General features: G+C 39.3%; 2 protein-coding genes across 4 annotated transcripts; both read left to right on the top strand.

Annotated features, from left to right (window-relative positions):
* Positions 1 to 19,837: 19,837 nt before the first annotated feature.
* On the top strand, positions 19,838 to 24,222 carry RIPPLY2 (ripply transcriptional repressor 2). Its single transcript, XM_070796141.1, has 3 exons — positions 19,838 to 20,294; positions 20,622 to 20,686; positions 23,945 to 24,222. The coding sequence occupies exons 1-3, from the start codon at positions 19,929 to 19,931 to the stop codon at positions 24,090 to 24,092; spliced, it is 579 nt and encodes a 192-aa protein (XP_070652242.1). The 5' UTR covers positions 19,838 to 19,928; the 3' UTR covers positions 24,093 to 24,222.
* A 2,631-nt stretch (positions 24,223 to 26,853) lies between these two features.
* CYB5R4 (cytochrome b5 reductase 4) lies at positions 26,854 to 141,388 on the top strand. 3 transcript variants are annotated; one of them, XM_070796137.1, is made up of 16 exons: positions 26,855 to 27,078; positions 35,882 to 36,035; positions 59,460 to 59,560; positions 68,174 to 68,255; positions 86,889 to 86,918; positions 89,775 to 89,835; positions 93,972 to 94,029; positions 95,841 to 95,934; positions 99,701 to 99,733; positions 105,284 to 105,406; positions 117,413 to 117,553; positions 119,098 to 119,250; positions 125,631 to 125,781; positions 126,086 to 126,172; positions 138,477 to 138,641; positions 140,798 to 141,388. In XM_070796137.1, the coding sequence occupies exons 1-16, from the start codon at positions 27,004 to 27,006 to the stop codon at positions 140,850 to 140,852; spliced, it is 1,563 nt and encodes a 520-aa protein (XP_070652238.1). In that variant the 5' UTR covers positions 26,855 to 27,003; the 3' UTR covers positions 140,853 to 141,388. The 3 variants fall into 3 exon arrangements, with proteins under 3 accessions (XP_070652240.1, XP_070652238.1, XP_070652239.1); XM_070796139.1 differs by lacking the exon at positions 105,284 to 105,406 and having other exon boundaries at positions 26,854 to 27,078; XM_070796138.1 differs by lacking the exon at positions 86,889 to 86,918.
* The last annotated feature ends 2,791 nt before the right edge of the window (positions 141,389 to 144,179 follow it).

Genomic DNA, 144,179 nt, shown 5'->3' with positions numbered 1-144,179 from the left:
TTTGCTGGTCATTGGCTATCCTGAGAAGTCATTAAATAAACATAACTGGCATAGCTTATGTGTTACTGAAGCTCATGAATGGCTACTCGGTAAATATGTTGAAACAAAATAAAAGAAATAAAATGGGCTGTGGATATTCCACACAAGCTAAACATAGCGCTTGCAACAAATATCACCTGTGGCCAGATGGAATTGCAAGTTTCAATCACATTATTTCAAGACATCTTTCTGTTTAGTTTTCCACAGAGAGAGAATGCCAGCCCACCTGGAATGAGCACTTGATATGCTCTCCTCATAGTGGCTACGATGATCTTGCCTTGATATTAACAATTACTGCTTCCAGGCTCAGGTGGGAAATACAGGTGACTGTCAAGAGCAGAGAGGGAAATGACCAAAGTGGCCCTCCACCCCACAGTGTGTGGGATTGCTTCTTGCTACCGCTGGCTCTGACTCATACTCTAACGTCAATTCAGCACATGCTGATGTTCCCATGAACAGTGGAAGAGCGCGTGAGAATAGTCAGTGTAGTGGGTAGGGTGAAGGTTCTAGATGGATAAAGACCCAACTCTGTGAGGCTTTAATTTGGGCAAACTGCTCAACTTTTCTAAATCTCAGTGTCCTTTGTGTGTGTGTGTGTAGATTGAAGACAATGAATTTAATTATTTCATAGGATTATGAGCAGATTGAATCAAATAATCACATGTGTTGTTTAGCCCATGATAAGCTCTAAAAATGTTAACTCCTATTATTATTACTTTAGTTACATTGGTGATAAAAGAGAGGGTGTAGGAGACTTCCCTGGTAGTCCAGTGACTAAGACTGTGCTTCCAGTGCTGGACACCCAGGTTTGATATCTGATAACTAGATCCCACATGCCATGTGGCAAGGACAAAAAAAAAAAGTTTAAAAAAAAGAGAAGGGGGCCTTTTAAAACCTATTTGAGACATCATTCATTCACTCATGACTTCATTCTAAAGAAACATCTTGGTTTTCATACTGGGTACCCGCTATATTGGGGTAGACATAATGATATGGAACACAAAATCTCAACTAAGTGAAATTTGTGTCTCAGATTTCTTTCCTCTCAGCTACCCTCCTCCACAGGTGTTTCCTCCCACTGCCCTGGTGGTTCAGAACTGCGCACTGAAGATCACCTTGGTAGGCCAAACTGTTACCTCACTCATCCCCTACCAAGGTCCCATGTCCTCAGATGTTTTCTTTGGTGACTGACTTAATTCACTAAGATGTTACATTTAATGCAATTATTAATTATTACATTTAATATAATTATTAACTATCTTCTAGATAATAAGCCTGCAGTTCAACAGTAGAGTCATAGTGCTTTACACATTAGAGTCCTGCTCGTGTGGAATTTCGGAGCTCAGAGCAAGTCCATGGGGTAAGGACCTTGGAACAAGTAAGACGTTCAGCATCTCTCAGATCAGTTCACACAGAAAGTTCTGTTTAGGCACAAGGATGGCTTGACGAAGGATAATGAAGTTTTATCCTTATCTGATAGAGCACGCAGTTCAGTTGGAGATAAGAAGTGTATCAGTTAGAAAGCAATAGAATGAAATCCAATGCATAATATTGTTAGATAATAACCATTAGATAATTTTATTCTGAGGACACTTAAAATGCCTAAAGTTATCTAGTAATAATAACTAATGTTTATGGAATGCTTACTATGCAACAACAAATTTTAATGTGATAAAGTACATGTAATATAAAATGTATCATTAGTAACATTTTAATATTCACAGTGTTGTACAACTATCCCCCCTATTTAGTCCCAGAACATTTTCATCACCCCAAAAAGAAACCCCACACCCCTTCCCAGCCTCCCCTCCTACCAGTCCCTGGCACCTACTAATGTGCTTTTTGTCTCTATGGATTTGCTTATTCTGAGTACTTCATATAAACTGATTCATTTAATAAGCAGCTGTTTAGATCTAGCTTCTTTTCCTGAGTGTATTATTTTTAAGATTTCATCCGTGTTGCAGCATGCATCGGCACTTTGTTCCTTTTCATGGGTGAGTAATATTCCACTGTTTGGATGTACCACATTTGTTTATCCATTCATCGAGTGATGGACACTTGGGTTGTTTCTATGTTTTGCCTATTGGAAATAGTTGTGCTCTGAATATTCATGTTCACATTTTTGTTTGGGCACTTTTTTTCAGTTCTTTTGAGTATATATTCTAGTGTGGAATTACTGGGTCATATAGTCATTCTGTGCTTAACTTATTGAGAAACTTCCAGACTATTTTTCACAGTTTCCATTTTTCATTACCACCGGCCATATACAAGGGTTCTAGTTTCTCCACATCATCACCAACATTTACTGTTTTTCATTTTTTTTAATTCTAGCTTTCCTAGGAGGTGTGAAGTGATGTCTTGCTGTAGCTTTTGGTTTGCATCTCCTTTATAGTTAATGACATGGAGCATCTTTTCATGTGCTTTTTGGCCATCTGTATGTCTTTATGACAGCATTTTAAACACCTGTTTCAGTTGACTTACCCTAAACCTGAGGGGTATTTTACAGATAGGTAAACTGAGGCTTTGTAAGTGATTTCAATAAATTGTCCAAAGTCAGAGCAAAATTAGGTTCAAATTGATTTTGATGCTCTGGATCTAGGGGAAGCAAACAAGGCAAATGATGGTCTTGGGTAATTGAAGAGTATCTGGACCTCCCAAGTTAGGAAAAACTTCCAAGGATACTGCAGTTAACGATCAAGTCACAGTGAAGCAGCTCACCTGTGAAGCAGCTCAGTTCTAGGGAAAACCACACACAGTGGGCCCCTGAGCCATTGGCTCATGTGTGGCTTGAGGCATTCAGTTTTCACAGTGGAAGTTTTGGGAAGCCTCTGTAGGCCACTGGAAACTTTTGTTTCCATTATGTTTCTCATTATTAAAAAGAAAAAGAAGCCGCCTGCCATAATTGCACCAAGATCTACTTTCCTTCACAAAATGCCCTTTTATTTAATTAACTAGAACACTGAGGTCAGAAGGTACAAGATGAAGAAGTTAGACTTACATAACCCAATAGGAACAGAATCCAGACTGTATTTCAAAGAGCTTGGGGTCACTCAGGATATTCAAAGGGTTTTGGAACAGGTCAGGTGAGTAAGGGAATGTGTGCTCCTTTAACCCTCAGGCTGACTCAACCACTCCAGAGAAGAGTGTCTGCGTTGACATACTGCACGGACCATGTGTGTGGATGTGCCGCAGGCTTCCAGGGGCCACCGGCAGCTGGTTAGACTTTATGTGCATCTTGGTTACCTACCCTGCCTCCTTTTTAGATTATTCTGGAATTCATTAAGTAATTTGGAAGCTAAATAATGCACATATAGAATGAGAGTCCCTACAGAGTGCCTTTGATATGGTTGTTTCTAGAAAGAAACTTCCTTTTGGACACTTGGGTTGTTTCTGTTTTGCCTATTGGAAATAGTGGTGCTCTGAATATTTATGGTCAAATTTTTGTTTGGGCATTTCTTTTCAATTCCTTTGAGTATATATTCTGGTGTGGAATTACTGGGCCATATGGCCTTGAGTTTCTCTTACTAGTCCTAGTGTCTATTTGACTCTCTCTGCTTCTGTTTTACAATGTCATGCCATACTTTAATACCCTCTCGCAGAAAGTGAAAGATTATTCAGTATTTAGGATAAAATAGACTATAACTTAAAATTCTATATTTCAAAGAGCTTTATTTCACACTGTTCTCTGGAACGGCTGAGTCAGTCCAAGAGTTAAAACAGCACACGTTCCTTATTCACCTGGCCTATTCTAAAGTCCTTTGAATATCTTGAGTGATCAGAAGCCCTTTGAAATACAGTCTGGATTCTGTTCCTATTGGGTTATGTAAGTCTAACTTCTTCATCTAGTACCTTCTGACCTCAGTGTTCTAGTTAATCAAATAAAGGTGCATATGATCAATAAATACCTAAAATACATGGAAATTAAGCCAAATGAAGGAGAATTTTAAGTTACAGTCTGTTTTATCCCAAACACTGAATAATCTTTCACTTTCTGTGAGAGGGTATTAAAGTATGGCATGACATTGTAAAACAGAATTAGAGAGAGACAAATAGACACTAGGACTAGTTAGAGAAACTCAAGTTTGAACATTGGTGCCTTTAAAGTATCAACAAATGACATGAATGGGACAAAGCTTGCCTCCTATGCTATGTGGAACATGGTCTTTTCTCGGGTACTTGTGTGAGTAACACTTGCCAGTCACAAACCACTTGGGCCATGTGGAGTGTTTTCATTAACACATAGAGTGATCTCCAGCCAAACCAGCGCTTTCTGTTTTCTTTAAAGGAAGTGCAAAGTATAGATGTTTACCAAATCTGGACTAGACTGCTTAGTCTCCAAAGAGTTTGGTTGTGGTTTCTGTGTTTTCTTAAATGTGTTTCAATATGGAAGAGAGCAATTTTGGACAGAAAAGAGTGAGATTCACTTGAATACTTTTTCTCCTATGATCTGGACCTTCCAAGGGAAGATGAGGAAATTGGCAGGAATATTCTTATCAAGGATGGTGACTATGTAATGTCACCCATATAAAGTATATAGATCATGTTTTTAAGAAATACCTATAAAGGTTAGTCATTAAAATGAATTTTTCCCCAAGAATCTTCTATGCTTGTATTAAAAAAAGAAAGTGTGTGTGTTAGTCTCTCAGTCATCCCCAACTCTTTGCAACCCCATAGACTGTAGCCTGCCAGGCTCCTCTGTCCATGGAATTCTCCAGGGAAGAACACAAGAGTGGGTTGTCATGCCCAGGGACTGAACTCGACTCTCCTGCATTACAGGCAGATACTTTACCCTGAGCCACTAGGAAAGCTCCTACCCCTCAAAAAAGAAAACCTCTCAGCGAAGGTTTACCTAAAGATGAGGCATTAGTGAGGCAACTGGGGAGGGAGCATTTGCTGGTGCCAGGCTGATATCTGGAGCATTTGTTTCCTGGAGAGTGTGATGAGATAAAGTGGGCTCTTTAATCCTCTGCATCCAAAATATAGATGCCTTAAATCCTGTTGCAGTGCAGAGCTTAATCAGAGTTGGAGTTTGACTGTGAAACCACAGATCCTTTGTAACAAGGTCTTTATGTGTTTGGCTGTACAGAGTGGGTACAATCCAGCCAAACTGATTTGAGTTCCCTGAATGTTGTAAAAATACTTAAGGATCTTTCAAAGCAGTTATATGTTTATTTGAACTATACAATTCCAAATTCATAAAACCAATATATTTGACATTAAAAGCTTATGGAGGATAATTGCTTTACAAAATTGTGTTGGTTTCTGCTGTATATCAACATGAATCAGCCTTAGGTTATGTGTAAAAAATTAAAAACAACACATATAAGTCATGGCTATGTCCCTTCGCTGTTCACCTGAAACTGTTACAACATTGTTTGTTAATCAGTGATGCCCCAATACAAAAAAATTTATGCTTTCAAATTGTGGTGCTGGAGAAGACTCTTGAGAGTCCCTTGGACAGCAAGGAGATTAAAACAGTCTATCTTAAAAGAAATCAACCCTGAATATTCACTGGAAGGACTGATGCTGAAGCTGAAGGTCCAATATTTTGGCCACTTGATGCCAAGAGTCGACTCATTGGAAAAGACCCTGATGCTGGCAAAGATTGAGGATAGGAGGAGAAGGTTACCACCTTACCACAGAGGACGAGATTATTGGATGGCATCACCAACTCAATGAATCTGAGCAAACCCTAGGAGACAGTGAAGGACAGGGAAGCCTGGCGTGCTACAATCTGTGTGTGCATGCTTAGTCACTTCAGTCGTGTCTGACTCTTTGCAACCCTATGGATTGTAGCCTGCCAGGCTCCTCTGTCCATGGGATTTTTCCAGGCAAGAATACTGGAGTGGCTTGCCATACCCTCTGCCAGGGAGTCTTCCTGACCCAGGGATCAAACCTGCATCTCCTGCATTGCAGGAGGCTTTTTTACTTCTGAGCCACTGGGAAAGCCTGTGCTGCAGTCCATGGGGTCACAAAGAGTTGGACATGACTTGGCAACTAAACAACTGCAAAATAACTGGTCACTACTCTTGAAAAAAATGCCAAGGTCATGAAAGACAAAAAGACTAAGGGACTGTTACAGATTAAAGGGGACTAAGGAGGCATGCAAACTAAAATCAGTGTATATTCCTGGATTGGATGGATCCTTGATAGGAGAAAAGAAAAACAGGAATAAAGGGCATTATTAGGGTAATTGGTTGTATTTGAATATTTACTGGGGATTAGATAATAGTCATTGTATCAAGGTAGAATATCCTGGTTTTGTTAATTGCTCTGTGATTATTAAAGAAATTGTTCTTGATTAGAAGATATGCACACTAAAGTGTTTAGGAGTAAAGAGGTGTAATGACTGCAACTTATTCTCATATAATTGAGAAAAATGAGTGTGTGCGTGTATATATATATATATACATACATAGAGAGAGAGAAAGATACAAAGGGCAAAATGTTTAACAATTGGTGAACTTGGGTAAACGGCATATAGAGGCCCTTGCAACCTTTCTATAAGTTCAAGATTATACATATTAAAAATTATAAAAGATATACTCTAGCTAAAAGATTCCCTTCAAGATATAATCGTTTCAGGTGTCATTCGATGATTAAGGGTAATCCCAGTAGACCAATTTATCCTGTCTCACTTGTCCAAACTTAGAGAAATTTGCTTTCTAATCATACCTAGTGCTATGATCGAAGGCATGATAGCTCCAGACTCCCAGAGCCCGCTGAATCTATAAGTATGAAGTAGTGTGCATGCGTACTAAGTCACTTCAGTCATATCTGACTCTGTGCAACCCCATGGGCTGTAGCCCACCAGGCTCCTCTTGTCCACAGGATTCTCCAGGCAAGAACATTGGAGTGGGTTGTCATGCCCTTCCTGAGCGGATCTTTCCAACTCAGAGATCGAACCCTCATCTCTTACATCTCGTGCATTGACAAGCGGATTCTTTACCACCAGCATCACCTGGGAAGCCCCAAGTATGAAGTAGGGAATCAACTAATTTATGGATTATTCTGATAAAATTTCTTGCAGGTAGTTTTACATAATAACTGCTACATAACAGTGTGGCAGAGGCTGCTAGTTGCCATCTCAATATTCATTATTCCTTGGTAAAAATATCCCTGATTTTTAGGAAAGGAAAGGGCTGCTCCCAGTAAAGACTTTATTTCCCAATTCTCCTTACAGATAGGTGTGGCTATTTGGCTAAATTCTGACCAAAGAAAATAAAAATGAAAGTTATATGGCAACTTCCAAAAACACCTTCTTAATATAATCAATCATAAGTCCTTTTACCCTTCTTCTTTGTCTCTTCTCCCAGAATACCCAGTGTGTACATGTGAGGCCTGGATCTCTAGCAGCTATCTAGGGCAACAAAGGCAGAGTCCATACCCTTGGGGTGGTAGAACAGAGAGAAGGAAACTCTGTGGGTCCCCGATTAAAAGTAGCTGTTATTCCAACCTTAGAATGTCTACTCATTAAACTATTTTTACTTTACAGGAGAAAAAGAAACTTTAATTTTGTTTGTCATTGCTAATTTGAGATTCTATTATGTATCATTAAAAAAAATGGTACTTTTTAAAAAATATAAGGGGCTAAAGTCTGACTTAGACTCATAATTTCTATAAAGTTTTCAGGTGATAAATCACTCCATGAGGGTGGATCCCATTGATATACCTTCTTAGAGTCTAGCAGAGTCTTCACATAGTTTTAGTAGATGAATATTTTTAGAATGAATGAAAACTATTTTGATAAAAACAACTCCAAAATGCTGCCTACATAATTAGAAATTCACCTCAATTTGGCATTGCTTTTTGATCATTATGATTTGCTTCAAAGATCACGTTAAATACATTTCTTTCCCTATAAACCTTTGGTCAAAAGCAAAATAACCCTTATCTAGACTTCTAGCTTGTTAAGATTATAGGAAGAATTTTATGATTATAGTGTTTGCTTCTATGGCATTCTTTATTAACAGATCAAAAGGTAAAATGAATCAGGCAGCACAGACTATGTCATATCAGGAACAAACAACTCCAAAATCTCACTAGTTAAAAACCGCAAAGTTTGCTTCTGGTGGGTGGGAGTTCCTCCATATCTTCCTTATTCAGACTGCCACAATCTCCTCCATCCAGACAAGGAGGAAAGGTACATGACAACTGCCCATTGGTTCTTAAGGCTTCCATTCAGAAATGAGACATATCACTTCCACCATGTATCACAAAGCCATACCTGACTTCAAGTGACAGGCAGGAAGAGCACCCTGCCATGTACCTAAGATGAGCCTCCCAGAATTCCTGGAGAAACCTAGTGACTACCAGATAAAGCATTTCACAACTGATTCTGAGCTCATGGCTTCTCCTCTTAGTCTCCTGAATTTTTTTTCAATAATTTTTAAAGATAAGTCAAATTTGGTTGGTTAACAGATGAGTCATTTATCATGATCATAGAGAGTGAAATTTTCCTTAAGGCAGAGAACTGGCTCTAATTCTTCTAATTTTTGCAAGTATTTGCTTGTGACTACCTGATGATGGAAAATGAAACAATATGGACCCTTAAAGTTTTGGTGTCGTCTGACCATATTAGATTAGTGGATTATGAAGTATGCAGGACTTCTGTGGAATCTCTAGAATGCATGTAAGGGTTAAAAAAAAATGCTTTCTTTTCCAAACATACTTGTTTGAGACCAGATTTCCTTCATGTACTTCGACCAGGATGACATACTGCAACAGATTGAATGCAGAGCAGACAAGAGAATCCAATCGTTTTCTATAAAGTTAAATATTAAAGAGATTTGCAAAAGAAATTAGTTTAGAAAAAAGTTATTTTTATAAAATACATATTTTATATTACTATGCAACAGGATATTGTTATTCTAAAGGAATAAATATACATAGCTTGAAATGTTCTCACTTTTAATTTTTAATACAGTAACTATTGACAGATATAACGCACATTAAGTAAAGGTCCTTGGGGCTCTTAACTTTTTATTTTGAAATCAGTTCAGTTCAGTCACTCAGTCATGTCTGACTCTTTGCGAAACCATGGACTGCAGCACACCAGGCTTTCCTGTCTATCACCCACTCCCAGAGCTTACTCAAACTCATGTCCATCACGTCGGTGATGCCATCCAACCATCTTATCCTCTGTCTTCCCCTTCTTCTCCTGCCTTCGATCTTTCCCAGCATCAGGGTCTTTCCCAATGAGTTGGTTCTTCGCATCAGGTGGCCAAAGTATTGGAGTTTCAGTTTCAACATCAGTCCCTCCAATGAATATTCAGGAATGATTTCCTTTAGGATTGACTGATTGGATCTCCTTGCAGTCCAAGGGACTCTCAAGAGTCTTCTCCAACACCACAGTTCAAATAATTATTCTCAATAATTTTTAGGAGTTTAAAGGGGTCCTGAGACTAAAAGTATTAAGAACCACCTTAGATAATATCTTGCTTGGTAAATTTCAATTTAGTCTTTCAAAAGAGAGAACTACTAAAAAACATTTTCTCTACCACAAAGATTTTAAGAATCAGTGAGATAACGATAACAATTTGAATATACCTATATGAGGAGCAGGCTTCCCCAGTGTCTCATTAGTGAAGCATCCACCTGCAATGCAGGAGCCACAGGAGATGTGGGTTCAATTCCTGGGCCATGAAGATCCCCTGGAGAAGGAAATGGCAACAGTATTCTTGCCTGGGAAAATTCCAGGGACAGAGGAGCCTGGTGGGCTACAGTCTTTGGGGTCACAAAGAGTCGGATACGACTCAGTACACACACATACAAGGAGCATTGCCTGGTGAATACTCATCCCATTGCTGAGAAGAGTATTTTGACCTTATCTATGTGAAATACTAAGTCAATTATATATTTAGATTATAAAAAAATATATTCAGTTAACCTACTAAACACTACCTGAGAATAGAACTAGTCACTGAATGAAGATACACTCTGCTGCAAATAACTAAAACTCATCTAAAAGAGGCTAAAATTGAAATAAGAAAATTACTATTTTCATATAAGGAATCCAGATGTTGAGTATTTCCACTGAAGATTATTTGATAACCTCAACTGCATTAAAATGTTCCCAGGATCCTTATATCCTTCTAACCTGTTAGTTTCTGGATCCTGGCTCATATCCATTCTTACCAGCCCCAAATACTGACATCAAAAGTAAATATAAGATCAAGAGATAGAACATAGAGGAGTGGTATATTTTTTCCCATGTGTTTCTTTTAGACAGCAAGAAAGATTTTTCCTAAAATCACTCTGCCACCGTTAACACTGACTTGTTTTCAAACATCATGTGTCAGAAGTGGATCACCAATCCCTGGCCAGTGGAGAAGCTCAAATCAGTCCTGGGATAGTGGAATAGGAGGTTACCATGATTGGCTGAAACCAACACAATTCCCTCTTTGTGGTTGAAGAAGGACATAGCTTCTCCAAAAACATCTGACTGCTTGATATTGGCACAAAATGGGGTTCTTTCAGTAAAAATGAGAGTGGGAATGGGGAATAGCTATGGACTAGGGAACCAGTAGGTTCCTGCATAATCATGACAACTGAAATGTCTCATTGTGGTCCCCAAGACTGTTATGGAATAATATTGGATTTGCCAAAAAGTCCATTTGGATTTTCTGTACCACCCCACAAATGAACTTTTTGACCAACACAAAAGATAAAATTCAGAGACATTTTAGGACTTCCTGGGTGGCCCAGTGGTTAAGAATCTGCGCTTCCACTTCAGGGGGCAAGGGTTTGATTCTTAGTTGGGGAACTAATATCCTAGATGACACATGGCTCAGCCAAAAAAAAAAAAAAATTACAGAGATGTTTTATAAATATCATATTTGTCTGTTTTCCTTCTTTTAATTAGTCAGTTGTCATAGAGTGCCTAATGAATGCTTAGATGCATTAAAGATACACAAAGTCTCATTTAACTTTTTACTGATATCTCATTCTTAGCTTGTAATATATAATCTATTCAATAATAACAAAAAGTTAATTCTACTCAATCTGCTACTACTACATTTTTGTTTCCTTAAATTATTCTGCACATGTCACTGCTGATACATAATAGCATCATACCTTTTACACTTAATGCTTTCAGTTAAAATTTGACTCCCCATTAAACTGGAAACACTTATGTATTTGAAGAATATAAATTTCATTCTATAATCCAAGTAATTCTCTAAGTAATTAATAAAAGTCAGAAACAAATACAGAAAAATACTATCCAATATGTTCTTCCTTTTCTAGAACAACCCACACAACAGCTGTCTGGTCTCTCACTAACAGTATGAGCCACAAGAGCAGCTACATATTTTCTGCTATGATCCTGTATGGTCTGGTTACAGCAGGAATGATTTATAGATCATTCAGGAAATAATACTCTACCATTTTTCCTTCAAGGCTCAGCTTATATGTCATCTCTTCAGAGGCCTTTCCTGACCACCCTGTTTAAAAGAGGCTTCCTCAGATTACTTTATATTAAATTACTCTTCTAATTCCATCTATAGCAGTCTTGCAAATCTGTAATTTCTTGTGCATGCATTTGTTATTTTCTGTTTCCCAAACTAGAATATAAGCCCTATAAGAGCTGGAAAACATGTTGGTCTTATTCTACACTGTACTAAAAGTTTAATACAGTGTCTGACACATAGTGGCTGATCAACAGATATTTAATTGAGAAAGTTTTCTTGGGAAAGAAAACTATTTTATGTTATATTCTGAAAGCAAAATTTAAACTTGAATCTTGGTGCTTATCATCTTTTGGTCATTGACATGTAATACTATAGGACATTGTAACTATATAATTAATGGATATTTCACATAAGGTGTCAGATGTGGTAAAACACTGTAAACACAGATAAATCAATCTTTTTATGCCAAACGGATACTTTTTTTACATATTGTGTTTTCATTTCAGATAATTTATTAAGTATGAGAAATTAAACTAATAATTTAATCTGGGGTTAACACAGTTTAGAAATGTCAAGAAACGAGTCTGGCCAGAATTTACAATACTTTTGTATCTTTAATATACTTTGAATGGGAACTATGTCTCGTGAACTCTCATGGTGATTATAATAATATACATCCAACTGTAATTATAAAACAAAGCATGGAATATTTTAGGCCATTAAACATTTTTTAAAGTTTTTTTTAATGTGGATCATTTTAAAAGTCTTAATTAAATCTGTTAAAATATTGCTTCTGTTTTAGGTTTTGGTTTTTTGGCAAGTGAGATCTTAGCTCCCCAACCAAGGATCAACCCTACAGCCCCTGCATGGAAGCTGAAGTCTTAACCATTGGATGGCCAGGGAGGTCCCTAGGCCATTAAATATTATACTTTATTGTTATTAATGAAGTATGCAAGTTACTGAAAGGGTTACTTGGAGTCTGTCTGTTTTCAATGGAGATATTCCCATGTACGGGTGTGATTAGCACAGAGTTGCTAAATCTCTCTCTGAGCCATCTGTGAGCACCTTCTTGGTTAAAAACAACACGGACTCGCTCTGCTCAGTTTTTAGTTTTTTGCCACAACTGTTATCTTTATCTTAAACCTGGGAAGTTTCTCAAATGCCTCAAGTTTGGAAATGCCACCTTTCACAAAGAATCTGATCTTCAGATTGAAAAAAAGACCTCTATTAAGTCAACTACCTCAAACAAAATTTTATTGACATAAAATGTTGATCATAGAAGTGCCAATTCAACTGTAAAGGAAAAAAGAGAATTTTAGCTTACTATTGAGTTTAGAATACTTTCATGTGTTTGACTTTCTAATAATGCAAAATAAAATTCCCAGCTACTTGAGCACACTGGCTTGGTCTTTGGATCTATCTCAAGTTAGGGTGACTCATTATAAAAGCTCCTTTTATAATGGCCTCCGTGTGAGGTCTTAGTTCTGGCAAATCAGCAGTAGTAGAGACCTTGCTGACAAAGACCTCGCAGATAGCCTGTCATTGCACTTGATGCTTTGGAGGCCTATGTCCTTACTACAGACCCAGCACAATCTCCTCTAAATAACTTGATCTGATTGCTATGGATGATCCATTCAGGTGGAACCTCAGGGAGATCACTGCAATAAAAATACCTAGAACTGTCCTGAGACCGTATAAATAAAATGTCTGCTTTAAAATAAATTCTAAAGTGATCACAGCCATCCTAACAATCACTTTTTCTACCAAAGATGCATGTTTTTAAAAACCAGCCTATCAGAAACATCTAAATAGGCCTGAGGACTTCCCTCGTGGTCCAGTGATCAGGGTTCTGTGCTTCTACTTCAGGGGGCACAGGTTTGATTCCTGGTCAGGGAAGTTCCACCTGCTGTGTGATGCAGCCAAAAAAAAAAAAAAATAGATTAAGAAAAAGGCTTGATTTTGACTGCACTGTTTAGTTCCTCAAGTCCAAGCTGAGTATGATTAGGAAGCCATTCTTTAATGCACTTCCATCATAAAGTATACTGCTTCATATCCATAATGTATATTGCTTTATATCCATCCAAACAGTAAGGGATAAATCTTTTCTGTGTTACTAAGATTATGAATACAAAATTTAGCTTTAGAAAATATATACTGCTAGTAACAATTTTGGGGCTTCCCCAGTGGCTCAGTGATAAAGAATCCACCTGCAATGCAGGAGATGTGGGTTTGATCTCTGGGTCGGGAAGATCCCCTGGAGAAGGAAATGGCAACCTACTCCAGTATTCTTACCTGTGAAATCCCATGGACAGAAGAGCCTGGCAGACTACAGTCCATGGGATCACAAAAGAGTCAGATATGACTAACTGACTAAACAACAACAACATTAACAGTTTTTTATTGTACATAATTCAGAGTGGGGATGAAACAATTTTCTACAAAGAATAACCTTTTAGATCTTTAAAGCTATTGATACCATCATATTTCATTAACCATAAATAAAGTAAGCAAATTTAAAAAATTAACATCTCTTCAAAAAGATCTCTCATACATATTTATATTCAGGTTTTAATTAATTTATTTTTTACTGAAGGATAATTACAGAATTTCTCTGTTTTCTGTCAAACCTCAACGTGAATCCGCCATAGGTATACATATATCCCCTCCCTTTTGAAATTCCCTCTCCTCTCCCTCCTGTTCAGGGTTTTATACTGCCTTTTTCACAGGTTTTATGTGTGAAAACGTAATTACATAATTGAAATAAAATACCAAAATGTTAACAAGTTTGATTCTGTTGGCATTCACAGACAAATGAATCCTTTTCTCAGAAAGGAGCATTTTGTATGTACAATCTTTTACAAAAGAGTCTAGCTAAGCAGAGAGATATTATAATTTTAAAAAGTAATATTCATAAAATCATGGGTAAGAGGGGATGTATAAACACTGCTATATTTAAAATGGATAATCAGCAAGGACTATAATAGAGGGAACTCTGCTCAATGTTATATGGCAGCCTGGATGGGTGGGGAATTCAGGTGTGAATGGATACGTGTATACGTATGGCTGAGTTCCTTTGCTGTCCACCTGAAACTATCATACTGTTAATAATCTATACTCCAATATAAAATAAGAAGTTAAAAAATAAATTAAAAAAGAGAGAGGATATATAAGAACTGAGACTGGCCCTGCTTTTGAACAAGCAAACAGGTCTCACTCAGGAGGCACGTGGTGGCAGCAGCAGCTGTGAGTCCCTATCTTCCCTGCATTCCTGCACATGGCAGCTTCTCACCTCAGTCTCTAAGTGGAGAGTAAGTCATGCCCAAATTGAGGTCATCCTGTCCATCAAAAAGAGCAGGGAAACATCAGGTCACATTCAAAATGGGAAATTAGCTCAAGGTCTAATTTTTATTTTTTTTTGGTTATTATTTTCTGGATTAGACAGAAGCTCTTGTCCATTTTTCTAATGTGGTCTCGATTTTTTCCATACTTCTTACTCAGTGACTCTCACCTAGTATCCCTTCTCCAGGACATGCCCGCTTTCTTTCATCCTGTAGTCATTCATAAATCCAAAGATTTTTTTTAAAAAGCATATTGAGTCCACATGTACCATGTATAAGGTGAATTTATAATATCTATTTAAGGTAAAATATAAAAGCTTGTAGCTTAGATGTCTAAGGCAGGGAATTTTTTCTGTTTTGTCCACTGACATCTCCTGAGTTGCTAGAAGTGTCTGGCACACAGAGGGTGTTCAATAAATATTTGTTGAAGGAATTAAGGTTTTTATATTTTTCATTCTAACTTTAATTCTCACTGATGTGTTATGGAAAGCATATTGATATGTTATATAAAGCACATATTTTAGAATGGATAATTTCCTAGAAACATACAACCTACCAAGATTGAATGATGAAAAAATAGAAAATCTGAGCAGAACCACTATTAAAAAAGAAGATGAATCAGTAGTCAAAAAACCTCTCAATGAGCAACTGTAAAAATGAAGGAAATCCCATCATTTGCAACAGCATGAATGCACCTTGAGGAAGTTTTTCTAAGTGAAATAAGTCAGATAGAGAAAGATAGTTCAGTTCAGTCGCTCAGTCGTGTCCGACTCTTTGCAACCCCATGAATCGCAGCACGCCAGGCCTCCCTGTCCATCACCAACTCCCAGAGTTCACTCAAACTCACATCCATTGAGTCGGTAATGCCATCCAGCCATCTCATCCTCTGTCGTCCCCTCTTCCTCCTGTCCCCAATCCCTCCCAGCATCAGAGTCTTTTCCAATGAGTCAACTCTTCGCATGAGGTGGCCAAAGTACTGGAGTTTCAGCTTTAGCATCATTCCTTCCAAAGAAATCCCAGGGCTGATGTCCTTCAGAATGGACTGGTTGGATCTCCTTGCAGTCCAAGGGACTCTCAAGAGTCTTCTCCAACACCACAGTTCAAAAGCATTAATTCTTCGGCACTCAGCTTTCTTCACAGTCCAACTCTCACATCCATACATGACCACTGGAAAAACCATAGCCTTGACTAGACGGACCTTTGTTGGCAAAGTAATGTCTCTGCTTTTGAATATGCCATCTAGGTTGGTCATAACATTTCTTTTTTTTTTTTTTTTTAATAACATTTCTTCCAAGGAGTAAGCGTCTTTTAATTTCATGGTTGCAGTGACCATCTGCAGTGATTTTGGAGCCCCCAAAAATCAAGTCTGACAGTTTCCACTGTCTCCCCATCTATTTTCCGTGAAATGATGGGACCAGATGCCATGATCTTCGTTTTCTGAATGTTGAGCTTTAAGCCAACTTTTTCACTCTCCTCTTTGACTTTCATCAAGAGGCTTTTCAGTTCCTCTTCACTTTCTGCCATAAGTACTGTATAATCTCACTGTATAATAATGTCTGTATTAATAGGTGGCATAAATGGAATAAATGTATAAATGGAAAGTTTATGATCCTGTAGCTCTAATAATCCATATTTCTATTTCTCAGTTTACCTAAGTTTTATCAAGTATAAATCTTGCCCTATATTCTTTTTTAAATATTTATTTATCATTGATTCTTCCTTTTTTCCTTCTAGGAATTTATTCCTATTTTCTTTGCCGTTTTAAGACAACTGAAGTCCTCTAGGATTTATTTCTCATCATCACAATATACCAACCCTTCCCCACACCATTTCTAGTCCCCTTGATTAAATTTGCTTTCTTGATTTGTTCCCAGGCCTGGATTACTGTTATCACTGAAACATACTCTCCAATCATATGAAAATCCTCCCGAGGGCTATTGATCTCCTTGTTTCCTTCCCCCTAAAGGACCATGAGCTATCAATCAGGTCCAGTGCTTTCTCTTTGTAGATGCTTCTCCTTCCCTGCTTCCTCTCTTCATCTTACTATCATTCTCCTGTCTCTTACACACCAAAACCAAAATCCCTCCACTGATTCAGCCTTTCCCTTCTCTCTTTTTATCCCCTGTAAAACGGTAACATCATCTCACAGTTTTTATTTCTTCATGTCTCAACTTACTGTAAAAAGAATTTTCCACCTCCATACACTTAATACGTTGTTTTAAAGTCACTTATAAACCCCTTGGTATCACTTAATACCTCAGATCTTTCCTTTTTTGTTGGAATGCTTTCCTCCTGTGTTTCCATTACACCTTGTTCTAGTAATGTACCTTCTGCCACCTTCACCATTCTTGTACAGCAAGTGTTTGTTCTTTTTCATTTTGTTTCATTTATTTTTTGCATATCTTCTCATTTTGCTTTTCAGAGCTCTGTCTTTGGTCCTGGTCTCAAACTTACAAAATTTCCATGGGAAAACTAATCAATTCCTATCATTTTAATTTCTACTTCTTTTTCTTTTTTAAAATGATTCCTACATTTATATCTTTAAACTCTCCACTAAACTCCAGATATCATATTTCTGGTTGTCCTCTAGATATCTGCTCAATGTATGTGTTCCTAAGCCTTCTAAAATCTATTAATTTTATTCCCTTCCCCCTGTTATGCCAAGTGGCAATTTTCCAGAGGAAATAGGCTCCAAACTTTTTATCCTTAAGTGAAGATGATGTGTCAATCTCTCATCAAATATATATATATATATATATATATATATATATATATATATATATGACTTGAGTAAGAAATAAACCTCTAATATTTTTTGGAGTTTGTTGTTATTGCTGTCTGGATCAGCTGGGCCTAACTGATTCAAAATCCAAAACCAAATTCATTGCTGTTTCCCTGAGCACTATTAACAGAATGAAGGAACATGCTCTTCTCACCTGCTCTTATTCCTCTATTCCATTTTCTTTGTGTTTTCTGAGCCATCAATATCTACCCACTCAAGCAGGCTAGGCACCTGGAAGCATATCTAGACTTCACGTTCATGTCCACCCACATTCCTGATTCAGGTAGTTCTACAGATTCAGTTTCCAAGTATCCCTCAAATATTTTCTTTTATTTCCATCCTTAGTATACATCTTCTCATTATCTGTTGCCTGAACTATTTCAGTGAGTTTGTAAATGATTTCCTTGTCTCTAGGATCAGGCTTCCCTAAGTCCATATGGCTATCAGAGTAACTTTTATAAAACAAACTTTGTTTATTCCACTCTCCTGTTAAAATCTCTCACCAGTGCTTACAGAATAACACTGAAATGCTTTGTCATGGTATATTAGACTCTTAATACTCCAGGCCTTTTCAGTCTCCTCAACAGCATCTCTGCTCCAGCAACACCTAACCCCGTGAAGCACTGGTCCTTCCACTCTTGCATCACACACACACACACACACACACACACACACACAGTCCATTAGTCCTCAACTGATCCTTCTTGAAATCCCAATTTTGGTTTCTTTTACTTTAAGAAGGTTTTCTAGTTTTGACGCACATCAATTCTCTCCTGATATTACTTCTTGGCTTAAAATGTGCTTTTGCTATTGAATGTGGCAATTTTTAAAAACCTTTGCTCATACAGCCACTGTGATAGCCATAGATGGCCACGGCTGTAATCCTCTTGAGAATAGGGGGTTATCTTACTGCAATAATATATGGAAAACACAGAACTTAGCACATTATAGACACCCTAAAAGATGTTTACAAAATGGAAATGATAAGCCTTTTCCTCAGATAGTTTAGCATCTGCTAAGGGTTACATTTTTTATATAACTTAAAATTTATAGAGAGCTTACTGTGTGTCAGGCACTGTAGCAACTATTCTGTAAGTTTTATTTTATTTAGCCTAACAGTAAATCTAGGGCACTGAAACATGCATTAGATACCTATCCTTACTGATTTCATTATCTGAAGCAAACCCTATTTCACCTTTCTGACAGGTAGGTCATTATAGGTTCTTGGGTATTAATTGGATGGATTTCTTTCCTACACAGTAATTGAATGAATAGCAGAAACATTACAGTTTACATTTGGGGTTTTTCTCTACAACTTTCAAGAGGAAGTTCAGCTTTTGAACAAAAATTATGACAAGTTTCATGGACCTCTATGATAAGTAAGAAGTAACTTAAATAAGAGACACAGGCACAGAGGGGTTGATTAACTGGTTCTACATTATAACTTTTAAGACTTCATTATTATTCTACACACAACCATCAACCACAAAAGAATTTGCTAATTATCATTGAGTGGCACAATTCCAAGAGTGACAGAATTGTATAGATGACACTCAAGACTTATTTTGGAGGACACTGATAAGATGTTGGAAGAGCTCTAGGCCCAAATCCTATGACTCCACTCTCTGGTCCTCTAGGTCGGAACATGCCTTTTATAATTCAGTTCTTGCAACTCTTTCATCTTCAAATAATAATAGGCAGATGTAGGAACCTAGGACTTCCTAGGTTCAAACAAACAAGGGACTTGCCTGGTAATCCAATGGCTGCAACGCCAGGCTCCGGATACAAGCGGACCCGGTTCCATCCCTGGTCTGGAGACTAGATCCCACACGCTGAAACTACCACCTGGTGCAGCCAAACAAATCGTTTTAAAATATATTTTTTAAAAAAGAAACAAGGAACTAAAAAAACAAAAAACCAACCAATATTCCTTTCCTAAGGAGTCCAGAGCCAGTGGCATTTGCCGAAGGCCAAAAGCCATGGGACAACGGAGCAATGACCTGCCACTTGGCCTTTTTTGCAGAAATACACAAAACGTGTAGAATCGCTTAGGTTTAACCCCTCCTAGCCTCATCACTTGGAAATTGGATGCTCTGAGGAATGTTGTATCCCACCCTACCCGCGCAGCCAAGGGTGAAAGAGTGATTAACAATCGCTTGGCAAAACAGCTTCCCAGGCCATTTGGGAGTTGCACGCGTTCGTCCCCGGGGTTCGGGCCGCTGCGCCTTCACGCGCAGCCTTTTTGTTTACTCCGCCAGCAGGGGAGACAGGGAGCGAGCGTGTAAAGATGCTCCGGGACCCGGGGGCTATATAAAGCTTTGGGTTCGGGCCAGGTGGGTGCCAGGGGCCAGCCTGTCCATGGAGATCGCGAAACGTACGGAGAATGGAAGCGGCCAGTGCGTGCACCTCTGTCGCCCACCGCCAGCTCCAGATCTTCCGATGCAGCACAGGGGCGCGGACTCCGGGTACAACGCCTTGGCCCCGCCTCGCGCTTACCCCGCTCCATCCCTCCCGCCTGCCCCTTCCCGGCTCCTCCCCTCGGATCTTCCAGCCCCACACCCACCCTGCCCTGGCTCAGCTGCGGTCAGGTCTCCTGGGTCTAGGTTCGCATCTTCTCTGCGCGTCTTGTGCTCCCCACCTCGCAGATCCGCAGTCTTCTGGAGACCGTGGATTGACGACGGAGGAGAGAAGGAGCAGGAGGCGCCGCACAACGCCGTGGAGGCGGTGAGTGAACCGCGCGTGGCGGGCCGCGCCTCCCAGGGGCTCCGTTGATCGACCCGCGCAGGGTACGCGGGACCCCAGGGAGACGCGCGCCTGGCCTGCCCCTGGCGTATTACCGCACCAGCAGGTGGCCCTACCGGTGGCCTTGTCTGTGCTGTGCGGTGAGTGCGTCCGCCGCTCCCGGGACGCGAGGATCGAGCCGGGAGGGAGGCTTCTGAGCCCCCGGGGTCACATTCCCTGCCGACAGGAGGAACGCTTGGTCGCCCGGGTTTGCAGTTTTTTAGAAAGGGGTGAGTGATAACTGCGATCCGTTTCCTTACACCCCCTCAGATGCCAGATGGCCCCGGAATAACGGACGCCTCAGGAAAGCTTTCCCAATACAGACACCCAGTCAGGTGAGTGACGGGCCTCATCGAAGGGCTCCAGCAGGTCCAGGGAAGGGTCTCGCACAGCCCTGCTCAGCAGCTGATCCCGAAGTTTTTCTCTCTTGGAAAAATCTACCTTCAAGATTTATCTTCCTAGTCTCAGAGGTCCTTTGCTCAGGGAGTTGAAAAATGTAGTTCACGCTCTCATCCTAAAGAACGGTTCATCAGTGCCCACTCAGTAAGCGCTTTACAATATCTATTATGAAGAGGGAACGCGGTAGCATTAGTAAAAGTAAAGTGATGACGTCTTGTGCCTGCGAAACAATTTCTTTTTAATGCCAAAAGGTTTGAGTGAAACTGGCTTCACACCAGGCTGAATGGAAATATTCTTTTTTGCAAATCAGAATCAAGAATGGTGTTCGCAATTGCGGTTTACAGCAAACCGAACAAATCAACAAATGGAACTTGAGACGGAAGAGAAAATGGAAACGTAATGAAAATCCCAAAGATTACAGGACCGTAAAAGCGATCGAAAGTTATTTGACCTAACAATTAAGAGCTAGTTTGCTGTTCCTAGCCACAGGAAGTCAGTCTTCCTGCAAGATGATTAGTAGCTTTTAATCAGGTGAAAGCTTAAGTCTTCATTGCCTGCTTTAGAGAGCTGTTAAATGAAGAGCTGTATAAAGTTTGTAGAATGTGCATGTGTTTATAATAGCACGTAGTAGTCAATAAGTGTTAGTCTCTCAGTTGTGTCCTACTGTTTGCAATCCCATAGACTGTAGCCTGCCAGACTCCTCTGTCTATGGAATTCTCTAGGCAAGAATACTGGAGTGGGTAGCCATTCTCTTTTCCAGGGGATCTTCCTGACCCAGGAATCCAACCGGGTGTCCTGCATTGCAGGTAGATTCTTTACCATGTGAGCCACCGGGGGAAGACCATAGTAGTCAATTAGTGTTGATTAATTTCCTACCCTTTGCTAGCACTAGTGAAGAACATGGGAAGAGATAATCATAGCCCTTTGGAAGTGTTATAATGGTTTACTTTGGTCAATTTTATGACTAACTCTACCAGGAGGGGGGAGGTGGGAAAGTGTCAGGGAACTGTGTATCGTAGATGTGATTACCTGGCTGAGTCTTGAGGTTAACCCAGTGGAGAACTTGTGGGGTGGGGCAGAAGACATTGAGAGGAAAAAGAATAGCACAGTTCCTTCCGGGAGCATCAAGGAACTGGCATTTGAGTGTGTGGAGCTGTGGTTACTCCAGCAGGGAAGCCAGAGCAGATCTTGTACACCTTGGTACAAGACTTTTGTCCTGCTCCTGTGTATGGCATTGGGAACTTATGGACTTTATTCTGTAGGTGGTATTGGGGGTTACTCAAAGGATTTTAATTAAAATAATGTGATCAGATTTATGCTTCAGAAAAATCAGTAAGGAAATTGTATACAGCCTTAGTTAGAACATCAAAAGTGAAACTGGAAGTTATTGCAATTAAGGCATTGATGGAACTGGGTGAATTTGGGGAATGCTTAGTTGACAGAGTAGATTAGGCTTAGGCTTATGATGTATTGGATATGGTAGGTAAATAGAAGTAAAAAGACAGAATGGTTCCCAGGTTGGTGGCTGATGACCAGGTGAATGTTATACTAATGAAATGGAAATTAAGGCTTAAAAGATAACTTGGGAACAAGATAGCATGTCAGAGTTCCCATTTGTCATATTTCATGTGCTTATGGGGCCTCCAAATAGATCTGTCCAGTAAAGAGCTGCATATACAGGTCAGTGGTCCAGAGTCCAGTTCTTAAGTGAAAATACAGACTTAGGAGGCTTTGGTAAATAAACAGGGGAATCATGGCAGTGAGTCAGGTCATCTGGAGGAGTGAAAAAGGAAAGATGATCATTCTTGATAAGATGCTGGGGGAAGGCCAGCATCTAACCTGTCTACAGAGAAAGAGAGGTACACAAACCTGACTGGGAAGAATTAAACAGAACAGGGAAGAAGTCAGCAAAGTGTAAAGTCCCTGTAAGAAAAATGGCCAGTGAGAGATTCTGGGGAGACAGAGTGTGAAAATAATTAAACAACATTCTTTGGGTTTGACAGTTTTACACATTAGAAAATCAATTGCATTTTTTAGGAGCAATTTCTTTTCTGAACTAATGTAGCCATTTCTTTGTATTTCTCTTTAAGTTCTATCTTGTATATTATTGTGTGTTTCTGATTCTTTTTACTCAATTATAAACTTCTTGAAGATAGGGATCATGATTTATCTGTCTTTGAATTATGAGTTATGATTGGCATAAGAGATTACTAAAATATTTATAGGATGACTGATATTGCTTATTTAGGCACCCAATTTATAAACTTAACTGTTTGGCTAGAAACATTTATCAACTACATTGCCTATATTTTTGCTTTTTAAAATGAAGCATACTGAATATAATGAAATTTTCTCTTTGTTAGAATCAATCTGATTTGGACACATGAGGCTATTTATTGTACACTAAAATACCAGGCACTCTAGTTGGTGGTGCAACCTTATCCTTTTATTTCCCCTGAATGAAAAATAATAGAAGATCAGATGGTAAGATTAATATTTGTTGTAAATTTGAAATTTTAAGGTAATCACATTTACATGCAAATTATTTGCACAAAATCAGTATTATTTTCAATATCTCAACATACTGTTCCCAAATTTAGTTGGGTGGGGAAAAGGGAGAGAGATGGGATCAAGGTTGGGGTCAGAGATAGCCTTTTGAAAAAGTTGCTTTTTATATGTTTCTAAACTTGATTTGGTTCCATCTACATCTACAAACTAAGTCTGAGTGTCAAACAAGATGCTAGGTAATTTCTGCCTTTGTGTAAGGTGCATAATATTTTGTCATCTTTATAAAGTTTTTATCATCCCAATATTTAATGTCATGGTAGGATTCATTTTTTCCCCAAAGGAATTTGGAAATTGGAAGATAAACTTTCTTCTGTATTTTGTAAGAATAAGTATATCCATAATGCCTGAAGTAAGCTATCTAAATATTGATCTTAAGCTCATGGAGGGTTTAATGTGAATGTGATCCAACTTATAACTTGGATAAAGATTTAAAACAGTGAATCAATTATTGATACTTTATCAAATAGACTCCATGAAGGCTGTAACACCAGCATTTTAAACTCTATTTAAATGCATAAATCAGTTGATAAATATATGGAGCTCTTGAAATTTGAGCATTTCATGAGAACAAAGATTCTGAATGTGGAAAAAAAAATAAAGCATATTATGTTGTCTGCTTCTTTCAGACTATTTTGGCCAAAATCAAAGTGTTATGATTACTTATATCAAGAAGCAGAAGCTCTTCTGAAAAATTTTCCAATTCAAGCCACAATTTCATTTTATGAAGATTCTGATAGTGAAGACGAAACTGAGGAGCTGATCTGTGAAAATTAACCTGATTAGTTTTGATGACATTCAAAGTTTGTAGGTACAAATTAGATTAGTGTACAAATGTATCATAATCCTTTTAAAATTAATTTATTTGTATATAAGTTATTAATAAAATGAAATATTTAGTAATTACTATGGTAGTTGGGCCTTTTTTATCCCTACACTATAATACAATGTTGGAATTTAAAAATAGGTTCTGTTTACAAGTGTTTTGATTGTATTGTAAACATTTGGAGCTTACAAAAGATAATTTAGATTGCTTCCTCAAATTACAAATTTATCTTTGTTTATAATTTTGAAAACATTTATGTATGATTTTTCAAAGAATAACAATATTTAATTTTCAAGACTGAGTTTTGTAATATCTGGTATTTCCTACTGATCCCCATTAGATGTTGTAGTTACAGATGTGTATTATCTTATTAGGTAATGAGGAAAATCACCTTATGTTATCAATCACATGTTACTATTATGTATTAGCCAGCAGATGGTGAAAAAGATTGTAAACATTGTCTATAATTAAGATTGGGAATCAATGTTAGGAATATTAAATTTTAGCAATTTTAATGAATGGTGAGTCAAGTTATTCTCACTTTAATACTCTTCTGCTGCCCTTAAATTCAGTAGTAAAATAGCATGGGTGTTTAGTACTTATGGCACCACACTGAGGGATCCCCAGAGTTAAAACAAAACATCTTACTTAAGTGGAGTCTAAAAAGGGGGAGACAAAATGCCAGAATTTGATAATCATTTTTTCATTTCAGTACACAAGGGAGCTAAGAAATGTGGCAGATAGGAAACATTCTCCAATAATATCACCTTCCATTGCTCTGGTTCCCAGGTCCTATATTCTCATGTAAAAAATTTTCTCCTGGGAAGTGAAATAAGAAATTCTTAGTGATTAGCTTAAAAAATTTTTATAGAAGAATACATCCTTTTTTTTAATGAAAGAGAAAACAGAAGCACTTTGCATGGTAGATAGAGGTAACATAGTAATTATGATCATGAAATTCTTTTAGCTCAAATACAGTCTTTTCAATTACAAGTAGCTGAAATACAAGTGTTTCCATTGCTTAGCTAAGAAATGCCCCCTTACAAGCATTGATTTACAGGCACTTTAAGAACAAGGCAATTGAAATAGAACAAGTTCAAACCATGTTTCAGAGTCAGGAAAAATTAGTTATGGAAAGAGGATAGAGAGAGTTACTTAGAACTATATTTCTTCTCTTGAAAACTTTCCTTTCACTGGATTCTACTCTCAGGATGTATGTGTTCCTCAATAGATATGCAAAACCCCACCAGATCACCAACATGGACCTTGAGCATTAGATACTGGTGTTTGCCTGCACAGTATTTGTGCTGCTGTTATTAATGTGTTGGAATAGTATTAAGAGCCACAGTCACATTTATTGAGTGCCTACCATTAGCCAGACATCTCACTTAATCCTTACTAAGTAAAACCTAAACCCATTGTGTAAGTGGAAAATGAGGCATTGAGATATTAAAGTAACCTGCATAAGGTTGCTCATTTATTAACCCCAGGGGTGGCATCCAAACTAAACCTCAGTTCAGTTCAGTCCCTCAGTCGTGTCGGACTCTTTGCGACCCCATGAATCGCAGCACGCCAGGCCTCCCTGTCCATCACCAGCTCCTGGAGTTTACTCAGACTCATGTCCATCGAGTCAGTGATGCCATCCAGCCATCTCATCCTCTGTCGTCACCTTCTCCTCCTGCCCCCAATCCCTCCCAGCATCAGAGTCTTTTCCAATGAGTCAACTCTTTGCATGAGGTGGCCAAAGTACTGGAGTTTCAGCTTTAGCATCAGTCCTTCCAAAGAACACCCAGGACTGATCTCCTTTAGAATGGACTGGTTGGATCTCCTTGCAGTCCAACGGACTCTCAAGAGTCTTCTCCAACAACACAGTTCAAAAGCATCAATTCTTCGGCGCTCAGCTTTCTTCACAGTCCAACTCTCACATCCATACATGACCACTGGAAAAACCATAGCCTTGACTAGTTGGACCTTTGTTGGCAAAGTAATGTCTCTGCTTTTTAATATGCTGTCTAGGTTGGTCATAACTTTCCTTCCAAGGAGTAAGCGTCTTTTAATTTCATGGCTGCCATGAAACTAAACCTATCTGACTCTTAAACTTGGCTAACTATGCAACACAACATTCGGGGGTAAGCTGCATTAGTCTACATTTCGCTCTATCTTTCAAGAAAGAGAGGAAGTTAGATGAGGAAGACCTTGTCAGTGGGTGAATGGAGCAGAGCAAGACTTTACTAACCTCTTCAACTCGTTCACTAGTCATTAGCGAGAGTTCCTAAAGGTTAAGTGTTCTCTGCACCTCACAGGAGTGCCTGTTTGCATTTGACATCTCAGCTCTTAAAAGTTCTCTTTTCTGTACAGATTGGTGCCTTCCTTAAAAGAGAGTTTCTGGCAAATCAAAATGCCTTAATAGTGTTATTTTATTCCATATTTCAAGCAGCGTGATGGTAGTGCTTTAACAATGGACAGACAGTTGTGTTCTGGGTTCACAGGCATCTCTAGAAATTTATTCTCAGATTCGGTCAGCACCAAGGCTTAGCAACAGTTTCACTCTTTAATCTTTCCACAGAATAGCTGTCACCTCCTTGCAGTGCTGAAATTCAGGGTGCAGGACGAATGAGGCATGCGTAGTTTGCACTGGTTCCAACCCTGCCCGCTCTCCATTCGCCCTGTTGGCTCCGCCTCACGCAGCCTCGACGTGCTGCGTCATGGCGCGCCTCACCCTGGACGACCCCGGAAGTGGGTCGGGGGCTTGGCCTCTGCCCGGCCTCGGAGCCGGAGCGGGAGGTGTTACTCCACAGGCGTTGAGCTGAGCTGTCGAGTCGGGCGGCGGACCCCGGGTAAGGCCCGGGCCAGGGGTCCAGGATGCTGAACGTCCCTTCCCAGTCTTTCCCGGGCCCCAGCTCGCAGCAGCGCGTCGCCTCCGGGGGGCGTAGCAAGGTAAGCGCGCTGCAGTCCTCTCTTCCTGCCGGGATCTCAGGCTCCGGCACAGTCCGTTCTCTCCTTACGTACCCTCTCCCACCTCCTGTCCCCATCTCTGGCTTTCATCCCCTCCTACCCTTGCTGGCGATCTCTTTCAGATCCCATGCGTTCTCCAATCCTGGAACTCTCTTAACCTCCATCTCTTACCAGCTGGTCCCTTTTCTTTCCCATCCCTTTATCCCGTTCTGTCAATTCCCTTCTTCCAACTCTTTTTCCCACTAATCAGATTCAGATATAAGGTAATGACAGGCTCCGTGCTTCCCATATTGTTAGGTACTCTGTATTGGCTTCCTTCCTTCAACATAACCTGATCTCCGTTCTTTTGTTCATTTTCCGAAGAAGTTGTGAGCGATCTGGGTTCCCTTAGAAGAGGAGAAAGGCTGGGCAATAGTAGCAGTGACCAGTGTTTATCCCGCCAGGAGTGGGGACTCCAGAAGCTAGGGAAGATTGGAGAAGAGAGAACAAATTTCTATATACAAACCTACTGTTAGGTTTAGGGATACTTCTCCAAGTCACACTGCCTTTCTCTCTTCCTCTGGTACTTGATTGTTTTATCACTGTCTTTTCTACTGATATCTCTTGCTAATTTTGAAGCTAATATAATACTCTTTTAAGTTTTTGTTGAACATAATTACTGTTACTAACAGGTGGGATGCAAATGTTTTATATTTGCAGAATTTAATGAAATTGTCTCCCATGTTTATTGCAATATGAATGTTGCTTGCTCCTGTTGTTTGTTAGTTCCTCATTTTATAACCACATCTTCATGTTTTGTTTTCAAGACTTCCACCTGATCAGGCCATTCCTTTCTTTATTTCTGGACTCTTGAGTCTTTAGCATTAACGTCATTTGGGAACTTCATCAACTTTGTTTTCTCCGCATGGACCTGGAGCTTGACCCTAGGAATTCTCTCCATGGACCTGGAGCTTGACCCTAGGTCAGAATTATGGGTTCAGAGATCTGTAGCTTTCATTAGCCTTTCAGAAGTCTCAAACCCCAACTATAATAATATAGCTGAAATTGATTAAGTGCTTACTGACAGCCTGAGTGCTTTACATGTATTACCTTGTGTAATCTTTCCAGTGATCCTGTGAAGTGGGTGCTTTTGTTATCGCCATTTCACAGCAAAGGAAACTGAGGTTAAGAAATACTGCCTTGAAAGAGGCTTATATGGTATGACTCTGATGGTGACTTTTCTTTTATTGTTCCGTATATCGGCCAACCATCCAATCACTTGTCCTCTCCTTGGGGTTTGACCTGTTTCTCTCCTTAAATGCTTGGCTAAATAGTAGAAACTTTGCAAAGAAAGAACCTCTGAATTAGAATATGAGAGTTGCTCCCCTTCTCCTTTAAAACTACCAGCCACGTTCTCAGTATCATTTAAAGGAAATGATACTGACCCAAACACTCACAGGTGAGTGTTTGGGTCCAGAAAGTGAATAAAATAAGTTTATTGTGCAATTCAGACTCACACTGATTTTTGTGTTTTTTTTTTTTCCCCCGCTTTGTGAACTTGTTGCTGAACTGAACTTGGGTTCACTTGCCTGACATGCAGCAAAGCCAATCCACTGACACTGGGTTGTGGTGGAGGAAAGTACAGCTTTTATTTGCAGGGCATCAAGCAGGCAGAGGAGAAGAGGGTGACAGAGGATGAGGTGGTTGGATGGCATCACTGATGGAATGGACGTGAACTTGGGCAAACTCTGGGAGATGGTGAGCGACAGGGAGGCCTGGCATGCTGCAGTCCATGGGGTCTCGAAGAGTTGGACACAACTTGGTGACTGAACAACAACAAGCAGGGAGAACAGGCAGTTAATGACCAAAAGACCCAAACTCCCTGTTGGCTTTCAGGCAAAGATTTTTAAATTCCGCATTTGAGATGAGAGTCTCAGGGTGCATGGTTAGCTTGTGGATCTCTTCTGTTTGGTTGCTGGTGAGGTAACATAGTGATATTTTAGAAATCTCAATCCTCTGTCTTGTTCCAGCCAGTCTAGGATCTGTATGTTTGTGGTTAGCAGTTTCTATCCCTTGAGGTTCTGGTTTCTTTAAAACAACTCAAGGACATTAGGTTGTTAACTATATCCATTCAGGAGGGACTAGGAGTCCTGTGGCTATGTTATTTTCTTGCTTGACCAATGTTCCTTGGTTTCTGCATTTTCTCACATCTGTAGTTATTAGCTGTTTGAGACTGCTCTTTGGAATTTGGGAAGGCCTCGGAGGCTAAAGCTTTTTCTAGAAACAAGAAGTAGGGACATGAACCCGGGAGGGTCCCTCAGGGCCTTGCTCAATTTCAAAACAGGCTAATCTGGAACATGTGAGAACCTGTGTCAGGATTGTATGAAATGGGTTGTAGATAAGAAGACAGAACTTAGTTGGGGAGGTTTGTGTATCATAATTGTTAGAAGCATGGACTTTTGAGTGAGAAAGACTCATTCTGTTTCCATCCCTACCTTTTAGCCTCTTTGAGTCTCTTTCCTCAGCTGTAAATGGGACTAATATGAATAATACCCATTTTATAGGATTGTTCATAGGATTAAATGAGCTAATGTTTTTCTCAGCACAGTCCTGGGTTATGGTAAGCACTTACTAGATGTTACTAGCTTGTAGGCTTTTACGCAAGCCTCATTGATTGTTGAGGGATTGCTCTGCGGAAAAACCCATAGCACAGTGCCTGGTGCAGAGAATGCACTCAGTATGGTAGCTAATGTTATTTATAATAACCAACTAATAAGTATTTATTGAGAACCTACCATATGCTGGAGATATGGTCTCTTTTGGGGAGGGAGAAATTTCCACTTTTATCCATCCCTCTTGAGTCCTTGTGGCTAGACTGATAAAGCTGACACAAGACAGATTAGCAGTAGAAAAGATTTAAATTTTATTCATGCTTTTAAGCTTTTAGATAATAAATTTGATGCTGAAAGCTCAGCTTCCATGTATACTGGTGCTGAATCAAATCTTGGAGACAGATTTTTGGGTGAAGTAGCAAAGGATAGCTTTATTGCTTTGCCAGGCAAAGGGAGACATGTCAGGCTCCTGTCCTCAAAACCACGTGTCCTAACTTGGGCAAGATAGTGACAAGTTTTGTGGTAAAAAAGGGTGTGATCAGCTTGTGGACAGTTCTTCCGATGGGTTGGTGGTGAGGTAAATAGGAGTCACTGGAAAAGATCCTGCTGCTGACAGAGATTGAGGGCAGGAGGAGAAGGTGGCAACCGAGGATGAGGTGGTTGGATGGCATCATCAACTCAATGGACATGCATTTGAGCAAACTCCTAGAGATGGTGAAGGACAAGGAAGCCTGGTGTGCTGTTGTCCACGGGGTCGCAAAGAGTCAGACACACAGCTAAGCGACTGAACAACCACAAATAGGAGTCAACATTGACAACCTTCAGGTCCAACTGCTCTGGGGGTCTATATGCTTGTGGACAGCATACCATAACTTCCCCCACCTAGAAGGGGTTTCACTTCCTGCAAAACAGCTCAAAGATACTGTTGGGCTTCCTAGGTGGCTCAGTGGGTAAAGAATCCTCCTGAAATGCAGGAGACACAGGAGATGCAGGTTTGATCGCTGGGTCAGGTAGATCTCCTGGAGGCGGAAATGGCACCCCACTCCAGTATTCTTGCCTGGGAAATCCCATGAACAGAGGAGCCTGGCAGACTACAGTCCATAGGGTCGCAAAGAGTCAACATGACTGAAGCAACTGAGCATGCAGACTTGATGGGGAAACAGGACCTTGCCCCAAGACTGCTCTTGACTGTTTCTCCCTGGTCTCACCACCCCTCCCTTCCCTAATTAGCAACTGCTTGGATCTGCCCATTGGAACTCAGGGAAGGTCACAGAGGCTTAGTGAAGGCTGTTTCCAATAATCAAAAAAGTGAGGGACACAGAAAAGCTAAGGATCCCAACAGGGCCCTGCATGATACCAAATTTGAGAGGAATTGATGGCACAAAGAAACTTGGGTCTGGGTACTTAATTAGTAAGGAATTTAAGCAAAGTTTGGGCTTGGGTAGTAGATTAGTAAAGAAGTAACACGGCTTGCTTATAGTCTTCTGGGCCCCGAATTTCCTATCTCTGAGAGAAGGATGTCTTTCTACCTTCCAGTACAGGAAGGGCACCTTCCACAGGGGAGATTTGTTTCCTGCTTTCAAGGAGACCAAGAGGGTGGTCCAAGTATTCATCTTGCATGGCCTGCACTGGGCCCCAACAGCTCTGTTTTCAAAGAGTTTAATCCAGTGGACTTCACAGTTATAAATGCCTAAGGACTATAATAGTCTGTTATGACCATGAAGAAGTTGGTGCCAGAGAAAGCTTCTGGAGGAAGTAATGTCTGTGGCTGGGAGGGGCGAATCATCTTCCATTTGCCTAAAATATAGAACTCTAGTATTCATGCCTGGAGAATCCCCATGGACAGAGGAGCCTGGTGGGCTACAGTCCATGGGGTCACAAAGAGTCAGACACGACTGAACGACTAGAACGACTAAGCACAGCATAGCAAAGTATAGAATGGCTTCCCAGATGGCTTAGTGGTAAAGAATTCGCCTTCCAATGCAAAAGATGCAGGAGACACTGGTTGGATCCCTGGGTCAGGAAAATTCCCCGATTGAGGTAATGGCAACCCGCTCCAGTATTCTTGCCTGAGAAATGCTATGGACAGAGAACCTTGGCGGGTTACAGTCCATGGGGTTGCAAAGAGTGGGATGAGACTGACTGAACATGCACTCTTGCAAAGCATAGAATGGGAAGGGACAAAAGTTCAGACATGGAGCTAGTGAAGTCAACTCTGACCAGATTACAAAGGGCCTGGTCAACCTCTGTAGGGAATTTAGAAACATTATAAGAAATATGAGGAGCCACTGAAGGAGGCAGGGCCCTGGATTAGATCTGCATTTCCAAAAGATAACTTTTAACTACCCTACAGGTGTGGAATGGTGAAAGAGAAGTGATTTTGGTTTGGGATAGGAAAAATCATATGTGTTCTCACACTTCATTTATGAAGACCAAGAGACCTAGAGAGTTGTAGTTAGTGATGGTAAGGATGGATGATGAGGATTAATAAGAAGGAATGTGAAGTTGCCAAGACACCACAGACCTATTAACCTGGCTGTTTTGAGGACAATTGAATGTCTAAAATAGATATGATTTAGGGAATTGAGATATTTAAATGTTTTAGTCCCTTTGGGCTTCTCTAACAGAATACCATAGGTGCTTCATAGACAACAGAAACTTATTTCTCACACTTCTAATTGATCTCAGGTCAGCTCGACCTGTAGCAGCTTGAAGCGGGGCTTCGGTTCCTGGCCAGAGTTTAAGTTGTGGCAGTGAAAACACTGAATCCTAGCCAATACACTAGCGGTCAGTGACAAGGCCCTGGACCTTCAGTTTTGCAGAAAAAATTCCCACAAAGACAGGAAGTGGTGAGACAAGTAAAGTATTTATTGGGAGGAAAAAGAGTACAGTACACGTGGATAGACACACAGGCAGACTAAGAGAGAGTTGCTGAATCGTACTTCCCTGGGGGCTCAGATGATAAAGCGTCTGCCTGCAATATGGGAGACCCAGGTTCGATCCCTGGGTTGGAAAGATCTCCTGGAGAAGGAAATGGCAACCCACTCCAGTATTCCTGCCTGGAGAATCCCAGGGATGGAGGAGCCTGGTAGGCTACAGTCCATGGGGTTGCAAAGAGTCGGACATGACTGAGCAACTTCACTTCACTACACGTGTCCTCATGGCAGTTTGAATTACTTACATGGGGCATATTTTCTGGGTTTCCTTTGGCCAGTCATTTTGATTTCCCTGGTTCAGAGACTGTATTTGATATATCTCAGAATCCTCCCATGTGTGGGGGGACATCTTTTAGCCAAGATGGACAATGAGCCTATGGGTAAAGAGCATCAGTTGGCATCAGTCCCCTTTTGACTTCCAAAGAGCCTTTCTGCACAGATGTAGTCAGGGAGATCTTTCTCAGTTGTCCAGATTTTCTAGTCTTGGAGTTTTGGTCCACCAGGAATGAATCTCCAATGACTTTACCCTGGGGGGGCCCACCTACCTCTTGCCTTATCGTGACTGGGAATTCCAAGATCAGTGCAAAACTGGCCAGTTTTGTGTCTGGTGAGAGCCTGATTCCTGTTTTGTAGCCATCTTTTCTGGAGAAGGCAATGGCAGCCCACTCCAGTACTCTTGTCTGGCAAATCCCATGGACAGAGGAGCCTGGTAGGCTGCAGTCCATGGGGTCACTAGGAGTCGGACACCACTGAGTGACTTCACTTTCACTTTTCACTTTCATGCATTGGAGAAGGAAATGGCAACCCACTCCAGTGTTCTTGTCTGGAGAATCCCAGGGACGAGGGAGCCTGGTGGGCTGCCATCTCTGGGGTCGCAGAGAGTCAGACACGACTCAAGTGACTTAGCAGCAGCAGCCATCTTTTCAGTGTCCTTACTTGGTGGAAGAGGTGAGGGAGCTCTCTATATGGCCTCTTTTATAAGGGCCTTAATCCCAACAACCTCATCACCCACCAAAGGTGCCACTTCCTAGTACCAGCATATCAAGGATCAGCATTTCAACCTAATTTGGTAGGGGGATACAAACATTCAGTCTATAGCAATAAGCTTCCTCGAATAATGTGACTGCTTTTACATTAAACAGTTATCTGGTACTATGTTACATACTAGTTATACAGGTTAGATGTGTGGAAAAATTTCCACTAGGGTGTCTTAACTGGTTAAAATACTAATGACATAATAATACCCCTTATCAAAAAGCCTTGAAAATGTATTAAAACAAAACCCTGCAAAATCCCAAACATCTTGTTATTAGACCCTCTGAACAGGTGCAGGCAAAGTTTTGTGGACAAGGCAAGATAATAAATATTTTAGGCTTTGAGGATGTCATAAGGACTCAATCTCTTCACCATCACCAGCACCACCACATGTAGAAATTATTCTTGGCTCAAGGGCTACACAGAAACAGAAACAGGAACAGGCCAGTTTGCCAACCCCTTCCCTAGAGTGTGGCAGTTTTATTATCTTCTATTACTTGATAACCTTTGTTTCTCAGTGGATGGATTCTTAGAAAACATCTTTCTATCTCACGTGAGTTCTAATAGCCTGTGTATGTTGAAAGTCCAGAAAGTCAGCGTTAGCCAATTTTTTCTATTTTCTTTTTTTTTTTTTTAATGGCATTTGTGACATCACCATATTGGTTTTTTATTTTTATTTTTTTAATTTAATTTAATTTTTATTTTATTTTATTTTTAAACTTTATATAATTGTATTAGTTTTGCCAAATATCAAAATGAATCCGCCACAGGTATATATGTGTTCCCCATCCTAGACCCTCCTCCCTCCTCCCTCCCCATACCATCCCTCTGGGTCGTCCCAGTGCACTAGCCCCAAGCATCCAGTATCGTGCATCGAACCTGGACTGGCATCTCGTTTCTTACATGATATTTTACGTGTTTCAATGTCATTCTCCCAAATCTTCCCACCCTCTCCCTCTCCCACAGAGTCCATAAGACTGTTCTATACATCAGTGTCTCTTTTGCTGTCTCGTACACCGGGTTATTGTTACCATCTTTCTAAATTCCATATATATGTGTTAGTATACTGTATTGATGTTTTTCCTTCTGGCTTACTTCACTCTGTATAATAGGCTCCAGTTTCATCCACCTCATTAGAACTGATTCAAATGTATTCTTTTTAATGTCTGAGTAATACTCCATTGTGTATATGTACCACAGCTTTCTTATCCATTCATCTGCTGATGGACATCCAGGTTGCTTCCATGTCCTGGCTATTATAAACAGTGCTGCGATGAACATTGGGGTACACGTGTCTCTTTCCCTTCTGGTTTCCTCAGTGTGTATGCCGAGCAGTGGGATTGCTGGATGATAAGGCAGTTCTATTTCCAGTTTTTTAAGGAATCTCCACACTGTTCTCCATAGTGGCTGTACTAGTTTGCATTCCCACCAACAGTGTAAGAGGGTTCCCTTTTCTCCACACCCTCTCCAGCATTTATTATTTGTAGATTTTTGGATCGTAGCCATTCTGACTGGTGTGAAATGGTACCTCATAGTGGTTTTGATTGAGGGAGAGATGGCAGAAATGGGAGAAAATAATAGCAAATGAAGCAACTGACAAACAACTAATCTCAAAAATATACAAGCAACTCCTACAGCTCAACTCCAGAAAAATAAATGACCCAATCAAAAAATGGGCCAAAGAACTAAATAGACATTTCTCCAAAGAAGACATACAGATGGCTAACAAACACATGAAAAGATGCTCAACATCACTCATTATCAGAGAAATGCAAATCAAAACCACTATGAGGTACCATTTCACACCAGTCAGAATGGCTGTTTCTATTTTCTTCTATCAAATCTCATTTGATTTTTTAAGGCAAAAAATTGTTGGTCCAGGTTGGTAAGCAGCTATAACATATTAGTGATAGAGCCAGGACCAAAACTTTTCTTCTGACTCTGGGGTCAGTATTACCCTTGGACTGTGATTTCATTAGATTGACATTTGTGTCCAGAATTTCTAAACCCCATCTCATGGCCCAGGCGTTAATGTTCCATTTGTAATTCTAATACATCCTCCTAAAGATGGAAGAAGATTTTTAGAATTTTTAGATTTGTTTTCTTATTCTTTTGAGTGGGAATCTGAGTAATGAAGTGTCCTGAAGACAAGCAGCAGGAGGGGGAAGGAAATTCAGCTGATTTGAAGAAGCCACGTTGAATTCTTCCCTTTTCCTTTTTGAGGTCCCTCTGAAACAGGGCAGAAGTCTCATGGATTGGATTCGACTGACCAAAAGTGGAAAGGACCTAACGGGATTAAAAGGCAGATTAATTGAAGTAACTGAAGAAGAACTTAAAAAACACAACAAAAAAGATGACTGTTGGATATGCATAAGAGGTAGGTGGAATTTACTGTGTACTGCAGAATGTTTTGGCGGGCTTTCCCCTTGTAATGCCGTATACTTCTTGGCCCTGTTACTTGGTAATATGATTCACAGTTAGTAACAAAACGTTAGTTACAGTTAGTAACTGTAAACACAATTTTCAGTTAGTAACAAACATTTGCAGTTAGTAAAAAACATGCCTTATGCTGGACAATAAATAAATTCTTTAATTCTGAATTTGAACAGTATTTCTCTCTAAATCAGTGTTCATACAGTATTCCTGTATTGTATTCCCTTTGAAAGAAAACAAGCGTTTGACAGATAATATAATACAAAGTAATAAAATTATTCAGCAGCATCTAGTTTAAATGCATTAATGTTCCACCTTTGTGTCTTACAACAGAATTCCATAGGAAAAAAGTGTCTCTGAAACTCTGAAGTAAATCAGAAAGCCCACATTAAAGCAGGATCTTTTGTTCTCATTTGCAGCAATTTTTATTACTTAATCCATGTTTGTTAGCAATATTAGTTACCTGATTTTCCTAGCCCACAACAAATTAGAAGCAACAAATTGGAAATACTGAGTTGGCCAAAAAGTTCATTCAGATTTTTCCATAAGATATTATAGAAAAACCTGAATGAAATTTTTGACCAACTCAATAGATAGATTGGGGAGAATGAGCAGAGAAATAGAACAGTAGCTGATGAAAGTAGATTTCGTGGTGTCTGCCAACCTGGCATGGTGAGGGAAGCAAAAACAATGAAGGGCTTACAGCTCTACGCTGGGTCTCGACAGAGTCCTTGAGTCATCCAGCAAGAGTTCAGTATATTTGCTTTCCTCAGTTTAAAGAAGAAAGGAAATGAATCACTTATTGCTGTTATCACTGTTGTAATTTTATCACAGTATAATTTTGATTTGGGGGGTGTGTGTGTGTGTGTGTTAGTCACTCAGTCATGTCTGACTCTTTGTGACCCCATGGTCTGTAGCCTACCAGGCTCCTCTGTCCTTGGAATTCTCCAGGCAATACTGGAATGGGTTGCCATTCTCTTCTCCAGGGTGTTTTCCCAACCCAGGGATTGAACCTGGGTCTCCTGAATTGTGGGCAGATTCTTTACCATCTGAGCCACCAGGGAGGCCATTGTTGTTAGTTATCCTGGTAACACTGTCACCCATATGAGGGCAGAGACCATGTCAGTTACCTGCCCTGTCTTCAGTGCTTGGTACATTGAGGTCATCCCTTTGTTTGTTGAACTAGTGCAACACTTATCATTTTCAAGAAGTTTGGTTACTTGAATAGGTGTGTGGTTGTCCCAGTCAATCAGGGATAGGATAAATGGAAAGACACCAGTAGCCCTGTTAGTTTGCTAAGTAGGCACAGACAAAATATAACAAACTGAGTGACTTGAAGCACAGAAATTTATTATCTCCCAGATCTGAAGGCTAAACTTTGAGATCAGGCTGTCTTTGGGCTTGAAGAAGAATCTGTTCCATGCTTCTCACCTTTCTTCTGGTGGTTTGCTGGCAGTCTTTGGAGTTGCTTGGCTTGTTGGAAAATCACCCTGATCTCTGACTTCATCTTTATATGACTTTCCTCCTGTATGCTTGTTGGTGTCCAGATTTGCTGATTTTATAAGGACACCCAGTCATATTGGAGAGGAGCCTGCCGGATTCTATTATGACCTCACCTGATTACATCTGCATTGACCCCGTATCCACATAAGGTCATGTTCTGAAGTACTGCAAGACTTTAACATCTGAGTATGAGGGATACACAAGTCAACTCATTACAGATGGAAGTAGTGTGTAGAATGTTTTCCAGCAGCAGAGGGTATGGAATCTTCCAGCAGGGGCTGGGATAGCTTGTTCTAAGACAGATGCTCTTTGGGAAGTTTCTCAGGGAAATAAACTGTTTCTAATACCCTTCCTGCCTTCTGTCTGTGCTGCAGACCCATTTACCAGGTGCAGGTCACTGGCAGCAGGTGCTGTCCCCATTCTTCCTGAGTGTCTTCTGCTGGCCTCTGTGAAGTGGAGGTCAGTTTTCCCATGAGCATCTCTCAGCTGGTCCAGGCTACAGGCATGTCTGACCTGTTTCTGCAGTGAGTGAAGTTGCTGAGTCGTGTCCGACTCTTTGTGACCCCATGGACTGTAACCCCCCCAGGCTCCTCCGTCCATGGGATTCTCCAGGCAAGAATACTGGAGTGGATTGCCATTTCCTACTTCTTCTGCAGTAGGAAGCCACTTTTCCAGAAAAGTCTCTCATGTGAACCCTTCACATCCTAATGCTGTTAAATAAATGAGTCGTTGTTATAGTACAGCAATACTTTATTATTCATTTGATATATTGATGGAGACCAGGGACTGTTTTGGTATGTTTGAAACATAATACATGTTGTTTCCAGCTACATATCTCCCACAGTGAATTGAATGGCTGGCACTGTTCCAGTGAGGTCATTGATTTAAGGTTAAATTCTTTTAGAGTTTCTATTGAAGAGTATATTCTACCCTATTAATAAGACTTCTCCCCTGATTGCCAAGTAAGATGTGTTTGTTTTTTTTTTCCTATTGACAGAGTTTGGTTTTTAATTTTAATAAAGAAGCAGTTGATTGAGACACTGCCCTGGGATCTTCCACTCTAGCAGGAGAAAGTAAATGACTGTTGGACAAGACCCAGAGAAGTGCCCTATGAGGGCTATAAGGAAAGTGAGATCAGATTTCAGGGAGGGAGACATGGGTTAGGAAAATCAGAGTGCTTTTGTGATAGAGATAAGCCTTGAAACGGTGTTGAGGATTTCAATGGGAAGTGAGGCAGAAGCACACCCAAGTGGAGGGAAATGCATAACTAAGGGTGTAGACACAGAAAAGCTGGAGGTGTGTTCTGGAGCTTAGCCTACGTGTTAAGAGAATTGTAAGAAAGGAGACTATAAAGGCATGTTAGGGAAGATTGCGGAGGACCTTGAAAACCAGGCTGAGAAATGTATTCTTAATTTTGATAGCAGTGTGAACTATTGGAGATGTTTGAATGTGGAAACAGTATGATCAGAGATGGCCTTGGAAAGATCAGTCTGGTGGGTGTAGTGGATTGACATGAGACTAGGAAAGTTTTTAGCTCGTACAAAAGTTCAGGAGGTAATAGATAACCCAGGATGTTGTCAAAGGCAACAAAGTAGGATGAACATGAGACAGATTACTGGTAATTTCTGACACAGTCGTCTAGGAAAGTAGAAGAAAGCACAGGACTAAATGTAATTCTTTTTCTTCTTAATTGTTCTAATTTAAAATATTAATGATACCTTCTTAAATGTATGCCAGATCTAGCTTTGTAGGTCAGAGATAGTGTTCGGACACAAGTTTTAATCTAAAGCTGTACCACAGATCATGGTATAAATTTTTTTTCTCCTTTTTAAAGTATTCTTCATTTTCTAACAATTACACCATTTTTATGTCAGTTCAAATTTCAGCTTGATCAGCCCAAGAGAGACATAAAATGTCTCTATAGAAAATATTTACTTTAGTATGTAATATTTAATATCGGCAGTAGTATAGTGTTAGTTACTCAGTCATGTCTGACTCTTTGCAACCCCGTGGACTATAGCCCACCAGGCTCTTTTGTCCATGGAATTCTCCAGGCAAGAATACTGGAATGAATAGCCATTCCCTTCTCCAGGATATTGGATTACACTCTCAGTCCTATCTGACTCTTATGGACACCATGGACTGTAGCACACCAGGCTTCTCTGTCCATGGGATTTCCCAGGTGAGATTACTGGAGGAGGTTGCCATTTCCTCTTCCAGGGGATCTTCCTGACCAAGGGATCAAACCCACATCTCTTGTGTCTTCTGCATTGCAGGCAGATTCTTTATCCATTGAGCCATCAGAGAAGATTTCTACCCCTTTTATCTAGTAACTAACAAAATTATTGGGATTGGCTCTGATCGACACAGTTTTGATCATGTTCTCATTGCTAGAATAGTGGTTCTATTTAGGGGAAAATGGTGTAACTTACTCACTTAAACCGAGGTTACAAGTTCATCCTGTAGCCTAGAGAGGGGCCAGACTGAAGTGTCAGGGAGGATATGACTCCTTGAACAAAAAGTGATGCAGTTGCTGGAAGTAGAGTAGATGTCAGGGATATTAAATCTTATGCCACTACAGAAAGTAGAGTACCTTGCCAAAGTCATAGCTGATGAGAATGGAGCCACTATTTTAACCTAGGCAACTTGATTCTAAGCTGTTATGCTTAAACCACATTGCACTGCTTTCTGTTTTATCATATTCAACTCTAGATTCGGAGAAGGCCATGGCACCCCACTCCAGTGCTCTTGCCTGGAAACTCCCATGGATGGAGGAGCCTGGTGGGCTGCAGTCCGTGGGGTCGTGAAGAGTCGGACACGACTGAGTGACTTCACTTTCACTTTTCACTTTCATGCATTGGAGAAGGAAATGGCAACCCACTCCAGTGTTCTTGCCTGGAGAATCCCAGGGATGGGGAAGCCTGGTAGGCTGCCGTCTAGGGGGTCACACAGAGTTGGACACGACTGAAGTGACTTAGCAGCAGCAGCAGCAGCAACTCTAGATTGGATCCTGGCTTAGCCTTTGTGCTGTAACCCACTTGTGAGTGCCATTTGTGAACTAATTCATTATGAGATTACAGTGAAGTGCCTACTGCTTGCAGCTCTCCTCTTGTGCTAAATAACATTACTAATTAAAAGTCATACAGGTTTTTCCATAAGATATTACTGCAAAACCTGAATGAGGATTGAGACTATTTTTATTTTTAGAAATTTAGTGAAGTATAGCTTTTACTTTTTTGTGTGACTTTGTGTATAGTTGTCACTCGGGCTCTAAGTTTTACCTTTCTCTTTCTGTGCATTGGTTCACTCGTGTAAGCGATATTTCTTGGGATCTACTATATGTCATGCACTGTACCAGGTCCTGGGTAGTGACCTGGGTATTTAGAACAGAGGTGGCCCCTGCTGTTGTGGCATTTATAATCTAGTGCAGAACACAAAGCGTTAACCAAGACTGAGGAATATTGTGAAAGAGAGGTCTGCTGTGTCAAGAGTGAAGATTGTGGAGGACTGAGCAGAGATGAAAGATAAGTGGGTGTTAACTAAAGAGGAAAGGGAACAATATTATAGGTTCCGGAAAAAGCATGTGCAAGGTCTGGATGGTGTGACTGTGTAAGGAAAAAAAAAGGTGTATATGTATACATATAACTGATTCACTTTGCTGTACAGTAGAAACTAACACACTATTGTAAAGCAACTATACTCCAATAAAAATTAATTAAAATAATTTTTTTTAAAAAGCTCAAATGCAACATATAGGTATTCATTGTGAATATGAGGAACTTCAAATTAGTGATACCTGTATTCTTTCTTCTCTCCCTTTTGTTAAAAAGTCAAAAATTTTCTTTCTAAGGCTCACTCACTCTTTTCTAAGTCTTAACCCTTTATGTGCTCCTATCAATTCTCTTCAGCCTCCTCTGTGATCTCAGGCAGTTGTTTAACCATTATTTAAACACAGTTCGTTCTCCCAACAGTTTTTCTTCCTTTCAATCTTCTCCTCTTAGCCTGGTCCTCTTGGAATTTGCTTCTTCCCCTGGGCTTTCTTCCTCAGCATTTGATATAGGACCTCTGTTAGAACATGTCAGGTTGGTGCAAATGTAATTATGGTTTCGCACCATGAATTTTGGGCTTCCCTGGTGGCTCAGATGGTAAAGAATCTGCCTGCAGTGTGGGAGACCTGGGTTCGATCCCTGGGTTGTTAAGATCCCCTGAAGAAAGGAATATCTACCCACTCCAGCATTCTGGCCTGGAGAATTCCATGGACAGAGGAGCCTGGCAGGCTACAGTCCATGCAGTTGCAGAGTCAGACACTACTGAGTGAGTTTTACTTCACCATGAATTTTAAGTCATTATAACTAGGCTCAACCACTTTTTTATTAATAAGAATAGGAACCATTACAGTCAACACATTTTTGCCAACAATAAATAAGTTTGTTTATCCTATAGCATAAAAATTTGTGCTTCAGGACTCTGCGGACTTTTAGAAAGCATTTTCTGCATCCTGCTGGTTGTGGAAGCGTCTTCCCTGCAAAAAGTCATGACATTTGAAGAAATGGTAGTCCGTTGGCAAGAGGTCAGGTGAATATGGTGGATGAGGCAAAACTTCATAGCCCAATTTGTTCAACTTTTAAAGCATCGGTGGTGTGACGTGCAGTTGGGCATTGTCATTGAGATGAATTGGGCCCTTTCTGTTGACCAGTGCCGGCTGCAGGCTTTGCAGTTTTCAGTGCATCTCATCGATTTGCTGAGCATACTTCTCAGATATAATGATTTTGCCAGGATTCAGAAAGCTGTAGTGTATCAACCCAGCAGCAGACCACCAAACAGTGACTATGACCTTTTCTTGGCTCAAGTTTGGCTTTGGAAAGTGCTTTGAAGTTTCTCAGTCCATCTATTGAGCCAGTCGTTACCTTTTTGTTGCACATCACAATCTGATTGATAAAGTATTGTTGCATTGAATAAGAGAAGATGGCACTTCCAAATGATAATTTTCTTGATTTGTGGTCAGCTCATGAAGTACCCACTTATCAATCTTTTTTCCCTTCCAGTTTGCTTCAAATGCCAAACGACCATAGAATGGTCATTAGCAGTTCCTGGGCCAAATGTGTTGTTGATGTTGCAAGTTGTCTTCACTGCTTTATGACCCATTTTGAACTCCAATAAGAAAATCACTCAAATTTGTTTTTTGTCTTAACATAATTTCTATAGTCTAAAGTAAATATAAAATAAACAGCAAGGAATGTCATTAGCAAAAAAACATAAAAGCAAGAAATGTGCATTAAAATTATATGTAACATAACTGTATTTATTTAGAACATATTCCAATATCAAATGGCAAATTTCAACAATGCAAAAACTTCAATTACTTTTGCACCCACTTAATATATTATCTTTTGGGACACTTCATCTATTACTGTCTTTTAATTTAAATTGAGTTTCAGGGTATTAATTTACTGTTTCTCTCCCTACCCCTATCATCTAGTACAGGGCATGGCTCATGGGTAGTGCTCAGTAAGTATCCTTTGAATCATGTGTAGAACTTTTAAACAACCTTCGGTAGGGATATTTTAATGATTTCACAAAATAGTAACCAGTTGAGAGACTTGTAATTTTGCTATTTCCAGATGATTGGCTCTTGGAGTTAGGAAATATATCAGTTCCTTAATCAAAATATTTGTTATTTCTAGACAGTTTTCTAATATATTCTATGGTCAGTTATTCATTTTGGGGTCTCATAGAATGTAAACTGCAGCCTGATGGAGCTCATATGTTATCTTTCCTTGTACAGCTTCATGTTGTCTTCTGCAGGCTTTGCACTCGGCAGGGGTTAAATAAATATTGGAGGTTTCTTCAGGGCCATTTTTGGTCATTAATATTTTCAGTTAAACCTTTTATTTTGAAAAAGTTTCAAACTTACAAAAAAAAAACAACAAACAGTTGTAAAGGTGATGCAGTGATCTCTAGAAATCCTTCACCTGTCCTGAGTCAACCATTATTGACACGTTGTTGTTGTTATTGTGTTTGACTTTTTGTGACCCCATGGACTGCACCATGCCCAGCTTCCCTATCCCTCACTATCTCTCAGAGTTTTCCCAAGTTCATGTCCATTGATCAGTGGTGCCATGCAACCATCTCATCCTCTACTGCCCTCTTCTCCTTTTGCTTTCAATTTTTCCCAGTACCAGAGTCTTTCCAGTGAGTCAGCTCTTTGCATCAGGTGAGCAAAGTATTGGAGCTTCAGATTCAGCAAAACCCCTTCCAGTGAGTATTCAGGGTTGATTTCCTTTAGGATTGACTGGTTTGATCTCCTTACAGTCCAGGGAACTCTCAAGAGTCTTCTCCAGCACCATAGTTCAAAAGCATCAATTCTTCGGCACTCCACCTTCCTTACTGTCCAGCTCTCACCTCCATACGTGACTACTAGGAAGACCATAGCTTTGACTGTATGGACCTTTGTTGGCAAAGTGATGTCTTTGCTTTTTAATACACAGTCTAGGTTTGTCATTGCTTTCCTTCCAAAAAGCAAGTGTCTTTTAATTTCATGGCTGCAGTCACCATCCACAGTGATTTTACAGCCCAAGAAGAGAAAATCTGTCACTGCTTCCACTTTTTCTGCTTCTATTTGAAGTGAAGGGATCAGATGCTGTGATCTTAGTTTTTTTCATATTGAGTTTTAAGCCAGCTTTTTCACTCTCCTCTTTCACCCTCATCAAGAGGCTCTTTACTTCCTCTTTGCTTTCTGCCATTAGAGTGGTATCATCTGTTGTTGACATGAAAGTGAAAGTGAAGTTGCTCAGTTGTGTCCGACTCTTTGCGACCCCATGGGCTGTAGCCTACCAGGCTTCTCTGTCCATGGGATTTTCCAGGCAAGAGTACTGGAGTGGGTTGCCATTTCCTTCTCCAGGAGATCTTCCCAACCCAGGGATTGAACCCGGGTCTCCTGCATTGTTGACATAGTCATCATTACATTTTAATGAATCCATTTTATCTTCACTGTTAACTTATTCCTTATACTTTTGTATAAGAGTGTATAGGCTATACTTCCATTTCTTTCTCTTGTGTCTTGTCTAATCCTTATTATTTATTCTGCATACTCTATACATCCTGCAATATATTACTGTTTTTGCTTAGACCGTCACTTATCTTTTAAAGAGATTAAGAAAATGAAAAAAGTTACCCATATTTTTACCATTTTCAGTGCTTTTTATTTCTTTGTGTTGATCCAGATTTCCCTTAAAGACTTGACTTTCACATTTCTTGTAGTACAGGTTTTCTGGCAATGAATTCTCAGCTTTTCTTCATCTGACAATGTCATTGTTTTGTCTTCATTTAGGGATGTGTTATCATTGAGTGTAAAATTCTAGGTTCAGCCATTTATCTTCCTCAGCACTTTAAAAATATCACACCATCTTCTAGTTTGCATAGATGAGAACTCTGTTGTTATTCTTAACTGTTTTCCTGTAGGATATAAGGTTTCTCTCTCCTCTGCCTGCCTTTAAAATTTTGCTTTGTTTTTCAGCAGTTTGACTATTAATATATATTTTTTATATTTTCTACTTCAGTCAATGAAGTCACTCAGTCGTATCAAACTTTTTGCAGCCCCATGGACTGTAGCCCACCAGGCTCTTCCATCCATGGGATTTTTCCAGGCAAGAGTACTGGAGTAGGTTGCCATTTCCTTCTCCAGGGGATCTTCCTGACCCAGGGATCGAACCCAGGTCTCCCACGTTGCAGGCAGACGCTTTACCCTCTGAGCCACCAGGGAACTACTTGGAGTTCTCTAAATTAATTTTGGGAAGTTTGGGGCCATTATCTCTTCAAGTACTTCTACTCATTACTTCTTTTGGGATTCCAGTTGCATATGTGTTAGTCTGTATTATCCCATAGCTCTAAAAGGCACCATTCTGGTTTTTCACTCATTTTTTCTTTGTGTTTCAATTTAATCATTACTGTTGACTTTTCTTCCAGTTTACTTATTCTTTCCAGTTTACTTTTTCTTTCTTCTACTGTATCCAGTCTGCTGATTCACCCTTCAGAGGAATTCATCTTTCATCTCTGTGCTGAACATTTATTAAGTGTCAACCTTATTTTCTACTAGATCTTCTAATATATTAAAAGTTATTTCAGTGTCTCTATCTGACAAGTTCCAATATATGCATCATCTCTAAGTGTGTCTGTTGCTATTTTTCTCTCTTGACAGTGGTTTTTATCATTTTGAAAAATGTTTCTTGTAATTTTTTGATTGAGTGTTACACATTGATTATAGATGAAGAGTAGAACCTTAGATGTTTATATTCAGAACTCATATACCTTTTCTGGTAATTAGGATGAGTCAGTCTAGTTTGTTGAGCTAAGTTTGGGGTGGTGGTTACCGTTACCATAGGTGTACCACTGACTTCAGATTCCTCTCGTAGTAGGTTAGTACTACCGTGTTTTGATGTGAAGCCTTCAGTGTTGGAGGACTTTTTTAGTTGCTCCTGTACCACTCTTTGGAGAAGGCAATAGCACCCCACTCCAGTACTCCTGCCTGGAAAATCCCATGGATGGAGGAGTCTGGTAGGCTGCAGTCCATGGGGTCACTAAGAGTCGGACACGACTGAGCGACTTCGCTTTGACTTTTCACTTTCATGCATTGGAGAAGGAAATAGCAACCCACTCCAGTATTCTTGCCTAGAGAATCCCAGGGACGGGGGAGCCTGGTGGACTGCCGTCTAAGGGGTCGCACAGAGTCGGGCAAGACTGAAGCGACTTAGCAGCAGTAGCAGCAGCAGTACCACTCTTAGCTGACAGCTTGGCCTATATACTTATGAAGTGTCTCTCATCACATTCTTGCCCCCTCCCAGGGGCAGACCGCTTTTACTTGTTTGATGTAAGATTTAGGTGCTGGAAGGAGTTTTGCAGTTTTCCTGTTAGAACCTCAATCTTAGGCCAGTTCTGTTACCTGAGCCCCAAGGGCAGAGCTTTCTCAGTGATTCTGTCACTTCCCCACTGTCTCTGACTCAGTGCAGGGTTTAAGAATGCAGGGAGATTCTTGTCTGTGGCAGCTGAGCTTTGCTCTGTATCAGAAGGGGAGGAGGAGGAGAGCAGGGCAGAGGGTGTGGGGCTGAGCAGTTTCCCCACCTGTCTTCCAGTGCTAGAAGACATCTGGTTCATATCTGCATAGAATCTGGCCTGAGTGGGCTTTCTGTCCCTCCTCCAGTGTTTGGCTTGCATTTGCCTCACGTCAGTGCAGAGTAAAGGAGGATGTGTGTATCCTGCTCTTTCCAACAGCAGCTAACCTTTGCCTGCTGTCAGTGCAGGGACTCGCATATGCGAGGCTTTATTATCCCTACCCAGCAGCAGACTGCTTTTGCTACCTGTTAGGGTTGATCTGTGACATCGGTGAATTTCTTGCTCCTTCCCCAGTAGACGATCATCACCTTGTGCTCCAGCAGGCCTAAAATGTAAATGAACTTGTCTTGGTTCTCCTGCTCTAGCCGCAAGTCTTAGAGCAGGTACTATGCACCTGGACCACCTATGGGCCTTTCTCAAATCCTCCCTGTTCACACTTTTTCATGATCATCTCATGAGGTACAGGATCATGAAAAAAGAATTGAGTGGGTGCAGAGTCCCCATGTGTCTGGGCCTCTTGGAGTTTTAAATTGGCATACTTGGCCCTAAAAGAGTTGGTTAAAATTCAGTTTTTATAGCAACATTTCTTTTCTTTCTTTTTTTTTTTTTTCTATTTTGGTCATGCTGCACAACACGTGGGACCTTAGTTCCCCAACCAGAAATCGAACCCACACCCTCTGCCGTGGAAGTGCAGTGTCTTAACCACTGGACCACCAGGGAAGTCCTGGCATCATCTCTCTTTGCTGTGGTCTGTCAAAGGTGATGAGAAGTGGTTCGTGTGTCCCATTTCCTCAAAGGGCCTTGTCATCCTGTGGAATTTAGAGTCCTAACCACTGCACCACCAGGGAAGCCCACAGCATTACATCTTAATTAATCTTTGCAGCTTGCTTGTTTTGGAAAATAGGAAATAACTCAAAGCATAAGAACATAGTTGGCCTTTTTTTTAGTAGCAGGGCAGTTCAGAGCTGGGGTAACTCTCATTGGTAGCCCTAAGGCACAGACAGGGAAATTATCACATGAAATAGGAAAGAGGGGGTTGGAAAACTGATCCTTTAGAGATAGGATGCCTTGCTTAATGCTGTTGTGTGTTGTAAATCAGTTTAAGAATAGTAAAGGTAACTGTTGTTAATAATGTTTGGTCATTATTCTTTCTAGGAAAAGTTTGTGGATTTTTTCCCCCAAATACTCGAGTGTAACTGACTCCTCAGACTGCTGGTTAATTTTTAATGCTTTTACACATCAATTTCCTTTTAGTTAAATGTCAGGACTATTTTTCCTAGTACTAATAATGTCACATAATAATGTCACATTAGATGACCTTTGATAACTTTGCAGTTGACCTTCTGAAGTGCTGGAGACCTTTATTATGCTCCATTTCAGTTTTCCTGGGCAAACTAAGGCATCCAGACCAGATTATTTTAGCCCTTTTCCTAACTGGGCTGGCCATCATTGAAGTTGTTTGGTGCAGTTTGAATTTCTAAGTTATATTCAGGACAGTTGCTACCTGATTCTCATGTCTCTGAGGTAGTGCTGGTCTCATTTCTAGTCTCCTCGCCCCCCTCCTTAAAAATTGTGCAGCAGAACTTGACAGTAAGTACTTAAGATACTATTTTTTTTTTTTTTTTACAAAATGTGTGTTTATTTATGTATTTTGGCTATGCTGGGTTTTCGTCATGGCACGTAGGCTTCTCTAGTTGAAGTGCACAGGCTTAATTGCCCTGCGGCACATGGGATCTTAGTTCCCCAACCAGGGATTGAACCCCAAATCTCCTGCATTGGAAGGTGGATTCTTAACCACTGGACCATCAGGGAAGTCCCAATATAATAATTTTAATTGTAGAGGCTTTGGTCAAATGTTCTGCCCCTTCATGGTGACAGTAATGGCCCAGAAAGCTGAATGGAAGTTCCATGTGTTCAGACAGAACATTTTTTTATGAATTGACTCAGGGCAGTAGCAGGAAGGGCTTCCCTGGTGGCTTAGACGGTAAAGAATCCACCTGCAATGTGGGAGACCTGGGTTCCATCTCTGGGTTGGGAGGATCCCCTGGAGGAGGGCGTGGCAACCCACTCGGGTATTCTTGCCTGGAGAATCCCCTTGGACAGAGAAGCCTGGCAGGCTACAGTCCATGGGGTTCGCAAAGAGTCGGACACGACCGAGCAACTAAGCACAGTGGCAGGGATCCCCAGCCTCCTTTGTCTAAATCTTTTTCTTTTAGGCTACAATTTTCCAATCATCTGCAAATGTTCTGCTGTGATGGGTGGTAGGAGGTGGATCCTGTTAATATTTTGACATATGATCTTTTACTTCTTGTTTTCAGTTCAGGCCTCTCCTCCACTAACTGTGCTGTTTCCCTGAGGGTGCTGTATCTCATTGCCCTAGGGAGTAAGCCTACACTTCTTGTGGATTTAGGTAGGGAGGGGCTTATTACTTGGTTGTATGGGATGCAGGAGAGGATTTAAGCATCATATTGCTTTTTATATTGAATTGTAGACCATCCTACATGCTCACTTTCAGAACTACCTGGGGTTTCTGATTACTTCACCTTTTGAGGGTTGTGTTGCACATACTGGCTCCCCTCCAGTTTACACATAGGCTTTATTTCACCTTTCTTCACTCTGTTAATTATATTATTGCTTATCATTTGCTTGTCAGTCTTCCAAAATTTTATTGTTGTCTTCTCCTCTTCAAATTTCTGTGCCTCTGTGGTTTTATGTCTTATTTATTCTTTGTAGTCATTAGAAAGATTTGAGGAGTGTGAGAGGCAAATGAGTGCTTTTAATCCGGAAGTCCTAAAATACTCTATTATCCAAAACCTTGCAAGCCAACATTCTATTTATTGTTCTTAAATACCAAGGCCTCCAAATGATTTACTTTTAATCATTATAAAATCCATTTGTCTTTCATTACTTTCTTTTCCATTTGTCTCGATTGAAAGTAGCAAGTTAATTGCCTAGTTTTCTAAAATAATGTGCAGAGTTCTGCTCTTGTTACAGCTGATTAACTCCTTTTGGGCTAACAGTCCTGCAGATACCAACGATAAACTCAGGACAACATATTAAAAAAAAAAAAAAGCTATCAAAAAAACACTGGTGAGCAACCAAAAGCAGACAGAAACTAGAGGGTAAGGTTCATCTGTACTTGTAAGAAGGAATTATCACTGGGTGAATTGCCATTTCTTATGGCATTTAACTTGAGGTCATGCCCAGTTTGGTACTGTGAAGGGTGACTAAAATTTAGATGTAGACCCCCAGTCTTGGCTTGAAGAGTTTGGAGTTTGACTCCAGTCAAGTTAAATGCCTGCTGAAATAGTCAATAACCTTTGGAGAAATGTGACAGAATCCAGAATTTGGCTGGCTTAAAGAACTAGATGACACAATTTGTAGCATTTGCACTAACTGAAAAATGAGGAATACAGAAAAAATGATCCAGAGAGGAGTATAAGCTGTCTAAATCTTGCATATGGACAAACTCTGGGCAGCCTAACTAAGGCTAAAAGGATTGAACAGAGGTTTTAGTTTTCATTCCCCAACAGGGGAAACAAGAGTTTGGAGTTTGACTCCAGTCAAGTTAAATGCCTATTAAAATAGGCAATAATCTTTGGAGGAATGTGACAGAATCCAGATTTTCTACAACATATTATTTACAATGACCAGAATATAATCCAGAGTTTCTAGACATGCTCAAGGAAAAGGACAACTCTTTGAGATTGACCCTGAGGTGACCCATATGTTGAATTTAGTTCACAAGGATTTTAAAGTACCTATTATGACAATACTCAAGGAAGTAGAGCAACATAGATTATATAATAAATGAACAAATATGAAATCTCAGAAAGTCTCATCATTTTTCATAATGAACAAATAGACTATAAAAAATGGGAATGTAGACCTGAGAAGTGCTTTATATGAAGCAAAACATTTTATCAAATAGGCTTAATAGCAGAGTGGAACTAACAAAAGGAAGCTTAGTGAACTTGCAGATAGATTAATAGGAATTATCCAGTCTGTAGAACAGAAAGGAAAATGACCCAAAGTAAAATGAATGGAGGCTCAGGGACCTCTGAGATAAAATAAAAATGTCTAATATATGTTTATTGGCAATTCCAGAAGGAAGGGAATGGGAGAATGGTACAGAAAAGTATTTAAAGAAATATTGGCCAAAATTGGTGAAAGGCCTAAAATTATCAATTCAAAATGAAAGAAAGTGAAAATTGCTCAGTCCTGTCCAATGCATTTCGACTCCATAGACTGTACAGCCCACGGAATTCTCCAGGCCAGAATACTGGAGTGGGTAGCCTTTCCCTTCTCCAGGGGTATCTTCCCAACCCAGGAGTTGAACCCAGATCTCCCACATTGCATGCGGATTCTTGACCAGCTGAGCCACCAGAGAAGCGAAGCATGACAAATCCATTCATGATCAATACAAAGAAAATCACATAGGGGCATGTTATATTCAGACTGCTGAAAGCCAAAGATAAAGAGAAAATCTTGAAAATAACCAGAAGTAAAACAGCTGGACCCTATAAAAAAAGATTGCTGAAGATTTAAAAAAAAAAAAACAAAAACCATCAACTCTAAATTCTGTATCATTAAAGCTACTTTAAAGATACAAATGAAATAAAGATGAACTTTTTTGGATAAACAAAAACTAAGAATTTAGTATCAGCAGACCTATACTACAAGGAGCTCTAAAGGAAATCCATCAGGTTAAAGGCTAATGATACCAGATGGAAACTCAGATCTTTAGGAGATAGTAACTATGTGAGGAAACAAGGATTAGTCTTTTGTCCCCTTATCTTTTAAAATATACATGACTTTTTCAAGCAAAAACTATAACATTGTGTTGTAGAGCTCCTTAAAGTAGCAGGAATGGAGTGTGGTAAATGGTTCTTATATTACATGTGAAGGGGTTACAACATTAACTGAAGTAAACTAGTTAAGCTTAAGGATATATATTGTAAGTAAATCAGAAAGTGAAGAGGAACTAAAAAGCCTCTTGATGAGAGTGAAAGAGGAGAGTGAAAAAGTTGGCTTAAAGCTCAACATTCAGAAAACAAAGATCATGGCATCTGGTCCCATCGCTTCATGGGAAATAAGATGGGGAAACAGTGGAAACAGTGTCAGACTTTATTTTTGGGGGCTCCAAAATCACTGCAGATGGTGACTGCAGCCATGAAAGTAAAAGACACTTACTCCTTGGAAGAAAAGTTATGACCAACCTAGATAGCATATTGAAAATCAGAGACATTACTTTGCCAACAAAGGTCCTTCTAGTCAAGGCTATGGTTTTTCCAGTGGTCATGTATAGATGTGAGAGTTGGACTGTGAAGAAGGCTGAGCACCGAAGAATTGATGCTTTTGAACTGTGGTGTTGGAGAAGACTCTTGAGAGTCCGTTGGACTGCAAGGAGATCCAACCAGTCCATTCTAAAGGAGATCAGCCCTGGGTGTTCTTTGGAAGGAATGATGCTAAAGCTGAAACTCCAGTCCTTTGGCCACCTCATGCGAAGAGTTGACTCATTGGAAAAGACTCTGATGGTGGGAGGGATTGGGGGCAGGAGGAGAAGGTGACGACAGAGGATGAGATGGCTGGATGGCATCACCGACTCGATAGACATGGGTTTGAGTGAACTCCGGGAGTTGGTGATGGACAGGGAGGCCTGGCGTGCTGTGATTCATGGGGTCGCAAAGAGTCGGACACGACTGAGCGATTGAACTGAACTGAATGCCTACAACAGTCTCTTAAAATATAGTGCTAAGAGGTATATTAAAAACCCATAGATGAAATAAAATGAAATTCTAAAAAAATATTTGGTTAGCCCAAAAGAAGTCTCTGAAAGAGGAATAGAGACACAAACAGAAAACTTGGAGGGAAAAAAAAAAAAAGAAAACTTGGGTCTGGGGAGAGAGGCTAATAAGATGGTAGCTCTAAATTCAGTCACATCAGTAATTAAGTGTAAATGTAAATTTTTAATGAAAGAGATTTTCTGTGTGTATATGTGTATCAAGACCCAACTACATGATGCGAGATATGCTTTGAATATAAAAGACAAGAGTTGAAAGTAAATGTGTAGGAAAAACTATACTATGTGAAAAGTAAATATGTGGAATTCCATGAAGGTCCAATGGTTAGGACTTGGTGCTTTCATTCCCTGGGCCCAGGTTTGACCCCCTAGTCAAACCTGGGCCCAGGGGTTCAGGATGGGGAACACATGTACGCCTGTGGCGGATTCATGTTGATGTATGGCAGAACCAATACAATATTGTAAAGTAATTAGCCTCCAATTAAAATAAATAAATTGAAATTTAAAAAAATAGTTTCATTATTTTATCTCTAAAATAAAATAATGAAAATAATGTGCAGTTTCTTTACTGAACACAAGATGGCAGAGTAGTCACAATACTTGCAAAAATGGAGCTGTGCATTGAATACAATGAAATATGCCATATTTTACTATGTGAACACACCTTTTTTCCTTCATTTATTTTAGAGCCAAAAAAATGAACGGTGGTGATTAGTGTAATACATAGGCATATCACAGTATAGTGTCATAATAGTTTGTACATGTGTGATAAACATTAAATAAATTTTTGTTGGATGGATGTAATGTGGGGCTTTGGAGTTACATTTGTTTTTGAATTTTAAAACAAAAATTATTTTAAAATCTAATTATAAAAATACCACTTTTCCTTAGTAGCAGTTCTCAGACTTTTTGGTTTTAAGATCCCTTTACTCCTTTAAAAATTATTGAGGACCCCAAAGAACTTTTGTTTATGATGGTCATATCTATTGATATTTAGAAATTGAAAGAATTTCTTAATTTAATAAAAAAATAAATTTACTGTATATTATCATAAATAATAATATTTTCATGAAAAATAACTATGTTTTCCAAAACAAAACATAGTGAATAAGTGGCATTGTTTCACATGTTGGCAGATATCTTTAATGTATGGCTTTGTAGGTGACAACTATATTCTGACATCCCCTTCTGTTTTTAATCTTATGCGCTTGTGAAAGAATGAGATTTTTAGAAAGGCAGGCAGCATCTTAGTTTCACTTTGAAAAAGTTTTGATCTTGGACCACTGAAAGAGTCTTGAGCTGTGGGGGAGCCCCTCAACTGTACTTTGAAACTCCCTGACTTATAGAACAAAGACAAAATGAAACATTATCAGTTACAGTGTGTGGCCTGAGCCATGGGGATACAGTTCCCTCCTCATTGGTGGGCTGTAAAGGGTTCACATATATTGTTACCCAACCTGAAAAATTGTGAGAGCCTCCTCTGGGAGATAGATTAACAGATATAATACATCACTTGAGTCTTACATTGTTCTCTGTCGTCTAGAACTAGGAGTTAAGAATAGTTTGAAGCATGCTGAATTCCAGTTCTGAGTTCAGTTATTTGAGATATGAGGTGTGATTCAGGTTCTCTAGGTGGCAAAACACTTTTCCTCTCTAACCAGAGTTGGAGAAGTGACTAAAAAAAGAGCTCTCTGGAACTAGAAACTTCACCCATTGCTGCAGAGAACAGAAGATGATCTGGCAGTTGAACACAGATTGCCATATGACCCAAGAAATTCAATCCAATGTATGTACTCAAGAGAAATACAAATATATGTCCACATAAAGACATGTACACAAATGTTCATAGCAGCATTATTCATTATTCATCATAGCTAAGTGGAAACAACTTAAGTGTTCCTGAGCTGATGGGTGGATAAATAAAATGTGATCCATCCATACATGGACTATGATTCAGCCATAAAAAGGAATGAAGTACTGATACGTGCAGCAGCATGGATGAATGTTGAAAATAGTATACTAAATGACAGAAGGTAAACACAAAAGATGACATATTGTGTGATTCCACTTATGTAAAATGCCCAAAGTATGTAAGTCTAAAGAGACAGAAAGTACCTTTGTGATTACCCAGGGCCGGGGAGGATGGGAGAATTGCTCCCTGAAGAATGTTTCTGCATTTTGTTAAATTGTGGTATGTATTATATGGTCCATGACCCCTATATAGGGACTCATAATTTTTCACAGTATCAGTATCAAAAACTTGAAGGGAGTCTCCCCTTTAAAGAACTGATGAGTCTCTGTTTGTTTGTTTCCATTTTAAAACTTTTTAAGATCAAATCATGAGACTTCTATAACTAGTATCTCTTTTATCCTTAGCTCCTAGGAACTTCAGGATCACTTTTAATTGCTTAGTCATAGTAATATTGTTAGGTTTGGCAACTGGTATGTTTTCTGTTACACTTTTTAAAATTTGTACACACAAACTTACACAAGCTTGAGATTAATGTATTATGATAAGACGCCCATAGTAGCAGTTGGGGTTTAAATTACCACAAATTTAAATGTACATGAGAAACCAGAGGCAGTGTTTGCTAAGATGGAAGAGCTCTTTGCATGTAAAATGGCAACATTAGTATTCAGGTTATACCTAAAATGATATTGAAATGTCTCCCATCAATAACGTTCAGGTAACAAAAGACATATTAATACATCTCTGGTCTATAAGTTGTAAAGACTGTCATTCTGTGATTTATTTGATAATTTTGAAGTGGCTAGTTTTTATTCTAGGAACTTATGTGAGAGCTCAGAGTTCCAGATATATAACATAAACAAGATAATTTAGTTGAAAATGTTAGAACAGATACCGCCAGTGCATTGCCTAAAGAGGTCAGTGTAGCTGTTTTTCTGAGTGTGCTTCCAATTGCACTGCAGCTCTGCTAGGCTGAATGAGCTATAAAATGTACCCCCTGAATGTTGCTATGGCATTTTTATTGGTATATTTAAACGTTAAAGTATATGTTCCCAATGGAACTGATTTAGTTTTAGTAAGTGACTCCTCCTCCTCTTTTTTATCCCCCAGCTTCATTGAGATACATTTGACCTATAACACTGTGTTAGTTTAGGGTGTACAACATTATGCTTTGGTATGTGTATATGTTGTGCAATTAAGTTGCTGTTCTTCACAGTAGTCAGCCAGTCCATTTCTTCTATCTACTCCTGGTTGGGGTTTAAAAAACAAAATACAAAAAATAAAATATCAGCACAAAGGAGGGGATAGACAGGTAGGTAAGTCAGTAAGTAGCCTCCTTAAATCTCCCTCTACCACTGAAAGTCATCCGTGTAAATAATCTAAAAGCAACCGTTGGGCTATGACTAGAGGATCTTGGTCTCAGCCGAGTTTCGCACCATTTGGGATTGATGTTTCATGAATCCCTTCCTACCCATCCTTGTTCTTAATGTTATTATTAGGATTTAGGTTTTGCAAAATTTATTAGTAGCCTAGCATTAATGAGATTGTATCTTGGGGTCCATAAATACTATTCATTTATAGTTAGAGGGCAGTCAGCTGTGTAAATCTGCCACACCTGAACAAAAAAATAGAGCTTTAGAAAGACATTATGTCATTTTAAAATTTAGAAAGTTGCAAAATTCTAAAAGTCAAGTGGTAAGAACTCATGGGAGACAAATCTTGCGCTTTAGAAAGTGCTATTTAAAAGTCATGCAGGGTGCAGATTTGTTATTGTTTAGTTGCTAAGTCGTGTCTGACTCTTGGCAACCCTATGGACTATAGCCTGCTTGGCTCTTCTGTCCATGGGATTTTTCAGACAAGAATACTGGAGTGGGTTGCCATTTACTCCTCCAGGGGCTCTTCCTGACCCAGGGATTGAATCCAAGTCTTTTGCACTGCCTGCAGTGGCAGGCAGATTCTTTATCGCTGAGCCATCTGGGAAGCCCATGGTGTAAATAGAATACAGTAAAGCATGAAGGAAAAGCATAAAGCTAGGTTCTTTGTGACTGTTTTCTTCTGCCACAGTCAGGGGTCCAAGTTTTAGTTGGTAGGAAATGCTTTTGAAAAAAAAAAATGGAAAGAGATAAGAGGGAAGAAGAAAAAGAGGGAAGAGAGTCTCTGAACCAGGGGAGATGCATTTTAGGACAGGTTTGAAAGTCTCATAATTAGCAAATTACTAATGCTGCCAAATGTGGTTGGATCTAACATTTCTTGGGCTTTAATTCCACACAGTGAGGGATTTTATAAGCATTCCTAGTTTTGTCCATTTGAAGGGGGTGAGAAGTTCTTCAGGTCTGGAGTCCATCAAAAAGGAGGGTAGATTATGAGAGGATGAGGGTCGATCTAAAGAACTGGGAGGCAGTCAAGAACACATGTGGGAGATATAAGGCTCTCTGTGCTGATCAGGGACAGCTGTTAAACTGCCTGGTCATCTCTCTGCTGTTGCTGAAACACATGGATTTCCATCAGAAGATTAGATGATCGTGTGTTATAGATTTCATGTTCCTGAGAAACACTAGAACTCTGAATGTTTGGAATGCATTCTCTGTCTTTAAAAACCTATTGGGAATAACTCTGATTCTAATCATTACTTCCTTGGACTGCAAGGAGATCCAACCAGTCCATTCTGAAAGAGGTCAGCCCTGGGATTTCTTTGGAAGGAATGATGCTGAAGCTGAAACTCCAGTACTTTGGCCACCTCATGAGAAGAGTTGACTCATTGGAAAAGACTCTGATGCTGGGAGGGATTGGGGGCAGGAGGAGAAGGGGATGACAGAGGATGAGATGGCTGGATGGCATCACTGACTTGATGGATGTGAGTCTGAGTGAACTCCGGGAGTTGGTGATGGACAGGGAGGCCTGGTGTGCTGCAATTCATGGGGTTGCAAAGAGTCAGACATGACTGAGCGACTGAACTGAACTGAACTGAATCATTACTTCAGACATCTGTGGTCTGTGGGACTTCGGAGCATTAAACAATAGCAAAAATTCCTTCTAAATTGGCTGGGAAAGGTTTATGGGGAAGGAGAGAGGAGGGTGCTCTACCAGTTTTCCCCCACCCCCATTTTCCTGACTTATTTGGAGGACTGCTGAAAGGGAGATTTTGTGAATTTACCTCTTTTTGTTGCCTAAATTTCCTTTAAGTAATTTTATAAAGCAATTCAGACTGGCTGATTATTTTCCAAAATTAAATTGGTGGGGAAACTGCAGTACCCTTCTTGGGTTTGAAATTTAACTACTTCCCTTCAAAGGTGATTATATAGGATGAACATCTTAAATTATCTGAGTTTATTTAAATTCATGGAAGTCATTACATAAAGAAGGATTAGTCCTGGAAATAAGAAAACCAGTTGTTCTCCTTGCACTCTTGAGGTGTCTTGAAAGGCTAGGTTTGTCTACTATCTAGTTTTCAAATAAAGGATTAAAAGAAGTTCACTTCCTTGGGAAGGCTATTCAGTGAGCTCTTCTCCTCTATTTGTTACTTCTATTCTTCCTTCTTAAAAGATTAAAATGTACCAGAAGGTGGACTCCTTCCAGGGTCCAGGAGTGGACTCTTGTCTAACACTGGGAATGAATCGTCCAAGGAGACACATGCACTGACAGAGCAAAAGACGTCATTGGAAAGGGGAACCTGGGCGGGAGAGAGCAGGGTGAGAGAACCCAGGAGGACTGCTCTGCCATGTGGCTCACAGTCTCAGGTTTTATAATAATAAGGTTAGTTTTCCAGCTTGTCTCTGGCCAATCATCTTACTTGTGCCTGTGATTGCATCTCTCAGTCAAGATGGTTTCCATTGCAAGGGTTTCTGGAAGGTTGGCAGGCGGGTGTCTCCTTACCCCTTATGCTCTCTCCTGAATTCTTCCAGCTGGCAGCAGTTTTGTCAGTTCTGGGTTCCATGTTGTGAGATAACATTCAAGCGGTTATTATCCTGCCTGGCCATGGCAGGAATGTTTCTGTCAATGGTTTCCTAACAAAAATATAGTTAAATATATGAACAGATGAAATAAGTATTTGGGGAAGATGAAATAATTCCTAAGATTTAAACAGTAATCTTGATTCCTTGAACAAGTGCAGAAAAGAACTGCTTGCTTTCACAGAGTGTGCCTCAGTGACCCAGTCCCCATCTTTCATCCTTTTCTGAGATGATCGATTTATGGATGACAGCTCCATTCTTTTTCATCAGATTCTCCTGCCAGGGCAATAGAGGATGATGTGATAATATGAGAGAGAGAGGTTGGGGGAGAGGGATGGGAAGAGAGAGAACTTTTAAAATATTAAATTCAGTGTTGCATGATTTTTTGTGTGTGTTGGGAGGCAGTTCTCTTATAGGTCTTTTGCACATCTTGCAAGCCGAGGCACTGACTCTGTCTTGTTCTAGCCCCCTTTTCAGAAATTTTTGCATGGTGATCATCCTTCAGTGGTACAGGTAATGTTTCCTTCTAGAGCAAAGAAAGGAGAGATTTGTTTACTGTTCAGTATAAACAGAGATCATGTCTGCCTCCAGAACAAAGGGCAGGTGTATTTACTGCCCCTTATAAAAGGTTCGGGGCTTCCTATGCTCAAGGTTCCTTTTCCATCATGCAGCACATTGAGTGTACAGCTGCTTATCCGGCCCTCTTCACAAAGCTCTGTGGGAACTGGGGCTTGGGAAACTTACATAGGTGCCGAATTTTCTAGTTACTGCTGCTGATGTAAGTACTCAGCTATCCTTTGTCTCTAACCTAGGAGTCTCGTGTTTTCTGTCAGGACCCATGAAACCAGTAGCCTAACTTGTTAGCCTGCAAGTATGGTGAAACCTCAGACCCTTTATATCCTTAATACTTCTGAGTAACGGTTTGTTAAGTGGGAGGTATTTGGAAAAATTTATTAAAACATCTACTTTGTACATCTACTTTGTACAGTTTTTAAGAAGTTCATTTAGGGTATTATTTCTCCTTATTTGATGTAGGCTTTGTTTATAATGTCAGCCCATATATGGAGTATCATCCTGGCGGAGAAGATGAACTTATGAGAGCAGCAGGATCAGATGGCACTGACCTTTTTGATCAGGTAAGGTGTTGAAAGTGATCATTCTATCCTAGTTGGGACCACACTCTTAGGTTCAGTAGTGTGGCAGTGATAGAAAGAAAATAGTGGCATAAATTTCAGATGTGTTGGCTTGAATTTTGAAGTGTGGGAAGATGCTCATAAATAGCAACTGCTCATTTAATTTGCCTATGAATTAGGAATAGAAATTTGCCTTCATCTGACAAATGCTTTATTTTGTATTTTAGTGATGATTAATAACCATGTTGTAGTACTGGACTTTACCAGTTGAGATACCTGAACCAGTTGAGTTATTTTTAGAGTTGTCTTCTGAACAAATGAAATTTAATTTCTGTTCCTTTTATGTTCTCATCCATTTGGAGATTTATTTTTTTACCAGGCTACCAGAAATACAATTTGTTTTGTATTTTAATGTACTTACACGCACCTGCTTAAATAGCCAAATATCATTTGCTATTAATGTTTTTACTGGCTTGGAAAAAAGTCATTTTTGCTTATCAGTGATACTAGGATTCTCCTTGGGAGGCTCTTATTGCTAATTTAAGGTAAATTCCCATTGTAATTTGGTTGGTATTGGTTATCTGCTAGCAATGCAAGTGAAATAGAAAACTGTTTGGGAACATTTGCCAGGAAAATTTATCTACCAGATTTTCATCTCTCCTGTGCGTCAACTGGAAAAAACAAACAAAACAGTGTGAGAATTGTGATTAAGTTTTATTGGTGGCAAAATGAGAGCTGTAGTCTGGGAGACAGCATTTCAGAGAGCTCTGAGAAACTGCTCCAGTGGGGTTGCGGGAGAGGTCATATGTTTTTAGTGAAGTGGGGTACATGTAGTCAAGCTCATATTTCGTCAGAGGCTTGCTGTTAGTCACAAAGAGCAGATGTCACTCTTAGTGATTTTAATGCTTCCTAAGTGTGAGAAGATGTAAGAATTTAGGCTCATAAAATCTTCTCTTGAAAACGTCTAACTCTGTGAAGGCCCTTTTTGCCAGTTTTTACCGGAACACAGAGTGTCTCATTCTTGATCTGTGCCCTGAATTCCTTTCAGGGTATGTTGAAGGTCAGTGGCTGCAGTGGCTGGTGACTTCATCTTTGTAGAGGCAGATGGCAAGAGACAGTTTTTAGTTGGCTCCTGTAACCTCTTGATGGCTGAATGTACTCTGCCATAGATGAATTTCCAGTAACATCTAGTCCTGTTTATATTTCTTAGTGTCATGTGATTGTAAGGACCTTATTTAAGCTTGTTGGGGGGAAATCATAAGAACTACTATATTGTTAAGTTCTTTAGCAAGTTCTACAATCCTTTTGTTGACAAAAAAAAAAAAAAAAAATGCACTCGGGGCATTATTGAGAACTATAGTCCAGAAGCAGCCTGTCAGATAGCTTTGAGAAGGTGTTCCCAAAGAGATAAGGGAGAAACCAGGATTTATAGGAATTTTTGCTGGGGAAAAAAACATCAATTGAATATCAAAAGATTATTACTAATCACAAGAAGAAAACCTCTCAAGTTAATGATTTTAGTGTTTTTCTATGTATAGGAAGATCAATTACTCCTTTGATGTCACCTTAACTCTCTAGAGCCAGTATCCTCTTTTTCTCCGTCCTGAATTCTCCTTGGTGGGTGGTGATGGTTTAGTCACTAAGTCATGTCCAACTCTCTTGCTGCTCCTATGGACTGTAGCCCACTGGGCTCCTCTGTCCATGGCATTCCCCAGGCAGAGCTGGACTGGGCTGCCATCTCCTTCTCCAGGGGATCTTCCAACCCAGGTCTCCTGTACTTCACATGGATTCTTTACCAACTGAGCCACCAGAGAAGCCTGAATTCTCCTTAGGGCACGATAGCAGGCAGCTGTTGTGGTTGATCGCTTTATGGCTACAAGATCCTTGTTTATTAAAATGGCAGGCTGCATTCTTTGTCCACACTAGTTACCAGATTGCTGCATTCCCCTTATTTATGACTTTTCCTCACAGAAGGAAACTTTATATTTTAGAAATGATAGTGAAACTTCTTGTATCTTTAATATTTAGTATTTGAGTTGTACAAAGAATGTTAAGTAATCTCTTTACTGTCAGACTTCTGTCTAGTTTTTTTTCTCATTCCTGATTACTTGTTTAGTATCTCCAGTTGTTGGATGGGCAGTGTGATAACCTGTTGATACTTGAGCTTAGCGCACCCTCAGATAACATCAACTCATATTCTTCTTCCCTTTTTCCCTCCTCTGTTTCCTGTTTCTGGAAATGAGAACTTGAAACCACTTGAGTAGTCTTTGCCCTCTCTCGTTGTGTTACCAAATCGGTCACCTGGACTTGTGCCCGAGTGTTAGCCTAGGCCGAGACCCCTTGTCTCAACCAGGGAGGTTCTTTTTTTGCTCAGATTCATACAACCAATGACAAAACCAGTGTTGAGACTGCAACAGCACAAGCTTTATTCAGTGATCAAAGGATGGAGAAGCAAGAACTAGTTCGCGGATCAATTTCTTGACCCTGCTCAGGCTGAGACACCATATATATAGAAGGTTGAGGTAAAATGGAGGGAATTTGATAAAGAGTGGGAGGAATATTAATGACTTTTCTGAGACAGGGGTGTGGTTTGGATCCAGAATGAGGCAACACTCCTTTTCACTTGTTTTTTTGGGTTCTTCTGGTTGATGTCATGGCAATTGTCAGCTGTTGTGGCACTGGGGGATGTGTCCCTTAGCATGCTAATGTATTACAGTGAATGTATAAAGAGGGCTCAGTCCACTGGAGGTCAGCAGGTCTTTTGCCATTTGGGCCTCATTGGTTCTAACTGATTCTTTAGAAAGTTCTTTAGGAGCAGCTTCGTCCTTTTCTAATTGGGCCAGAAACTCAGATAAGGGTAGTTAGTTTCCACATGAGGGATAGGCAGGGTTATGATTCTGGGGCAACATTCTTGGTAACAAAGGTGTCCCAGTATCCAATTTCTGGTAAAATTCTGTGATTCTGTCTTTAAATATTGCACCTTTTCTCTTTCCCCACTGCCTCTAGTCAGGTCATCACCACCCTCTCTCACCCGAGTATTTTAATACTGCCCTGATACCTTTACCTTCAGCACCATTTAGATAACATGACAACTAAAGTAGTATTCTCAGAGACAGTTGTCTTAGAACCTTGCTCTGCAGCTCTCGGAGGCTCACCATTGGCAGTTGTTGACTGAAAAATAGTCACAACCTGAAAAGTGAGAGTTCTTAGGACTTCATTCCTGGAGGCAGCATCTCAAGTAGCTGCAAGGAGGCAGGGAAGGAGTCAGATTTTATAGAAGTGTGCAGCAAAGGGGGCAGATAGTCTGAACATGAAAGATTATTGTTAATTAAGGAAAGCCAGATATCTCAAACTAAGAAATTTAACACTCTTCTATACATGGGACAATGACAGACTTTATTTCCTTGGACTCCAAAATCACTGCAGATGGTGAATGCAGACACAAAATTAAAAGACACTTGTTCCATGGACAAGCTGTGACCAACCTAGACAGTGTATTAAAAAGCAGAGACATTACTTTGCTGACAAAGGTCCCTGTAATCATGTATGGATGTGACAGTTGAACTATAAAGAAGGCTGAAAGCCAAAGAATTGATGCTTTTGAACTGTGGTATTAGAGAAGACTCTTGAGAGTCCCTTGGACGGCAAGGAGATCAAACCCATCAATCCTGAATATTCACTGGAAGGACTGATGCTGAGGATGAAGCTTCAGTACTTTGGCCACCTAATGCAAAGCACTGACTCATTGGAAAAGACTCTGATGCTGGGAAAGATTGAGGGCAGGAGGAGATGGGAATGACAGAGGATGAGATGATTGGATGGCATCACCGACTTGATGGACATGAGTTTGAGCAAGCTCCAGGAGATAGTGAAGAACAGGGAGTCCTGGCGTGCTGCAGTCCATGGGGTCACAAAGAGCTGGACACAACTGAGCAACTTGGAAGATACTAGCTTCAGGGCTTACTGAAATAATTTCCTTCAGTGAAGTGTTTCTTAGCTATCTAGGGACAGCATCCTGCACCCATCTGTTTTTACATCCCCTATCCCTCATCTGTAGAGAGTGGCTGTAGCCCGATAGCAAGTATTCTCCTTTTTTAATTCGCTTTTAGAACTAACACCCAAAAAAGATGTCCTTTTCATTATGGGGGACTGGAATGCAAAAGTAGGAAGTCAAGAAACACCTGGAGTAACAGGCAAATTTGGCCTTGGAATATGAAATGAAGCAGGGCAAAGGCTAATAGAGTTTTGCCGAGAGAATGCACTGGTCATAGCAAACACCCTCTTCCAACAACACAAGAGAAGACTCTACACATGGACATCACCATATGGTCAACACCGAAATCAGATTGATTATATTCTTCGCAGCCAAAGATGGAGAAGCTCTATACAGTCAGCAAAAACAAGACTGGGAGCTGACTGTGGCTCAGATCATGAACTCCTTATTGCCAAATTCAGACTAAAATTGAAGAAAGTAGGGACAACCACTAGACCATTCAAGTAATGACCTAAATCAAATCCCTTATGATTATACAGTGGAAGTGAGAAATAGATTTAAGGGACTAGATCTGATAGAGTGCCTGAGATGGAGGTTCATGACATTGTACAGGAGACAAGGATCAAGACCATCCCCGTGGAAAAGAAATGCAAAAAACCAAAATGGCTCTCTGAGGAGGCCTTACAAATAGCTGTGAAAAGAAGAGAAGTGAAAAGCAAAGGAGAAAAGGAAACATAAAGCATCTGAATGCAGAGTTCCAAAGAATAGCAAGGAGAGATAAGAAAACCTTCCTCAGTGATCAATGCAAAGAAATAGAGGAAAACAACAGAATGGGAAAAACTAGAGATCTCTTCAAGAAAATTAGAGATACCAAGGGAACATTTCATGCAAAGATGGGCTCGATAAAGGACAGAAATGGTATGGACCTAACAGAAGAAGAAGATATTAAGAAAAGGTGGCAAGAATACGCAGAAGAACTGTACAAAAAGATTTTCACGACCAAGATAATCACGATGGTGTGATCACTCACCTAGAGCCAGACATCCTGGAATGTGGGCCTTAGAAATCATCACTATGAACAAAGCTAGTGGAGGTGATAGAATTGCAGTTGACCTATTTCAAATCCTGAAAGATGATGGTGTGAAATTGCTGCACTCAATACACCAGCAAATTTGGAAAACTCAACAGTGGCCACAGAACTTGAAAAGGTCAGTTTTCATTCCAATCCCAAAGAAAGGCAATGCCAAAGAATGCTCAAACTACCACACAATTGCACTCATCTCACACGCTGGGAAAGTAATGCTCAAAATTCTTCAAGCCAGGCTTCAGCAGTACGTGAACCATGAACTTCCAGATGTTCAAGCTGGTTTTAGAAAAGGCAGAGGAACCAGAGATCAAATTGCCAACATCTGCTGGATCATGGAAAAAGCAAAAGAGTTCCAGAAAAACATCTATTTCTGCTTTATTGACTATGTCAAAGCCTTTGACTGTGTGGATCACAAGAAACTGTGGAAAATTCTGAAAGAGATGGAAATACCAGACCACCTGACCTGCCTCTTGAGAAACCTGTATGCAGGTCAGGAAGCAACAGTTAGAACTGGACATGGAACACAGACTGGTTCCAAATAGGAAAAGGAGTACGTCAAGGCTGTATATTGTGACCCTGCTTATTTAACTTAATGTGAAGTACATCATCGGAGAAGGCAATGGCACCCCACTCCAGTACTCTTGCCTGGAAAATCCAATGGACAGAGGAGCCTGGGCTGCATTCTATGGGGTTGCTAGGAGTCGGACACGACTGAGCGATTTCACTTTCACTTTTCACTTTCCTACATTGGAGAAGGAAATGGCAACCCACTCCAGTGTTCTTGCCTGGAGAATCCCAGGGACGGCGGAGCCTGGTGGGCTGCCGTCTATGGGGTCACACAGAGTCAGACATGACTGAAGTGACTTAGCAGCAGCAGCAGCAGAGTACATCATGAGAAACGCTGGGCTGGAAGAAGCACAGGCTGGAATCAAGATTGCCGGGAGAAATATCAATAACCTCAGATATGCAGATGACACCACCTTGTGGCAGAAAGTGAAGAGGAACTAAAAAGCCTCTTGATGAAGGTGAAAGTGGAGAGTGAAAAAGTTGGCTTAAAGCTCAACCTTCAGAAAACGAAGATCATGGCATCTGGTCCCATCACTTCATGGGAAATAGATGGGAAACAGTGGCAGACTTTATTTTTGGGGGCTCCAAAATCACTGTAGATGGCGATTGCAGCCATGAAATTAAAAGGTGCTTACTCCTTGGAAGGAAAGTTATGACCAACCTAGATAGGATATTGAAAAGCAGAGACATTACTTTGCCAACAAATGTCCGTCTAGTCAAGGCTATGGTTTTTCCAGTGGTCATGTATGGATGTGAGAGTTGGACTGTGAAGAAAGCTGAGTGCTGAAGAATTGATGCTGTTGAACTGTGGTGTTGGAGAAGACTCTTGAGAGTCCCTTGGACTGCAAGGAGATCCAGTCAGTCCATTCTGAAGGAGATCAGCCCTGGGATTTCTTTGGAAGGAATGACGCTAAAGCTGAAACTCCAATACTTTGGCCACCTTACGCGAAGAGTTGACTCATTGAAAAAGACTCTGATGCTGAGAGGGATTGGGGACAAGAGGAGAAGGGGACGACAGTGGATGAGATGGCTGGATGGCATCACCAACTCGCTGGACGTGAGTTTGAGTGAACTCCGGGTTTGCTGCTGGACAGCGAGGCCTGGTGTGCTGCAGTTCATGTAGTCACAAAGGGTCAGACACGACTGAGGGACTGAACTGAACTGAACTGAACTGAACTGAACTAGGGCTCACTGGCTTACATGGGAGGGATGTAACGGCTGATGACTGTGACAGCCTTAAGTTCCTCAGCTAACAGCTGCTTCATTGCAGGCATTGTTCTCTCTTTTGGGGGCCCTCCAGGCTCAGAAATGCACATTTGAAGGCCTGAAGTCTCTGATGGCTGTTTCATCCTTGTTTATTAATGTGGCATGAGATATTCCATTTCACACAGTATAATACATTTAAGGTCATTAGTCTGGCTTTTGAGGGCCTAAAAGTAATGTATCAAGGTAAATATTCTCAACATGGACCTTGCTTTGAGCAAACTGAAGTGCTTTGAGCGAATCGCTAGCTTTGACAAATCCTGTACCTTTGCCTCTTTGAATATCTTTTTCCTTCATCTATCTGTTAAAATTCTACATAGCCCCAGAGATGGTACTTTACACATAACTGGATACTCTATAAATATTTGGTAAATAAAATTTAAATTTCTATTAGTGATTGCCCATTTATAATTACATATATATTTTTTACATATTTTCTATTTTAAAATATTTGGTAAATAAAATTTAAATTTCTATTAGTGATTGCCCATTTATAATTACATATATATTTTTTACATATTTTCTATTTTAGTGTAAATTTATATATTCAGGAAACGTACATAAAGATTCTGATGACGGTATTATTTGACCTGATTATTTTAATTATTATATAGCATTTATTGAATAATATATTATGATTTTCTGTTATGATCTTTTACAATTGGTCTTTTAGGTTGTTCCCAATATTTTGCTAATATAAATAGTGCTATGATGAGTGTCCTGGTGCCTGGATATTTCTGTATATGTAAATATTTTCCCAGGTAAATTCCGGAATTACTAAATAGAAGAGTTGCGTATTTTAAGATTTTTAGTGTATATTGAGAATATGTCCTCCAGAAAGATTGTTTAAATTTAATTCCCATTTTTAAGTCTGGCAACAAATACTGTTAGTTGTTTTCCTTGAGATGACAATTTCACTCTGTTCATTTTGAAGAAAATGTCTATTAGATACCCAAGTCCGAGTAACTAGTTTATAAGTCATGCATTTTCTTTTACGTATAAACATCCTTTCAAGAAAAAACAGTTTGATATGCAAATCAAACAATTGCCTAAATGTTTTTCCTCAGGGAAACCATCTTACTTAGCAGCATAAGTGTTTTTGAGAACTTCCCATTTGTCACACAGCGTATAAAAAAAGTCCTGAAACCAAGGGTTCAGGTTTAAGAACGTTTTTTTTTCCCTACCTCAGGAAGGATATTCTCAAATGAAACCAAGTCCCTCCACCCCCATGAGTCTGTGGTGGTGAAGAATATCATGGTTGAGGCCACTGCCTTGCTATATGCTAAGATGCAGTTTTACCCACATTGCTTTTTCAAAAACTGTTGCAGATGTTAACACAGTGAAAAAGGTAAATAACATCTTAGTGTTACTGAATTGGCCAAAAAGTTCATTCAGGTTTTCCCATAAGACATTATGGAAAAACCCAAATGAACATTGTAACCAACCCAGTATTGACACTAGTCAAGACCTTATGGGTATCTGGGCATCGGGATCCTCCAGAGGTCTACCGACGACACTTGGAGAACATTTTTCTAAACCATCCCTGCATATGCTCTCATTCTGTCCCTCCCTTGTTGGCTAATTGAATCTGCTTTTTAGTTTTTCAGAGCAGTGTAAGAATGTCTAGTTTTGATCAGAAAAAAAATGGTAGCATCTCATGGAGTTGGAGTCATGTTGCTTTTATATTACTTTTCTCCCACGCCAGGTTCATCGTTGGGTCAACTATGAATCCATGCTAAAAGAATGCCTGGTGGGCAGGATGGCCATGAAACCTGCTTTTCCTAAAGGTACGTGGATCCAGGGATAAACTGGCATTGATGTTCGACACAGGTGGACTATCTTTTAGAGGGATTTCAGCAAATAGATTTAAATAAATGACTAAATCATTCTCATTTCACTGGCCTCCTAGTCCAGCCACTATAAAGGTTTTTCTTAAGTTATTTAGAACGAAACAGTGACTTTACCTGAAAAATTTGACTGTTTTGAGAGAACTTTCATAGTGTGGGGAATAAACATAATTGAAGTGAAAGGACTTTGTTTACTCGGGTTTTGTTAGTCTTTTGTTACAAGACTATGTAACTAGTCTCGTTACATACAGTAGCTTGAACACTTGATTAGAGTTGACTTTTAGACTAGTTTCCTAGAGTGTAATTGTTTGAATATGTAACTATATTCCCGTGACTCAAAAATCAGAAAATATAAAAAGTTATACAGTGAAATTTTCCTTCCCATCTTTATCTCCCATTCCTTGACTATTTATCATAGACAACCTATATTCTGATTTTAAAGTACTTTTAAAAAAAAACCCATTTCTTGCCTTTACCTTGACAACTGCCACTCTGCAATCAGCACAGTGTTGGAAAGCATCTCTTTACTCCTAAGCTTCTTTTGCAAAGAAGTGCCTTTGCAAAGGTTTCAACATGCAGTAAGAGTGGCAGAAGCACTTTGTGTAAGTCCTTTACTGTAGATGGAATGGAGTCATTTATTTTGAACAACTCTTGATTTTGACATCCAAAGTAGGAGTAAATTGGCTTGTTTGACCTGACTCTGCTACTATTTATGTAGTTAAGTGAGTTTTGTATTTCCAGGCTTTATTGATGGAGGCTTCCATTGGCTGTGTCAACCTACCTAGATTTGAACCCTTGTTCCATGGCCTGTTAATGGTGCCATAAAGATGGCTCTTTTTATCACTGAGCCTCGAGTTTTTTTTTAATCTATGCAAAGATTGATAGGGCTAATAATTCATATGAGTAAATCAGCATGATAGCATTGTAACAGATACTCAAAAAGGCTTTTTTCTTTCTACTAATACTACTACAAAACAAATAAGCATTACATGTACATAGGCAGACTTGAGAAGTATTGCAAGTTCAGTTTCCGACCTCCACAGTAAAGCAGATACCACAGTAAAGAAGGTCACATGAATTTTTTGGTTTCCCAGTGCATATAAAAGTTATATTTGCCCTCTACTATAGTCTATTAAGTGTGCAATAGCAGTATGTCTACAAAAACAATGTGCATACCTTAATTGAAAAACACTTTTGTATTGCTCATCCTGTTCATGATGCCAGTTGTCTTCTGTTCATACTGTTTGACTGTTTGCTGAACCCAGGGTAGGCAAGGCAGAAGCTACGAGGCTGGAAGGAGATTCAAGGAGCTATAAGAAGTACAGACACATTTATTCTCTCCTGGCTGGAACAGCAGCCATAACACAACCTCTCTCCTGGCTGATGCAGCAGCCATCGCAGCAGCCACAACATAACCATAACGTACCCATAACAAAACCATAACATAACCTTGAATAACATAATCATGATGTCATTCCAGTGTAGCCTCAGTGCTGCATCAGCCAGGGCTTTCATGGTGAAACTCATACAGGCGTACCACACAAGGTAGCCCGTGACCAAGGGAGCACCTCATGGGCAGTGCTAAAAGTGATCTCAGCTATTACATAATCATTTACAAATCGTAGGGCAAGAGTGAGAGGCCACGGGATGAGAGAGCCTGACCATGCCATCTTGGCTAATTTGCTCTTTCCCTTCAACTTTATTACTGAAAAAAAAGCAACCATCATCTGAACCCTCAGCAAGTTCTAATCTTTTTGCTGGTGGAGTGTCTGGCCTTGATATTGATGACTGCTGACTTATCAGGGTGGTGGTTGGTTCCTAGAGTTAGGGTCAGCTGTGGAGTTTCTTAAGATAAGACCACAAAGGAATTTGCCACATTGATTGATTCTTCCTTTCATGAATGATTTTTCTGTATTATATAGACCTATTTGATAGCATTTTACCCACAGTAGAACATCTTTCAAAATCAGTCACTAGTAAAGTCACTAGTGAAGTCGCTCAGTCGTGTCCAACTCTTTGCGACCCCATGGACTGTATGTAGCCTACCAAGCTCCTCTGTCCATGGAATTTTCCAGGCAATAGTACTGGAGTGGATTGCCATTTCCTTCTCCAGGGGATCGTCCTGACCCAGGGATTGAACCTGGGTCTCCCACATTGTAGACAGACGCTTTACCGTCTGACCCACCAGGGAAGTCAGTCCTCTCAAATGCTGATGCTGCTACTTTATCAACTGAGTTTATGTAATGTTCTAAATCCTTTGTTGTCATTTCAACAACGTTCAAGGCATCTGCACTGGGAGTAGGTTCCATCTCAGGAAACCACTTTTGAGCTTATCCATAAGAATCAACTCCTCATTACAAGGAGGCGGTCCTAAGATGGTGGAGGAATAGGACAGGGAGAGCACTTTCTCCCCCACAAATTCATCAAAAGAACATTTGAACGCTGAGTAAATTCCACAAAACAACTTTGGAATGCCAGCAGAAGACAGCAGGCACTCAGAAAAGCAGCCCATTGTCTTTGAAAGGAGATGGAGATGTCTTGAGGCTACTGTAAAAATAAGACTGAAAACCAGAAGCAGGAGGCTTAAGTCCAAATCCTGAGAACACCAGAGAACTCCTGACTCCAGGGAACATTAATTGACAGGAGCTCATCAAATGCTTCCATACCTACACTGAAACCAAGCACCACCCAAGGGCCAACAAGTTCCAGAGCAAGACATACCATGCAGATTCTCCAGCAACACAGGAACATAGCCCTGAGCTTCAATATACAGGCTGCCCAAAGTCACTCCAAACACATTTACATCTCATAACTCAATCCTGGACGCTTCATTGCACTCCAGAGAGAAGAAATCCAGCTCCACCCACCAGAACACCGACACAAGCTTCCCTAACCAGGAAAACTTGACAAGCCACCTGTACAACCCCACCCACACCTAGGAAACTCCACAATAAAGAGAACTCCACAAACTGCCAGAATACAGAGGCCACCCCAAACAGCAATATAAACAAGATGAAGAGACAGAGGAATACCCAGCAGGTAAAGGAACAGTATAAATGCCCACCAAACCAAACAAAAGAGGAAGAGATAGTGAATCTACCTGATAAAGAATTCCAAATAATAATAGCGAAAATGATCCAAAATCTTGAAAACAAAATGGAATCACAGGTAAATAGCCTGGAGACAAGGATTGAGAAGATGCAAGAAGGGTTTAACAAAGACCTAGAAGAAATAAAAAAGAGTCAATACATAATGAATAATGCAATGCTGCTGCTGCTAAATCGCTCCCCCGTCCCTGGGATTCTCCAGGCAAGAACACTGGAGTGGGTTGCCATTTCCTTCTCCAATGCATGAAAGTGAAAAGTGAAAGTGAAGTCGCTCAGTCATGTCCGACTCTTAGCAACCCCGTGGACTGCAGCCCACCAGGCTCCTCCATCCACGGGATTCTCCAGGCAAGAGTACTGGAGTGGGGTGCCATTGCCTTCTCCTGAATAATGCAATAAATGAGATCAAAAACACTCTGGAGGGAACAAATAGTAGAATAACAGAGGCAGAAGATAGGATTAGTGAAGTAGAAGATAGAATGGTAGAAATAAATGAATCAGAGGAAAAAAGAAAAATGAATTAAAAGAAATGAGGACAATCTCAGAGACCTCTGGGACAATGTTAAATGCCCCAACATCCGAATCATAGGAGTCCCAGAAGAAAAAGACAAAAAGAAAGACCATGAGAAAATACTTGAGGAGATAATAGTTGAAAACTTCCGTAAAATGGGGAAGGAAATAATCACCCAAGTCCAAGAAACCCAGAGAGTCCCAAACAGGACAAACCCAAGGTGAAAACACCCCAAGACACATATTAATCAAATTAACAAAGATCAAACACAAAGAACAAATATTAAAAGCAACAAAGGAAAAACAACAAATAACACACAAGGGGATTCCCATAAGGATAACAGCTGATCTTTCAGTAGAAACTCTTCAGGCCAGGAGGAAATGGCAGAACATACTTAAAGTGATGAAAGAAAATACCTACAGCCCAGATTACTGTACCCAGCAAGGATCTCATTCAAATATGAAGGAGAAATCAAAATCTTTACAGACAAGCAAAAGCTGAGAGAATTCAGCACCACCAAACCAGCTCTCCAACAAATGCTAAAGGATCTTCTCTAGACAGGAAACACAAAAGGGGAGTATAAACTCAAACCTAAAACAATAAAGTAAATGGCAACAGGATGATACTTGTCAATAATTACCTTAAACGTAAATGGGTTGAATGCCCTAAACAAAAGACAAAGACTGGCTGAATGGATACAAAAACAAGACCCCTATATATGTTGTCTACAAGAGACCCACCTCAAAACAAGGGACACATACAGACTGAAAGTGAAGGACCGGAAAAAGATATTCCACACAAATAGAGACCAAAAGAAAGCAGGAGGAGCAATACTCATATCAGATAAAATAGACTTTAAAACAAAGGCTGTGAAAAGAAACAAAGATAGACACTACATAATGATCAAAGGATCAATCCAAGAAGAAGATATAACAATTATAAATATATATGGACCCAACATAGGAGCACCACAATATGTAAGACAAATGCTAACAAGTATGAAAGGGGAAATTAACAATAGCACAATAATAGTGGGAGACTTTAATACCCCACTCACACCTATGGATAGGTCAACTAAACAAAAAATTAACAAGGAAACACAAACTTTAAATGATACAATAGACTAGTTAGACCTATTGATATCTATAGGACATTTCACCCCAAAACAATGAATTTCACCTTTTTCTCAAGTTCACACAGAACCTTCCCCAGGATAGAACACATCCTGGGCCATAAATCTAGCCTTGGTAAATTCAAAAAAATTAAAATCATTCCAAGCGTCTTTTCTGACCACAATGCAGTAAGATTAGATCTCAATTATAGGAGAAAAACTATTAAAAATTCCAACATATGGAGGCTGAACAACACGCTGCTGAATAACCAACAAATCACAGAAGAAATCAAAAAAGAAGTCAAAATATGCATAGAAATGAATGAGAATGAAAACACAACAACCCAAAACCTGTGGGACACTGTAAAAGCAGTGCTAAGGGGAAGGTTCACAGGAATACAAGCATACCTCAAGAAACAAGAAAAAAGTCAAATAAATAACCTAACTCTACACCTAAAGCAACTAGAAAAGGAAGAAATGAAGAACCCCAGGGTTAGTAGAAGGAAAGAAATCTTAAAAATTAGGGCAGAAATAAATGCAAAAGAAACAAAAGAGACCATAACAAAAATTAACAAAGCCAAAGCTGGTTCTTTGAGAGGATAAATAAAATTGACAAACTTTTAGCCAGACTCATCAAGAAACAAAGGGAGAAAAATCAAATCAATAAAATTAGGAATGAAAATGGAGAGATCACAACAGACAACACAGAAATACAAAGGATCATAAGAGACTACTATCAGCAATTATATGCCAATAAAATGGACAACGTGGAAGAAATGGACAAATTCTTAGAAAAGTACAACTTTCCAAAACTAGACCAGGAAGAAATAGAAAATCTTAACAGACCTATCACAAGCACGGAAATTGAAACTGTAATCAGAAATCTTCCAGCAAACAAAAGCCAAGGTCCAGATGGCTTCACAGCTGAATTCTACCAAAAATTTAGAGAAGAGATAACACCTATCCTACTCAAACTCTTCCAGAAAATTGCAGAGGAAGGTAAACTTCCAAACTCATTCTATGAGGCCACCATCACCCTAATACCAAATCCTGACAAAGATGCCACACAAAAAAAGAAAACTGCAGGCCAATATCACTGATGAACATAGATGCAAAACTCCTTAACAAAATTCTAGCAATCAGAATCCAGCAACACATTAAAAAGATCATACACCATGACCAAGTGGGCTTTATCCCAGCGATGAAAGGATTCTTCAATATCCACAAATCAGTCAATGTAATACACCACATTAACAAATTGAAAAATAAAAGCCATATGATTATCTCAATAGATGCAGAGAAAGCCTTTGACAAAATTCAAAATCCATTTATGATAAAAAAAAAAAAACCTCCAGAAAGCAGGAATAGAAGGAACATACCTCAAAATAATAAAAGCTATATATGATAAACATTATCCTCAGCAAACATTATCCTCCATGGTGAAAAATTGAAAGCATTTCCCCTAAAGTCAGGAACAAGACAAGGGTGCCCACTCTCACCACTACTATTCAACATAGTTTTGGAAGTTTTGGCCATAGCAATCAGAGCAGAAAAAGAAATAAAAGGAATCTAAGTTGGAAAAGCAGAAGTAAAACGCTCACTGTTTGCAGAAGACATGATCCTCTACATAGAAAACCCTAAAGACTCCACCAGAAAATTACTAGAGCTAATCAATGAATATAGTAAAGTTGCAGGATATAAAATCAACACACAGAAATCCCTTGCATTCCTATACACTAATAATGAGAAAATAGAGAAATTAAGGAAACAATTCCAGTCACCATTGCAATGAGAAGAATGAAATACTTAGGAATATACCTACCTAAAGAATCAAAAGACCTATATATAGAAAACTATAAAACACTGGTGAAAGAAATCAAAGAGGACACAAATAGATGGAGAAATATACCATGTTCATGGATCAGAAGAATCAATATAGTGAAAGTGAGTATACTACCCAAAGCAATCTATAGATTCAGTGCAATCCCTATCAAGCTACCAACGGTATTTTTCACAGAGGTAGAACAAATAATTTCACAATCTGTATGGAAATACAAAAAACCTCGAATAGCCAAAGCAATCTTGAGAAAGAAGAATGGAACTGGAGGAATCAACCTGCCTGACTTCAGGCTCTACTACAAAGCCACAGTTATCAAGACAGTATGGTACTGGCACAAAGACAGAAATATAGATCAATGGAACAAAATAGAAAGCCCAGAGATAAATCCACGCACCTATGGACACCTTATCTTTGACAAAGGAGGCAAGCATATACAACAGAGAAAAGACAATCTCTTTAACAAGTGGTGCTGGGAAAACTGGTCAACCACTTGTAAAAGAATGAAACTAGAACACTTTTGAACACCATACACAAAAATAAACTCAAAATGGCTTAAAGATCTAAACGTAAGACCAGAAACTATAAAACTCCTAGAAGAAAACATAGACAAAACACTCTCTGACATAAATCACAGCCGGATCCTCTATGACCTACCTCCCAGAATATTGGAAATAAAAGCAAAAATAAGCAAATGGGACCTAATTAAAATTAAAAGCTTCTGCACAGCAAAGGAAACTATAAGCAAGGTGAAAAGACAGCCTTCAGAATGGGAGAAAATAATAGCAAATGAAGCAACTGACAAAGAACTAATCTCAAAAATATACAAGTAACTCCTGCAGCTCAATTCCAGAAAAATAAACGACCCAATCAAAAAATGGGCCAAAGAACTAAACAGACATTTCTCCAAAGAAGACATACAGATGGCTAACAAACACATGAAAAAATGTTCAACATCACTCATTAGCAGAGAAATAAAATCAAACCTCAATGAGGTACCATTTCATGCCAGTCAGAATGGCTGCTATCTAAAAGCCTACAAGCAATAAATGCTGGAGGGGGTATGAAGAAAAGGGAACCCTCTTACACTGTTGGTGGGAATGCAAACTAGTACAGCCACTATGGAGAACAGTGTGGAGATTCCTTAAAAAGCTGGAAATAGAACTGCCTTATGACCCAGCAATCCCACTGCTGGGCATACACACTGAGGAAACCAGAATTGAAAGAGACACGTGTACCCCAGTGTTCATCGCAGCACTGTTTATAATAGCCAGAACATGGAAGCAACCTAGATGTCCATCAGCAGACAAATGGATAAGAAAGCTGTGGTACATATACACAATGGAGTATTACTCAGCCATTAAAAAGAATACATTTGAATCAGTTCTAATGAGGTGGATGAAACTGGAGCCTATTATACAGAGTGAAGTAAGCCAGAAAGAAAAACACCAATACAGTGTACTAATACATATATATGGGATTTAGAAAGATGGTAACGATAACCCTGTGTGCGAGACAGCAAAAGAGACACAGATGTATATAACAGTCTTTTGGACTCTGGGGGAGAGGGCAAGGGTGGGATGATTTTGGAGAATGGCATTGAAACATGTATACTATCATATGTGAAACGAATTGCCAGTCCAGGTTCAATGCATTAGACAGGGTGCCTGGGGCTGATGCACTGGGATGACCCAGAGGGATGGTATGGGGAGGGAGGTGGGAGGAGGTTTCAGGATGGTGAACACATGTACACCCGTGGCGGATTCATGTTGATGTATGGCAGAACCAATACAATATTGTAAAGTAATTAGCCTCCAATTAAAATAAATTTATATTTAAAGAAAAAGAATCAGCTCCTCATCTATCAAGTTTTATGATGAAATTATAGCAACTCAGTCACATTTTCAGGTTTCACTTCTAATTCTAGTTCTTTTCTTATGTCTACCACATCTGCAGTTACTTACTCCACCATAGTCTTGAACCCCTCAGACTTATCTGTGAGGGTTAGAATCAACTTCTTCCAGACTCCTCTGAAAGTTTGTATTTTGGCCTCTTCCCATGAATCATGAAAGTTTTTGGTGGCATCTAGAAAGTTACTCTTTTCCAGAAGGTTTTCAGTTGACTTTGCCAAGATCCATCAGAAGACTCACTATCTATGGCAGCTATATAGCCTTATAAAATATATTTCTTAAATAAGACTTGAAAGTCAAAATGACTCTTTGATCCACAGGCCACAGAATCGATGTTGTGTTATTGTTGTTTAGTCACTCACTCGTGTCTTGACTCTTTTGTGACACCATGGACTGTAGCCCACCAGGCTCCTCTGCCCATGGAATTCTCCAGGCAAGAATACTGGAGGAAATTGCCTTCCTCAGAGGATCTTCCTGTCCCAAGGATAGACCTGTGTCTTTTGCTTGGCAGGCACTTTCTTTACCACTGAGCCACAAGAGAAGCCTAGATGTTGTGTTAGCAGGCATGAAAAGAGCATGAATCTTGTGTATCTCCATACTGTTTGATATAGAAAACTTAGCTTTCAGCCTGTCTTGTCTTTCGACATGCCTTCCTCACTAAGCCTAGTCATTTCTAGCTTTTGATTTAAAGTGAGAGTCGCGGAACTCATCCTTTCACTTGAACACTTCAAGGCCATTGTAGGGTTATGTTCATGGGCCTAATATCAAATTGCTGTGTCTCAGGGAATAGAGACACCCAAGGAGAGGAAGAGAGAGGGAAATGGCCAGTCCATGGAACAGTCAAATCATACACATTTATAGATTAAATTTGCAGTCTTACATGGGTGTGCAGTTCATGGTGCCCCCAGATAATTACAGTGGTAACATCAGATCACTGATCACAGATCACCATAACAAATATAATAATGATGAAAAAAATTTGAAATATTGCCAGAATTACCAAAATGTGACCCAGAAACCTAAGTGAGCAAATGCTGTTGGAAAAATGGCCCCAGTAGACCTGGTCTATGCAGGGTTGCCACAAGCCTTCAATTTTTTAGGAACGCTATATCTGCAAAGTGGATAAAGCAATGCACAGTAGACGAGGTCTTCCAGTACACCAAAAGCAAATTAGTTTGAACTTTAGTGTCCGACAGTTCTTCCAAACCAGGTTACCTTTGTAAACAAATACCTTTATTTTCTTAATTGCTCCAGAGCTCACCAGATCACTGCCATCAGGGAACACGTTCTTAACTAAAATTTCTAAATGGCTAACTTTACTTCACCCTAAATATTACATGTCTTGTTTACACCATCTGGTACTAAAGGTCACATGCTTCTCTGTACTACCATTCAGGATGGTCAGAAAGTGTCCCAGCTCCTTAGGCTTCTGTGTCATAGGCATGAAACAAATGAAAGGACTCAGGATTTCCTTCCTGCCTGCCTGGAAATGAAAGACAGAGAACCTTCAAAATGATTCACCAAATACAGCAGACGCTGTTTAAAATGAGCAGATTCCACAGGGAAGTTGCCAGGTTAAGGGGAAAAAAGTAGGTGGAACAATTCAAAGTGATAAGCTAGCTCTCATACCTTCACTTTCAGAAAACACTTATCAGATACTTGAACTTAGAGCCACACAGGAATTTTAATGGTCACATAGGAAAAGAAAGATCAGATCTTGGGTCTGTAAAGGGAAGGAATTAGAACTGAGATCCCTGCCTGTGGCTTGGCTCCTGAAGTCTGTATAATCAGTGAAATGTGAATGCTTAACGGAAAAATCTGTCCAACAACAAAGGGAGATGTCAGGATAGTCTGCCTTGACCTTGTTTATGAGGTGATGGGGGAGAGGAAAGAGAAGTTTCCTTTGAGAATTTGTAGCCACAGTCTTACCCATATATGAGTTGGGAATTCAAATATATACCACCTATGTAGTCTTAGAAACCCCAAACCAGGAAGTAAAATGGTCTCCCATTATTGGTTTCCCAGGCTGCTTCGCAGATTTATAGATACCTTTTTAGTGGTGGAAAAACTTTCAATCTAAAACCCTCAAAATTGCCACAGGTACAGAGCAGCAGTTATTAGTGTACAGTGAAAACTTAACGCTTGAGGAAACAAGTCAGCAGAAATAAAGGCAGAATTTCACCTCTTGGACTTTAATATTTGTATACAGAATAAATAACTTTGATGTGATTAGGAAAATAAGAATAAATTAATAACATAATAAAGGAGACTAGTAATTGTGTAGTATTGAAAAAAATAGAACCTTTGGAAATGAAAAATCAAGCTGATGAAATAAAAAAGTGCATAACATGAATAGTGAGAGATTAGACATACAACAGTCCAATGAACTATAAAATTGATTCAAGCAGAAATTGGACAGGATGTGGTACAGAGAAACAAAATGATAGAAAAACATTCAAGAGCCACAGGGAATACAGTAATAAGATCTAACACTTATAATCAGATTTCCAGAAGGAAGTAGTAGTGAGAATGAGGAAGAGGCATCTGAATGGCTGAGAACTTTCCAGAATTGATAAATCACAAATATCAGAGATAGCAAATTCACCAAATCCTGATCAAGATAAATAAAAAGGAATCTACACATATTCTCTTTGTAGTCAAATTGAAGAACAGCAAGACAATGAGAAGATATGAAAAATAGCCAGAGAGAGACAGAGTCACTGAGAAACCGGTAAATTGACAGCTAATTTACTCATGTAATTTACAAGCTGTTACAGCTAATTTATTAGAATATCAGTAGAAGACAGAAGCCAATAGAACATTACCTTGAAAGTTCTGAGAGAAAATATGACAACCTAAATTTATTTAGTAACAAGGTTGAAATAAAATTAGTTGGATGGGGAAAGAGGTGGGAGGGGGCTTCAAGATGGGGAACACATGGACACCCATGGCTGATTCATGTCAATGTATGGCAAAAACCACTATAATATTGTAAAATAATTAGCTTCCAATTAAAATAAATTAATTAATTTTTTAAAAAAAGACTAACGAAAGGAAATTTATGAAACTAAAATCAGCAGGTTTGAGGAAACTGAGGATTTGACTGAATCTTAATGGTAAAGAACTAAACTGTCATGAGTATTCCTTCTCCTTCTCACCGCTTGGTTCAGCAAAGTGCAAACGTATTTCTTACCCAGAATGAGACATGGACTCTGAAATACTGTGCATTCATAAATTAAAAGTTCCCTTTTTCACACTGTCTGTAGCCCTGAGTTTGATTCCTGAGGCTGCATGATCTGTAGAAAGAACACAGGTTTCATATAGACAAACACGGCGTCAGATCTCATCTCTGCCTCAGGTTACACTCATACGCTTTTGTGATCTTCAGCATCAGTTAACAGACATGAGTTGTTTTTTTTTTTTCTTCAGCAGTATAATGGGGTTTAAGAATGAAACATCCCAGAGTCATTGTGAAGATTAAATAATGTTTGCTAAACACTCGATGCATTAGAAGCAACAGTTGGTAGGGACAGTAGAAGTGGGTGTTGCTATTGGTGGCTGCCTTTGCCCCTCTGTTCTGTGATGCTAAGGCTGCTTATGTTTTCTGTTCCCTTTTTGTACCCTTGTAATTATCAGCATGTACTGATGTGTCTTACCGTGGCTCTGTTTCTGGGAAAAATCAAGTATTATCATCATTATTGACAGGGCATGTGAGAGCATGGTTGTGAATCTCTGTTTCACTATAAAGCCTTTGGGGATTATGAATGTTTTGCTGGGGTGTGGCTGGTAACAGGTAATGATATAAGGCAACTTGCAAGGTATTAGGGAGCAAAGACAAGAATTCTGCAGGAACATGTTGATTGCAATAAATGGATCAGGTGTTTTTTTTTTAAACAGTAGAGACTTTAAGATCTAACAAGTTACAGTTTGAATTGCAGGCTAACAAGAGAAGTAGATCATGTAAAAGGGAAAGAGTAACTGAAGAGAAAGGTTTAATATGTTAGAAATAAAGAATATTCTTTATTTTAAAGAAATATTTATTAATTAAAGTGAAATATTTTTTAAGAGTATTTCATATGCCTTTTATCTATAGGCAGGGTTGATCGTTGCAGTCTACTGGCCTGAGATTTAGGGATAGAACTATTAGATGGGGTAGCAGTGTCATTGTCCAAACTGGGATGGATTTGAGAAAGATTGGGCTCCTATTAGTAGTTACACTAGTTCAAGAGAGGGCAGGCAGTGAATGGTGACTCTCCATGGCAAACTCAAGCATATATTCACATGCTCTAATCTACTGTTAGAACTTATAGATGAAATGGAAACAGAGAGATGAAATGGGAATAGAGGGTGAAAACAGAGACAGTAGGCAGTAGATGGAGACTTGCTAACATGAGGATTTACAAGGGGTTAGGAGGGACGATGGATATACTGAAGAGAAATTTTGTACATGGACTTCTTTCCATATGAGATCCCCGACACGACGTTTTAGGTGGGGTGACCGCCAGACCCCAGTGCAGGGATGATCCAGAAGTAGCATTTCATAGGCATCCCCATAGCTGAGCAGATTTGAGAGGACAGTTTTCCATTTATCACCTGGTTTCTAGTGGGGGAGTGATGTCTGAAAAGAACACAGAAGAGCTAACTGTCAGAATATAAAACCGGTAATATTAGTGAGCCCTTATCAAGCCAAAAATCAGTGTACTTTTTATAATCCTTTGTTTAAAAAGGATTGTAGTTTGTTTCATGCTTTAGAAAGATGTCAATAATGAATAAAAGGAGAAACTTTGCTTGAAAAGGTGAACTTCAGTCACTGCTGATTTATTTATGTGGAACACTTCATTCTCTGGCAAAGATGAGAAATGTTCTTGCTTTTTGCCCTTTTTTTAATCCTTTGCTATCTCTATTATAGCCACTGGCCACATATGGCTGGCTAGTGAGCATGGGAATTCTCTCCATATTGAAATGTGCTGGAAGTGTAAGTGCTACATTTTAAGAATTAGGATGAAAAATTACAAAATATCTCATAACTTTACATTGATTACATTGTCATGTGAAAATGATAATATTCTGAATGTGCTGTATTAAGTAAAAATATATTATTAAAGTTAATTTGACCTGTTCTTTTTGTACTTTGTTAATGTGGTTATGTGGTATGGATGTGAAAGTTGGACTATTAAGAAAGCTGAGCACCGAAGAATTGATGCTTTTGAACTATGGTATTGGAAAAGACTCTTGAGAGTCCCTTGGACTGCAAGGAGATCCAGCCAGTCCATCCTAAAGGAGATCAGTCCTGGGTGTTCATTGGAAAGACTGATGTTGACGCTGAAACTCCAATACTTTGGCCACCTCATGCAAAGAACTGACTCATTGGAAAAGACCCTGATGCTGGGAAAGATTGAAGGTGGGAGGAGAAGGGGATGACAGAGGATGAGATGGTTGGAAGGCATCACCGACTCAGCGGACATGAGTTTGAGTAAACTCTGGGAGTTGGTAGTGGACAGGGAGGCCTGGAGTGCTGCAGTCCATGGGGTCGCAAAGAGTCAGACACGACTGAGCAACTGAACTGAACTGAACTGAATGTGGTTTTTAGAAAATTTTAAATTATACTTGTGACTTGTATATTTCTTCTGGACAGTACTGTTCCAGACTTAAATGTACTTTTAAAATTTTAATTTGGTGTGGGAAGGGGGGGTGATGGTACTTTTACTGCTTGGTTTATGGGATCTTACTTCCCAGACCAGGGATTGCACCCAGCCCAGGTGGTGAAAGCACTGAGTCCTAACCACTGGACAACCAGGGAATTCCCTTTATTTCCTGATTTTAAATAATTATTTAGTGAAAAAAAATGACAAAATCCCAGCTGAAATCATTTTTTAAAACAGTCACATTTTGTTTATATATATGTATATATATGTAAATGTATATTCAGTTAAAGAATATGTATTCTTTAATTGCAATATAGTTGATTTACAGTGTGTTCATTTCTGCTGCACAGAAAAGTGAATCACTTATATATCTATATATAGATAAAGATATATACACACACACACACAATCTGTTTTTGAAATTCTTTTCTATTATGGTTTTTCATAGGATATTGAATATGGTTCTCTGTGCCATACAGTAGGACCTTGTTGTTTATCCATCCTATATGTAATAGCTTATATCTGCTAACCTCAAACTTCCATTCCATCCCTTCCCTACTTCCCCTTCCTCTTGGCAAACATAAGTCTGTTCTTTACATCTGTGAGTCTGTTTCTGTTTTGTGGATAAGTTCATTTCTGTCAAATTTCAGACTCCACATATAAGTGATATCATGTAGTATTTGTCTTTCTCTTTCTGGCTTACTTACTTCACTTAGTATGGTAAGTGTATCCATGGCATTGTTTTGTTCTTTTTCCTGGCTGAATAGTGGTCCATTGTGTATATATACAACACCATTTTTGTCCATTCATCTGTTGATGAACATTTAGATAGTTTCTATGTCTTGGCTAACGTGACTCTTGTTGCTAGGTGTGCCTGTATCTTTTTTAATTAGAGTTTTCTTTGGATATACGCCCAGGAATGGGATTGCTGGTTATTGTTCATTCACTCAGCCATGTCCCACTCTTTGCGACCCCAGCATGGACTGCAGCATGCTAGGCTGCCCTGTCCTTCACTCTCTCCTGGAGTTTGCTCAGGCTTATGTCTATTGAGTCAATGATGCCATCCAACCATCTCATTCTGTGTCACCACCTTCTCCTCATGCCTTCAGTCTTTGCCACAGCATCAGGGTCTTTTTTAATGAGTCAGCCCTTTGCATCAGGTGGCCAGAGTTTTGGAGCTGCGGCCTCAGCATCAGTCCTTTCAATGAATATTCAGGGTTGATTTCCTTTAGATTGACTGGTTTGATCTTCTTGCTGTCCAAGGGACTCTCAAGAGTCTTCTCCATCATATGGTACCATTAGGTACCATATGCTATGGTACCATAGCACCATCATATGGTAATACTGTTTTTAGATTTTTGAGGAACCCCTATACTGTTTTCCATACCAGTGACTGTACCAATTTATATTCCCACCAACAGTGTAGGAGGTTCCCTTTTCTGCACATCCTTTCCAGCATTTATTTGTAATAATGGTCATTCTGTAAAATAGTCACATTTTCTAATGGCATAGCTCATGTCAGAAATGTGCATATGTGTGTGTGCACACACACACTTGTGCTTGCTCAGTCCTGTCTGACTCTTTGTGACCCATAAACTGTATCCCACCAGGCCCCTCTGTCCTTAAAATTGTTCAAGCAAGAATACTGGAGTGGGTTGTCATTTCCTTCTCCAGGGAATCTTCCCAACCCAGGGATCAAACCCAGATCTCTTGTATCTCCTGTATTGGCAGGCAGATTCTTTACCACTAGCACCACTTGGGTGTTTCTTCTTAATTTCTCATAGATTTATCATGATTTCTAATATTAATGCTTTATGTTTTGACTTTTCATTCCTGTTTTCTCAAGCAGCTACTGACTATAAAGCACTTAGAGCCATAGACCAGGAGAATACTTTCGAGGTAGAAGAGGGATTCTCTTCTAACAACCTCAGTTTAAAAGTTCAGATACTGAAGCTTGTAGGTATATATACCTTCCTTAACTAATAGTAGTTATTTAATTGGAAAAGTTCACCCTTGAAAGAAATCCTGGATACTTCTTTTTGTAAGGTAGAGATCACCTCATTAAAGTTATCTTCTTTTGAATAATGTATTTTCCTTTGGTATACACCAGTGGTTCTTGGATTGGTTTTTCTCCCTGCCAGACTGGTGGCTCAGATGGTAAAGCGTCTGTCTACAATGCGGAAGACCTGGGTTTGATCCCTGGGTCGGGAAGATTCCCTGGAGAAGGAAATGGCAACCCACTCCAGTACTCTTGCCTAGAAAATCCCATGGATGGAGGAGCCTGGTGTCCGTGGGGTCACAAATAGTCGGACGTGACTGAGTGACTTCACTTCACTTCAGAGACGCTAGAGGCTTCCCAGGTGACTCAGTGGTAAAGAATCTGCCTACCAATCCCAGAGCCGCAAGAGATGTTGGTTCGCTCTTTGGATTGGGAAGAGCTCCTGGAGGAGGAAATGACAACCCACTCCAGTATTCTTGCCTGGAGAATTCCATGGTCAGAGGAGCCTGGCGGGCTACAGTCCATGGGTTCTCAAACAGTTGGACATGACTGAATGGCTTTCATTTTTCAGAAAGCAGAGGCTCTTATCAGAGTAATGCACTCTAACCAATGTTACAAGAAGATGCAAATTTTCTTGGCCATGGAGCCAACCAAATAGTAGAATTAGTTAACAAGACAGAATGTTAAGTTTTTTGTTAAACAGGAAAGTATCTCATGCCTAAAATGACTCAGATGTGACTATGCTTCATAGTAAATAATAGTCTCTCTTATTTCTGTGACTCAGTTTTCCAAAAGAATTGCAAAGATAAGACTTGTAGAGCTTTAAAGGTTTTTTAGATCATTTAAGTAGGTTCTCTTCTTGCTGGTACTTCTTATATTAAAAAAAAAAAAGCTCAGAAAACAAGCAGTTGCAGGATCTGACAGGTTCAAATCAATTCACATCAGATGGGAAATAATCATAGGAGATGATTTTTTTTTTCCCCCTAGAAACAAATTACTTGGAAGAAGTGTTTAAAATCTGTGAGTCTCTTAGATAAAAGCAAATTATTTTACATGATCAATGAGATTCATTGAACTGCCAAATATGTTGTGCACTGAAATTAGACTTAATTTACTTTTGTTATGGTGAGTTTGCTATTTGTTCTAAGATAAAACCAATGATCACAAGTACAGTAGCAAAGACAGATGAAATTGGATGGAGGTTAGTTGCCAAGCCAGACCATCAGTGATCCCTTGCAAACTAATGACTAGATTTTTATCTAGAGGTTGAGAAACAAAACTCATTTTGAGACATAATTTAAATGGTCTTTAGGCCTTGTGTCTTTTGAGAAAGTATTAACTCTCTCAATGGCATATTAAGAAAAATGGTGTGCAGTTCAGGGGATATAAAGTTTAACCTCAGCTTTACTGCTGAAGAGCCGTGGGTTTTATTCAAGTCCTGACCTCTATTTTCAACCTCCAGTGAGAGGAATGGATGATAATTTGGTGTGTGTTGTTAAGATCCCTTTCAGCTCTGAACTTATTTCAGTAAAATGGGGAAAATAAAAGAATGGTTATCTGACCTCCTTAATCATAGTTATTTTATGATGTGAGTGACAAGTGGTAGTAATTTTATGAGGTCTCTGGTTGATTGAAAATTAAAATATAAAAGAATTTGAAAGCTTGGATGTACATATTTTGGTTTCTTTTTCTACAAAACAAGGTGATGTCATGTTAACAAGTAATGTCTATCAATTCAGTTTACTTCTTGAATATTTTGTGTTAGCTTGGCGTTCTTTTTTTTAAGAGAACTCTGGCAACTTGCTGATGGTTTTATTTTGACATATGGTTATAAAACTTGTGGTGATCAAGGTATAATATAGATTTGTGAGCCAGTTATCATCCTGAAAGAAAACACCCATTAGACTTTTTCTGGCTTGTAACCCAAATGATTGATAGTACTGATAAATAAGTAAAAAATCTTACCATATTTCAGCACTTGGCCATTTAAATTTGAATAATCATTTTAAGTGCTCACCTAGTTAAGAGAGAAAGGTAGTAAGGTGTCTTTCTTTGGGTTAATATGTATGTTTCTGATATAAAGTGTAATCTAATAAATTTTGGATAGTTTTGACTAATTTAGATAATGACAACCTGGAGAAAACTTGGGTCTTTATGTGCTTTCTAAAGAAATTCACCAAGATATTAGGGGAGAAAAATCCAGAAAAGGAGGGGAAAGCCCAGTGAATTCTGAGACAAACATCTGCAGAAATGACTTGACAGTCTTCAGAGATGCAATGACTTACTTAAAAGATAGGCCATATGTTTATCAGCCTTATTTCTCTCCTCAGGGCTTTTGTTAAAGAAAGCCCTCTTAGAAGAGGGCTGTTATCCTTATGTCAATAATATAAACTGATCTGCTCTGATGTTACACTTTTCTTAACCTAAATTTTTTATTTTCCTAAACTGTTGTACAGACTATCATGAGGAAAAGAAAGTCTTAAATGGTAAGTCGTATACATTTATAGTAAAAAACTGAATCATATTCACATGATTGTATACAAAATGCCTTACAGAATTATTTGGGATATTTAGATATTTTTATGCAAAAGATGTGTTTACTTGCTAAGCTTAGAGGATTTGACAGGACTCTGTAGATCCCTTACTGAAGCCATGACTCTTTCTATAGTCCTTTCTGTGGCATCTCTGAACATGTGTTCATCTGTCCTCAACTTGAATACAGTAAGTCCCCTATATACGAACGAGTTCTGTTCTGAGAGTGTCTTCATAAGTCCTGTTTGTTCATAAGTCCAACAAAGTTAGCCTAGGTACTCAACTAACACAGTAGGCTATATAGTAGTGTATAACAGGTTTATAATACTTTTCATACAAATAATAAATTAAAAAAAAATAAAGAAAACATTTTTAGTCTTAAAGTACTTTGAAAAGTACAGCAATACCAGCTGCATCACGGCTGCTTTTGCACTTGCTTCCAAGTATCCTGGGCTTAAAATAAAGATACTGTGCTAGTATACTCTGTACTCGGCTTCCCAGGTGGCACTAGTAGTAAAGAACCCAGCTGCCAATGCAGAAGGCAAAGGAGATACAGGTTCAATCCCTTGGTGGGGAAGATCCCTTGGAGGAAGGCATGGCAACTCACTCCTGTATTCTTGCCTGGAGAATCTCATGGACAGAAGAGGCTGGAAAGCTATAGTCCATGGGGTCTCAGAGAGTCAGACACAACTGAAGCAACTTAGCACACATGCACTCTATACAGAACTGTACAGTAAAGCACTCAAAAGCACAACCACATGTAGAGGATGCATGCATGTGACAGTGTACACTATGCACATGAACTGACTTACATGATTGGACATGTGAATGCACGTTTGCCTCTTTGAAAGTTCGAGACTTGAAGGTTCTTATGTAGGGGACTTAACTATACTTTCATTGACTTGGAGTTCCCCCCTCCGATGCCAGACTGAGGGCACCTCTCCCTCAGGCACAGGGCTCTCCTCCAGTGTCTATGCAGATACTGAGTAGCCTGTTAATCCCCTCTTCTCTGGGCTCGGCAGCTCTCCTCAGCCATTCACTATGATTTGGAATCATGACTGACACTACCCCTAACCTCCTCAAAAATTTTGGTGTGAGACTTTCAAAACTGCCTGGGGCTACTCTTGACTGAACTGTAATACTAATATATGTTTTAAAATGCATTTTTTTCCTTTGTATTTTGGACAAGAAAGTTGTAGAAATTCAGCTAACAAGCTAGATTGCCAGATGAATTACCTCTTCTTTTTCAAGTAGAGGAAACAGTCTTCTTATAGACTAATACATGCAGTTTGTGATGTGCCACCTGAAGTTGTCTGACAGGGTCACCGCATTAAAGGAAGGTCTGTTCTTGGGTTTCAGCTGATACTTTACTCTTCCATGATACTAGGCAAACAGCCTTTCCTTAAAGGCTAATTACTGGTTGGCTATTTTCTTTCCCGCCACATTGCTTTCCTTTGGCTGCATGGCACTTAACATGTCAGTTAACAGTGGCCTTAAAAATGTGATATTACATTGTCCAGTGGTCTGGCCAGCACAGTTACCTCTTTTATATGAATATGTATGCCTCAAATATTTGACTTATATAAGTGTATATGGTTAAGTCTGCATATTTACAGACGTCATCTGCCTGCTTTCTGTGTCATCATTTAAACGTCATTTAAAACACTGAAGCCAGCATTCCTCTAGAGACCCAGTCTCTTCAAATTGACATAAGTCCATCAATTCTCTCATGTTTTAACAGAAGGTTCTCTGGATAAGAAGAATCTTGAAAACCTCTAAACTACCGTGTCTCCTAGGTGCCTCCCAACACTGACTTTGTATAATTACCATGCCTTCTAATTGAGAATTCTAAGACTCGCCAAAGCCTAAATTTTTTTTTCCTGCACAAAGAGTACACTCCTATTGTAGAAGAAAAATAGTTAATGTTTACAGAATCTCTGAAGCTCTTCCCGGTTCTCAGAGTTTTCAAAAACAATTCAAAAACCAGAGCCTTGGTGGGCATTTAAAATGTGATGTTGAGACACACCCACAAGAAAATCTAAAATGAAAAAGACAGAATACCACGTGTCAGCAAGGTATTGGAGCAACCAGGCATCCATACCCTTATGGTAAAAATTGTAAGTTGGTATGACCTTTTTGGAAAACTGTTTAGCAGTATTTACTAAAGCTAAACATACTCACGTCCTGTATACCTATCAGATATGTGGATGGATGTTCTTTAAGAATGAGTGTGTACATGTACCAAGAATATTAATAACAGCACTATACATAATCACCAAAAACTGCCCAAATATCCATCAACAGTAGAATGAATAGATTCTAATATATGGTATATGGTATATTGAGAGAGTATAATAATACTCAGTAGTAAAACAGAACAAACTACTAATGCATTCAGCAGCATGGATAACATCTCAGAAAACTCCAGATCTGACTCATTGCTTACTATTAATCATGCTAATTTAACATTAACTTTAACGTCTATGTAACTGTCCCCAAAACCCAGACCAAAAGAAAGCATGTTTTATGATTCCACTTTTTCATAAAGGTCAAATGCAGGCAAAAACTTATCATGATGTTAAAAGTCAGAATAGTGATTATCTTGGGGGAGAGGTGGTGAATGGAAGGGCACAGGGAGGGTGATGGTTACAAGGGTATGTTTTACATATGGAAATTCATTGAGTAGTATATTTATGACTTGTCTCCTTTTATAATATTTCAATAAGAAGTTTACTGGAGAGATGGGGTGAAAAAAAGAAAAATGCAACATAGATGAACTGTAGCTATTTTGTTTATTTTTCTTTGTGAAGGCATGCTTCCTCAGAGCCAAGTGACAGATACACTTGCCAAAGAAGGTCCTAGTTCTCCAAGGTATGCTTTCTAATTTTACTTTCTTTAAAGCTTAATCAGTTCTACACCAAAATATGCACATTAAAAAAAAATGGCTCTAAGTTTGATTTATTGCTTATTATATTAATCATGCTTTTTTGATACAAGAACTGCACTGCCTCATTTATCAGGCATTGTTGAAAAATGAGCTGTTCCCTAAATATGAACTTTTAGCATAACTGAAGTTTAACCCATTTTAAACACCACAACTTAAAAAAGAACTATTTAAAACAATTTTTTTCTGATTATCACATATATATTCATGGTAGCAAACTTAGAAACACAGGGAAATACAAAAGAAAGTGATAAAAGTCGGTCCCATCAACCCTAAATATATACTCTTAATATTTGGTTTATTCTATCCACTTTGATTCATGTAGTACCTATTTCCGTATTATTCTGACAGTATTGGTATTACAGTATATTATGTGATCAATTTTGTATGTCATGAAATATTCTGCAAAGGCATTTTCTGGTCTGTATTCCATCGTATGATGGAAATTGATCAAGTATCCATAATTTATTCAACTGTAATATGCTTCCCTAGTGGCTCAGTGGTCAAGAATCCTTCTGCTAATGCAGGAGATGCAGGTTCATCCCCTGTGTCGGGAAGATCCTCTAGAGAAGGAAATGGCAACTCACTCCAGTATTCTTGCCTGGGAAATCCCATGCACAGAGGAGGAGCCTGGCAGGCTACAGTCCATGGGGTTGCAGAAGAGTCAGACACAACTTAGCAACTAAACAACAACAGCATTATTTTGCATGTCTAGTTTGTTTTATCAGTTTTTTAATGAAAATTCTTGGAAATGTATTGCACTGTCTTAGTAAATTAAGCAATCCATGTATAATTTTGTTAATGATATTTCACATGCCCTAGGGTTATGTGTATTATTTGTCATTTTTCTCTTACCACCTTTCCCCACAAGATGAGTCTGTAACAGTAGCATCCTGCTATACTTGTTATATCTGTTAAGTTATTTCATATACAATTTTAAGTTAAGGGCCTCGGGGTATCTCTTGTAAGATTCACACTGGGGGCCTGTATACAGGTAATAAGAACAAAAACTAAATCAATTTGATCAGAAGTTTTACAAAACAGATGATGTAGCTTTTCCTTAAATTTTTGCTGTTGACTGTTAAACATCCTTGGTGAGTTAATTTCGTGGGTAATATATTTGTGACAGGAAAGAGTCAAGGTAATAAGCATGTAGATTTTGTCATTTTCCTTCAGAAAATATGTTGTGTTATTGCTCTGATACAAGGCATTTTAGATGTGTAACCTTTATAAAAAGTGTCTTGTCAAGGAGGTGGTTTGTTTTTATCCAAGTTGGTATACCTGTAGTATATGTCCATGTATTTGCTGGTATACGTGAAGTATTGTTGTTGTTCAGTTACTAAGTTGTATCTGACTCCTTGCAGCCCCATGGAGTACAGCAAGCTATTCTTCCCTGTCCTTCACCATCTCCTGGAGTTTGCTCAAACTCGTGGTCATTGAGTCAGTGATGCCATCCATCCATCTTATCCTCTGTCGCCCTTCTCCTCATGCCCTCAATCTTTCCCAGCATCAGGGTCTTTTCCAGGGAGTCAACTCTTCCTATCAGGTGGCCAAATTATTGGAGCTTCAGCATCAGTCCTTCTATTGAATACTCATGATTTCCTTTAGGATTGACTTGTTTCATCTCCTTGCAGTCCAACGGACTCTCAAATGTCTTCTCCAGCACCACAGTTCAAAAGCATCAATTCTTTGGCGTTCAGCCATTTTTATTGTCCAGCTTTCACATCTGTACATGACTATTGGAAAAACCATAGCTTTGATTATACAGACCTTTGTCAGCAAAGTGATGTCTCTGCTTTGTAATATGCTGTATAGGTTTATGATAGCTTTCCTTCCAAGGAACAAATGTCTTTTAATTTCATGGTTGCAGTCATTATCTGTAGTGATTTTGGAGACCAAGAAAATAAAATCTTCCATTTTTTCCCCTTCTATTTGCAATGAAGTGATGGGACCAGATGCCACAATCTTCATTTTGTTAATGTTGAATTTTAAGCCAGCTTTTTTCACTCTCCTTTTTTACCCTCATCAAGAGGCTCTTTAGTTCCTCTTTGATTTCTGCCATTAGTAGTATCATCTGCATGTCTGAGGTTATTGATATTACTGCCAGCAATCTTGATTCCAGTTTGTGATTCATCCAACCTGGCATTTTGCATGGTATTCTGCATATAAGTTAAATAAGCAGGGTGGCGGTATACAGACTTGACATACTCCTTTCCCAATTTTTGAACCAGTCTATTTTCCATGTCCAGTTCTAACTATTGCTTCTTGACTTCTTGACCTGCATACAGATTTCTCAGGAGACAGGTAAGTTAGTCTAGTATCCCCATCTCTTTAAGAATTTTCCAGTATGTTGTGATCAGCACAGTCAAAGGCTTTAACATAGTCAGTGACGAGAAGTAGATGCTTTTCTGGTATTCTCTTGCTTTCTCTAATGGATGTTGGCAATTTTGATCTCTGATTCTTCTGCCTTTTCTAGATTCAGCTTGTACGTCGGGAATTTCTTGGTTCACATACTGCTAAAGCCTAGCTTGAAGGATCTTGAGTATTACCTTGCTAGCATGTGAAATGAGTGCACTTTTATGGTTGTTTGAACATTCTTTGGTATTGGAATGAAAACTGACCTTTTCCAGTCCTGTGGCCACTGCTGAGTATTCCAAATTTGCTGATGTATTGAGCTGACTTTAACAGCATCATCTTTTAGGATTTGAAATAGTTCAGCTCGAATTCCATCACCTCTACTAGCTTTGTTGGTGTAATGCTTTCTAAGGCCCTCTTGACTTCACACTCCAGGATGTGTGGCTCTAGGTGAGTGACCACACCATTGTCGTTATTTGGGTCACTGCAATATTGTTTGTATAGTTCTTCTGTGTTTTATTACCACCTCTTCTTAATCTCTTCTGTTTCTCTTAGGTCCTTGCCATTTCTGTCGTTTCATCGTGCCCATTCTTGAATGAAATTTTCCCTTGATATCTCCAATTTTCATGAAGGGATTTCTGTTCTTTTCCATTCTATTGTTTACCTCTTTTCTTTGCATTGTTCACGTAAGAAGGCTTTCTTTTCTCTCCTTACTATTCTCTGGAACTCTGCATTCAGATGGGTATATCTTTCCTTTTTCCTTTGCCTTTGGCTTCTCTTCTTTCATCAGCTCTTTGTAAAACCTCCTTAGACAACCAGTTTACCTTCTTGCCTTTCTTTTTCTTTGGGGTAATTTTGATCAACACCTGCTGTACAATGTTACAAACCTCTGTCCATAGTTTTTCAGGCAGTCTGTGTACCAGATCTGATCCCTTGAATCTGTTTGTCATTTCCACTGTAAAATCATGAGGCTTTTGATTTAGGTCATATCTGAATGGCCTAGTGTTTGGCCTAATGTTCCTAGGGACACTAGGAAAGTGTCCCTACTTTCTTCAATTTAAGCCTGAATTCCGCAGTGAAGAGCTCATGAGCCACAGTCAGCTCCAGGTCTTATTTCTGCTGACTGTATAGAGCTTCTCTATCTTTGGCTGCAAAGATTATAATCAACCTGATTTCAGTATTGATCATCTGGTGATGTCTATGTGTGGAGTCATCTCTTGTGTCATTGGAAGAGGGTGTTTGCTATGACCAGTGTGTTCTCTTGACAAAACTCTGTTAGCCTTTGCCCTGCTTCATTTTGTACTTCAAGGCCAAACTTGCCTGTTACTCCAGATATCTCTTGACTTCCTACTTTTGCATTCTAGTCTCCTATGATGAAAAGGACATCTGTTTTTGGTGTTAATTCTAGAAGGTCTTGTAGGTCTTCAAAGAATTGGTTAACCTCAGCTGCTTTGGCATTAATGGTTGGGGCATGAACATGGAAGTATAGGCATTTTAAATTAAGAAATAATTGCGAGTCTGATTATTTAGTGAAAAAGTTTCCAAAAATGTATTTCTTACTGTAGGTTTCAAAATAAATGTTTTAAATCATGTATCTATTGTGTTATATTGTATGTTTTTTTGATTGTATATATTTTAAAATTATATCTTTAATGGTTAATTTATGTTAATGCATATAATTATTCATTCTTTTTTGAATATTTTACAGCTATGACTGGTTCCAAACAGACTCTTTAGTCACCATCGTCATATATACTAAACAGAAGGTAAACAAGTTTTTAACATCAGAAAAAAATAAAAAGCTACATGCAGGCACATTTCTGAGCACTCATCTTGTATTAACTTACAGCAATTCTATGAGATAGATCCTTTCATTATCCCTATTTTACAAGTGAGGAAACAGAGATTAGGTAGTTTAGCAGAGTCACACAGTAAATGGGAGATCTAACATTTTGATCCCAGACAGGCTGGCTCCATAGTATATGCTCTTAACAAACATGCCATAGCATCTCAGGAAAAAAAACAGAAAGTAGTGGGTTGGCCAAGAAGTTCGATCCAGTTTTTCCATAACATCGTACAAAAACCTGAAGAAAACTTTCAGCCAACCCATTATTTTATATGCTCTTCTGTGATTTTGTTTGTTTTTATGCATGGATAACAGCAGTGGACTGTTACCCTTGGACTGCAAGGAGATCAAACCAGTCAATTCTAAAGGAAATCAGTCCTGAATATTCATTGGAAGGACTGATGCTGAAGCTGAAATCCCAATACTTTGGCCACCTGATGCGAAGAACTGACTCATTGGAAAAGACCCTGATGCTGGGAAAGATTGAAGGCAGGAGGAGAAGGGGATGACAGAGGAAGAGATGGTTGGATGGCATCACCAACTCAATGGACATGAGTTTGAGCAAGTTCTGGGAATTGATAATGGGACGGGGAAGCCTGGCATGCTGCGGTCCATCAGGTCGGAAAGAGTCGTACACGAGTGAACAAATGAACTGAACTGAACAGCAGTGAGAGTCGCAGTTTAACTTCACCATATGAACTGATTTCCTGCACTTGAATTGGAATTCAAGAGACAGGAGAGAGGATTGCTGTGTCTTAGTACGCTTAAGCTGCTAACCAGCTTTAGATGTCCTCTGGAAACTAAAATTAGGGAATTAACTCATTCATTATTTATTGAACACTGCTTCATTCTGGACACTGCTGTAGAATTCAGAAATCTACAGGTGGGCCAGATTCATAGAGACTGAGACCTCACCAGGCTTACAGTCCAACCTGGAAAATCAGATGAATAAGCAGGCAACTTACACCATCTCCAGGCACATCCTCCAGCAGCCTGCAGGGTCTCCACACTTGAGGAACCATAGAGATTTAGAGAGAAATTCTGGCAGCCAAGGATTCCTGAGAATTCATGCTACTTCTGCCATGGCAGAACTGTATCTGAGTGAGTGAGTTCCTCCTCCTCCTGAAGTAGGATTTGATGTTCCCGCCGGAGTGTCCAGCCTCTGCCTGAAAGAGCCAGGATGTCCAGAGGCACTGCATGTCCCACTTCCTACTTCCTCCTCACCAAGCAGTCTAGAACCAGGAGGGCAGGGCCTAGGGAACCTGGGATCCGTCTCTTCCCATTGGTGATACCAGTGAGGCACAGAGGGTGGCTGACTGAGGGGAAGGGGGAGCCTACTATGTTGAAAGATGTGTTCCTTGTGTAAATGAAAGGCAGAAAAATAACTTGCATCAAAGCTATGTAGAAACTAGAGACATCTGAAAAGTTGTTAGTGATACATTTTTTTTTGATAAGCTGAGCTTAAGAAGTTGTGTTAAGACAGTCCCTTATGCTTAGAGTTTACAGATGAGTGCGTAAGGTAGACATTAAGCATAGACACATATGTAGTTAAAATTATGATGTATGCTTTGAAGGAGAAGAATGTGCTATGAGAGAGCGAAAAACAGGAGTAATGTGGGTTTAGCTTGTGGGCTCTGTAAATAATTACCATGTGAACTTCCACTGTACACTTAAATGTATAGTGATAGAGTTTAGAAAAAAGTTTATTTTCCTTTTCTATTTCTGTTTAAGGATATCAACTTAGATTCAGTAATAGTTGATCATCGGGATGATTCCTTTAGAGCCGAGACAGTTATCAAGGATTATTCATACCTTGTACATGTTGGTAAGTAACTTATTCTATATTCATGGAAACAACTTTTGTTACAGTATAGTCATAACTGGTTGTAGAGTCTTGATAAACTATAATATTTTATCTGCTACTGTCATTTTGGTTTGTCATTTTAAAGATTTATTTACTTATTTTTAGCTGTGCTGGGTCTTTGTTCCTCTGTGGACTTTCTCTTAGTTGTGGCGAGTGGGGTCTGCTCTCTAGCTGCAGTGCATAGGCTTCTTCTTGTGGTGTCTTCTCTTGCTGTGGAGCATGGATTCCGGGGCATGCGGGCTTTAGCAGTTGTGCCACATGGGCTCCATAGTTATGGCTCCCGGGCTCTAGGGCACAGGCTCAATAGTTGTGGTGCGCGGGCCCAGCTGCTCCATGGCGTGTTGGAACTTCTGGGCTAGGATCAAACCTGTGTCTCCTGCATTGGCAGGTCTTCATCACTGAGGCACCAGAGAAGCCTGGTTTATCATTTTATGATTAGTTTTGGGGTTTGTTTGTTTGTTTGTTTGTTTTTTCCCCATTATTTCTTTAGACTAGTGAAAGGGCTAGCAAATGGCAGTATGACCTCACTTTTCCCAAGTTTAAACAGTTTGATTAGATGTGATCGAAATCAGTCATATGAAATACTTGCTGGCCCAGCTTTGTAAGATCATATTACTTAATACCTGCAAACACATCTCCAGAGGCCTGCCTGTCATGTGCTCCTGCTGAGTGGACATCACCAGGCACTCTTCCTGGCCTGTCTCCTGCCAGCTCTGTCATGGGAAGTCAGAGGCTACATCACAGTAGCCTAGGCCACAAGGTTGTACTATACCCTCCAGTGCCTGTCCCTTCACAGCCAGAGCCCAACCATATAATTCACTTCTGTCTGTTTTGAGAGGTTGCAGATATATCAGGAGAAAGAACTCAGGACTGAAATCTGGAATCAAAGGTATTAGTAGCAGATTCCTAATCCATTTCTCACCTGTAATGACTCTAGGATTTCATCCTTTTCTCCTTCAAAGAAAGTAATATTCCAGTTAAAAAGTAAAAAGGAAACAAACCAAAACAACAAGAAGAAAACTGTATCTTAAGCATGCATTCTTATGTAAAGAATGTTCTGTTTACTTTTGTAAAACAAACTGAAAATCTCCAGATCTCAGCTGACTTGGGATTCTGCTCATGGTTTTCTTAATGAAGGACATTTATTCCTAAATTTGATTGAAGTTGACAAATGTTTTTTGTTTCTTATTTTCCCCCATTCATTAGATTAATCAACCTCAATTCTTACACCTTTCTTCTGGAAGTACATCCTATCTTATTTTTTACCTGCGTAAGATCTAATATACATTGCCTCTTAGGGAGAGTTTTAACAAAAAACTCAGATGTCTAAAAAAATATATATTATTCATTAGCTCCGTCATGTTTTTTTTTTTTTTTAACAAAGACTTTTGTGTCAGCATTTATTATGTTTCAAATATTTTATGGCTAGTGCTGTTCACGTCGTAGCTAACTGTAGCTAGCACACGTATGAGAAAACGAAAGCTCCACGGTCAAAAATGTGAAACTCCTGGTTGCTAATATTAAATCAGAGTCAAAATGGGAAGTTTCACAGAAGCATATTAACAGAGAACTTGAGAACAGATGTTTGTAAAAATACTTCATCTCCCCCTTCTGGGATGTAAGTTCTGGAAAGGCACAGATTTTTCCCTTTCCCTAACTGTGGTACCCACAGCATCTGCAAAGTGTGTGACACACAGTTCAGTTCAGTTCAGTCACTCAGTCATGTCTGACTCTTGCGACCGCATGAACCACAGTACGCCAGGCCTTCCTGTCCATCACCAACTCCCGGAGTTTACCCAAACTCATGTCGGCTGAGTCAGCGATGCCACCCAAACATCTCTTCCTCTGTCGTCCCCTTCTCCTCCTGCCCTCAATCTTACCCAGCATCAGGCTCTTTTCAAATGAGTCAGCTCTTGGCATCAGGTAGCCAAAGTATTGGAGCAGCTTCAACATCAGTCCTTCCAATGAACACCCAGGACTGATCTCTTTTAGGATGGACTGGTTGAATCTCCTTGCAGTCCAAGGGACCCTCAAGAGTCTTCTCCAACACCACAGTTCAAAAGCATCAAATCTTTGGTGCTCAGCTTTCTTTATAGTCCAGCTCTCACATCCATTCATGACTACTGGAAAAACCATAGCCTTGACTGGTAGACGGACCTTTGTTGACAAATAATGTCTCTGCTTTTTAATATGCTGTCTAGGTTGGTCATAACTTTCCTTCCAAGCAGTAAACATCTTTTAATTTCATGGCTGCAATCACCATCTGCAGTGATTTTGGAGCCTCAAAAAATAAAGTCAGCCACTGTTTCCCCATCTATTTCCCATGAAGTGATGGGACTGGATGCCATGATCTTAGTTTTCTGAATGTTGAGCTTTAGGCCAACTTTTTCACTCTCCTCTTTACTTTCATCAAGAGGCTTTTTAGTTTTTCTTCACTTCTGCCATAAGGGTGGTGTCATCTGCATATATCTGAGGTTATTGATATTTCTCCCAGCAATCTTGATTCCAGCTTGTGCTTCATCTAGCCCAGTGTTTCTCATAATGTATTCTGCATAGAAGTTAAATAAGCAGAGTGACAATATACAGCCTTGACGTACTCCTTTTCCTATTTGGAACCAGTCTGTTGTTCCATGTCCAGTTCTAACTGTTGCTTTCTGACCTGCATGCAGGTTTCTCAAGAGGCAAGTCAGTTGGTCTGGTAGTCACATCTCTTGAAGAATTTTCCACAGTTTATTGTGATCCACACGGTCACAGGCTTTGGCATAGTCAGTAAAACAGAAATAGATGTTTTTCTGAAACTCTTGCTTTTTCAATGATCCAGTGGATATTGGCAATTTGATCTCTGGTTCCTTTGCCTTTTCTAAAACCAGCTTGAACATCTGGAAGTTCACAGTTCACATATTGCTGAAGCCTGGCTTAGAGAATTTTGAACATTACTTTACTAGCATGTGAGATGAGTGCAATTGTGTGGTAGTTTGAGCATTCTTTGGCATTGCCTTTCTTTGGGATTGGAATGAAAACTGACCTTTTCCAGTCCTGTGGCCACTGCTGAGTTTTCCAAATTTGCTGGCATATTGAGTGCAGCACTTTCACAGCATCATCTTTTAGGATTTGAAATAGCTCAACTGGAATTCCATCACCTCCTCTAGCTTTGTTTGTAGTGATGCTTCCTAAGGCCCACTTGACTTCACATTCCAGGATTTCTGGCTCTAGTTGAGTGATCACACCGTCGTGATTATTTGGGTCGTGAAGATCTTTTTTGTACAGTTCTTCTAAATGACTATCCAACTTAGAGAACAATAAGAAAAGAAAAATTTATCCAGACCCAGACCTGGCCTACCCTCACATGTACTTGTGCACACCCTGGAGCTTGTGTGTTTCATGTGCTGCCTCTCTCCCTGCCCTGCTCCTTTCTTGGTTTGTAGGATTTGTCAGGCTGGGACCACCCTTAAACCAGTGTGGGTTACCCACTTGTGGGCAACTGAATATTTACTCTTTAGTTAATAAGGAGAGAAATGGAACAACTAAAAGAATATATTTAAATATTTTTTCTCAAAGTATATACATTTTGGTTGCATTCAGTTTTTCTTATGGTTTCTTAGGATATGTTTGAGAGATTTGAAAAAAATAGTGCATGAAAGAACCATTTAAATGATCATATACCGTGTTTGTAGACTGTAGGAATTGAAGTTGGATCTTAACTGAATTTTTTTTTCTTTTTCTCCAGCCCTGAGTCATGAGATTCAAGAAGATTTTTCTGGTAAGCTACCAACATTATGTATGTATGTACATATACACACACACACACATACATACACACCCATGGGGGCACAGCTACCAATGTAATGTATGTATGTACATATACACACATATACATATGCATGTATGAGGGGACAGCAGTTTGTCTTATTGTTCACATGTATATTTTCATGTTGCAGAACAGGGATATGATGTTTTCTATATAAACATATATGTTAATTTTTAAATATACCTTTTCCCTCTGGTTTCAGTTCCTCCTACCCCTTGTTCCTTTTCCCTTATTCATTTCATCTGTGCCCTTTTCATTTCCTCTCATTAGAAAAAAAATTCTTGTCTTCCATTCTTCCCTCCTGCCCTACTCCTGACGTGTAGCTTATAGAAATATATGTGACCAGACAAGTTTTTCTTAGGTGTATATATAAATATTTAATGTTAACAAGGACTTCCCTGGTAGCTCAGATGATAAAGCGTCTGCTTGCAATGCAGAAGACCCAAAGCATATTAAATTATGTATATCATTACATATAAATGTACAATGGATTTTACACAGCTGTTTAACAATAGAAGACTCATCAGAGAATGGTAGTTTTTTTTTTTCTTTAGCTTTATTGAGATATAATTAACAAAATTGTGATCTATTTAAAGATTTAAAGTATACAACATGTTGATTCAATAAAGGTGTACATTGTGAAGATTCACACAATCAAATTAACACATCCGTCATCTCACATGTTTACCTTTTGTATAATTTCAGTTATATAAGACAGTATCATCAACTGCAGTCACCATGTTATACATGAAATCTTCAGACCTTATTCACCTTATAGCTGAAATTTCATACTCTTTTGTCAACCTCTTCCTATCTCCCCCTCACCCCTGACACCTGGCACTGTTTTGCTACTCTTTCTTTGAGTTTGACTTTTTTTTTTAATTTGCACATATGAGTGATACCATGCAGTATTTGTCTTCTCTGTTTTATTTACTTCACTTAGTATAATGCCCTCTAGGTTTATCATAGATTGTTACAGCTATCAGGATTCCCTTTTTTAAGGCTGAATAATATTCTACTCTATATTTGTATATATGTGGTTTCTCGTTTTAAAGCACTGTGAGATTACATTACACTGGTTCTGTACCTTCCTTTTTCTATATACACCATAGTAAGTTCTTTTTTTTTTTTTTTTGAACTTCCTGATGTTCAAGCTAGTTTTATTTTATTTTATTTTATTTTAATTTAATTAGTATACATGTGTTCCCCATCTATAAATTATATTAATTAAACTCTTTGAAGTCAAGGACTTTTTTGTCTATTAAGCTTCAAATCAGTGCTCATGGAATTGAATTCATCCGACTATGCTGTCTTTAAAAGTTGTTAAATTGCTGCTGATTTCTATGTTTACAGTGAGGAAGACTAATATTGTTTCTAAAGGCAAAAAGAAATATACTTTAAATATTTAAAAACACATTTAATTCATAAAATATAATCACCTTTTAAAGCTTATTATATCAACAAAGCCAAAAGCTGGTTCTTTGAGAGGATAAATAAAATTGACAAATCATTAGCCAGACTCAAGAAACAAAGGGAGAATAATCAAATCAACAAAATTAGAAATGAAAATGGAGAGATCACAACAGACAACACAGAAATACAAAGGATCATAAGAGACTACTGTCAGCAGCGATGTGCCGGTAAAATGGACAACTTGGAAGAAATGGACAAATTCTTAGAAAAATACAACTTTCCAAACCTGAACCAGGAAGAAATAGAAAATCTTAACAGACCTATCACAAGCACAGAAATTGAAACTGTAATCAGAAATCTTCCAACAAACAAAAGCCCAGGACCAGATGGCTTCACAGCTGAATTCTACCAAAAATTTAGAAAAGAGCTAACACCTATCCTACTCAAACTCTTTCAGAAAATTGCAGAGGAAGGTGAACTTCCAAACTCATTCTATGAAGCCCCATCACCCTAATACCAAAACCAGACAAAGATGCCACAAAAAAAGAAAACTACAGGCCAATATCACTGATGAACATAGATGTAAAAATCCTTAATAAAATTCTAGCAAACAGAATCCAACAACACATTAAAAAGATCATACATCATGACCAAGTGGGCTTTATCCCAGGAATGCAAGGATTCTTCAATATCTGCAAATCAATCGACATAATACACCACATTAACAAATTGAAAGATAAAAACCATGTGATTATCTCAAGATGCAGAGAAAGCCTTTGACAAAATCAACATCCACTTATGATTAAAGAAAAAAAAAACCCTACAGAAAGCAGGAATAGAAGGAACATACCTCAACATAATAAAAGCTATATATGACAAACCCACAGCAAACTTTATCCTCAATGGTGAAAAATTGAAAGCATTTCCCCTAGAGTCAGGAACAAGACAAGGGTGCCCACTTTCACCACTGCTATTCAACATAGTTTTGAAAGTTTTGGCCACAGCAATCAGAGAAGAAAAAGAAATAAAAGGAATACAGATTGGAAAAGAAGAAGTAAAACTCTCACTGTTTTCAGGTGACATGATCCTCCACATAGAAAACCCTAAAGACTCCACCAGAAAATTACTAGAGCTAATCAATGAATATAGTAAAGTTTCAGGATATAAAATTAACACACAGAAATCCCTTGCATTCCTATACACTCACAATGAGAAAACAGAAAGAAATTAAGGAAACAATTCCAGTCACCATTGCAATGAAATGAATAGAATACTTAGGAATATATCTACCTAAAGAAACAAAAGACCTATATATAGAAAACTATAAAACACTGGTGAAAGAAATCAAAGAGGACACTAATAGATGGAGAAATACACCATGTTCATGGATCAGAAGAATCAATATAGTGAAAATGAGTATACTACCCAAAGCAATCTATAGATTCAATGCAATCCCTATCAAGTTACCAACAGTATTTTTCACAGAGCTAGAACAAATAATTTCACAATTTGTATGGAAATACAAAAAACCTCGAATAGCCAAAGCAATCTTGAGAAAGAAGAATGGAACTGGAGGAATCAACCTCCCTGACTTCAGGCTCTACTACAAAGCCACAGTCATCAAGACAGTATGCTACTGGCACAAAGACAGGAATATAGATCAATGGAACAAAATAGAAAGCCCAGAGATAAATCCACGCACCTATGGACACCTTATCTTTGACAAAGTAGGCCAGAATATACAACAGAGAAAAGACAATCTCTTTAACAAGTGGTGCTGGGAAAACTGGTCAACCACTTGTAAAAGAATGAAACTAGAACACTTTTGAACACCGTACACAAAAATAAACTCAAAATGGATTAAAGATCTAAACGTAAGACCAAAAACTATAAAACTCCTAGAGGAAAACATAGGCAAAACACTCTCTGACATAAATCACAGCAGGATCCTCTATGATCCACCTCCCATAATATTGGAAATAAAAACAAAAATAAACAAGTGGGACCTAGTTAAACTTAAAAGCTTTTGCACAACAAAGGAAACTATAAGCAAGGTGAAAAGACAGCCTTCAGAATGGGAGAAAATAATAGCAAATGAAGCAACTGACAATTAATCTCAAAAATATACAAGCAACTCCTGCAGCTCAATTCCAGAAAAATAAATGACCCAATCAAAAAATAGCCCAAAGAACCAAACAGACATTTCTCCAAAGAAGACATACAGATGGCTAACAAACACATGAAAAGCTGCTCAGCATCACTCATTGTCAGAGAAATGCAGATCAAAACTGCAGTGAGGTCAATGGCCAGTCAGAATGGCTGCTATCTAAAAGCCTACAAGCAATAAATGCTGGAGAGGGTATGGAGAAAAGGGAACCCTCTTACACTGTTGGTGGGAATGCAAACTAGTACAGCCACTATGGAGAACAGTGTGGAGATTCCTTAAAAAGCTGGAAATAGAACTGCCATATGACCCAGCAATCCCACTGCTGGGCATACACACTGAGGAAACCAGAATTGAAAGAGACACATGTACCCCATTGTTCATCGCAGCACTGTTTATAATAGCCAGGACATGTAATCAACCTAGATGTCCATCAGCAGACGAATGGATAAGAAAGCTGTGGTACATATACACAATGGAATATTACTCAGCCATTAGAAAGAATACATTTGAATCAGTTCTCATGAGGTGGATGAAACTGGAGCCTATTATACAGAATGAAGTAAGCCAGAAAGAAAAACACCAATACAGTATACTAACGCATATATATGGAATTTAGAGAGATGGTAATACTAACCCTATATGCGAGATAGCAAAAGAGACACAGATGTATAGAACAGTCTTTTGGACTCTGTGGGAGAGGGCGAGGGTGGGATGATTTGGAAGAATGGCATTGAAACATGTATATTATCATATGTGAAACGAATCGCCAGTCCAGGTTCAATGCATGAGACAGGGTCCTCAGGACTGGTGTACTTGGGATGACCCAGAGGGATGGGATGAGGAGGGAAGTGGGAGAGGGATTCAGGATGGGGAAACACATGTACACCCATGGCAGATTCATTTCAATGTATTTCAAAACCACTACAATATTGTAAAGTAATTAGCCTCCAATTAAAATAAGTTTATATTTTTAAAACTTTTTTAAATTAAAAAAAAAAACAAAAAAAGTTTTTGATTACCAAAATTCTCTGCACAAGCCATATTTATATTGAAGAATAGAAAAGTTTCAAGCTAACCTTTCTGAGTTGGCAGCAGCACTCCCTGAAAAGCATTTATCTTCATCACTTCTTATTTTTCATCTGCTGCAAAAATATTAGGTACTTCTCCAGTATTGAGCACACTGTCAATATCCTCTAGAAAAGCTTCCTCTTGAATCTCACTGTCCATAATCAAAAGACTGTCTTCTGGCCTTTCATGCCCACATTCCTTAAAAGGGCCTTAAAATAAAAATGTACTTAGAATAAAAGAAAAAATAAAATAAAAATAAAGCTTATTATATGATTAATATTATATTCATATATTCTAAACTGTTTCAAATATTCAAAAATAAGATAATATAAAACATTTTTAATTATCAAAGATTGATAATTATAAGGATAATTTATAGGGATTCATTCTCCTGGAGCGTTTTCTGTTTATTAAGCTCAATATTGGTTTACTGAATTCACTCATAAGACTCTCTCAGATCCCAAGAAATGTTAATACAGTATAAATTAAATTTGCTTTTGTCGATTCATTCAATGGCTAGTTTGTATATTTAAGGTTTTTTTTTTTTTTTAAGTTGTGTGTTAGTTGCCATGGCTCTATTTGAGCTTATATGAAAATCAGCATTATGTATTAGTTTGGCCCCTGATACATTAATTTGAAAGACGTTAGTCTGAATTTAAGATAAACTGGATTTAACATCATATAAGGCATAAACAATTTTGAGGAATATGTACCAAAAATTTTATTTATTTCACTAATGATCAATGTCATTCATACCAGATCAGGGCATTTGGGTTGTTTGAGAGAGACTGGTTTAAAAATAAACTCTCATATTTAATATCAATGAATACAAATGGAGTTTATCTTCTTTTCAGTGCTAGTTGTTGAGAATGTGGGAAAAATAGAGATCGTCCTGAAGAAAAAAGAGAATACTTCTTGGAAATGCCTTGGTCATCCCCAGGAGAATCATAATTCATTTATTCCAAAGAAAGATACAGGTAGGCTATGCTGTTATTTTGAGTCCTGGGTTCATGAAAATGTATGTCAGTGGCTCAGTTGTACCAGAATTTGGAGGGCCACTTTGAGTGAGCCAAAGGGTCCTTGTATCTCTTTCTGCTGCTGCTGCTGCTAAGTCGCTTCAGTCGTGTCCAACTCTGTGCAACCCCATAGACGGCAGCTCACCAGGCTCCCCTGTCCCTGGGATTCTCCAGGCAAGAACACTGGAGTGGGTTGCCATTTCCTTCTCCAATGCATGAAAGTGAAAAGTGAAAGTGAAGTTGCTCAGTCGTGTCCAACTCTTCGAGACCCCATGGACTGCAGCCTACCAAGCTCCTCCATCCATGGGATTTTCCAGGCAAGAGTACTGGAGTGGGGTGCCATCGCCTTCTCTGTGTATCTCTTTCTAAAGAATTGAAATGGGGCATTGGGTTTGTTACCCTCCCTTTTTTTTTTTTTTTAAACAGAGATTACATTTCTGACTCTGCTATCTAATGTTTAGGCATAATGGGGTCATTCAGTAATGATAGCTAAATGGAGAATACCCATTTAGACCTTTCATTCCTTCACTCCTTCATTCCTCCAGGTTCCCTTTTACAAAAGGTGCAAAAACAAGTAAAGTTGATGCCCTGTAGGCATATCTAATTTTTTTCTATTAGAGAAGGCACGTTTATTGCCTCTGCTACTGCTGCTGCTGCTAAGTCGCTTCAGTCGTGTCCGACTCTGTGCAACCCCAGAGACAGAAGCCCTATCCCTGTTAAAGTTAAAGAGTCGTGTCCGACTCTTCGCAACCCCATGGACTACAGCCTACCAGGCTCCTCCACCCATGGGATTTTCCAGGCAAGAGTACCAGTTTACTTCCTAAAGATAATACCATTCATTTTAAGTGTAACATCTTACAGGCAAAGGTGCATATTTTAAGTGTTCTGCTTGATGAATTTTCACAAAGTGAATGCACTCCATATTTTCTTTGGAAATTGGTAGGATTTGCCTCTTGTTCCAAGTGTTTTGAAATTTCATAGTTTGATAGACCTTAATGGAGGTCTGTTTTCAACTTTTGTGCCAAATGGTCATCCTTTGTGCTAATCTTTCCATTATGGAAGCTTAAGACCCATGTATCTGGAAAGTACTGATTTGTCGTCCCTCCATGGTCTGTTTTTACTTTTTAGAAGTGTTCTTTTTTTTTTTAAGACTTTAAAAAAAATGGATTATTTTTTTTTTATTTATTTTTGGCTGCACTGGGCCCTTTGATGGGGCACACCTGGTCTTCATTGATGTGCTCTGGCTTTGGCTAGTGTGGTGCTCAGGCTTCATGTTGCGGTGGCTTCTCTTGCTGAGGAACACCGCTCTAGAGCGTGCGGGCTCAGTAGCTATGGCTTAGTCAGCCCACGGCATGGGGTGGGATCTTAGTTCCCAGACCAGGGATGGAACCCATGTCTCTCCTGCAGAAGGCAGGGGTATCTGTAAACTTTAATTTCCTTTTTAACATTTGTTTTGTCAACTGTCCTGTATTGGTCTACAAAAGTGAAAGTGAAGTCGCTCAGTCGTGTCCGACTCTTTGCGACCCCGTGGATTGTAGCCCACCAGGCTCCTCCATCCGTGGAATTTTAACCACTGGACCACCAACCAGGGAAGTCCCTAAAAATGATCTTATTTTAAGCCTTCTTAACCAGTTCTCTGTGTATCTTGTCTTTTCTCTCTCATTTTCAATTTTGTCCTTTTGCTCTACTTTTTGAGAGTTGTTTTCAGCTGTGTCTTCTAACCTTTTTGTTGAGTAACTCATTTCTACTTTCATATTTTTAACTTCAGAGAACTCTTTTGATTTTTGTTTATTTGTTTTAGCATCCTATTTGCTCTCTTCTCTTAGCTTTTTGAGAATTACTGATAGTGTTTTAGAGTTTTTGTTTCCCTGTGTAGCCTAGCCTCGTTTTGGTCTGTCTTTCATATTAGATGCTTCCTTTGAATGTCTGCTGATCCTTGACTGTCTGTGCGTATTTCTGGGTTGAACTCTAAAAGCTAGTTGGAAACTGTGTGTGGGGCCTTGCTTGCTGACAATAACATTGGCTGTGTGGCTGGATCCTTTCTTTGGATCAGAAAAGAAACATTCACTGTGTGGCTGGATCAGAAAAGTCTGATGCCAGTGTTTTGTTGGAGTCTCTAAATAGTTTCTACCTTGCACCCAACATTTCAAAAATTACATGGGAAAAGAAGGCAGGGGTATCTGTAAACTTTAATTTCCTTTTTAAGATTTGTTTTGTCAACTGTCCTGTATTAGTCTACTAAAGTGAAAGTGAAGTCGCTCAGTTTGCAACCCCATGGACTGTATGTAGCCCACCAGACTCCTCTATCCGTGGGATTCTCCAGGCAAGAATACTGGAGTGGGTTGCCATTTCCTTCTCCAGGGGATCTTCCCGACCCAGGTATCGAACCCAGGTCTCCCGCATTGCAGGCAGACGCTCTAACCTCTGAGCTGGTTGCCATAAAAAAGTACCACAGACTTAGTGGGATAATAACAGAAGTTTATTTTCTCACAGTCTGAAGGTAAAGTCTGACACTAAGATTCTGGTAGGGTTGGCTTCTCCTGACATGTCTCCTTGGCTTGTAGATGGCTGTCTTCACATGATCTTCCCTCTGTGTCTGTGTCCCTGTTGCCTCTTCTTATAAGGACATCAGGCTCATTGGACTAGGAACCATCCAAACGACCTCATTTTAACTTACTTTGTAAAATACCACATTTCCAAATATGTTGCATTCTCTAGTACTGGAGATGTGACTTTAATGTGGAACATTGAGATGCACACGGTTCAGCCTGTAAAATATACGCAATCCAGAGACCCTATGTTTTGCCCTCTACAAGAGAGCAAAATTCTGATATTTTGCCAGAATAATAGAGAATCGGCCTGTGGCTGTGTGAAATAGGGAAAGACTTCAGAAAGGTGGGGCTAGGGGAGACAGCTAGGCTTCCTAAATGAACTTTAATCCAGAAAGCAGTTTTAGTTCTTCCTTCCCTCTGATTCCAGAAATACTTGGTCCTGCCAATTTCTGAGCCTTAATGAGATCTTATATTACAGATGGATTGATTCTTGGCTTTTTGTATGTCTCGTTTGGGATTTAGCTTTCCAGTTAACTGAGTTAGTTCTTTCTATCCTTACAGGTTATGCCTTAAAAAACAACCAAACACTCTCACTCACTCACACATACACACACACATTCACACACCATCTTTGCTTTTATTTTAGGGAAGGGTTAGAAGACACTAACTGCATATATTCAGTTTACCATCTTTAAATATTTAAAACTATAAAAATATATTTGTAGATAATATTTTAATTTTCAGAAAAGTATCAGGTAGCTGCATTTTGAGTACTTATTGTGTGTGGAATGCTATTTTAGGTATTGTGGTATGTAACAAATAAATGACATCAGAATTATTTTCCTAGGTGGAAGAAAGAACATACATAAACATGGGGTTAAAGAATACTTATATCAAGACATAGGCCAATAAGAGGAAGTTATTTAGTGCAAACTTGAATATATTCTAAGGTAACCTTAAGTGATCAGATACAGATCAATCTGACCTTGAACAACTCCCCATGAATGAAGGTGAATTTCAAGCAATGTTTTGAAAGTGACTTAAAAAAGAAAGTCATGAAGGACTTTCCAGATATCATTACTGGGTACTTATTGTGCCAGACCTTTTGCAGGTGGCAGAGAAAGAAAATGTAAGCCATATGTGGGAAAGGTCAAATAGATTCATTTTCCAAGAGCAGGAGGTCTCAATTGCATGGTATAAGGTAGGCAGAAGAGAGAGGAATAATAGCAGATGCAGCACATCAGAAGAGAACAGGTAAAAGACCATGAAAATGAAATAAGATATTATTAAGGTAAAATCTGTTGCCCTGAAATTATCTGGCTGTCTAGACTCTGATGCTGGGAGGGATTGGGGGCAGGAGGAGAAGGGGACAACAGAGGATGAGATGGCTGGATGGCGTCACTGACTCGATGGACGTGAATCTGAGTGAACTCCGGGAGTTGGTGATGGACAGGGAGGCCTGGCGTGCTGCGATTCATGGGGTTGCAAAGAGTCGGACACGACTGAGGGACTGAACTGACTGACTGAGTGATTGAAAAATCATAGCAAACCAGATAAAAGCTAAGTCCTAGAAATAAATGATACTGAGAAACAAAGTTGACCTGTATTTAGAAATAGTTAGAATGAACATTGCTCAAGTATTCTTCCCTATAATTTCCTGAGGCTTTCCATGAACTCTCTCCTCCCTGCTATAAATTTCGGCTTGAGTCGTGAGCCACCATAGTTTGTTTTAGCTTTCTTGTGTGAAATTGGAGCCACGCTTGTATTTTTCAGTGAATTAGATTTTCTGCTTTGGAAAATGACTCAGTTTAGGGGATTTTTTCTATTTATTTGCCTGAATTAGCACAGATTCATTTCTTCTTTGTCCTTTCTCTTCCCTAACTCATGATAAAAACTATAGGTTATTTTCTGCACTAGCAAAGCTGAATATTTACATCATCAAAATATTATGATTTAACTTACTGTCAGTAAGTTTAAATGTTTACTCTATTATGTGGTTCCTAGATTTTCAATGTGTATTACCAAAATTATCAATTTTTATGATATTAGCATGCTGGCTTCTTCCATTTTTCCTAGTTAAAAAATTTAAGTTTGAAACTAAGCGTGTGAGTTGAAGACTTTTAATGCAATAACTTCTCACGTCAAATCTAGAGTTTACTTACACAGAAGATTTAAATATAGCAAAGAACATAATCAGAGCAGAGAAACTACTTCATTTTTTACCTTTAATCCAGGTGTAACAGTTGATAGATTAAATTGTATGAATATAACCAGTCTACCATTTGTAACTTGGGCACTTCCAATTATTTTTTTCTTCTCAAAGATGAAGATTATGAGTGAGTATTTGTGTGGTGTGGTGTGTGTGTGATATGACTAAGAAATTTGTCTATTAAGAGTCAGAAACTAATAGAATATTGGGTTGCTATTTCTGTACCCAGCCTAAAAATTTATTTTAATTGTGATTACCTTTAATATGGGGATTCAGATCATCACACAAAGGTTGTTTTGTAAATTTGACAACTAACAGCTCAGTAAATGAATATTGAGATACTAAAGAATAAACAAGATTTTGAAAAGTTGTGTCATAATTTTGATATGTCAATAGCCACTTATAAACCTTTAGATTAAATACATATAGAATCTATAACTGTGTTTTTAAATCATGCTGAACTGTATGAAACCACCGCTGTTTATTTTTTACCTAGAAAAATGGCAGTTTTGCATAATTTGACCTATACTTTTATCAGGGCTTCTTAATTGCTAACACCACACGCGTACACATCCAGAAGTGCTGTCTGTACCTGTAAACATGCTTGTTGACACTTTGTGAGCAGTCACTTAATTGAGGCTTTCTACGGGGCCTGGGATTCTGCAGGCAAGCTGTTTGCTGTCATAAGGAACAACAGCTCTTCTTGTCAGTGTATAAAGATCCCCCTTCGCCCCTTCCTAACCCTTTCTTGCCTGTGCAGCCATGTTTCTTTGCTGCCTAAAACAGTCATTCAGAATTACTGGAAAAGAAGAGACTCCTATGGCTAGCAAATAGGACTTCACGGTACTTTATGCTTTTAAATTGTCTGCTCAGCCCAGCAGGTGTAAAGTTGTCACTTGCACACTAATTACAAGATGCTTTAGCATGTTGCTGTCTTATTCTCATTTCTAGCAGAACAGCCTGAATATGAAGAAACACAGGATAGATGGAGCAGGCTGTAAATAAGTAAGAAATTATATACTGTGTTAAAAGACAGAATAGATGAAGTTTAAAAACTTAGAATTCAAGCACTTTAATGTATAATGTTGACTGAATTATTAGTTATGGAGCTGAGGAAAGGTGATAAGCACAGAGATGTTCGAATCTAGTGACGACCTTACTAAACGATATGGGCCTCATTGTCTAAGGACCCCATTGAACCTAGTCTTGGAAGAAAAGCTGCCTTTTTCTTAGCTTAACACTGATGTTTAACTCTACAAAATCCTCACTTTGAAAGAAAGATTCAGCTCACATCAGTCTAGGTAAGGTAGTAAAAGAACTGAATACATTTCAAATTTATTTTTAATAGTGATAGTTAAAACAGAAAGGAATCTATGCTCTATTGTCAATTTACTAATTGGAAAAAGCATACACCCATACACATTTATCATCCTGGGTGTTAGAAGATGTGTTATGAATGTTTTCTTACTCATATATGCAAGAGTGGTTTGAGTGAGGATAGTAAAGCTATATTACAAAAGGTCAGATGAGATGGTTGGATAGCATCACTGAGTTTGAGCAAACTCCAGGAGATGGTGAAGGACAGGGAAGCCTGGCGTGCTGCAGTCCTTGGGGCTGCAGAGAGTCAGACATGACTTAGTGACTGAATAGCAACCACCAGAGGTTAAGTGAAAACCTCATCAAAATTAGTACAAAGGCTGAATAATTTTTAAAAACAGCAGCATAATTGCAGTTTATGTAATACTTTTAAAAGCACATAATAACTAAAACTTTGTTGTTTCTTCTGCATAAGTTCATTTCCAGCCCCTCTTTCCTCTCCAGAGGGTGGGCTATGGAGCAGGAAATTCCAAACTTTTGACCATAACTCAGTCTTTCTGGTGACCAGCCCCCATCCAGGAATCCACCTAGAGTCACCACATGAGAACAAAGATGTTCCTAGTTTTCCCTTATTGCTTAGGAATTTGCCAGGGTATTAGGAATCCCATGTTTGAGATCAGAGTCAAAGACAGATACAGTGCCCCCACCTTATTTGCAGCTTTGCTTTCTGAGGTTTCACTTACCCCTGGTCAGTCGTGGTCCAAAAATATTAAATGGAAAATTCCAGAAATAATTCATAAGTTTTCAATTACAAACTATTCTGAATAGCATGATGAAATCCCAAGGTGTCCTGCTGGGGATGTTGAAGAAGAGAGGTACCTGAGATAGATGGTGACTTGCTGAACTGGTTCCTTAATTTGGACATTAAATAGTTACTAGGGAGTTGTAAAGGGTAGGGGGATAGTCTATAGATATTTGTGTTTGAACCGACATGGTTAAAATAATGAGGAAGATGCTAAAGGACAATGTACTGGTCTATAATTATAGTTCTCAAACTTTTGAACAAGGTTTATGAGTTGGAGCAAGAAACTCTCATAACTTCTTCCCCCATCCCACATCTTCTCTAGTGACCCTGTGATCTTGGGCAAACTATTTAACTTCTGTAAGCCCCTGTTTCCAGCAGGGAAAATGAGCGTGAATAGCAATGGCACCCCACTCCAGTACTTTTGGCTGGAAAATCCCATGAATGGAGGAGCCTGGTAGGCTGCAGTCCATGGGGTCGCTAGAGTCGGACACGAGTGAGCGACTTCACTTTCACTTTTCACTTTCATGCATTGGAGCAGGAAATGGCAGCCCACTCCGGTGTTCTTGCCTGGAGAATCCCAGGGACGGGGAAGCCTGGTGGGCTGCCGTCTATGGGGTCGCACAGAGTCGGACACGACTGAAGCGACTTAGCAGCAGCAGTAGCAGCAGGTGCTTTGAAAGAACACTAGGGGAATTCAGTGGTTAGGACTCCACACTTCCCCTGCAGGGGCATATGGGTTTAATCCCTAGTTTAGGAACTGAGGTCCTGCTATAGCATGGCCAGAAAAACAAAAAAAGTACTTAGAACAGGAAGGTGTGGACTCCCAATCCAGTGCTCTTTCACAGCTCTCTCCCACTGAACTTTGTCTTTATTTATACCTTGTGAAATTCTACTCTCTAGAAGGAAAGCTATAGTTTCTTTTCAACAAGAAGAATAAAGAATGCCCAAATTACCGTATTATCCTCAGTGTTGCAGTGTTACCCTGAGTATCTCAATATTATTTGTATGTTATTAAAGGAATTTAGTCTGGGATTAACAGATACACACTGCTGCTGCTGCTGCTGCGTCGCTTCAGTCGTGTCCGGCTCTGTGCGACCCCATAGACGGCAGCCCACCAGGCTCTGCCATCCCTGGGATTCTCCAGGCAAGAACACTGGAGTGGGTTGCCATTTCCTTCTCCAATGCATGGAAGTGAAAAGTGAAAGTGAAGTCGCTCAGTCGTGTCCGACTCTTAGTGACCCCATGGACTGCAGCCCACCAGGCTCCTCCATCCATGGGATTTTCCAGGCAAGAGTACTGGAGTGGGGTGCCATTGCCTTCTCCAAGATACACACTACTATACATAAAGTAGATAACAAGGACCTACCATATAGCACGGGGAACTATATTCAATAACTTATAATAATCTGTAATGAAAAGAAACCTGAAAAAGAGTGTGTGTGTGTGTGTGTGTGTGTGTGTGTGCATGTATACATATATATATATATATATAACTGAATCACTTTGCTGTACTCCAATTTAAAAATTAAGATTTTTTTTTTTTCAAAAAGCATTAAGTTTCTGAACAAACGTTTTTCTGTCCTGTGTTTTTTGTTTTACCATCTCATATTTATTTTCAGTTTTTCATTTTCTTGTATAGTCATGCTTATAAAACCAAAAACCTGACACCTTAATATCAGCATTATTCAGTCTCAAGTCAACAAATCTGCTTTATCTTCCTTTATCCCCATGCTTTAGGTCCATGCCTATGTGACTTCTCTCTTCAGTGTAGGTGAAAGAGTGAAAGATGAAAACATTCTTAAATCTTTCTTAAGACTTTTAGAACCTATCGTTAGCATGTCCCATTGAAATTATGGCAGTTTTATTATTTTATTGGTAAGATATTGAATGCAGGTGACCAGGGTTCGATCCCTGGGTCAGTAAGTTCCCCTGGAGAAGGAAATGCCAACCCTCTCCAGTATTCTTGCCTGGGATATCCCATAGACAGAGGAGCCTGGCAGGCTACAGTCCATAGGATTGCAAAGAGTCACACACAGCTCAGCGACTAACACTTAAAGATGCTGACGTTATCTCACAGTGTTAAATAGCAGGAATTCCGTGTTACTTCTCTGTCTAGAAAGCCAGTCCATCATTGTAACCCAGAGTTTGCTTGTGTTTTAAGTACAGTCGAAGAGATGCAGACTTACTGTAACAAATCCTTTCTGACAAAGGCTAGAGGTGAAATTGTCAGGTCTGAAGATGAGTCTTTTCATCAGAGGGTATGCACTAGATTTGATTAGAGGAAAGCACTGTGGCCCCTGGACCTTTTCATGAGGGACACCTACCTTGGATTCCGTGCTTGGGGAACAACACAAGGGCTCTCCACCAACCGCACATCCTTCACAGGGTGAGGAGGGTGCAAAGCGAGGAATTGTCCCCCCAGAATTGAAGCTCTTTCCTTAATCACTGCACTCCAGGTATCTGGAGCCCCAGAATTCCCTGCGCAAATGACCCCAAATCCACTTCTATCCATGAAATTGTTGTTTAGTCACTAAGTTGTATCTGACTGTTTGGGACCCCATTGACTATAGCCCACCAGGCTCCCCTGTCCATGGGATTTCCCAAGCAAAAATACTGGAGTGATAGCCATTCCCTTTTCTGGGGGATCTTCCCTATCCAGATATCAAACCCGCGTCTCCTGCATTGGCAGGCAATTCTTTACCACTGAGCCACCTGGGAAGCCTATCCAAGGAGTGGCCAAGGCTAGTTATGGGGACAGCAAGTAGATAAGCTTGAACATATGGGCTAGTGTCCCCACATCCACACAAGGCTCCACTCAGGGTCAGACAGCGGGACTGAGAAGAGCAGGATTCAGGCCATTAACAGTTTGGGGGTGCAACTCTCATCCCCTTGCCTTCTTCCTGCATGGAACTCTGAGGAGTTCACAAATCCTGAATTTGAACCTAGCCTTCTAAAGGGGCATTATGAAGGTACATTTCAGGTTGCAGCACAGAACTTATTAACAGTTGTTTGTCTGATTTATAACTTTCATGTGTTTAGACCTGGAGGTCTCATTGCATATTGTGATTTAGTCGCTAAGTCATTTAAGTCATGTCCAACTCTTGTGACCCCATGAACTCTACCCTGCCAGGCTCCTCTGTCCATGGGATTCTCTAGGCAAGAATGCTGGAGTGGGTTGCCATTTCCTCCTCCAGGGGATCTTCTCAACCCAGGGATTGAACCCAGGTCTCCTGAATTGCAGGTAGATTCTTTACCCACTGAGTTACAAGGAAAGCCCTCATCACATATTGGTTGGCCAAATATCTGTTCCGGTTTTTCTGTAACACCTTATGGAAAATCCTGAATGAATTCTGTGGCCAACCCAATATTTCCACTCTGGGTCACAGGAAGGGTCTAGAGGAAGAGAAAAGGAGATCATCTGAACCTTCATTTCTTCTTGCGGGTGAACCTAGCTCCTTTGATCCTTCGTCAGTTTAGCACTGGATTGGGCCTTCTGGTATAATTCTGGGATGGTGCCCTTGGCCATGATCTTGTCTAAATTCTGCCCTGGCCACGATGTGCGCTTAAGTTTGTGTGCACGCTGAGCTACCGTGGTAGCGCGTAGAAAGATGTAGTGACCAGGGTCTTTGGGGCACCAAGCGAAAAGGGAAGAGAATTGGATGAAACTGTGGCCAAAATGGTTTCTTAGGATTCTATGTGAATTTTAGTTTTCTACTAACCATTGATTATTTGATGTAGGGCCTTCAAATGCTAAGGTCTGAAGTAAATCTTTACCTACTTAAATATTTTTAGGTTAGAAAAAAGAGCTTAATTAGGATAATAAGATGCTTTGTTATTGTTTTTGTTCAGTCGCTAAGTCGTGTCCAACTCTTTGCGACCCCACAGACTGCAGCACACCAGCCTCCTCTGACCTCCAGTACCATCCAGAGTTTGCTCAGATTCATGTCCATTGAATCGGTGATGCTATCTAACTGTCTCATCCTCTGCCACCCCCTTTTGCTTTCAGTCTTTCCCAGCATCAGGGTCTTTTCTAATGAGTCGACTCTTCACATGGCCAAAGATGCCTTATTAGGATTAATTCCTGATACATCTCTGTGAATGCTGTTTTATAAAAAAGAGGAAATTATGAAACAAATCAGTGTCATTAGTCTATTCTGGTATGCTGTTTACATTCAAAAGAGAATTTGCCAGTGAAAATATTCATGCTTTCAGAACTTCTGTAATAAGATCTTCTAATCCAATGGTATTATTTTGCTCTGTATGCAAATATTTCCTGAGCTTAGGGTATTAACTTCAGATATTTCCAGTATTTATAGAAATACTTGGTTCCTTTTATTTGTATTTTAGTACCACAAACCTGCCATCTTCAGTAGTTCATTTAAATTTTTCCAGATAATCAGAGCTTATACCCTTATTAACCTGTTTGTTTTTGTTTTAATCATATTTTGACTGTTGAAATGTCCTATAATTCATATACATATAGATTTTGTTTGTGTATATATAACACACATACAGAGACACAAGAATGTATATTTTCCTGCCTTTATCAAAGAAATATTTATAAGTTATTGAATAGTGCTGGTATTGTTAAACTTTAAATGGTTGAGTTTCAGGACTTTGCCATTCTGTAAGAAAAGAATTTAAAATGAACTTTGATGGTTATCAACTATTTTTCACATCTACAATTTAATTATATAGCTATTGATAAAGGCATAAAGGATGAAATTATTTTAAAAAGTAAATTTAAGAAGAAAAAACTAGGCTTTCATTTTTTATACTGTAATGGTTTTAGCATGCTATAAAAACAGACATGAGCAAATAACACTCATTTTATAGAGCTGTTTTTTCAAATTACGGAAGTATTTACAGGTTTTAGAAAATGGATATGTCAGGAAGTAAAATGGAAAAAACTAACACTATAAGATTTTCAAAATAGTGATGAATTTATTTTAATGTCATAGACCTGTTAGTGAAATTCAAGCTCACTAAAGAGCAGAAGCTGAGTCTGTGCTTTTGAGTAGTGGGTCTGGGAGTACTTCTTACCTAATTTATTTGTCACTAAGAGAAAATGAACTTCTTTCTAGGTTTGTTCTACAGAAAATGCCAGTTAGTTTCCAAGGAAGATGTGACTCATGATACGAAGCTGTTCTGCTTAATGCTGCCACCAAGCACACATCTTGAGGTGCCAGTTGGGCAACACGTTTACCTCAGGCTACCTATTACAGGTGAGGCTTTGCAGAAACATTTTCTTTAATAAGGAGTTTGTAATCAGTACTAATGTAAGCACCCAGGTAGGTTATTAGTGAAGCGTTTCTGGGCAGCTGGTCTTTGTGATATCCCATTTCTGGGTTTGTGGATGCAGGGTGCCTGCAAGTGGGAACTCTAGCTACGCTGCATCACTGTGTGGAGCAAAGAAATTGTCACTCGTCACAGAGACGGTGCCACCAGCATTGTAATTTATTACTTTTGTTGTTGTTTACTTGCTAAGTTGTCTCTGACTCTGCAACCTGCCAGGTTCCTCTGTCCTTGGGATTTCCCAGGCAAGAATACTAGAGTGGGTTGCCATTACCTCCCACAGGGAATCTGTTATTAGCAAAGTCTTAAAAGAAAGAGGTTAGAGAGCACACAGTCTTCTGTGAAGACAGCTACCAGAAACATACACTAGCATCTCTTATTAGCCAGTTTTAAGTTCAAGGTTGTTTATGAAGTTGAATTTATAAAGCTGAAAATGAGTGGATGATTATAGATGATTTCCTTGCATGTGCCACCAGTAAAAGAAGCTCTTGTAAGTGTATTCCTTACTGTGTAAATGCTCTTTCCTTTATTTTCACCCCCAAATTACATCATTTTAAATACCCTTCCAGCTGTTGTCTAATATCTTCTTAATCTGTTGAAGCTGAAAAGGTAACATTCCCATGTCAGTCCTAGTGTTTCCAGCAAGTAGCTTTACAGACTACCAGCCAGGATTTGATAAATATAGTGTATTATACACACTGTTCAATTTTTCTCTTCATCATCACTAATGCCAAGTTATTCAATAACTGATATCTTCCCCAGTGTATTTATTGTCCAAGTGTTGTATCTAATTTACACATAGTTAATTTCATATATGTGAGGGAGCCATGTATAAAATTTTGGTCTTTCAAATGTGTTAACTCCTCTTTCTTTGGATTTTGGCTAGCTAAAATATAACATGGCTTCTTACTAATTTTACCCTGTTTTTTATTTTTATATTCTTAGTAGTAGTTGGATTAGTGTTCTTTTCAATTACCAAAATAATACATAAAATGATAAATTGTTAAAATAATTCAAAAATTCATGCTTTCCTAAAACTCAAATTATCCCATTGGCCATCAGTATTCATTGTTAAAAATTTGGTATATAATTAAAATTATTGTGTAAGTATCTCCTTGTATCTCTGTGTAAACTTCTGATGCCATTTTTGTTGTGGCCCATTACAAAGCTTATATGCTGATGGCAAAGATGGTTGTTTTAAGTTTATTAGCATAAAATCCTATCATTTTATGCCACACTTAATAAAAACAGGTTATTCATATTATGGTGAATTACTGATTTGTTAAAATTATTTCAACACATTTTGGCTTAGAGTATATATGCATGTGCTGTATACATATAGAACATAGTTAGAAATATGTTACATTAAGGGTGCAGTTTTAAATATATACTGATAGCATCATAACATTTTTATGTTTCATCTTCATTTGTTTAGATTTTTAGAATTGAATTTCTTTGTTTTGACTTTCTCGAGGTACTGAAATTGTGAAGCCATATACACCTGTATGTGATTCCTTATTCTCAGAGTTCAAGGAACCAGTTCTTCCCAACAATATATACATCTACTTTTTGATCAAAATCTACCCTGCTGGATTTTTCACACCAGAGCTTGATCAGCTTCAGATTGGTTAGTATTTTTTTTTTTTTAATTGAGATTGTGTTCTAGATTGGATCACATATTACACTCTCCTTTGGTTACTTCCTTGTGGAATCTGTCAAATATCTTAAACTCACCATGTCTGCAGCCAAAGTTGTGTTCTCTTAGTCTCACCATATTGCTTCCATATTCCTCATCTGTTCTTTGCTTCTTTGCAAAATATTATCTGTTCATCCTCCACCCCATTTGGAAACTTGAGTCTTCCCTGAGTCTTCCCATTCAGTTCAGTTCAGTTTCATCACTCAGTCATGTCCAACTCTTTGCAACCCTGTAGACTGCAGCATGCCCAGGCTTCCCTGTCCCATCACCAACTCCCAGAGCCTACTCAGACTCATGGCCATCACATCGGTGATGCCATCCAACCATCTCATCCTCTGTTGTCCCCTTCTCCTCCTGCCGTCAATGTTTCCCAGCATCAGGGTCTTTTCCAATGAGTCAGTTCTTTGCATCAGATGGCCAAAGTGTTGGAGCTTCAGCTTCAGCATCAGTCCTTCCAATGAATATTCAGGACTGATTTCCTTTAGGATGGACTGGTTGGATCTTGCAATCCAAGAGACTCTCAAGAGTCTTCTCCAACACCAGAGTTCAAAAGCATCAATTCTTTGAAACTCAGCTTTCGTTGTGGTTCAGTCTCACATCCATACATGACTACTGGAAAAACCACAGCTTTGACTATACAGACCTTTGTCAGTGAAGTAATATCTCTGCTTTTTAACATGCTGTCTAGGTTTGTCATAGCTATTCTTCCAAGGAACAAGCATCTTAATTTCATGTTTATTTCAATTTAAGTTAATTTCAATTTAAAGTCATCATCTGCAGTGATTTTGGAACACAAGAAAATAAAGTCTGTCACTGTTTTCCGTTGTTTCTTCATCTATATGCCATGAAGTAATGGTACCAGATGCCATGATCTTAGTTTTCTGAATGTTGAGTTTCAAACCAACTTTTTCACTCTCTCCTTTCACTTTCATCAAGTCTCTTTAGTTCCTCTCTGCTTTCTGCCATAAGTGTGATGTCATCTGCATATCTGAGGTTATTGGTCTTTCTCCTTGCAGTCTTGATTCTGCTGCTGCTACTGCTGCTAAGTCGCTTCAGTCGTGTCCGACTCTGTGCAACCCCATAGACGGCAGCCCACCAGGCTCCGCCATCCCTGGGATTCTCCAGGCAAGAACACTGGAGTGGGTTGCCATTTCCTTCTCCAATGCATGAAAGTGAAAAGTGAAAGTGAAGTTGCTCAGTCGTGTCCAACTCTTCGCAACCCCATGGACTGCAGCCTACCAGGCTCCTCCATCCATGGGATTTTCCAGGCAAGAGTACTGGAGTGGGGTGCCATTGCCTTCTCCGGAGTCTTGATTCTAGCTTGTGCTTCATCTAATCAAGCGTTCACCTGATGTACCCTGCATATAAGTTAAATAAGCAGGCTGACAATATACAGCCTTGACGTACTTACTTCTTTCCCAATTTGGAACCAGTCTGTTGTTTCATGTCCGGTTCTGTTACTTGAACTGCATACAGATTTCTCAGGAGGTAGGTAAGGTCGTCTGGTATTCCCATCTCTTGAAAAATTTTCCACATAGTCAAAGGCTTTAGCATAGTCAGTGAAGCAGAAGTAGACGTTTTTCTGGAATTCTCTTGCTTTTTCTGTGAGCCAACAGATATTGACAATTTGATCTCTGGTTCTTCTGCCTTTTCTTCATCCAGCCTGAACATCTGGAAGTTCTCAGTTCACATACTGTTGAAGCCTAGCTTGGAGAATTTTGAGCATTACTTTGCTAGCTAGCATGTGAAATGAGTGCAATTGTGCAGTGATTTGAACATTCTTTGGCATTGCCTTTCTTCAGTATTAGAATGAAAACTGACCTTTTCCAGTCCTGTGGCCAATGCTGAGTTTTCCAAATTTGCTGGCATATTGAATATAGCACTTTCACAGCATCATCTTTTAGGATTTGAAAAAGCTCAGCTGGAATTCCATCACCTCCACTAGTTTTGTTCATAGTGATTAGTTCATAGTTCCTCAGGCCCACTTGACTTCACATTCCAGGATGTCTGGCTCTAGGTGAGTGATCACACCATTGTGGTTTGTCTGGGTCATTAAGATCTTTTTTGAGTAGTACTTCTGTGCATTCTTGCCACTTCTTCTTGATATCTTCTGCTTCTGTCAGGTCCATACTGTTTCTGTCTTTTATGTTCTTTTGATGTCTTTTATGTTCTTTTATGTTCTGTCTTGAAATGTTCTTTTGGTGTCTCTAATTTTCTTGAAGAGAGCTCTAGTCTTTCCCATTCTATTGTTTTCTATGTCTTTGCATTGATCACTTAGGAAGGCTTTCTTATCTCTCCTTGCTATTCTTTGGAACTCTGCATTGAGATGGATATATCTTTCCTTTTCTCCTTTGCCTTCACTTCTCTTCTTTTCTCAGCTATTTGTAAGGCCTCCTCAGACAACCATTGCCTCCCTCCCAATCCAGTCAGTGGCTAAGTTCTGATGAGTCTACCTCCCAGTAGCTTTTTAATCTGTCTTTTCTATCCTTTCTGCTACCTCTTAGATCAATCCTTCATCACTTCTCTCTTGATCTGTAACTGGTCTCTCTCAGTAACTAACACTGTTCATAGCTCTAGGATAAGAATACATAATATTTCCTATTTACAGAACTTTGAGTTTAAGGATATAGATTGTCTTATCTTTGTATTTCCCATCCCTAGCAGAGCAGTTGGCACATAATGGGCTTTTAATAAAAGTACTCTGAAAGAATTAATAAAGGGACTATAATGAAATCTACTAATATTTAGAGATTCCGTCCCTTACTATTTTACTCCTTTTTCTATGTCTTCAGCTTTTCACTGTCTTTTGCCTAACAATAAATGTGCCCTTCCCCCTTTAAGACCACATTAGCAGTAATATCGAGTGAAATAGATTGCTGAAATTTGGAAATAGAGAAAATTTTTGCTATCTGAAAGTTAAGCTCAGCAATCAACATATAACAAATGTGATGAGTCATCTTTGGTTACATAAATCAAAATATTGAACATAAATGTGAACCTATAGAATTTTGGAATACCTACGGATCTAATGAAGGTGATACGACCTCGTGAAGGACTGACAGCACAATTGTAATATAGAAGGTGGAAACTTAACCAGTGGTCTTACAACCTATCTGTAGACATTGTGTAACACAAAACAGAGTGGAGAGTCAGCCTACAGCATGCAAAAGGAAAGCTGAAATAGTAAGGCCAGTGTTTTTTCAATTTCATCTAGGGGAGCTCTCATGGCACAGACACTGGTGCCCCTTAGAGGGTTGTACACTGGCATGACAGTGATAACTCATGAAACTCCATTATGACCTATAGGAGCTACCTTATCAAACTATCCACTTTGTTTCAATTCTGTGTTCATTGAGCAATTTTATATGATTATTTTGACCTTCCAAATAGTCCAATTTTTTATCTCCCTGCATTGGGAATGGAAGTCCCGGATGGAGCTCAGGTTACTAGATGCAGGTGGTCTGCTGAAAATCGTTGCCATTCTGGCAGGTATGCTTTAATCTCTTGTGAATTAGAGTAGCATTAGGTCCATGCCTGAGTCTAATCAATTTTATGACATTGGAAAGACTGGACTGTGGACAGAAATTATCAAGATAATATCATTCTGTGAGGCTTCTTTAGTAAACAAACAGCTGATTTTTTCCCAAGGATATTCTGCTCTCATGGTTCCTTTCAAATTATAACAGGGAGCTTCTGTTACTTTCTAATGTTTAACTCATCAATTACTACCCAATTCTTACTATCCTGCCATGGACAAGAAAGGGAAAAGAGATGAGCAGCCAAGCATTAAAAAATAAACCAGAGCATTTGAAATTGTTTTTTAAAGTATGGACAACTTTATTTTTTTTTTATTATTTTTAATATTACATTGAAAATTTCTGAAATGTCCTGAAGACAGTTCTCTTATTTGAGTGGTGCACAGAGATTATATCAGTTGCATACCAGAAAAGGGTTTATTCAAATATTTTGATTGTAGATTTGGTAGTAGTGTGCCCCAAGTATGGTTTCTGATCATGCTTTGTTTTTAATAGGAATTCAGAACAGCTCTTGTTTTATTTTGTGGGTTTTTTTTCCAGTTGTGTTTAAAAAAAATTTTTTAATTGAAGTATAGTTGATTTACATGTTGTGTCAGTCTCTGCTGTACAGCAAATTGACTCAGTTATACACATATAGACATTCTTTTTTTAATATTCTTTTCCATTATGGTTTATCACAGGATATTGAATATAGTTTCCTATGCTCTATGGTAGGACCTTGTTGTTTATCATCCTATATATAATAGTTTATACCTGTTCATCCTGAACTCCCAGTCCTCCCCTCTCCCACCTCCTCCCCCTTGGCAACCACAAGTCTGTTCTCTATGTCTGTGAGTCTGTTTCTGTTCTGTAGATACGTTCATTTGTGCCATTAGATTCCACATATAAGTGATATCTTATGATATTTTGTCTTTTTCTTTCTGACTTACTGCAGTTAGTATGATAATCTCTAGTTGCATCGATGTTGCTGCAAATGGCATTATGTCATTCTTTTTTATGGCTGAGTATTACCCGATTGTATATATGTACATTTATCCATTCATCTGTTGCTAAACATTTAGATTATTTCTGTGTCTTGGCTACTGTGAATAGTGCTGCTGTGAACATAGGTGTGCGTGTCTCTTTTTGAATTATTGATTTGTCCATGTATATGCCCAGGCATAGGATTGCTGAATTGTATGGTAATTCTATTTTCAGTTTTCTGAGGAACCTTCACACTGTTTTCCATAGTAGCTGTACCAATTTACATTCCCACCAAATGAGTAGGAGGGTTTCCTTTTCTCTACACCCTTTCCAGCATTTGTTGTTTGTATATTTTTTAATGATGGTCATTCTAACTGGTGTGAGGTGGTTCCTCATTGTGGTTTTGATTTGCATTTCTCTAATGATTAGTGATGTTGAGCATCTCTTCATGTGCCTATTGGCCATCTGTATGTTCTTTGAAGAAATGTCTACTAAGATCTTTTACCTATTTTTCCATTGGGTTGTTTGTTTTTTGTTGTTGTTGAGTTGTATGAGCTGTTTGTATATTTTGGAGATTAAGTCCTTGTCTGTCACATCATTGGCAAATATTTTCTCCCATTCTGTACGTTGTCTTTTTTTTTTTTCTTTTTATGGTCTCTTGTGTGCAAAAGCCTATACGTTTAATTAGGTCCATCCCATTTGTTTATTTTGTTTTTATTTCTATTGTCTTGGGAGACTGAGCTAAGAAAACAATAGTACATAAGATAATATTTTAAAAATGCATTTTGCTATGCCAAACCACCTAGGCTCAAAAGGCTACAAATTGTACAGTTTTACCATTTATATGACATTCTGGAAAAGCAAAACTGTAGGAATGGAACAGATAAATAGTTGTGAGGGGTGGGGTGAGGGGTTGAATACAAAGGGGAATTTTTAGGGTGATAGAAGCATTCTGTATGCTGTTGAGATGGTGGACACATGACTATGCATTTGTCAAAGACCATGCAGAGTGAATTTTACTATGTGAAAAAAATATAAAACTTTCAGAAAAAAATGCAAGTTCTGCAACTTGTGTTTGGTGATGTCAGGGAATCCCAGATGGAATGCAGAGTGTGGCAAATGAATCTGTTTTACAAATGTATGAAGTAACCTCAGTGAAGGGAGTGGGGAATAAAATAAACTAAAAAAATTAAAATGGACTAAAGAATTATCTCAAATTATTAACAGTATCTAGGAGTGATTTTTATTGCTGTATATTTGCATATTTTTAAATGTTCTTTGGTAAGGAAATGTGACTTTTGTAATTAAAAAATTAACAGTAAGAAGATAATAAGATATTAGAAAGTATTTCTATTTCAATTTTTTTCTCCTACTAGGTTTATTACTATGATTAAGAATCAGTATGTAAGTAGTGAATATGTATTCTCCACTCTGTACTATGCAAGACAGGTATACACAGACTCTGCTTTTTAAATAGTTTTATCAATAGTTTAGCAATCAAGACTTTATTGATAATTAGTGGCAGTAGTTTATAAATTAGAGATGCCAGATGGTTTGGGAAAATAATGTTGGGAAATAAGTATAATAAAACCTTATTATTAATTTGATTATAATGAAAATGTGAGTATAATGACATACTTGGGGGCCTAATGAATATTCTTAAAACTGCTTACATTCCTTGAAAACTGAGATACAGTCTGATAATTATGCAACCTGCTTCTCCTAGTGTTCTTAATTTGGCTAGGTTAACTGTTTCAGTTTTCCTGATTTTTTTTTTTTTTTTTCTGATTTCATGTATATTTCGTTGTGTAGGAGATTATGTTTCTGTAAGCAATCCTGAGGGCAATTTTATAATATCCCAGCTCCAAGAATTGGAAGATCTCTTTTTATTGGCAGCAGGAACAGGCTTCACACCAATGGTTAAAGTACTGAATTATGCTTTGACTAATATACCCAGTCTCAGGTATGTCATTTTACATTTAATTCCTGTCCCTTGTGAGGCTGTTAGATTAGTAGAAGGTGTTCTAAATCTATTAAAAACTCAATGGACTTCAACAGACATGTTCTCATCCCTTAGTCATCATTTCTTTCTCTTCTTCCTCTACTCTAAGCTGTTTTATTCACTTGATTCCTTTAGTTTTGTTACCTTTGATTACCTAATTGACACTGAAAAAACATTCATGCTAATTCACGGTTAGACTTTCCATTCATGCATATTTTAAATATAATTGAAATAGTACTTTTGAATTGTTGTTTTTTCTTTTAAGGAAAGTGAAGCTGATGTTCTTCAATAAAACAGAGGATGACATAATTTGGAGAAGCCAGTTGGAGAAATTAGCATTTAAGGATAAAAGGTATTAAAGTAGTATTAGCTCTGTGTTTAAATATTTTCATACATGTTCAGTCAGTTGAGACCTTAACCTCTTTCAGTTCAAGTTCTTAGTTGACCAGAAAACTCCTTCTAATAAAAACTAAACAAATCAATAATTCTCTTTTAAAAAATTTAAATGTAAGTAATGTTAATACACCTTCCCCAAAGAAATACTATTTGATAAGGTCAATGTGACATCAAATATGTATTGATAAAATATATAATGGACTTTATATTGATTTTTTTAATTAAAAAAAAAATTTTGGCTGCACCACATTGCTTATGGGATCATATTCCCCAACTAAGGATCAAACCCACACCCCCTACATTGAAAGCTCAGAGTCCTAACCACTGGACCGCCAGGGAAGTTCCTGGGCTTTCTGTTTATGTTATGTTTTATAGTGAGTTGGGTTTCTTTGAAAATGATCCAGTGTAGTCAGTTTGGTAATTCAAGATTTTCTAATTATAATGGGGACAAATCAAATAAGTTTGGTGAGATGAGTTAAACAAAAATAAAGATGTTTTGGGACTTCCCAGGTGGTCCAGTGGTTAAGACTCCATGCTTCCAATGCAGGTAGCCTGGGTTCAATCCCTGGTCAGGGAGCTAGATCCTGCATGCTGCAACCAAGAGCCCACATGATGCAACTCAGGATCCCACATGCCACAGCTAAGTCCCAGTGCAGCCAAATTAAATAAGCAAACATGATTCTTTACTACAGGATTTCTTAGAGCCTTTACCATCCATGCCAGTGCCTATTGTGACTTTCCAGAAAGGGGGTTAATTATACATTGTTTAGCAAGATTCTCTTCATTTTTGTTTGTTTACATAAACACATTAAATATCACAAATGATCCTCAGTAGACACTTTGGGAAATGCCAGTATAGTTCATGGAAAAAAATTTGAGGCAGGCTGAACTCAGTGGCAGAATGAGGCAGCAAGGACAGCAAGGTAACAATTTGTTTCATAGAAAAAGGAGCCCAAGCATAGTGAAGAAGGTGAGATAGGTTAACAGGCATATGCTCTATCTCCCCTAAAGAGAGGTAAAAGCAGTATGAAATTCAAAACACATCTTTTAGGAGAAGAGCGAATGGAACAAGCTGTCATACATCCTGAAGCATTTTTGTAATCGTTAAAAACTATTTCTAGAATTGCAGAACTTCCTAAGTCACACAAAGTATCTGACGTAAATGTTTATGTTTTTGACGGTATAGTATAGATAAAGTTCTCTGCCTTTTCAAAGGTGAAGACTTCAGGAACTCAGCTGTCCCAGGGCCTCCAGGTACTTCAGAATATTTTCCAAACATCTTCACTAAGGTGATGCCATGGTTCCTTCTAGTCTTCTCTCTGTTGTCTCCCATCCTCCCCCTCATTCTTGTTTAGTAAGTAATTTGCACAAATTAAGAATGATCTGAATTTAATGATCTTTGAAGTGCTTTCTCTTCTTAATATACTTAAAACATAATCCTAAAAATATTTATTATGTCTAAATAGTTACATGGCAATTTAGAGCCAAATTTAAAGAAATACAGATTCCTGGGTTTTTCTAGTGTCTTTTTCACTCAAAGTGGAAAATTGGAAGCAACGTTTATGAAAAAACCTAAAGACCTAAATTCTGGCTTTCTGTCTACCCTTTACTAGCTTGAAACTGTATTCAAAAATTACTTACTCTGTAGGCCTGTCTCTCTATCTTCAAAATAGAATAATGACATCTGTCGTACTTCCTTCCTAAGGCTATTGTGCAGACTAGAGAAGGCAGTGTAAATGCTTTGGAAACTGTGAAGCCCTGCCTCAGATTATTTGCATTGTGGTTAGGGAGGACCTCTGTGGACATGCATTTCATTTCTGTATTAACTACTTGAGCTTCTTTTTTCTAAACAATCATTTAAAAGACTTTAGACAGACGTAGCTATACTTCTGTGGCTAGTTTTTGTTTTTTCTTTTGTAAGTACTTCTGGCAGTTTGGGGACATGGTATTTTGTAAGATCTTTTCCTTGTACAAGGAAAATTCATTTACTATTATTTCGGCAAACAGTATTTCTTTGATGTAAGAACTAATTGGTAAAGGGTATGTGTTGACAGCTTCTGAACACAAAGTATTCTTTAACAACGTCCCCTGTGTGTTTTTTCTTGCATGGTCCATGTAATTTGGGTTGGTGGCATTGTGTAGGCTTGAGGATAAGGAAAGGCCCCTTTTTCCCCACTTCTGGATGAGTGGCTCTAACAGTACTCATCAGGTGAGGGAGACGCTCCAGTTTGCTGGGAGAAGTGAGAGTGTTTTGACTGCCAGCCCGCCTTTATCCTCTCTCTTCTGCTCCCATTCCTGTGCGTTCTCTGCTCCCTGCCTTCTCTTCGGCCTTCTGGAGATACACTCGCCTTGCTGGAGGCCCACTACTAGCACTGACTTCCAGCACTGGCTGATCTGTGTTCCCTGGATACTCATGGTCAGACCCTCACTGGAAAACGCATGGCTTTGTATGGGTACGTGGCTTTGGAACATTTATCAGGAACCTTCCATATTCTGAGACTATGCAGATGGAGGAGAAACCTGGCCTTGAAGGCTTACCAATGGGTTTTGGTAGTAGTATTCAGTCAAGATATATAACTGTTGAGTCCCATACATTCAAGGAAAGTAAAAGTTTAAATTTAATGTAAGGTAGTTTTAATTGGTCATAACTATCATTTAGTTGGGCTTCCAGGGTGGCTCAGTGGTAAAGAATCTGCCTGCCAGTGCAGGCTGTCCCTGGGTTTGATCCCTGGGTCAGGAAGAACCCCTGGAGAAGGAAATGGCAACCCACTCAGTATTCTTGCCTGGGAAATCCCATGGACAGAGGAGCCTGTTGGGCTACAGTCATAAACATCATTTAGTTAACATTTAAGGCTTTATTTTTTATCTGTTAAATCACACTTTCCTACATTTTGACTCTCCTGTGTCACTTCTCATTTTACCAATACATTTCTGATGACAAAATGTGACACTTGAACACATCATCTTGGTTAGATTATTATTGGATTGTGGCAATAAAAACGTGTGTAGTTAAATGAAATACCCTGTTCTCTGTAGGATTAGGACACAGTTTCTAATCAGTCCTTTGTAGAACAAGGAGGAATAGGAAAAATAGATGCTGAGACTGGTGTGTAATCTAGTACTTTCATTTTCAGCAAGCATGTTTATCCAAATAATGTGTTTGGCAAGGGAAATTCTTTGAAACACAATTGTATAATGGAAACTTATTAACCTTGTGACCTTGAGCAAGTTACTTGATCTGATGGAGCTTCATTTTTTCCATCTATGAAAAGGGACATCAATATCTACATCATAGGATTGTTTGCAAAAGGGGGCAGTGAAATGGCAGAGTAGGTGCTGGGCCCAGAATTAGTATATTTGTAACGTTCAATGGCACCCCACTCCAGTACTCTTGCCTGGAAAATCCCATGGACGGAGGAGCCTGGTGGGCTGCAGTCCATGGGGTCGCGAAGAATGGGATTCGACTGAGTGACTTCCCTTTCACTTTTCACTTTCATGCATTGGAGAAGGAAATGGCAACCCACTCCAGTGTTCTTGCCTGGAGAATCCCAGGGATGGGGGAGCTTGGTGGGCTGCCATCTATGGGGTCACACAGAGTCGGACACGACTGAAGTGACTTAGCAGTAGCAATGTTCATTCATTCATGAAATACTTGTGAGCGTCTGCCATGTGCCTGTTCCCCAGGGCTATGATAGGAAGCAGGGATGTTGTGTTGCCTTATTTTCTCATGCAATCCGGGAAATGGATCTCTTCATTTTCCCACGTTGCTAAATTTACTAGAATTGCAGAAAATAGATAGACCATAAGTGCTTTTTTAGGATGTTTCTGTTTCAATTCAGTTTTCATGTCATTAAGGCTTAAATGTGAGGAGGGAAAGAAAGCTTGCCTGAATTTTATCCAAATACTATTACACTTGACTATTAACTCCAGTAATTGGAATTTGGTTCACAACATTCCAAGTTTAGGGAAGTCTCCTACATATACTTTCCTAAAGAAAAATGAGAGAAAAACAGAACATAAATATGTACAGCAACAGCTGTAGCTATTATGTAAACTGTGATCCAAATTAAATGTCTCATATTTTTGTCTTTTACTGAGCAGTGTTATGAGGCCTGCTTGGCTCAGTATTATACATCGGTACTTCCCTCGCCCCTCAGTAGAATGCATCTACTCTGAGTTCTCTGCTTTTGCAGAATTAGTTTTGTGGGGAAGGACAGTTTTACAATGAGATTGATTCCTGGGTGGCATTTTGTAATACACAAATATAATAAGTATTTTCCTTCCCTTTCAAAGTAATCATTTTTGAAGACAATAACCTTATTTTAGTAAAGTTAGTAGCATATTCTTCTCTGTAAATAGTGGAATTTGATGATTTGTTGATTTCTCTGTTTATAGAATTAATATGAATTTATATAGAAAAATGTATATGGGGAAAAAAATCATCTGTAGTCTTACCATCCAAGCAAAAGTAATGGTCTGTATCTTTCCATTTTCTTTCTCTTTCTCCCTTTTTCCACCTGCCCACACATACTTATATACATGTATTATTTGTTTTCTTTTGTATTTTTTAAATAATGTAGTCCTACTGACTATACTTTTATAACTACATTTTCTCTTCAGTGTATTGTGTATGTTCTATGTATCAGATCAGATCAGATCAGATCAGTCGCTCAGTCATGTCCGACTCTTTGCGACCCCATGAATCGCAGCACGCCAAGCCTCCTGTCCATCACCAACTCCCAGAGTTCACTCAGACTCACGTCCATCGAGTCAGTGATGCCATCCAGCCATCTCATCCTCTGTCGTCCCCTTCTCCTCTTGCCCCCAGTCCCTTCCAGCATCAGAGTCTTTTCCAATGAGTCAACTCTTCGCCTGAGGTGGCCAAAGTACTGGAGTTTCAGCTTTAGCATCATTCCTTCCAAAGAAATCCCAGGGCTGATCTCCTTCAGAATGGACTGGTTGGATCTCCTTGCAGTCCAGGGGACTCTCAAGAGTCTTCTCCAACACCACAGTTCAAAAGCATCAATTCTTCGGCGCTCAGCCTTCTTCACAGTCCAACTCTGACATCCATACATGACCACTGGAAAAACCATAGCCTTGACCAGACAGACCTCTGTTGGCAAAGTAATGTCTCTGCTTTTGAATATGCTATCTAGGTTGGTCATAACTTTCCTTCCAAGGAGTAAGCGTCTTTTAATTTCATGGCTGCAGTCACCATCTGCAGTGATTTTGGAGCCCAGAAAAATAAAGTCTGACACTGTTTCCACTGTTTCCCCATCTATTTCCCATGAAGTGATGGGACCAGATGCCATGATCTTAGTTTTCTGAATGTTGAGCTTTAAGCCAACTTTCTCACTCTCCACTTTCACTTTCATCAAGAGGCTTTTGAGTTCCTCTTCACTTTCTGGCATAAGGGTGGTGTCATCTGCATATCTGAGGTTATTGATATTTCTCCCGGCCATCTTGATTCCAGCTTGTGTTTCTTCCAGTCCAGCATTTCTCATGATGTACTCTGCATATAAATTAAATAAGCAGGGTGACAATATACAGCCTTGATGTACTCCTTTTCGCATTTGCAACCAGTCTGTTGTTCCATGTCCAGTTCTAACTGTTGCTTCCTGACCTGCATACAAATTTCTCAAGAGGCAGATCAGGTGGTCTGGTGTTCCCATCTCTTGCAGAATTTTCCACAGTTTATTGTGATCCACACAGTCAAAGGCTTTGGCATAGTCAATAAAGCAGAAATAGATGTTTTTCTGGAACTCTCTTGCTTTTTCCGTGATCCAGTGGATGTTGACAATTTGATCTCTGGTTCCTCTGCCTTTTCTAAAACCAGCTTGAACATCTGGAAGTTCACAGTTCACATATTGCTGAAGCCTGGCTTGGAGAATTTTGAGCATTACTTTACTAGCGTGTGAGATGAGTGCAATTGTGTGGTAGTTTGAGCATTCTTTGGCATTGCCTTTCTTTGGGATTGGATTGAAAACTGACCTTTTCCAGTCCTATGGCCACTGCTGAGTTTTCCAAATTTGCTGGCATATTGAGTGCAGCACTTTCACAGCATCATCTTTCAGGATTTGAAATAGCTCAACTGGAATTCCATCACCTCCACTAACTTTGTTTGTAGTGATGCTTTCTAAGGCCCACTTAACTTCACATTCTTAACCTGGATTCTACACCCTAGGGGGCATTTATGTCTGGAAACATTTTTGATTATAACAACTGATGAAGGGGGTTCCCCTGGCACCTAGTGGGTAGAGGCCAAGAATGCTGCTAAGAGCCTACAGTGCACAGAACAACACAAGATGACAGAAAATTATTCTGCCCAAAATGCCAGCAGTGCTAGTTGGGAAAACCTGCATTGTACCATGGTTTTTAATAGCTGCATTGTATTCTGTCATTGTTTTTCAGTCACTTTATAGTGTCTGACTCTTTGCTACCCCATGGACTGCAGCACACCAGGCTTCCCTGTCTACCACAAACTCCTGGAGCTTACTCAAACTCATGTCCATTAAGTTGGTGATGCCATCTAACCATCTCATCCTCTGTCGTTCGCTTCACCTACCTTCAATCTTTCCCAGATTCAGGGACTTTTCTAATGAGTCAGTTCTTTTCATCAGGTGGCCAAAGTATTAGAGCTTCAGCATCAGTCCTTCCAATGAATATTTAGGATTGATTTCCTTTAGGAATGACTGGTTTCATCTCCTTGCAGTCCAAGAGATTCTCCAGAGTCTTCTCCAACACCACAGTTCAAAAGCATCAATTCTTCAGTGCTCAGCCTTGGGGTCCAATTCTCACATCGGTACATGACTACTGGAAAAACCATAGCTTTGATTATATGGACCTTTGTTGACAAAGTGTTATCTCTGCTTTTTAATACGCTAAGTTTGTCATAGCTTTTCTTCCAAGGAACAAGCATCTTTTAATTTCATGGCTAGAGTCACCATCTGCAGTGATTTTGGAGCCCAAGAACATAAAGTCTGTCACTGTTTCCATTGTTTCTCCACCTATTTGCCATGAAGTGATGGGACCAGATGTCACAATCTTAGTTTTTGAATGTTGAGTTTTAAGCCAGCTTTTTTACTCTCCTCTTTCACTTTCATCAAGAGGCTCTTTAGTTCCTCTTTGCTTTCTGCCATTAGGATGGTGTCATGTGCATATCTGAGGTTATTGCTATTTCTCCTGGCAATCTTGATTCTAGTTTGTGCTTCATCCAGCCTGGCATTTCTCATGATGTACCCTGCATATAAGTTAAATAAGCAGGCTGACAATATACAGCCTTGATGTACTTCTTTTCCAATTTTGAACCAGTCCGTTGTTGCATATCCAGTTCTAACTATTGCTCCTTGACCTGCATACAGGTTTCTCAGGAGGCAGGTAAGGTGGTCTGGTATTCCCATCTCTTTAAGGATTTTCCACAGTTTGTTGTGATCCACACAGCCAAAGGCTTTAGTGTAGTCAATGAAGCAGAAGTAGATGTTTTTCTGAAATTCTCTTGCTTTTTCTATGATCCAGCAGATGTTGACAATTTGATCTCTGGTTCTTCTGCCTTTTCTAAATCCAGCTTATACATCTGGAAGTTCTCAGTTCACATACTGTTGAAGCCTAGCTGGGAGGATTTTGAGCATTACCTTGCTGGCTTGTGAAATGAGTGCAATTTTATGGTAGTTTGACCATTCTCTTGCATTGCCCTTCTTTGTTACTGGAATGAAAACCGACCTTTTCCAGTCCTGTGGCTATTGCCGAGTTTTCCAAATTTGCTGACAGATCAAGTACAGCACTTTAATAGCATCATCTTTTAGGAGCTGAAATAGCTCAGCTGGAATTCTGTCACCTCCACTAACTTGGTTCGTAGTAATGCTTCCTAAGGCCCACTTAACTTCACACTCCAGGATGTCTGGCTCTCGGTAAGGGATTACATCATCATGGTTATCTGGATGATTAAGACCTTTTTTGTACAGTTCTGTGTATTGCAGGATAGAAATTCACCAGAAGACTCACTAAGTCAAAGTGTACCAAAGCTACTGATCCATTTTGACAAATAGCCTCTCAAAAGGTAAAGTTTTTCTGTACTCTGGGGACTAGCAATGTGTTAGTTCCTTTAAGATAGAAAAATCCAGTGATTCCGGAAGCATAAGGAAACTGAAGAAAGTTCTTGAATCCCTTCCTTTTCCTGCAGCCTGTGAGGCAACTCAGATACGTGGGTCCCTAATCTGGACCCTAAACCATTTTCTGTTCCCCTGCTAGATGTTCCTCCAGGGGTGTGTTTCTTCGAATGTGTTCATGTATTCCCACCCTAAAGGGCTCTGTGATTAAATAGGTTTGAGAAATAATGTATGCTCTGTTAGCTTCTTGAAGCTTAATATGAACTTACCATGTTCAAGGTTTTGAAAAATTCTAAAGAAATATCTTTTAATTTTCCCCCAAACTTACTTGATTAGGTTAGCTTCCCCCTCCCCCACCATGGACTACCACTAACATTTGAAAGAACACAGGTGTTTCATCAGATTCATTTTGAGAAATGTTTCTTTAAGATGTACGTTTTATCTCATGTTAACGTCAGCTGTTTATGAGCTGTTTCTCCCATGAGCAAATAGCGTTCACCACAGTTTCTAGTATTTTTCTTTAGTTTAGAAAAGCCAGGGAAAGCTGGGGCCCCAAATACTTTTGAAATACTATTTTGTGGGTAGTAACAAGTCACTGAAGCTTTTTAAGCAAAGTAATTGTGAGATTGGATCTGTGTTTTTAGGAAAACTAGTATAACGAGGATGTGCCAGGTAGATGAGGATAAGGCTAATAGAGCAGCATCTTAGACAAGGGATAGAAGGGCTGGAACTGAAGCTATGGCAGTAAAAATGGGAGGGCAGGGCCATGCCTGTGTTAAGAAGTAGGAATCAGTGGGTCCGGGAAGTTGATTGCCTGGGGGAGGAGGGAATATGTTGTTAAATGACTTCAGGCACTGCATGCGGTTTAGACTAATGAATACATTTGTATTTCAAGATTTTTTATCTCAAGTCGTTATCAGTCTACTTAAAAATAATTTCTTTTTCACAAGCTTGTTTACTTCCATTGACATTTAGACCTCATAGAATCAGGTCTCTCTTTCTCTCTCATATATATTGCTTTGCACTTTATGGATCCTCGAAATGTATTTTCTGATAACTTTTTCAAGAGTCCGAGTCCTTTCTGGCACTTTTGAAATAATAGGGTAGAAAGGAACTTCAGGATATTCACCTGAGGCAGTGCACGCCTCAAAGCTACAAATGCTTCAGACAGTAAGTTGCCTTTTAGAAAAATTCGGAAGTAACCATCCATAATAACCGTCTGTATCTTGATGTGGTGTAAAAAGTCCTTCATTCAGGTATTCTTGAGTTAACTTGGGATTGCTCCCACTCCAGTTTAAGCTCTTTTCCAGTCCCAGGAAGGAGAAGATCATTCAGTCGTGTCCTTCTCTTTGTGACCCCATGGACTGTAGCCCACCAGGCTCCTCTGTCCATGGAATTCTCCAGACAAGAACACTGGAGAGGGTTGCCATTTCCTTCTCCAGAACAGTCTCCTTACCGTCCTCTAAAACTGCATCCATTCCACCTGGTCTTTTTCTTTTGAGAGCCCCAAAGGTATACCCAGGGGACCAATATGTAACTAAGTACAAAACATATAAGGAATTTATACCATTTACGTAAGGATCACAGTTATTTTTCACCCTATAGTAGATGCCTGTAGAAAGTATGCCACTGATGAGGATTTTTTTTTTTCTTTTTAAAGCAGCTCATTAAAGGAAAAGCAGGATTTTTTTGGATGACAAAGGACACCCAATATTGATTTACATATCTTAGCAGTTTTATTCCAGTGACAGGTTTATTGGAAAATAGAGGCAGAGGAGACTATCTTTCATTTGTAATTTAACAAGGCAGTTGCTGTCTTCCATTGTACTGTCTATGTATAATTAGAAATGTCTTAAGATAGTGATTCTGCAGCTGCTCTTGGGTCCCCTTTGATAATCTGATGAAAGGTTATGGACCTTCCCAGAAAAATGCTCCCACAAATTTGCATACATTTTTATATGTAATTTCATAGATACCAGCATATGGTTTTGCTTTTCCAAGTATACTGTTTATTTTTAACCAATATAGCTTGTTCAATAAATTCTTTTATTTATTCATCAAGTATTTTTTGCACATTTGTCTCAAACCAAGCCTGAATACAGTGTAGAAGAAGATAAACAAGGACTCTGCCCTCATGAAGCAGTAAACAGACATCACATTCCAGAATTATCAAACACTTTCTTAATTATAACTGCAGGGAAGGAAAAAATGTTAGTGAAAGAATGTTTTTTGGGGGTGCTATTTTCTATAGGGTGGATTTGAATCACTGCTAAAACAAAATGGGAATCTTGAAAGCAAGAAATAAAACATGTCTCTATAGGGTTTTTAAATATAAAATCAGATTATTAGAATTGTAAGAGCATGTAGTTTTTCCCACCTAGAGTCTGGGTCTGCTGAGAGCTGGGACGGCTTTTCTGTCCCCAGCTGGACCCTGAGGTGATCTGTGTACCTGTCCCACCCTCACCCTCCCCACCCCGACTCCCATCAGCCTTTGGGAGCGTTAACCTGCTGCAGTGCAGCCAGGCAAGGACCACTGCACCAGCTGCCTCTTGTTTCTGTTCTGGTGTTCGGCTACCCAGGCCACCTCACGAGAGAAATGATTCACTTCAGCATTTTCTTGAGATTAACATATAATTAATTTCTGCCACTATTGAGAAAAGATCTAAATTTCTCAAGCAGAAAATGTAGCAAGGCATTTGATCTATGCTGCTGAAAAATGATAAGAATTAGTGGTGTTTGAAAACAGAGCAAAGGGACCAGGTACAGCTTAGAATTTTCAATTTGCTCTGGCTCTTCACCAGCAGGTCACATATCATATTACAGAGCTGTGGGAAGAACTGGTCTGGAGCTCCTTTTGAGACTTGGTTTGATGTACTTCTTTCTTATTGTAATTCTGTACTCTTCTCAAATGCCTTCCTCCCTGTGTGCTGGCCACTAGGGGTGCAGCGGTAACCAGTCCCTGCCCTCATTGAGTTTCTAGTCTTATGGGGAAAGTGAACACGACTGAGCGACTTCACTTTCACTTTTTCACTTTCATGCATTGGAGTAGGAAATGGCAACCCTCCAGTGTTCTTGCCTGGAGAATCCCAGGGGCAGGAGAGCCTGGTGGGCTGACGTCTGTGGAGTCACACAGAGTCAGACACGACTGAAGTGACTTAGCAACAGCAGCAGACATTACTAAAATAATCATCTCGGTGGCCACCTATTTACAGCCTGATTTAAGAGTGATAAAGAAGAGGAAAAGGGAAACATTTCTACAACACATATAAGAAAAGACAGTGGAACAGCAGTGCTTCCCTAGAAGTGATGCTTGAGCTAAGAACTGAACGGTGGGGTGTGGTAGAAACATTACAGAAAGAGAACAGGCAGGCTGTGGCAGTGCAGGCTGAGAAGCAGAGCACAGAGTTAGGAGCTAGGATCAGGGAGAATCAGGATGTGAAAGGTGAGGCAGATCAGTCTCAGGTTTCTGGTTTGTGCACCCCACGTGAGTGTGGTGCCATTCACAGCAGTGAAGCCAGGTGTGGCACAGGGAGACTGCAGGGTGAGGGGAGCCCATGGAGACATAAACAGAAGAGAGTCAGATAGGCAATTGGTCATCAGAGTCAAGGACTCATTAGAAGGGTTTGAGTCAGAGATTAAAATGCACATGTCATTGGTCATGTTCTTTACTGAGCAGATTAATAGAAGCCTAGAGCTCTCTGAGATAACTTTGAGCTTTCTTTTTTTAATTCAAAATATTTTAATTTAAAATGCTTTGGTTTGTAGGGTCCCTAAAAACCACATTCTCTATCTTGGATATAGTCATCCTTGGTTGAATTCAACAACTGTTTATTGAGTGGAATACATTTATATGTAGGTAGAATGTAATTACACACAGGTCATGAACCCAGGCTAAGCTCTCTCTGAGTTCAGTAAAAAATGTCAAATTATTCTCTTTTCTGTAACAAAAGTTTATGTTAAATAACTATGGATTTACTTGTATTTTTTGTGAAATCTTTGTTTACAATCCCTTCCAGTGCTCTTCTAGCAAGTGTATCAACCTTCCTATATTCAGTTGTTCTCCAGAGGAGAAAAAAGATGTTTTATTGAACTTGAAACATGTTCCTGACATGTTTAACATAATAAACTTTTTAAAGAAATGTTTCTTTTCTCCAGATTTGAGGTTGAATTTGTCCTCTCAGCACCTACTTCTGAATGGAGTGGCAAACAGGGATACATTTCACCAGCTCTGCTCTCTGAATTTTTGAAAAGAAGATCAGACACATCCAAAGTCCTCATCTGCCTTTGTGGACCAACGCCATTCACAGAACAAGGAATGAGGTGAGTAGCAATGTGGTAGGAGAAAGAACTGCAGCACTGGTGAAATACAGCCTCCTGTAAAAAGCAGTTGTTGTGGCTCTCAGTTCTTCCTGTTCATATGAACCTGCACTTTAGAAGTCTGTCACAGTGTAAGGAAATACTGACCAAGTGTTTCATCTGTATGCAGTGAAGGGTCGGAGGCCCCAGTTATGCACAGAGTTAAACGTGAACACAAAAATAAGACACACCCAGCTCTTGATAGCCTCTCCTAGTGGCAGGCAGCATGAACACATTCATAGAATGGGTGCCAGATCTTTTTAGGGCTCTAGATTCAACCTCTCCTTCCACCAAAGCTTCATAATATATAATAATCTTTTAAAATATCATAAGCTATGTTCATCTCATTATAGCTTTTGATCCTCCCTCTCTGCAGCTGGGTGAGCATTAGTCAAAGAGTTGAACTCTGCACAATGAAAACTCAGTGGTATGACTATCTTATTTAAAAATCACCTTGATCTGATTTAACTCTAAAATGACACTTTAACGTGTTTAGTTTAGATATAGCGATAGCCACTGTTATTGGGTTTCTAGATGATTTTAAAATACAGCTGCCTTAAATGCTCTGCATTTCCTTGTTTGGTATATGACTGAACCTAACACTTTCTAGATAGTTTTCTCTCTTGCTGTTTTATTTTTAATTATGAAAAAGACAGGCGGTATGGCTGAAAAGATAGGATGGGGTTAGATAGTGAGAGGCTTGCCTGCTGTACCACATTGGTCCTTTTGACTCCTGTGCCATCCTGGCCCTTTGTGTGAGTATGTGTGTGTGCTCTGGAAGCTACCAGTTTGGGTTGGAAACCCAGCTCCACCACTTACAGTCACCCTGCAGTCATTAACTATGAGCCAAAACTTTCTAAACTTTAGTGCATTTCTATATGTACATGTGTATCAGTCGCTCAGTTGTGTCCTACTCTTTGGGACCCTACAGACTGTAGCCCAGCAGGCTCCTCTGTCCACAGACTTCTCCAGGCAAGAATACTGGAGTGGGTTGCCATTTCCTTCTCCAGGGGATCTTTCCGACCCAGGGATCAACCCTGCATCTCCTGCATCTCTTGCATTGACTGGCACATTCTTTACCACTGCCACCTGGGAAGCCTCATTTATACAAGGCAATAAATGATAATATTTATGCACTGAAGTGCTTAGCACAGTGACTACATAGAGGGAGTTCTAAATAAATGTTTATTTTTTTAGCAGCATTTTAAACAGCTACTTTTAAGTAGCTATCTCCTTTGATAGTGTTTTCCAAGTTAAATTGTACTTAAGCCGTATTTCTACTTTTCCGTGAGGGAAAATTAAGATAGAATGCTATGGTATCAACTCCTTACTTTGAAAACTGATGAATAAAGGGGAAAAAAATAAGGATTTATTCTGCCTTTTCTGTATGAGCTATACTACTGTGTAACCACAAAATAAGTGAGAAGAAGTTATTCTTTAGAGAATTCCTTGGCTGATAAATAATGATAGAAGTAGGATGTCATCAACTTCAGTCCCTAATGAACTAATTGATCTGTACCTAGATCATCAATGGTGGTTTGCATCCCAAAAGAGAGCCAACCAGGTATTATGTGCCTCGTGATGAAAGAGCACGATCTATGACGTAGTCTGGTCAAAAAGAATTGAACCTGTATCTGATCAGACCTCTAGATCTAATTATTAAATTTAGGGAGATAAAAGGAAAAAGGAACATATTATTAGAGTAAAGCCACAGGGATACTGCAAAATCAGAACCATGGGGGAGTCAATGTGTGAAAATCTCATTTTGTCAACAAATAAATTGCAGGACAGAGAGAGATGGAGGGGATCTTACAGCTCAAAAGATACCTAAAACACATATAAACCAGTCACAGTGAATAGACTTTAGTTGGATCTTGATTCAAACATACTTTTAAAAATTATAACACTTATGAGACAGCTGCAGGTGTGAACACTTACTAGATATTTGATGACACTAAGGAATTGTTAATTTTTTAGAAGTGAAAATTATGGGGTTTTTTAGACAGCACATACTAACTGGGAAATATGAAAAAATATTATGGTTACGGTGGTAAACTTTGATGTTATTTTATTTTCAAGCATCTTCCATAAGAAACATGTGCTTTGTATTTGTTTTTCAGGATGCTGCATGATCTGAACTTTTCCAAAGATGAGATCCATAGTTTTACAGCATAATGAAGAGCTGTCATTCAACTGTTTAATCTAAATTTGTGATTACTTAAGGTTTTTTTTAAGAGAACATTTTTGTATATACTAAAAGGTTAACTAGAATCCAAGTTTCAGTTTCTTAAACAAAAACAAACGTTTCTTCACTATAGATACCTTGTGGACTTTATTTTGTACCTTAACTTATTTTACTACTGATATTTGTCCTGAAAAGTCAATCATGACAACAAGTACGTATAGGATTCTTTGTTATGAATCACAAAGTTCCTTACCATGTAAACTGTATCACTGTTCTACAGTAAGCTCTCGTGTTTTATGACATGATAAAGCAAATGATCATTTTGATCACATTTCTATGCTGTACAATGTCTGATTAGCAATACAGATTAAATTTTACATTGCACTGTTAACTCAGGAAATGATTATTTATGTCCTTGTTCTTACTATGAAAACACGGAATGTTATAACTTATTAAGCGATCCAAACATTTTGTGTCTATGGCCTTGATACAGAGTAGAATAAAAATATACTTAAGTACTTTTTAATCTTTGTCATAGAAATGTGTTTGAATGCATGTTTGGGGTGGTATGTAAGGAGAATATTAAGAGGCAATGATAAAAGATTCTGGAGACACTCACACAGGTAGTTTTGGATTAGATGTGTTTAGAAACTTAGATAACTTTGACAGCTTTTCTTAGCCAAAACTAGAGACATTGGGAAAGATAATGGAAGTGTAGCCTCTGGACCCATGGCCTAAAACAATCATTTGCTGCTTTGGAATGGATTAAATTTAAATTCTTTTTGAGTCTGCCTAGACCAGCTAGGAAAATGAGGAACACGCCATCCTAAATGGTACCTTCCCTGGCTGGTTGCTCACCCCACAAATGCCAGCTCAGTGGGGAGCCCTCCTAAGCTCTGCTGTGTGGTCATCTTATTCTCTCTCCCTGCCTCTGTGCACAACCTGCAAAAAGCTCTCACAGATGGGGATTCTTCAAAGAGTATCGAGAAAAGCCATTGTGAGCTTTTTCATGAGGAAACCGCGTTGGATGCATGGGTGGTTCTGCATAAGCTAACTTCAATTTTTCACTCTTATTCAGGATAGCAGCATTGCTTTTTTACAGAAATGACGGGGAGGGGGGTTGGGGGACGACTGTCTCCAACTTCTCTGTAAATGATTTTGTAAGCAGCTAAGCTTCACCAAATGAATGGTATACTCAAGAGAAAACACAATATTAACATTCCTCAAATTACAAACCCCCAGTCTCGGAAGCTCCCCAAGTGCAAGTGGCTGAGTCAACACTGTCTTTCCCTATGTCTCCCTCTTCTGTCTGTCCTCATTCACCCAGGCAGGACCTAGCTGTCCTAGGCTGTCAATGCTCCCTGGTGGCTAACAGAAACATTTTCTATCTTCTGCCTTCCTACCATCTCCTTTTTCTCCCCTAAGATCATGAACTTTCTAGGCATACCTTTTTTTTGTAGTTAATTAGTAATATAGAAATTAATTCTACCTTAGCCAGCTTTCTTATTTTTTCTATCCTCCTTTTTCCTCTCTCCTCCAACCCCTTTTTGACTGCCTCCAGCAAATAAAGTCTCCTGTTACTCTCTGTATCTTTTCCTCTGTCCTCTTCTTACTGTATTTTAAAGCAAAATAAAACCCATAAGCATCCTCTCAACCTGTATATTAATAATCCTCAGATTAGTGTCTTAAATTGAGAATCAACTGAGCTTCAATTTTACCTCCCGAATACCAGCTGGATGTTCCACAACCCACTAAAATTCAATAGATCCCAAACTAACCTTTTGCCATGACCGTCATGTAACCCAACCAGGTCTGATTGGCTGATGCTCAGCAAGCCAAAACACTGAGACACCAAGGTTTGCAGCAAAGTGAGGGTTTTTCCAATAGTCATGTATGGATGTGAGAGCTGGACTATAAAGAAATCTGAGTGCCATGAAGAATTGATGCTTTTGAACTGTGCTGTTAAAGAAGACGCTTGAGAGTCCCTTGGACTACAAGGAGATCCAACCAGTCCATCCTAAAGGAAATCAGTCCTGAATATTCATTGGAAGGATTGATGGTGAAGCTGAAACTCCAATACTTGGCCACCTGATGCAAAGAACTGACTCATTGGAAAAGACCCTGGTGCTGGGAAAGATTGAAGGCAGGAGGAGAAGGGGATGACAGAGGATGAGATAGTTGGATGGCATCACCGACGTGATGGACATGAGTTTGAGTAGGCTCCCGGAGTTGGCAATGGACAGGGAGGCCTGGAGTGCTGCAGTCCATGGGGTCACAAAGAACTGGACATGACTGACTGACTGAATTGAACTGAGGGTTTTTTAAAAAATCTGCCAAGTCAGGAGGCCGGAGAACAAGTCTCAGATCTGGAAGGGGCTGGGGTACTTATGGGATAAAGGATAAAGAAGCAGGGTTTTCTTAGGCATGGGGAGAGATGATTGGGAAAAGCTAGAGCAATTGTCATTCTGCCCATGTGTGACTAAGCTCCAGGCCCTGCATGTTCAAAAGTGGAGGCACTCTGCAGGATCTGAGGGTGGAGTTTTTAGCCCTCTGATATCAAAAGGTCACTGCGTGGCCACTCATCTGTGCTATTTGGAGCATCAATGATCCTATCCAGTCTTAACCAGCTCAGTTCCAGCTAGACACAGCTGAATCCAAGTTCCTAGGAAAGTAACTTCGGCAGATATTGCTTCAGCTACATGCCCCTTGGAAGACAGGCAAGTCTTAAACCGCCTTAATTAGTGAGTCAGCTGAAGTGGATTTGAATCGACCCACAGTTTAAATTCTAGGAATCAGTGAACTAAAATGGACTGTAATGGGTGAATTTAACTCAGATGACCATTATATCTACTACTGTGGGCAGGAATCCCTTAGAAGAAATCGAGTAGCCATCATGGTCAACAAAAGAGTCCAAAATGCAGTACTTGGATGCAGTCTCAAAATGACAGAATGATCTCTGTTCGTTTCCAAGGCAAACCATTCAATATCATAGTAATCCAAGTCTATGCCCCAACCAGTAACACTGAAGAAGCTAAAGTTGAATGGTTCTATGAAGACCTACAAGACCTTGTAGAACTAACACCCAAAAAAGATGTCCTTTTCATTATAGGGGACTGGAATGCAAAAGTAGGAAGTCAAGAAACACCTGGAGTAACAGGCAAATTTGGCCTTGGAATATGGAATGAAGCAGGGTAAAGACTAATAGAGTTTTGCCAAGAAAATGCACTGGTCATAGCAAACACCCTCTTCCAACAACACAAGAGAAGACTCTACACATGGACATCACCAGATGGTCAACACCAAAATCAGATTGATTA

The sequence above is a fragment of the Bos indicus genome, chromosome 9 (assembly GCF_029378745.1).
Source record: "Bos indicus isolate NIAB-ARS_2022 breed Sahiwal x Tharparkar chromosome 9, NIAB-ARS_B.indTharparkar_mat_pri_1.0, whole genome shotgun sequence".
NCBI lineage: Eukaryota > Metazoa > Chordata > Mammalia > Artiodactyla > Bovidae > Bos > Bos indicus.
Note: the sequence above shows the minus strand (reverse complement) of the source record. Positions and strands in the feature narration are given on the sequence as shown.

Bases quoted from the DNA above. Each gene is read 5' to 3' on its own strand.
- RIPPLY2 (XM_070796141.1), top strand. From the start codon at position 19,929: ATGGAGATCGCGAAACGTACGGAGAATGGAAGCGGCCAGTGCGTGCAC. The intron at 20,295-20,621 runs GTGAGTGAACCG...ACACCCCCTCAG, and splicing joins CGCACAACGCCGTGGAGGCG to ATGCCAGATGGCCCCGGAAT. The intron at 20,687-23,944 runs GTGAGTGACGGG...TGCTTCTTTCAG, and splicing joins CAATACAGACACCCAGTCAG to ACTATTTTGGCCAAAATCAA.
- CYB5R4 (XM_070796137.1), top strand. From the start codon at position 27,004: ATGCTGAACGTCCCTTCCCAGTCTTTCCCGGGCCCCAGCTCGCAGCAG. The intron at 59,561-68,173 runs GTAAGGTGTTGA...CTCCCACGCCAG, and splicing joins GCACTGACCTTTTTGATCAG to GTTCATCGTTGGGTCAACTA. The intron at 89,836-93,971 runs GTATGCTTTCTA...AATATTTTACAG, and splicing joins GAAGGTCCTAGTTCTCCAAG to CTATGACTGGTTCCAAACAG.